Source organism: Stegodyphus dumicola, chromosome 1 (genome assembly GCF_044657685.1).
Source record: "Stegodyphus dumicola isolate Sdum_Otavi_A_Nest chromosome 1, ASM4465768v1".
NCBI classification, from domain to species: Eukaryota; Metazoa; Arthropoda; class Arachnida; order Araneae; family Eresidae; genus Stegodyphus; species Stegodyphus dumicola.
In genome coordinates, this window is record NC_140768.1 from 95,176,439 (window position 1) to 95,320,617 (window position 144,179).

Here is a 144,179-nt window from a genome sequence, read left to right on the forward strand (position 1 = left end):
TTCAGCGCCTGGACCAGGTTTCCAATTGTCTCTTCGGCAATTATTTACCCATATTTTTCTTCTTTCTTCATTTTTAGGAAATTTTACCAATGTATGACCTTTTCGTGAATGATTTGAACAATTAATAGCTGTACATCCGCCCATTTTACACAAAAAATTGTTGCACCTTAGCCACTCAGCCGCCATTAAATCTCCCACTTGGGAGCGCGAATGCCTGGTATATAGGAGCAATAGCTATTCTAACCTCCTTGTATCTGAGGGGCTAGACGGTTGTGGCGCCGCCTTCAGGGAAATGACGACAGGCGCAGATGTTTAGGGAGAAAACTAGCGTCTGAGGGACTAGACGCTTGTCTATTTTATCTGTCTTTCGTCTAGATTCTTTGGTCTGACATCGGTGCAGAGCAGAAAGATTTAGCAAGATTCTTCGGATTTAGCGGCTGTAAAACAAGATACCTCTCTACTGTCTAGCAGTTTGTGTGATTTATGTGTATCTTTTGATTGACGATGGATTTGTGTCTATCTATCTTTCATGTTATTTGAGCATAACTGCTTACAGTACATTATTATAAAGTTTTTGTTGGAATTTAAAGAAAATGGCTTCTGAAGTGCGAAAATTTAAACCACGGAATATAATGAATGTTGAATTTCGTACAAGCGACAATGTGGAAAGTATTCAGACATTTGATGCCATGGGCTTGAAACCAGATCTTCTTCGTGGAATATACGCATTTGGTAACTGTGAAATTATCATTATCAATGCAACTCCAGAATTATATTAAAGAATCATTCTTGTTATTTGTTTATAAAATTGAATCAGTCTCTTAAAAGTTTGTGATATGGTACTATTTTATGCTGAAAATTATATATTACTTCCAAATTATAATGCGATAGTAAAAGAGGTATGAGATTATATTCTTGAGCAAGGGAATTACGTGTTATGTTTCTTAGGTAAAAGTATATTTGGGTTTTCATCCGCAGAGAACCCGTTGGCGCCGTTGCATTTTTATTCGCCAAGCTCGCGGTTCAGCGACGATGAGCCGAGCCGTAAACGTGATTTTTAGTGCATGTAAATTGAAGTTAGCAGACAAAACAATATATTAAGCATATAGTAGTAAAAATTCACACATAATAAGCATGTAGATGTAAAACTAACCGGTTAAACGTGATTACAAAAATTAATTTTTATTAAATTCAAGTTAGCACAGAAAAAAATATATTATTAAGACAATACATAAACATTTAGAACGGAAATAAAAATTCATTTGAAAAATATAAATTAGTATTAATATACTGAAATTAACCGGTTAAAGGTGATATACGAAAAAAATTTGTCATAAATTCCAGTTAACACAGAAAACAATATATTCCTTACACCAGCAGTTGTTTGCTAATTTTGATGACCATGGTGATGCATCAAACTATTCTGTCATCTTAGATAATCAATAATATTTTTTTATTTCAATTTAATCATCTATTTATGTCACACCTGCCATCATCTGAAAGGTTATTGTTAGAGAAGCATTAACAATATATTATCTTGTTAAAATTTTATGCCATAAAAATTGATTTATTCTCATAATTTTAGATGACAATAACCAATAATAAAAATAAAAGCATTACTTAATTATTTAAAATGTACATGCGCATTTTTGCGGTCTACGAAAACAAATTATTTTAGACGTTGGAAACCTCGTTGTTCTTAGAGCTGTTAATAATTAAGAACACAACGTGAACAGCCATGTTACAAATTAGCATTCACCCCTTCTTTCATCCCGAAAGGAGAACCAGCATCTATCTACGAAAATATTTCTATCTATTCGTTGTTAAAAAATTCAGAAACAATAATAATAAATAAGAGAAGAATAATATAAGTCTGCAAATGCAAACGGCGACATTGATAATTCAACAAAATAAACGCTAGAGGAATGGTTGCAAACTTCGAACAAGCGAATAGAATAAATCCGATGGGTTACCAGGTTTGAAATATTATCGCCAAAACCGGGTTCTCTGCGGAAGTGCTTCCATATATTTTAGGGTATCCCTTGGCGACTTTTGGGGCGCGGCTCTAGTGTAGAATTGGGTGCCCCTTCTATTAGCGACAATTTTTTATAAAATTTTGGCGATGAAATCTCATTTCTGGTTACCATGATAGTTTAACTTTGACCTTCTGATTTTTTTTTTTTTTTTTAAATAAAATTAGATTGATGTGTATATGGACAAATTTAAAGCAGTGCGCAGTGCCTAGTTTGTGCAATTCTAGGATTTTTTTTTAAGTGAAAACAGATCGATGTCTACTTGGACATAAAGTTTATGCAATTCTTTGACTTCTTATTTTGGTTCTGCGTAACAGCCATCTTGAAATTGTGTCTTCTTGGCGTCAAAAAAGAATTGCTAAAAAACGAGGGGCACCCAATTGTAAACTTTTATTTGGCAGTACATGGATACAGAGTTTGTGCAATTCTTTGACTTATTATTTTGGCTTGCTATACAAAGCCAAAATAACAAGACAAAGAATTTCACAAACTCGTTATCCATGTACACATCAACCTATTTTCACTTTAAAAAAAATCCCCAAGTTGCCCAACAATGGCATTGCGCACTCCCTTGGCTTTATCCATGTACATGTTGACCTATTTTCACTTTAAAAAAAAAAATCCAAGAATTGCACAAACTTGCATTGCGCACTCCCTTCACTTTGTCCATATACACAATGATATATTTTCACTTAAAAAGTCAAAGGAACACCGAATTAATTCTACAGTACAGGCAAACAAAAAAAAACGTAATCTCAATAAACTATATTTTAAACCAAACAATAAAATAACATAAAAAAAGAAAAACATGTTGTACATTTAAGCACTACAAAAAGCAAATATCCACTTACTGAACCACATCTGAACCTTTCTTCCTACAAACCCATTCGAATCCATCTAAACGGTTTTTTACGTTCGACTAGACGCATATCCTTCCTACGTACAGGACACTTATAATGGCTACTAAGTAAACCTTCATTTAGACACCAGTCAATTAATGCTCTTTTCCCCTTTTGTTCCAAATTGTGCAGAAACTTAAAATTAATCTTACTACTTTCAGCCATTCTACCGTTTAAACAATAAAACCAACACACACCACAAAAGTGCTTACAAAACATCCCAGAATCATACCCGATTATGTCACAATAAGGTTTCTATAACATTCAACTACTCAGGCTACCATAAATGAAACAGCAACTTGGTGATAAATCAAACAACTTCGGCATAATACAAGGTGTACCTTAAAGTCTATTCTATCACTGGATTTTTTTATTAATAAAGAAATTAAAAACTTACAATTTAAAAGATTCATCTGATATGTCTTAGTATACACAGAGCTGGCGGCACTAGGCATTCCCACCTGATGCAATCTCTGTGGATCCTAAATTCTGCTGCCTAGTGCCTTGGCGATAAATGAAACAACAACTTCACCATAATATAAGGGATAAAGTCTGTTCTGTTTCTTATTTTCTCTAATGTTGGGTTTTCATTATTTTTATTATAAACTTCATAGTAATTAGTTTTTTGGGGGTCTGTTTCTATAATGTCATTAAAATGTAATATTGAATTTATCTTAATGTTTATGCATAGTCATTTAATAAGTCTTGATTTTCAAATATATATATATATATATATATATATATATATATAATTGTAGTGTTTTTCTGTAGTTTTGTACATGTATTTTTCTTCACAGTGCCATATTTACTTGGGCATTCTCTGCCTACCACCCATCTTTTAGCTCCAGTTTCTAAAATATTCACGTAATTTTTTCTTTCTTCAGTGCATTCAGAATGCCAGCTTTCCTAAATTTTAAAATGAACTTGGCCAGGTTGTTGTTGTTTTTATCATACTAATTGATTTTTTTTTTTTTTTTTTTTTTTTTGAATCATGGGTTTTTATAAATGGAGCAGTTATAGAGAAAAACTTCAAGAGAACGGTTATATCTGATACTCTTTGTGGTTCTGAAAGTCATTTAATGAGGGCAGACAGATTAAATGGTGACAAAAATTATGACAGTGGCTTGAAACTGTTACAGATGATATAGACAACAGTTGCAGCCAGCAGTGAATGATTTGAGGGGGTAGAGTAGACTTTAAGGTACCCCTTGTATTATGGCGAAGTTGTTGTTTGATTTATTGCCAAGTTGTTGTTTGATTTATTGCCAAGTTGTTGTTTCATTTATGGTAACCTGAGTAGTTGAATGTTATGGAAACCCTATTGTGACGTAATCGGGTCACTATGTGAAGCGTTCAATCAGGAAGAGTACCTGGTTTGAAAAAAGTCATTTGAGTATGATTGATATTTTGATTTTTACGTGGCTCTGGATGTACGAAGCGAACTCGAAAATCATGGTAAGTGAATATTTGCTTTTCATTGTGCTTAAATGTATAACATGTTTTTTTCCTTTTTTATGTTATTTTATTGTTTGCTTTAAAATGTATTTCATTGAGATTATGTATTTTTTGTTTGCCTATATTGTAGAATTTGGTGCTCCTTTGACTTTTTAAGTGAAAATATATCGATGTGTACATGGACAAAGTAAATGGAGTGCACAATGCAAGTTTGTGCAATTCTGGGATTTTTTCGAAGTGTAAATAGGTCGACGTGTGCGTGGATGAAGTTAAAAAAGTGTGCAATTTGGGATTTTTTTTTAAGTGAAAATAGGTTGATGTGTACATGAATAAGGTCAAAGGAGTGCGCAATGCCGATTTTGTGCAATTCGGGGATTTTTTTTAAGTGAAAATAAATCGATGTGTACATGGATACCGAGTTTGTGCAATTGTTTGTCTTGTTATTTTGGCTTTGTGTAGTGGCGATTTTTGGGCTTCGCAAGCCAAAATAACGAGTCAAATAAGTGCACAAAATCGGTATCCATATACCGCCAAAAATTGCCAAGTTTCGCCATACAGGGCAGTGAAAACGGACATATTTATTAGATATTACACTGGTGGGCAATTGCTAAGGATGGATGACTGTAGCAATAGCAGTCACGAAATGGAAGACGGGAAAACGTGAAATTAGCATAAGTGCAGCATACAGTAAGACGTGTTGTGCATATGCAAGTTTTGGAATATGTTCATCCCGTGATAGCACTAAGAGAAATAAAGGATTTCATGCATATTGACCTTTGTTGTTCAAAAGCAAAATTTAATGGGAAAGAATCAATTGATAAACTTGCAATTTTCAGTATGTCTTCCTGACATCACTTAGATGATTTTACTCATGCCTGTATTATTGGCAAGATTGAACTAGGGAGAAAAATAACAGAATTTGCTAGAGAGTTCAGCATCAGCCATAGTGTTGTTTCACAGCTTTGGAAATCATTTCAAACAAATGAAATGTGTAGCAAACGTCACAGGGAAGGTCCTGTTCACAGTGTGCCAGCAGAAGATAGTCGCATTAGTGCTATCGACAAAAATAAACCATTACCGAACAGCTACTGAGGTAGTAAATCAGTTACTTGCTGCTACTGGCAAGCAAATCACCCAAAAAACTGTGCCCAGACATTTGCATGAAGGAAGAATATATGCCCACTGTCCTACTGTATTCGTTCCATTCTCCATATGTCACCTTTCTGCACGTTTGCACTGATGTCTTAAGCATCGCAGTTGAAGAAAAGACAACTGATGAGCCTTGTGTACTCTTCTCAGATGAAGGTAGGTTCACTGTGGACGACAACTGATGTGGCATGGAAGTGGTACTGCATGTAGTCCGGAAAACATACAGGAAAGGGTCCGATATCATACACGTAATGTCGTGGCTTAAGCTGAGATCATAATCGATTGTGGTACCTTGCTCTATGTGTTTCCAGCTGGGACTACGATTGGCCGACAATACATTAAAGATGTTCTAGTAATACCGATTTTTTTATATAGAGGATTTTGTGGATTAAAAATTGGATATATCAGTAAAAATCTAAAACATGAGCAAAAGTTTCTTCATTTTTTCACAAAAAACTAATAAAAGTTAATTAAATTTTATCTTCAGATCTTTGAATAAGATTTATATTTATAGATTTTTCTGACGTGTTACTCATGTTCATGTTTAATAGTAATGAATGTAATACATTATAAAGTCCAAAATCTGAGCGCCCATTATCCGGAATGATCTAAAATCCGTACCTCAAAGCCACAAACTTTTTTTTTTTTTTTTTTTTTTTTGTATGCTTTACGCATCGCGATTGATTTTTCCTGCCATAATAAAACATGGAGATTTTCACTTAAAAATTCCAATTCTTAATTTCACTTAGGCACTAAATAAAATACCTTGTTATGAAAAAACGATCATATAAGCATAAATTTGTGAGATTAATAATTTGGCTCCATAGCTGAGTGTCTACTTGGCCTACATCTCAAACTGAAACATTCACCTATTTTATATTCCTGATGCCGACCTGGTAAGTCATTATTTATTATATTTTGCTTTCATCAATGCAAGTTTATCAATACATGACAGCTTCAGTAATAACTCATGCAGTGATGTCTGAACTTTTTTTTTATATTAGTAATAGAAAAACAAGAGTATGGGAACCTTTTATGCTAACATTAATTACATTTGGCGATTATTATAGATTTTTAAATGCTCTAAAAAATGTTGATGAGGAAAAATTCAACAAAAATTTCTTTTCATATGCTGGAAATAGATTTTGTTAATGAAACTCATAGGCCAAAAGATTACATTTAGTGCTACTTTAATTAAGAATAACCGATATGTTATTCACCATAAACACAGAAGCGGCGGCAGAATTTAGCTAAGACAAAATTTGAGGAAGCACTGAGCGGCAAAATTAAGGGATGAGAAGTTTTTTATAATGCAAACTTTTCATAATCGTAAAACATGCACGACCTTGAGTATTTAAAGAAGTAACTATTTTCCCTGTTATATATCGTACAAATAAAAGAGCATGGATGACACAAGCGTGAATGAATGGTTTGAAAATCATCTTATATGCGAGGATCGCCAACATTTGAATTCGGTTGGTTTACCTGATGACTCAAAAATAGTCCTGATTGTAGACAACTGTTCGGCTCATACTTCATTTAAAGTTTTAATGAAAGATAATGTATCTGCATTATTCTTCCCTCCAAATTGTACGTCTGGATATCAGAAATGCAAGTATAAAGTAGCATTTTTAAAATCCATGTTAAATTTCTTGAACAACGGCTAAACTATTCAAGAATTTTTGAAATATTTTAGCATAAAATCTGCTTTGTCGAGCATCGCAAGATCGTGGAAGGATGTGTCTCCAGATACGTTAAAAAAATGCTTGGAATAATTTATGCCCAGAAAAATATATTAAATAATTTATATGAAATTCATGGTAAGGACGGTGAAGATGATAGCCGCGAATTTGAAGGTTTTTGAATAAGGGGAAATTTTCCAGTTAATGTATTTTGTAAAGAAATGTGGAGAAGCAGTAATAAATGAAGATGATGTAACAGAAGTTTTTCATTGTGATGACAATGCCTCTATCATCAATCAACAAAAGTACGATGAAATCTGTAGTAGGGTTCTAGGTCCAGAAAATACTGCTACCGATAGTGAAGAAAGTGTCAGAGAGGTTACTGAAATTGAAAAAATTTAGATTGACACGCTAGTCGGTATTCTCGACACAGAACACTTGAACATTGTAACTGAACAAGAAATTATGTCTGTTTATAGAATTAAAGAGAAAGTATTAGCACAAAAAACGAAGCAACTTACGTTGAAAGAAATGTTTAATAAAGTAAACAAATAAATATTAAGCTTTTTTTTTTTTTTTTTTTTTTTTTTTTTGTAAATTTTGATACCCTTTAGATCAGTGTTTCTTAACCTTTCTAGCGAGTCACACCCCATCGAATCTGGAAATATATCTCCCGCAGCCCATTGAAGAATGTTTTTTAAATTTTTTAGTCTAGAAAAATACATTTTTTGCGAAACTTATTGTTTATTCAAAAACATTATACATTTTATATAAATACAAAAGAATATTATTTTTATTAATAACTAGTCTGTTGTTGTTTGTTCATTATTATACTGTCGAAGCGAAGTTCCTTTTTGAAAGACATATGCGTAAATCATCACTTGCATTTAAGTGGTTTTTCACTTTAGTTTTTATATGCAAAAGCGATGAAAATCCCATTTTGCACAAGTAGGTGGTAGCAAAGGGTAAGAGTAACTGCAGTGCTCTGTTCGCCAACTCCAGATAACATTGTAACTGTGAGCACCAGAATTGTTGCAATTCTAATTGTTCGAATTCCATTTGAACATGTCCATTTGCTCGCATTACAATAAGTTGATCTTTTTTCAGATCACTATCTATCATCCATCAAATTTAAGTTAAATAGAAATGGATCCAGTATCCATTTCTGAATTTTGGTAATATTTCTGGTAGAAAAATATCCATCGAATGAATCGCTCAATCTTCTCAAATGTATTAAAATGTCAAGTATAATTGTATTCTTTTCATTTTTCGCAATAACAGAATCAAGCAAGGGAAAGTTTGCAAAATTCCCCTTTTCTACTCGACATATCCAAATTTCTAATTTTGCGATAAAAGAAGATAATTTTTTGCTAGATATTATTATATTTATACCAAATCCTTGCATTGATAGATTCAATTCATTTAAATGGCTAAATATGTCTGCTAAGTAGGCCAGCCTCAGCATTGCATCAGTACTCTCAAAATCTTTTACTAAATAACAGTTTTGACTAGTCAGTAATTGAATAATTTCCTCACGCAATTTATAAACTCTGTTAAGCATGCGACCCTTAGATAACCATCGTATTTCGGTGTGATATAGAAGCACGGTATGATCAGCACCGATTTCTTCGCAAAATGCAGGAAAAATGCGATGATTAAGCGCTCGCCCTTGGATGTAATTTACATTTACTGCTGTAGTTAGATGTTGTTTTAAACTTTCTGGCAATGCTCTCGACGCAAGTGCATGACGATGCAACATGCAATGTGTTATTAAAACTTCCGGTAATTCTCTTTTCATGTGTGAAAACAAATCCTGAATTTTTGCCTAACATTGCTGGGGAACCATCAGTGCATATTGAGCCAATAGCATTCATTGGTAATTGATATTTAGTAAAAAAATCTTTGATGCGAGTAAAAACATCAATTCTTCTCGTATTCACCTCCAGTGGCTCACAAAATAGAAATTCTTCTATCACTTCTTTTTCCTTCACGTACCTGGCAAATACCAAAAGTTGGCTACAATTATCAACATCAGTTGACTCATCCAGTTGCATGCTTGTTTTTAGTGGACTGATTTTTATGTCTTCAATAACTTGCATTAAAGCATCTTCACTGAGATCTGGTATTCGCGATCATATAATATCATTCGATAATGGAATATGTTGGATTTTTTTATGTGCTTTTGAATCTAAAACTGTTTTAGCAATAATTATAGCAGAAGGTTTAATAAACCCTTCAGCGATCGTGTGAGGTTTCTTTTCTTTTCTTTTCTTTTTTTTTTTTCACATAAATGTGCCACTTGATATGATGCTTTTAATAAAAGTTTTTGAATTGCTGGTCCGCACAATTTTAGGATAGTTCCACTGGTATCAAACCGAGCCTTCTTTGACTTCAAGCTGTTCATGCTATGCGCTTTTTTGCCACCATGCAGACTGTTGAAATGCTCTTATAACTTTGATAGTTTGAGATTGCTGTTTGAAAATATCTTGGAACACAAGATGCATTGCGGTCGTTGTGTGCCATCTTTTTCGGTTGTGCAGGTAAATCCATAACCGGCATACTTATTGTTCCATTGTCATTTCTTTGACATAGTGGGGTTCACTACAATCAATTTAATTATTTAGAAATAATGTAATATGATATATAAAATGTTCTTACGTTTGTAATGTCACTGAATCCTATTCGGCTTGAACGGGCAATTAAGAATGTATTAGTCTCAAGAGGTTTCTGAACAAGTCAGAATACACAGTACACATGTCGCAGACACAATAGTTGACTCAACCTAACACAGGAGCAGTAGATGCAGATACAAATTTGTGAATCCGTAGATTCCATTGGAGCAGCACATGCACAAGCTGGGATAACGTTCTCCGCTTGTATTCCCAGAAAGTTTTTCTTTTGTCCATCACCTAGCTGCCTGTTCGCATTCGTTTGTAGCGTTTCATGCTCTTTGGTAGCGTAGTGTATACGCTCATCGGCACCGGCTCTTTCCTATGTCTTTTGCCGATAAGTGAGCTAAGTACTACCAATTTTTATGAGCTTCAATATTGCGGACAATTTTGCAGATTTCAAATATTTTATTATAAGAAATTTAATAAATGATATTTAATGATTTTTATGGTTTGTTAGGGGCTTCTCCCGGACCCCCAAAAATACATTCCCGCACCCCCGGTTAAGAACCACTGCTTTATATCATAATTGTTCTTTATTTAATATTTTTAGTTGTATAATTTCTACATGCCATCTTACCAGATTTAAATTTAGGATCTAATATCCGGAATCGCTGAAGTTCTGACAAGTCTGGATTTTGGACTTTGTACTGTATAAAATCAAACTTCAAATAAGTAAAACAGAAAACTTTGCACCACTGTATTTGCAACAAATGCACAACTGAAATGCATTTGCCGACTGCATAAAATTGCTCCGGGGGCTGCCAGTTTGAAACCACAATATTGAAACCTGTTATAGAGAACATTCAAATTACACAAAAATAATATTTTATGATTTAACTTTTCATGGAATAAATACAAATTCAATTAACCTTATCCTGTTCTATTTGATTGGTCTCTTTCGAAAATTTAAACAATTGCATAACATCGTGAAAAGCCAAAGCTTGTACACAAATCTTGTTGTGTAGCTTGTTACAAATCTTGTATCCTACAGTTATGCAATTCAGGATTACATTTCTTTGTTTACGTACATGAAAACTATTTTTGCACTTAGAAAAAAAGAATAAAAAAAACCCTGTTAAGCGAAATTATATTCATAAAAAAGTCTGTAATGTCCAACATAAGCTGGACAAGATGACGATTAAATAGCATGGAATGCATTTCGAGGATGTAATATTGATGTGAAAATACATGCATATTTTATTTTTTAAACTTTCACCTTTAACTATGTGATATGTATTGCATTTTCGTGATCATTACAGCATTTATATAAAGAACACGTTTCATGTTATTTTTTTCATGTATAACCATTATTATGGATAATTGTTAAAATTAATAGTAAAAATTTTAAAAAAATCGAAATATAAAAGTTAATAATGCTGGAGTTATATATATCATAATCTAAAATACTAAGATAAAAAAGTATGTAGATTTTCTTAACAATAACTAATCATTTATAATTTGTTCTGTGTGTATGGTTTACCTTTTCAACGCAAACACTACACTTTGCCTTGCACGATTTTTGCCCGGCAGAGCTTTATCCCTGATAATGGGCTAAAGAGAGAATTTTTGGAAAGCACCTTGATGCATTTCACTCTTGGCATCAAAAAATTCCTCCCTGGGATTCGGTGATTTTTTGCAATTCATGATAGCGGAAACAATTGCGCCAAGTACCGCTTATCGGAGATTTCCCCTGAAAAAAATTGACAATTTTCTCCAAGGTGTACCCTGAAATATATTTTCCTGGACAATTAAATGTGACATATTAATTCTTGTATCTGAGATAACATTTGTAAGTTTATATAATTTATAATTGTTTTGTAACATTTGTAAGTTTATATAATTTATAATCCTATTTTATTTTTTTATTTTAGGATTTGAGAAACCATCTGCTATTCAACAAAAAGCTATAAAACCTGTTATAAAAGGGCATGATGTTATTGCTCAGTAAGTTAATTTTTATTATCTTGTGATGGGTAAATATTTAAAAAAATTAAAAACAATCATTTAGCATTTTGAGTATGTATTTTGTTTATAAGTAAATAAAATTGCATTTCTTGTATACCCTATAATTTAGTGTGTAGTAATTTTAATGCTGTGTACTTAAAAGTTTTATTGTTTCTTTCCATTGTGTTTACCTTTTAAAAAATTCCGCTTTTCAATTTTAAATGCATCATGTAGGAAATGGTATTGTGTGCAGTGTTATAAGATCATGTGATTTTTCTCCACTTTGCTATATTTGACAAACCTGTGCTGTTAAAATTTATCTCTGTGATTTTGCAAATTTTCTGTTACTCCATCAGGAAGCACTTCTGCAAAGAACCCGCTAAATGTAAACACTGCCAACAATGACGATAAGAGTTCAAAATTGGTAACCCAATGGGGGATTCGCATGTTCAGAGGTAACAACTATTCCTCTTATGCTACATGGAGGTAGGAAATAAGAGGAGTGGCCCTACCTGGTTTTCCCCATGCGCTGCTTCGAAGCAGTGGAGACCAAAACATTCAATGACTTGCCATTAAAATCAATAGGTTTTTGACATGATCGGAGGTAAACATTTTTTAATTACTTCATAAATATACATACAGTCAAAAGTCGTTAATCCGGACACCCATAATTCGGAATGATCTATAATCCGGACCTCAAAACTAAAAACTTTCTGCGCATGCGCCGCGTTGACACATGCGCATAGGCGTTTACGCGTGCACGTAAGACCTTTTATGACTGCGCATATGAGTGTGCGCAAGTGCAGAATACGTTTTCGCGTGCGCGTTTTATGTATAATGGACGTATAAGCTAAAATTATCTAATTATCTATTTCAGTTAATGTTAATGATTGCGTTGTTCCTTAATTTAAAAATTGGATCCGGCTTATTATTTTTTGCAGACTGTAAGAGCAATTTTATAAAAGTAAGCTTAAACTTTCGATTATATCAAATAGAATTTCCGATATATATTTGTTAATATGTAAATGATCTACAAAGCGAAAGTATGTTTCGAAGTTCATTATACAAAAAATGGATAAAGGCATATCCTTTGTTTATCTAAACTTTAACGTTTGTTTATCTTTAACGCCGCGGGGCCACGCAATGAATTGGAAGTTGATGTGTCAGCACTATCCTTATCTTCAGGGCAGATGTTTTTATTTTATTTGGCTTATAATTCCTTATTAAATGTAGTATTTCATCTCGATGTACTCCATCTTTGATATGATTTAAATCAAATTCCTCGTCATTATAATTCGCTTCCGATAGCGAAGAAAGTAACAGAGGTTATTAAAAACGAAAAAATTTCAATTGACAAATTAGTCGGTATTCTCGACACAGCAATTATAGGACTTGAACAGCGGAACTTTGTAACTGAAAAAGAAATTATGTCTGTTTAAAGAATTAAAGAGAATGTATTATCACATAAAAAATGAAGCAAATTAAACAACTTACATTGAAAGAAATGTTTAATAAAGTAAACAAATAAATGTTAAGCTTTTTTTTTTTTTTTTTTTTTTGTAAATTTTGATACCCTTTAGATCATAATTGTTCTTTATTTCATAAATTACGGTTTCATATTTTTAATTTTATAATTTCTGCATGCCATCTTACCAGATTTAAACTGATGATCGATAATCCGGAATCGCCGAAGTCCCGATGAGTCCGGATTAACGACTTTTGACTGTATTAAAATTATTTTATAATTAACAGTAATAATTTAGTTGAATTTGAATGAAACTTGCAGTCTTAAGTCGTGAGTGCACGTGCACTGAATTTCCAACAATATAGTAAGATTCCTGAAGTCAGATTACAGCTGCAGTGTTAACTAAAAAGTGACTTCTGAGTAACTTGAAAAAATTCAGCTCGTTCTTTCAAAATGCTGGACTTAAAATGCCTGTGTTTGAGAATTAGCCGGAAAGAATGAAAACAGACAAAAATAAATAATGGTACTTTTTTGACCATATTAGTCAGCTTCCCAAATCAGAAGATTAGTCGCTAGAATTGGCAAACTTAATTGGTGGCTTTTTAACATGCATTGCATTTAGTTTTCAGACTGTCTTGATTGCGAAATTGTCAATTACTTTGACTGCATGATATTGTTCCTGTGTTACTTTTTCTCTCTAAAATATTGGTCATTTTTAACTTCCCGTCAAGTGAAAATGGATGACGTTTTTCCTTCCCCCATTTAAGAACATAAAATTTTGCACACTGAACAAAAGTGGCCAATAGTTTTTTGGAAGGTGAAATATTTGGGGATACAAATTGTGGGCAGGGAAAGACTTCATGCCAATAATTTATTTCATGGTTTCAGGATTCCTTTTTTGACTGCTTTGTGTTCATTGAAGAACTAATTTCGATCAAATGGCACAATAGTCAGTTAAATATGGGTGAAGCATGAGAAAATGTCAGTATTTGATTCTATAATAGTAGCATTTGCCAGATTTTGTCCTTTATAAAGATAAATAAATATTATTTTACTGTATATAATTGCAGTTTTTCATTTTTGAAATTTTCCATGTTTTTCTAATTTCCACCAAATTAATTTTAAATGCCAAATTAAAAATTAGAAATACATTAAAAAATAAACTAAGATTGTTAACTTTAAATTTTGAAACATATTGAGAAGCATTCTTTTGAAATAGTGCATTTAAAGCAGTTAAAAGGGCACTAAATTCTTCAGAACCTACACTGTGCTTTTCTTGAATCAGTTAATCATTGAATACTTTCAGTAGTGTAGAAAGTAATAGAACTTGGAAGTTAGAAAAGTTAATTTTCATGTCGGCAATTCAGCCCCAGTATAACATTTGACTGTAAGTTTTTTAACACACACGTAAAGCTGCCTTCTGGTGCTCATTTTTAACTCGCATATTTAAATTCATTTTCCCTACATATTTGCAATGGTTTTCCTATGCTGCTATCACTTTTATTCCTGAAAAAACAACCAGTCAAAATTTTCTACTAAAAACTATGTTGCACACCCATGTTCAATAAAGTATCTGAAGGGTTAATGCAATTTGAATCACTGGGAGTGGCAAAATTTTAATTAGTACCATGTTTAATTGGATGTGAGAGACTTTTTCTTTCTTCTGGGGTGACTGATCTTTCTGACCCCAGCATCCTTACCTTGATTAAAGGCTTCTTATGAGCCCCCTTTTTCCTTATTTAAGACCTGTATTGGCAATTGCCGGAAAAAAATATATTTCAAGGTACACCGTACCCCTTGGTTAAAATACCCAAAAAATATATAACTTCAATAAACTGCATTTTAAATCAAACAAGGAAATATTATAATAATGGAAACACATGTTATCTAATCTACGCAGTACACAAAGGAAATATTGACTTATTTAAAAATTTCTGTTTCTTCGATATGTGTGGCACGCATAATTCTTTAGCAGCATCTAAAAACTATTTAAAATTATCTAAACTAAAATCTGTATACTGCGGTCGCCACATAAATCCACAAAAGGAAAAATGAAAAATATCCTCCGGAGTGTCGGTAGCATTTCTTTTCGCAAATTCGTCTTTATTACACCCCACATATTTTCCATAGTGTTGATATATTTAAATCTCACTGCGTAATTTACCAAGAGGTGAATGAAGCCATTTAAATCTTCATTTACACACCAATCGATCAATGTTTTCTTTCCCAGTCATTCTAAAGTGTGCAGAAACTTCAGATTAAACCAGCAGGCATTTTACAGAGTAAAGCACAAAATAATCAACTTACTTACTAACCAGCATCCATACCTAAGTAAGCCCTTACAAATATATTCCCATCAGTCAAAATCACCACAATCACATACTACAACCAATCACGTCATAACAGGGTTTCCTTAACATTCAACTACTCAGGTTACCATAAATGAAACAACAATTTGGCCGATAATCCGAGGGGTACCCTAAAATATAGACTAGCCCAATTGCTGTCTTTTAGCTGACAAAAAAAAGTTTACCAAGTACTAAACCATCTGCTGCCATCAAATCTAAGACCCCTCTCAACTACAGGCTTCTGAAGATTTTTGTTGACTCTTTCCTCGTATTTTCTTTTGCATATATTTACTGACACTCAGCAACTTTTAAATTTTACCACTAATTCAAAAAGTTGTTCTAGCTTACCAGTTTTTGAGCTCCAAAAAATCTTGAATATGCAAGAACAGCGTGGGCAGGGGGGGCCCAAGAGCGATGCGCAGTGCAGGGAGAAAGTTATGCCACATACGCATGACGTCATGTGGGTGATAGCGTTAGTTCTTGGCGTTTGTTTACTTTCGTTGCATCAACAGTTTGATTTGATTTGTGTTGTTAATTTGCTATTATACCTAGGCGGAAGTGGCAAATTGTGCTATAGCGTAGTGTCAGAATTATACACGTTAATACGTTTTTTGGCGGAAAACACTCTTTACAACCAGATAAAATAACTATTTTTTAATGAATTTATGTAGTTTTCATACATAACCGTGATGTAATTTTACATTTATTTTTCATTTTACTGCTATTTTACATTTAAATTGAAAAAATTTCTCATTTTAAATCATTTTTTATCATAATCTTCATTTTGTGTATGAGACTTACATCGTAGTGAGATATTTAAATTCAGTGTCATTAACAAAACTGAGTACCTGAATGATTAGTTAATAAATTCGCGTATCCAACTTCATTCACATGTTTTGGTTACTTTCTTTACATCCCAAACGTAATTCTATGTATTGAAGCAGCGTCTGGGTTAAGCTTTGCGAACTAAGTAAACTGAGACATGCCTCACCGTGAGGAAAGAGCAATTTCTCAACCAGACTATGATGCAAACATCGAATGAGTGAGTGACATATTTCCTTCAGTGTTATTTAACTGATGCATACAGGTATGTGTGGTGTAATTTAATTGATATAACTTACACATGCTTGAACCTGAAGGAAAACAAATTTGTGTATAATGCTAGAATACAAATAGCGAAAGAGTAAGTAAAATATTCTGTTCAGTGTTATTTAACAGCTGCATATGTTTTAATTTTGATTCCATGTAACTTGTTTTTAATTATAAGAGAAAGAAAAATAATTCAATATTGAACACATATTTCGAGTATAACAAAAGTATTTTAAGAAACAACCTGATAAAAATACATTAGTAATTAAAAATATTTAATTTGTGTACAGACTGAATTGAAATTAAGATGTGGTGGTGTATTTAATTATGGCAAAGCACACTAGGGCTATCTGCGTAATAGGTGTGATGCCTTCGTGGAGGACTTTCTCAGGGAAACTGGCTCGTATACACGTTACACATGAGGAAAACCACGAAAACGCCCATGCAGCCAGCCCATTCGCGGGATTCGGACCGAACTACCAGTGTTCAGCGACTTTACCGCTCGGCCGCTGGTGGGCCGAAACTAAGATGTAGGGCAAGTTTATTATTATTATTGTGCGTATATGTGTAAGAAAATGTATTTTAATTGTTCCATTTTTAATGTATGGAAGGAAGAATAGGAGGCCAATATCGAAGATTATTTACTATAGCAAATAATCACGTCAGGATAAATGTTATATAGAAATCTTGGGAGTGTAAGGGATTATAAGAGTACTTTTAGATTATACTGAAAATATATGCACTTCTGCTAAAATCTGAAGTGAATCAGTATGAAGTGACTTTAAAAAGAATGCGATAAGTATACTATTTAAAAGTATAATGACGGATATTAAGAAATTTGTAGAATTTTATGGTACTTAAATATGAATTTATTAAGTCAAATCTTTTTATATAGATTTTTGGTTGAGATATGTAATTTAAACTGAAAAACACGATCATATATTTCTCATGGAATTATTAAAGTTCATTTGTATTAAAAAAAGTGCATGAGCAATGAAAATAAATAGAATAATACTTTTTGATTATGTTTTTACCATGGTCTTAGCAGTTATGCCATCATGTGTTCTTTTCAACAAGATTTATTTAGTGCAAACAATACTACGAAAAAATATTGAAAAATACCTTGTTTTACAATATTTATTTCCCTTAATTAACTTAAATATCGTTTTTCATTTTCTAATGCTTTCCTTTACGAAAAGAATTTAATGTTTACAATTATTTTCAGCATTCGTACGAATTCTGTGCATAAAATAAATATTTTCTTTAACAAAATACTTAATCGGAAAGTATATACCCGGTATTTCCGGTGTATCTACCACATATAAAATGATCATTTTGCTTTAGTTTACATTTTTTCCATTACCAAAATCATGTAGCAGACGCGTCGGCCGATGCATCTTGTCTCCCGGGTGACGTCACTACCAGCAACCAATGGCACGCTTTTTCCGTTCCTGGCCTAACCTTAGTATATTAAAGAACCTTGCAGCGTGGGTAGTGATAACTGAATAACTTCATCTTTCCCCCCCCCATACAACAAATTTACGACCTGCACCTTCCTTAATAAAATCTGTTAACTCATCTGCTTTTCTGTGGTATTTTCTGGTATTTATAATAAAGTTCCCAATCTAACTTCACTATATTTTTCACCACAGAAAATTCCTTTCAAATGTGCAGTTTTAAGTACTTAAAACTTATAATTGTCACTTCATGGTTCACCTAGTAAATATTTTCTGATAACCTTTAAATTGATTTAGGGCTCTACCTTGTAGCGCAGCGTTGCTATGGTCACCTTTTGCAATTCTGCATTGGCTGTAATAAAAAATGCATTTCTAAATTTTCCAAAAAGGTCAATACCAAACTTCTGCTTTTCGATTTTCTGCATAGTTTCATCGAGGTGTATGTACTATCTAAGCTGAAGCTTTTCATTGGATTTGCTGGTACCATAGGAACTTGGAGTTGAGTGTATCATACACTAAAATCGTGCATTAACTACTACACTAATGGTAAATTATCATTATAGTTTAAACAACTCACAAAATGCTGTTAACCTCAAGTTAAAATAGCCTTTTATTTAGTCATATTCTTTGGTTTTTGGTGATGTAAAGAGTATTTTCATAGTGTAAAACATAATTGCCTGTCAAAAGTGATCATACGTGATCTAAATGAAACCTAAATTTAATGGTTGCTTTCCTTGAGCTAAGCAAAAAAACAAATGAACAGGATATACAATCAAAAGTCGTTAATCCGGACTCGTCGGGACTTCGGCGATTCCGGTTTATAGATCATCAGTTTAAATATGGTAAGATTGCATGCATAAATTATAAAATTAAAAATATGAAACTGTAATTTATGAAATAAAGAGCAATTATGATCTAAAGGGTATCAAAATTTACAAAAAGAAAAAGCTAAATATTTATTTGTTTACTTTATTAAACATTTCTTTCAATGTAAGTTGTTTAAGTTGCTTCGTTTCATGTGATAATACTTTCTCTTTAATTCTATTAAACAGACATAATTTCTTGTTTAGTTACAATGTTCCGCTGTTCAAGTCCTATAATTGCTGTGTCGAGAATACCGACTAATTTGTCAATCGAAATTTTTTCATTTTCAGTATCTCTGTGTCACTTTCTTTACTATCGGATGCGAATTATGATGACGAGGAACTTGATTTAAATCATATCAAAGACCGAGTACATCGAGATGAAATACTACATTTAGTAAAGAATTATAAGCCAAATAAAATAAAAACATCTGCTCTGAAGCTAAGGATAGTGCTGACAGATCAACTTCCAATTCATTGCGTCGTTTCCTCCCCCCGCAGAGCAGCGTGAAATTGATAAACATATTTCAGAATGATTAGGTAATCAAAGGCTATGCCTTTATCCATTTTTTGCAGCAATTCCATTTTCTGTTTAATGGACTTCGAAACATACTTTCGCTTTGTAGATCCTTTACATATTAGTAAATATGTATCAGAAATTCTATTTGACATAATCGATAGTTCAAGCTTACTTTTATAAAATTGCTCTAACAGTCTGCAAAAAATAAAAAGCCGAATCCAATTCGAAGATTAAGGAACAACGCAATCTGCAACATTAACTGAATTAGATAATTTTAGCTTAGCTTATACCGTCCGTTATACATTAAACACGCATGCATAAACATATTATGCGCATGTGCAGAAAGTTTTTAGCAACTTAACTGGTATAAGCTGCTGCATTATATCAGTAGAGTCTAATTGCTGATTCATGTAGGTCAGCAGGTACTTGACTGCCATTCCATGCAATACTTCCTATAAATGCAGTCCAGGACACTCTGCTAGATTCCTATTCCTAATCTAGTCTTTGACGCCTATATTCCATGTCAGGATTACGTTTATCACATTGCTGCGCCATGCTGGAGAGAATCATGGCTACTGGTCGATAACCAGAAAGAAACATGCTCGGATAGGCACATTGGGATGATTTACAGTCTTCACATACTATTGGCAGAATTGTACAATGTTGAACTTTTCACCTCTTCAGCACTGTGCAGATGCAATAGAAAATGCACATTTTCCAACAAGTCTTAAATTGAGCAGAATTGGCACAACTTGTGCTATAAATGACATTTCCACCACTTGTGGGTATTTAAATTAATATAACAGACAATTCAGATATAGATGATGTAGTCTAAGACTACACATAACATAGACTAAATTAAGCTGGCTTAATTAGTTATACTAAATTACCGACACCATATTTTAAAACATTGGCTAATAAGGCACTTAAGCTGGAATACAACTTTAAACAGAGGTGGCAAAAGTAAGAGCAAGATATAGTAGCCACAAGCTCTGAGCTAAACATTCAAAACCCTTGAGTTAAATATACACAATTCTAATTTGTATTCTAGTGAGAAATATCCCCACCCCTCAAAAAAAGTTATAGTAAGCACATGTATCATCACAAGAATCAACATAAAATACATTGCTGGTACTCAGTGCAAATAAATATTACACAGTAGCAAATCATAAAATGTGTTTGTATGTGCTGCCCTTATAATTTGCCTTCAAAATTACTTTGAAGGATATGAATGTAATAGAACTACTTTTATAAAAACAAATAAATTCTGTATTACAATATGTTAAAACATAAAATTAAAAATTTAGTTAAATTTATTGGTATCAATTAATTTTAGTTAAAACTGAAAAAGAAATGTGGTGGTTTTTACAGTGAAAAAGCTGATAGAGAGATGGCTGAGAAGGAAAGTATTTTGATTGGCAATTAAGTGGAAATTCTCAAAGCAGTAGTTAGAGAACGTGAAGAACAGAGCTTTGTAACTGAATAAAAAATTATATCTTAATATATACTGAATAAAAGGGAAAGTATTGCCATAAAAAAAGCAACTTTAAACAACTTGCATTGAAAGAAATGTTTTAATAAAGAAAACAAATTAATTTTGACTTTTTTCCCAAGGTTATAAATGCTTCATTATTTTTTCATAAACCACTAGTTCGGGTTTTTAATTTTGTAATTTCTACATGACACGTTACTAGATTTAAACTAACAATCTAATATATGGAAGCATCCCAAATCCGAAATTGCCAAAGTCTCAGTTAGTCTGGATCTTGGACTATGTACTGTATATTATTCATTTTTATATGTGATTTATATTCATTTTTATATGTGAAATATTGCAAAATTTTAAGTTGTTAATGAAAAAAAGCAGGCACTACTAAAATTTCATTTCTTAAATCTAGAGCGCAGTCTGGGACCGGTAAAACTGCAACCTTTTCCATTGGAGCTTTACAGATCCTTAATACAAAAGTGAGAGAGATACAAGTTCTTATATTAGCTCCAACAAGAGAACTTGCTGTCCAAATTCAAAAAGTATGTGCATTTAGTTTCTTTTTTTAATATTTTATACAATACTTTTGTTATCTATAATTTGTGTTATTTGTATGTTGGGGAGAGTGGCCAGATTCATGTTAGTATTCTGAATTTTACCTTATGAATTTCATTAATGAGTATAAATTGTAAATCCAAGAGAAATATAATAAATATATAAGTATGGGAGCAAAAAATTGTATTCTTTATACTCATTGTTAATGCTGTGTCTTATTACTTTGGTAATATTACAGATACTTAAAATTATATTCTTAGATTTATTTTGTTCTAAAAATTCTGATTATCATAGGCTATTTGAACATTTAATTTGCATACATTTTACATTAATTATAGTCTTCGTTCTATATTCGTAAGTTCATTAGTCGTGTTTAATTAATGAGTTGCCAACTCTTTCGGTTTGGGTGGGAGATTAAAAATTATTACGAATTTCATTTGTTTAAGAACTACCATTTTTGTTTTAGTTAAGTCTGAGAAAAAAGTAAAATACTCATGAACTTTTCAAAAACTGTACATAGATGACTTTTCTATTATTTTTTCAAAAAAATGTGTTGTGAATTTGCGATGTGTCTCATTCATCATTGCGATTTTTAAAATTCCTACAGTAGAAAGACGGAGGTTCTTAAACATGCATTTACAAAAAAACGCAAGGACAAAGTGAGTAGTATTGGGTAAGGGAAATAAAATTTTCTGTGGGAACAAACATTGTTAATGCAGAATACCTGTTTTTGTTGCATGCCAATTAATGCATTGGATCATGTTGCAGGTTTATTTAGAAATCTGTTTTTGAACAACAAAATCATTAAAAAAATGCAAAAGTACAGGGACAAATACAGCTGCAGTTGTTGAAAAATAAATTTTCAGTTATTGATTGCATTAAAACAGCTTTATTCTGCCTGTCTACAAATAGAAGCAGTAATACCGAGGCAACACTTTGTCCAATTGTTGTTTTTTTCTTTAATCCAGTCTTCAGAAATTTAGTGTTGCGTACATTCTGTCTCCACTTTAGAAGGAGATTTTACAGGCTTTAATAGCGAAGCTAAAGAAATGCAATTCATGTGGATAATTGCTTAGTACTTGGTGCCCACAACACACCAGTAATGGTAGGCTTAAAGACTAGTGTTGCAGGCTCTTAACCTTTTCAGGACGAGCGTCCCATATATGCATTCCCTAAGAACGTCTTATCCACGCATCACTAGAGATTGCATTCAGAGGAAGGAAGATGCGTATACACATTTTAAGCTGGAACGTTTTTCTGAAGACCATTAAATGGCATCCTAAGACCATTAGTTTTGAAATGAACGCAGTTTTAGGTTCCTGACCTTGAGTTTGATATATTCTGCTTGACTCTGGTATTTACACATCAGCTCTTACGAGGATGGGGGCAAGGGAAAGCGTAAACAGAGGTGAGCTCTTTAAATGGCTGCGTGCTAATGAAAACATTCGCATGTCTGATTTATATCCAATTTCTTTTTTTATTCTATTTTTTTCTTCTACTATGTACGGTCTTTTAGGGTTAGTATGTGGAGCCTTGTTACGTTTTGCATTGCTTTCAGATATATTTCTGTTTCTTCTCTTTTTATTTTGGAAAGCCTCACCTCCAGTCTATTATGGCGGGAAAGCACTATTTATCAAAGGAAGAATATGCTCGTATGGTCAATGAACTATTCACTAACGCAGATGAGAGTGATGATTCGTTTTCTAAAGAGTTAGAAAGTGATATTTCTCCGTGCTTCGAGATTTACCACACTCAGTCTTCATTTAAAATTTTGTTCCTTCTTACTGTAAATAGTCTTTATTGTGTTGTTTTATTAATTTTAAACTTTATTGGTGGATTTTATCAATTACAACTTTGAAATAATTTGAATAAGCTTCCGAAAATTATTTTCCAAGATAAGCAATTTTTTAAGTATATTTTTGTGTAAAATAAAGAAAAAAAAACATTATTAATGCTAATTTTAACATGTATAAGAGCTCAAGTAATAATCTAAAATGATACCAAAAATTACGATGCTAGAAGCGAAACTTTTTTTTCTGATTTTTTTTATAAAATTAGGCTTAGCAATGCAAAACCTCTGTCCTGTACGTTGACTGCCTTCGATTCCCTTCCATCCCACACGAGTGTCTTAAACAAAGGTGCACAGTCGCGAAAGGGTTTTAATGTTAGAAAATTTGCATTTGCAAATTATGAGCTGAACCTATATTCTACATAGTAATGCAGAGTCCGAGAGGATTTTCAGTATTGTTACTAAGACAAGGACTAAATTTAGATCTAGTATTAGTAATGCCACAATAGCAAAACTTTTATTAGTAAAAGCAGGCCAACACCAGAGAGTTTCTTTCACGGTGAAAGCAAAATTTGCCCGTTCTTAGCATTTGTATAAGAACTGGTTTAAGTATTATTATTCTATCAAAATATACAAATGATAAAAATGTCTTTTGCACGTAAGTATTTTTGTACTATTTGCATTTAAGAATTAGTAACTGAACTTTAAGCATTTAATTAGTTATTATTTAAATTCTTTATTAAAAAGTGTATTTTCTTTGTATATATTTTTATCATTTAACAACTATTTGTCGTTGAGAAAGTTCTGATTTCGTAGAAAAGTCTCCTGATTTTTTAGTTTTGTAAGTGGCAAGTCTGTTATTGTACTGGTGTGATCTGAGAACTTGTCATTAGCAGGTTCACCCTCTGACTTGTGATCGACATACTCACAAGTGTTGATCACAAGTGCAGAGGTCACTAGTCCTTTGTAGCACAATTAACTGAAGCCTGTAATCATTACCAAGCATAGTGTTAAAATAAAAAGCTACCATGCTATTTGATATTCAGTTACTAATGTTTTAAATAAAAATTTCATTGGGACATCACTGTGTGAGTTATCTCTCAAGCTGCCATGAGTTTATACGGTCAAAAGTCTTTAATCCGGACTCTTCGGGACTTCAGCGATTCCGGATTATAGATCATCATTTTAAATCTGGTAAGATGGCATGCAGAAATTATAAAATTAAAAATATGAAACCGTAATTTATGAAATAAAGAGCAATTATGATCTAAAGGGTATCAAAATTTACAAAAAAAAGCTTAATATTTATTTGTTTACTTTATTAAACATTTCTTTCAATGCGCGCATGCGTAAAGCATACGTTACGCATAGACAAAATTAGAAAATTGCAACCAGAAAACTATTTGATGTGTATTCGTGATCTTTATAATGACGAGGAATTTAATTTAAATCATATCAAAGATGGAATACATTGAGATGAAATACTACATTTAGTAAGGAATTATAAGCTGAATGAAATAAAAACATCTGCCCTGAAGATAAGGATAGTGCTGACAGATCAACTTCCAGTTCTTTGCGCTCCGCGACGCATGCGCACACGCATATGCGCATGCGTGAAAGCATTATGCTTTGATGCACGCGCAGAAAGTTTGTAGCTTTGAGGTCCGGATTAACGACTTTTGGCTGTAGTCATTGTGATGAAAGGAAAAAAAACCCTGAAAGAGTTCAGATTTTAAATTACGTCCAAAGGGGCGTTTTGTGTGTTACCTTTATTTATTAAATATCATGTTCTTTGCACTTAAACCATAACATTTATTTATTATTAGTTTTATTTAGTGCTGAACTGAAATTATGAATCAGGATTTTACATCTTTTCTTGTCAATGGTATGTGGTGAAGAGCAGTGGTATAGCTTTCAATCAGATACCTTTTCAAAGCTGAACTAAATCTCTGTCCACAAGAGTGAATTATGATATGGTGCTTTAAAAAATAAAATTCTGTTGGCTTTTATATATCTGTGCAAGAAAGGGTCTAATGAAAACAAATGATAGATCGAGTTGATTTACGTGCCAGTCTAGGTTACTAGCATACATCCAAACATAGAACAGCTGTGTAAGAACTGGCAGGTTCATTCATCTTGTTAATGGAAACACCAGTGTTTATTCAATTTTTAGTTAATAAGATAAAGATTATCCAATTTCTAATTTAATTTTAGTACAGTTTTCAATTTTTCAATATAACTGTTCTGCTATGAACTTAACTGATTAATACTAATATAAAATTAAATGAATTTTAATTTTATTGTATTTAAAAAATATAAGTGTGCTGATTGTAACATATGCTAAGAATGAAAGACTTGTAGCCAGAGTTTTGTTGCAGATACACAGCTTTGAAATACTAAGTTCTTTCATTTCATGTAGCTTTTATTAAGTTTTGTTTTATATTAAAATAAACTTAAGGAAATATTATTAGTTTTCTTTATGTTTTTTAAAAATATGTAACACAATTATGATTTTTAAAGGGCATTTCATGGGAGAAAATGGTTAGAACTTATTTGTCATGTATCTGTTGTTTCTGAAAATGTATTAATAAATACTATACTGTAATGGTTGAACAATTTCAGGTAATTTTAGCCTTAGGGGATTACATGAATGTGCAGTGTCATGCTTGCATTGGAGGAAGAAATCTTGAAGAAGATATGCGCAAGTTAAATAAAGGACAACATGTTGTTTGTGGTACACCTGGACGAGTATTTGGTATAATACCTTTCATAAATGTCTCTCCTTCTTTTTCATCCCCTTTCTTCTAGAACAGGGATTCTTGTCAGAGTCAATGATGACTAATGAGTAGAATAGGGGTTGATAGCTGACTGTGTATCTAGTAATGATCAGTGTAATGAATTGTTTATTGATATAAAGTTATATCAGGTATTAAAAAAGAAATCACATAAAATGAACACAAGTGAAAAAATGCAATAAAATTATTTGATATATTTTAAATATATAAACTTTTTATGCAGCAAATGCAGTATAAAAAGTAAAAGGCAAAAACATATAAAAACCCAACCAAAAAAATGCAAAGAAAGCAATTCTCTACAGCTTAAACTTGATGTGATTGTCCGTTATTTAAAAATATTGTTATTTCCTCAGAAGATATTACGTATATACCACTTGCAAAACTTGACACATTGACTGGCATTTTTACTCAGTTTATCTCATGTCATCGTCTATTATTTTGTAATTGGATGTGGAAGTGAAACAGTATAAATCAACTTTTTTATAGCGGTTCCATATAAATAAACATTATTTTATATTTAACTTTTAACATTTAGGGGGGGGCCCACCAGCGGCCGAGCGGTAAAGTCGCTGAACACTGGTAGTTCGGTCCGAGGTTTGAATCCCGCGAACGGGCTGGCTGCATGGGCGTTTTCGTGGTTTTCCCCATGTGTAACGTGTATACGAGCCAGTTTCCTTTAGAAAGTCCTCCACGAAGGCATCCCTCCCCTTAGGCAGATAGCCATCGAGGCTTTGCCATAATCATACACACACACATTTAACATTTAGGGGGGGGAGATTATGATAAATGAGGTACTCATAACAAGAGTTAACTCATGTCCAGTGAACAGTGTGTATTGTGACAAGAATATTTTTATATATGCTTCCAAGGCAATGAAAATTTGAAGGTGCTAATATGCCTCACAGAACTGCTGAACTGTCATATAACTGATCTTGATATTATGATGCAAGATGAATGGTTTGAAGGAGGACTCCAGAATAGACAAATACACTAAGTTTTGGAATTTAAAAGTCATCTGTAATAAATATCCCAAAATAAAAGTTGTTACTGAACTAATATCATTTACTTACACTCTTCTGATCTAAAGGAAGCAAATCAAGTCTGTAATTTAGTATCAAAAACAAGAAACATGTTGGATATTTTTGAATGAAAATTATCATTTTCATTTTACTCCTGAAAAATTATCATTTTCATTTTACTCCAACTGATAAAAAATATATCAAATGTAGCCATCACATTAATTAAAGTAGAAGTTTTAGGCAATTAGAATCTGTGATTTTTGTTTCTGAAAGCTTGTTTAGATTTATAAAATTAAAAATAATTATAGTAATATAAAAAATAATAAAACATAAATCTAATAAACTATTTTTTTGTCTAAACTTTTGCTCATATTCTTAGTCCAGTTATTATTTCTCAGTTATTTAGGTGGAGTTATTTTTGTTATGATTAAGTTGTGTGCTGCATATGCAGAGAAATATGTAGAGGGTCAATGAAAAAAGTATTCTTTTAAAAAAAAGTCTATGCAAGAAGAAGGTTGTGAGTAATTAAGCTCTACAGAGCATTTATCTTTAAATTTTTTTTTTCAACATTTGAAATTTCTAAACCCGGATTTTCTGTTTTTATTTTAGATATGATTCGAAAAAGGAGTTTGAAGATGCGTTCAATCAAAATGCTTGTATTAGATGAAGCTGATGAAATGCTGAACATAGGTAAATATATATATGTAATAATAATTCTGCAGATATCCAGATGATGCTTTAGAGTGCATACACAGAATTATAGAGATGAGTAGATACATGTTTTGCATAATGAAGAAAAACTAGCAGTCATTGCTGGATGATAGCAAGAATTTATATTTCTTCTTTTCAGTCACACATCATCTTTATGGGTGTGCTATGCATCCCATAATTCTGTAAAGCTTACAACTTTTTAGACAAAGGGCAAAGTGGAGCAGTAAACTGTATGTTGCTAGACATCTGGTGAGGCTGGGAAAAAGGTCTGCACATAAGAAGAAGTAATATTTATAGATTCGATTACTTCGTTTAAATTATGGATCTGCAATTGGGTATGATCTGTTGCTATGCAAAAAGATTGCATAAGCAAGCATAAAATAAAAAGAGGCAGTTCAGAAAATTATTAAAGCAATTGCTATTTTTTGGAACAGAAAGGAAATAAGCAAATTAAAATGATGAGTAAATAGGACTACAGTTAAAAGTTAAAAGTCTTTAATCCGAACGTCTATAATCCAGAATGATCTATAATCCGGACCTCAGAACTACAAACTTTCTGTGCATGCGTAAACGCATAATACCTTTACGCAAGTGCATATGCATTTACGCATGCGTATTTAATGTATAACGGACAGTATAAGCTAAGCTGAAATATATAATTTCAGCTTAGCAGCTTAATGACTATTTCAGTTAATGTTGCAGATTGCGTTGTTCTTTAATCTTCTAATTGGATGCGGCTTATTATTTTTTGCAGACTGTTAGAGCAATTTTATAAAAGTAAGCTTGAACTTTCAATTATGTGAAAAAGAATTTCCGATTCTGAAGCTGACGAAGGATCTACAAAGCGAAAGCATATTTCAATATCCATCAAACAAAAAGTGGAATTGCTGCAAAAAATGGATAAAAGCATATCCTTTGTTTCTCTAACCATTCCGAAATCTGTTTATCAATTTCACGCTGCTCTGTGGAGGGGGAGGGGGGCTCAATGAACTGGAAGTTGATCTGTCAGCACTATCCTTATCTTCAGGGCAGATGTTTTTATTTTATTTATCTTATAATTCCTTACTTAATGTAGTATTTCATCTTGATGTACTCTGTCTTTGATATGATTTAAATCAAATTCCTCGTCGTTATAAATATCACGAATACACATCAAATAGTTTCTGGTTGCAATTTTCTAATTTCGACTATGCGTAATGAATGCTTTACGCATGCACGCATTGAAAGAAATGTTTAATAAAGTAAACAAATAAATATTAAGCTTTTTTTTTTTTTTTTTTGTAAATTTTGATACCCTTTAGATCATACCTGCTCTTTATTTCATAAATTATGGTTTCATATTTTTAATTTTATAATTTCTGCATGCCATCTTACCAAATTTAAACTGATGATCTATAATCCAGAAAAATTGATAATCCGGAATCGCCGAAGTCCCGACGAGTCTGGATTAGACTTTTGACTGTATTTGGAAAATTACAATTAACATTTTGAGATACATATTTGATATCTTGCATATCCCCACCCCCCTTGAAAGAGGCTTGGCAATAGAGAATGCTTTTTAAAGGGAAGCATTAGCAAAAGCAGGAAAACATAGTTTTGAAAAAAAAAAATCATAAAATTGTGATCTAAATTTTGAATATAACATTTTTGACTAATCACTGCAAATTTTAGAGTTCTGTTGAAATTTTCGGTTTAGTTTAAAAGTTTGCAAGTTCATTTTTCTATTAAAACATTATAAAGACTGTCCTAAATTTTTCACGAAATAATTAGAAAACGTTTACTGTTCTTGAGAATCTTTGCTTGAGTATTGTAATGTAATTTTAAGTCCTTGTCTTGAAAATCTTTTGTAAAAACTATTGTAATCACTATAAGAGCTAAAATTTTCTTATACATATTCATGAAATGCTATTAAAATTAATTATTTACTCATTATAAAAGAAACCACATTTTCTTGCTGTAAAGCAATGTAAAATGTACTTTAGAAATTAATAAGCTTAACGAAATGATAAAATGTAATACAATAACAAAATATCTTTTAATAAAAATTGGAAGATTCTAAAAGCAAATCAGTGTAACTACTTGCTGATGGATGCTTAAATACAATAGCAAATACAAACCTCTTTTCCTTATACAAGGTAACTGGCTTTTAGCATTGTATAAATGTATCAAAGTTATTAATAATGAGTTATGACCATACAATTCTTCAAATTGCATAACTGAAATAAAAATGCAGATATACAAAAGATTCATATTAAGACAGGTATCTTACACATTCAAGTAAGGTTTTACAAATTTTGTGAATAAAATTTTAGATAACCTCACAACAGTAATTTTTTTAAAAAGTCTTCATAAACAACAGTAAAATGACTTATAAAGTTTAGAGTCTTCATAAACGTATTTGTTCAGAAAAGTTTTTTTTTTGGGGGGGGGAGGGCTCTCAAAAAATAATTCAGAATTTTTTAACAATAATTCAAATTTCTAATTTTTACTACAGTAATTTTTAATGACCTTCACTAAACAAAATAATCTTAAAATTCTTTGCTTACTTTATGATATCAAATCATTAAAATTCAAATTTCTAATACCCTAAAATTTTAGTCTTATATCTTCATAAAACTGTGCAACATTTTTTTTAATTCAGTATCATAAAAAAATTACATATTCAGTTAAAAATTACAAGAATTAATTAATAAATTACTTGAAAAAATGTAAATATACGTTATTTGCAAAATAATGAAATTAAGACTACTCAAAAAATTTATGCATACAAAACCTTTTAAAGAATTTATTGAATTATTAAACTTTCATTCTATCAATAATAAATATTTATTTATTTTTTCAAAACAGCAAGATCAAAATAAGTTTAAACAATAATATTTGGTTTGAACTTTAATGTCCTTATTATATTTCTCAATTCTATAGCACTGTTAAATAATTTCACATAATTATATTGAAAGAAAATAGTTATTTAGCTGTGTTATAAATAACATTTTCTGTTTACCATAAATCAAAGCATGAAAGTATGAAGTTGGTGAACATCACTTTTAACTGACGATTGAAAGCACTTTCGTGTATACACTGAGATTTGATGAGCTTGAAATTGATGCTAATATTTGATCTTAAAACATTAAATCAGTGATTATTTTGACAACACTTCCCCCCCCCCTAAATTTCTTAATATTGAGGAGGTGGTTGAAAAATTCGAAACTGAATTAGCTATAAACTACCGTAGTAATTCGAAATTTTATTTTACTGAACGTTAGATCTTTTGGCCTTGCAGCTAAACAGGCACATTTATTTGAATTTTGTTGATAAACTGTAGTGAGGCACAGAGGCTCATTGGGATCAGAACAGGATCGTAGGATTCGGTCGACTCAATAATTGTAATGAATTTCGTAAATAACTTGAGGATTAGATGGTGGCTGTTATGGATAAGATGTTTGCCTGTCATTACTTGGAAAGGTTTTAATGCACATGATGAGATAATGGAAAAGAAAAGCTTTCAGGCATAGCAGTTCATTTCATCACAGAATTTTATTTTTGTAATATAGCAAGCCTTTATGTGTATAAATAGATTCACACATCATTTATGGCCTTGCTATGCACCGCACAATTCTGTAAAGCTTATGCGTTGAAGCATGTACATAATACCTTTATTCATGTGCAAAATACATTTGTGCACGCGAGTTTAATGTATAACAGATGGTATAAGCTAAGCTAAAATGATCTAATTATCTATTTCAGTTAATGTTGCAGATTACATTGTTCCTTAATCTTCTAATTGGATCCGGCTTATTATTTTTTGCAGACTGTTAGAGCAATTTTATAAAAGTAAGCTTGAACTTTCGATTATGTCAAAAAGAATTTCTGATTCTGGAGCTGCCAAAGGATTTACAAAGTGAAAGCATGTTTTGATGTCCATCAAACAAAAAGTGAAATTGCTACAAAAAGTGGATAAAGACATAACCTTTGTTTCTCTAACCATTCCGAAATCTGTTTATCAATTTCACGCTGCTCTACGAGGGAAACAGACGTGGCACTCAATGAACTGGAAGTTGATCTGTCAGCACTATACATATCTTCAGGGCAGATGTTTTTATTTTATTCAGCTTATAATTCCTTACTAAATGTAGTATTTCGTCTTGATGTACTCCGTCTTTGATATGATTTAAATCAAATTCCTCGTCATTTAAAACATCACGAATACACATCAGATAGTTTCTGGTTGCAATTTTCTAATTTCGACTATGCGTAATGTATGCTTTACGCATGCGCGCGTTTAAAGACATGTTTAATAAAGTAAACAAATAAATATTAAGCTTTTTTTTTGTAAATTTTGATACCCTTTAGATCATAATTGCTCTTTATTTCATAAATTACGGTTTCATATTTTTAATTTTATAATTTCTGCATGCCATCTTACCAGATTTAAATTGATGATCTATAATCCATACTCGTAAGGACTTCAGCGATTCTGGATTATCGGTTTTTCCCGGAGGATACGTGTAATAGGAGAGAATGCCAGGCTGCCGTCAATGAAGGCACTTCCAGCAGATAGACGATTTTACGAGGGGTATGGTGATCTGACTGAGAAGGGCGGGTTGTTCCTTATGTCAAATTGCAGCTGATACCCACATGGATGCGAGCACGGTGCATTGGCTATGACGAACATGGTTGGAACAAGGAAATGTGGGAAGAAAGAGGGGGCAGGTGCAGCCAGAGTGACGTCAGCACATATGAATCGACGCATCCGCCGACAAGCTGTGGCGGTCCCGCAAGTCACTTGTGCTGCGATTATGCAGCATGTGCAAGATACCCTGGATATTCCCGTGTCAACCAAAACCATTTCCTGTCGATTGGTTGAACGTGGCCTGCACTCACGGCGTCCATTAAGAAGACTGCCATTGATCTGAACGCATAGACGCCAACGTTTAGAATGGTGCCGGACTGGAGCAGTATGGATGACAGAATAGCAAAACGTCGTGTTCTCAGCTGAGTCACGCTTCTGTTTATCCAGTGACAGTCGCCACATACGTGTGTGGCGTCGACGTGGAGACAGATCTAATCTGGCAATAACTGTGGAATGCCCCACCACGCTACAACATGGCATAATGGTTTGGGGTGCTATTGTCTATGATTCCAGGTCACCTCTAGTTCGTATTCAGGGCACTATGATGGCCCAACTGTACTTGGATAATGCACTGCGACCGGTGGCAATCCTCTACCTTCAGGCGCTGCCTAATGCAATTTTTCAGCAGGATAACGCCTGACCACACAGTGCTCGCATCTGCCAACATGCTCTGCGAGATATACGGATGCTTTCCTGGCCACCGTACTGTCCTGACCTGTCACCAATCGAACATGTGTGGCATGTGATTGGACGCCGTTTGCAGACTCTGCCCCTGCCTCGTTCATGAAACAAACTGTGGCAAATGGTTGAAAGGGAATGGAGAACCATCCCTCAGGACACCATCAGCACTTATTGACTCTATACCTACACGTGTTTCTTCATGCATCGCTGTCCGCGGTGGTCGTACATCCTACTGAGCTGACGCCGTTCTCGCTCTGTATTCTGACTATTATTTTGAAATAAAGATCACTTATTGCTGCTTGTTGTCTCTGTCTTTTTTCCAAATTTCATCACTTTCTGACCACTCCTTCTTGGTGTTGCATTTTCAATGTCGAGCAGTGTATATATAATTTTCTTTTCGCTACTTGCCCGTGAAATCCTGCAGATTGCATTACTCTTCTTACAATTTCTAAATTTTCACATATTCCATATAATTCACAAAGTTCTGCAAAAGGTTTAGGAACATCAGTCTTAGATTCTTTTTAATACTCCTTAGAATAAAGCATTTAATTCCAACAGATAACTTAGATGGTCTTCCAGGTCTTCTTTTATTTTGAATACAATTCTGTTTCTTACAATGCTTAATAATATCAAAAGCTGTAGACTTATTTGAATTAAGTAGATAGGCAATTTTTATAATAAATTCCTCTTTCTTTTGATGCAAATCAGTAACTAATCTATAGGTTTCTAACGATGTTTCCTTTCGTGACCGAGCCGATGAATATTTTCTAAAAAGAAAATTGGAATTATAAAAGGAAATGATTTTTACTTAGCTTCTTTATACAGATAATTCGATAAAATTTCGTTTTTTTATTTATCACAGACGATTTTAATTAGAAATTATCAAAATGTCTGATTAATTTCGTGGTACCTTTTTTTCCCTCCATTTCATCCTAAAACTTTTTTTTTTTTTTTTATTTTTATTTACTGTGTAATATTTTCAGATTTATTTAGTACCAAAAGAGAGCTAAGAAAAATATATATTCAAAGAAAAATATTCCTTATTTTATTTCAAAGCTTTTCTGCATTTTTGTGAGACATTGTATATTTTCTTATTTATTATATGATTTTGATTTTGTATCAGTTTTTTAAACTAAGTAAGCATTAAAGATTTTTTTTTCCTTTTAACAGGTTTAAAAGATCAAATATATAATGTGTACAGATATTTGCCAGCAATCACTCAAGTTGTTTTAATATCTGCTACGTTACCTGATGAGATATGGGAAATGACAAGTAAATTCATGGTTGACCCAATTAAGATTTTAGTGAAGAAGTGAGTATTTCTTTTAATATTATGCTTTTTATCATTAGAAGGATGTTATTTTTTTTTAAACGAATATTTTATCCTCCTCTTTTATTTCTGATGGAGATTTTGCACTGATAAATGCAATATGAAGTCTGAGATTTGAGATCTTGGGGAATTCAGTGATTCTGGATTTCAGAATTTTTGAAGTTTTAGATAATAAGTTTAAATCTAGATAACATTTAGAAATTATAAAATTTAAATTGAAATAATTGTTTAAGAAATAGTGACCTGAAAAAAATTAATGTACAAAAAAGCTCAAAATTCGTTTGTTTATTTAAACATTTTTGGGTACTTTTCCGTTTTGCCGGCGCAAGCGATAAAGTCGCCAATAATGGTACAACCGATGCCAAACTGAATATTCTCGCTGGTAACCTTTTACGCCTCATTTTCAAAACAAGTTGCAGCTTTTTCTTATCAAATTGATTGTTTCTTTCAATGCTGGCATATTATTACATATGGAATTTTTATCTGATAGTTCAGTTTTATGTCTAAGGCCATTTTTGGTAATTAAGTCAATTGGGATGCAATCACAACGCTTACCCGAAGCCGAAAATATAGAAAAGGAAAGTCAAGGGTTCATCAATTCTAATGAGAATGCATTAGTGAAGTTAAGCACTGCAGTTTAACATAATTTCTGAGTAAGCTATTCGTACGCATTGAAATATTTCTTGCATTTAAACTTGTGTTCCAAATTAAGATTTAACTTGAAATTAATGTAGATAATTACTGAGAGCATTATATTTTTCTAGAGTAGTTTATGTGTGATGAGATCGCTTGGTGTCACGTGATATGAACCTGCGAATTAGTGTGTTGAACCATGAAAGCATAGTAAATTCTTAAATTAATGTCTTTTTACAAATTTATTGGCTTTTTATAAAGTTTTAAACGATATTAAAATGTTTATGCCTTCAAAAAGAGAATTCCTAGAACTAAAATTTTTTAAATATTTTTTATGTGTATACTGTTTGTTGTCACCAATAAAGTCTGCTTGGCGAGATTTGCGCCGGTGAAACGGAAAAGTACCCATTTTTGCAATGAATTGCCATTTCTATCATTTTAAACTGTTTCATTTTTTGTGCTAATACTTTCTGTTTAATTTTATTGAGAGATGTAATTTCTTGTTCATTAGCAAAAATCCATTGCTCAAATTCTATAGTTGTCATGTTGGGAATTTCTGCTAAACTGGCAACCAAGATATTTTCATTCTCAAAAACCTCTGTGTCACTTTCTTCCCTGCCAATTTCTGGATTTAAAACCATATGTCGCATTTTACTGTTCATTAGTCGATTCCTGATTGCAGCATTGTCATGGCAACGGAAATTAAAAGATGCAATCTGAAAATTCACTGAATTTTCTGCTGTTAACCTTTGGGCCACAGCTCCATAGAGGCTTTAGTAAAGAAACATTATGCATCGAAAATTCTTAGATAGACAAGTTTTGGTTTACAGCCTATACTTCTACCATGCAAATCAAGAGAATACCACATTCTAATACATAACTTTTTAAAGAATAGTCAAGTTATGTTATTAATATATTTTTTTGTATTCATGTAAAGCTAACATGCTTGTATTAAAGTAAATAAATACAACATCCTCCCACCTTTAGATAATATTGGATTGGCAAGAAAGTAATTTTGGTTTGCACTGATTGATAGTGGTATGTTCATTTTGTTATTCTTCTGTCAATCTTGTAATTTTTTTTCTTTAGAGATGTGGCAGCTAACACTTTTAAGTTGCTGCGGAAACTAATTCCATGTATTTTTGTGTACAGTTGTTAGTTCATGGTCGATTTTAACATGGGCTGCAAAAATAAACATTTTTATCATATTTCACTTTTTTATTTTCATAACGGCAAGAGATATGGGAAGTTTGTGGTGTTGATTAATTAACAGAATGCATGTGTCAGAATTGGTTTAAAAAATTTCATTCAGAAGTTTTTTCCACTTGAAGATGACCAACGTTCTGGCTGACCTTCTGAAGTTGATGATGACAAAATTAAAGCCATAATTGAATTGAATCATAATGTAATTGTATGACAGATTGCCATAAAGTTTAAATGTATCACACACAACAATTGAAACCACATAAAATATCTTGGATTCATTAAAAAGCTCAGTATTTAAGTTCTGCATGAAATGAAAGAAATTCACATAACGTAATGTAGTTTACCCCTTTTTGAATTAAAATATCACTGGTGACAAAAAATAGATCATGTGCAATAAATTAATCAAATTAATCATAATCCAAGCATGATGAATCAACACAAATCATATCAAAAGCTGAATTGTATCAGAAAAAGATTCTGACAGTTTGGCGGGCTTACAAAGGTGTGTATTTTGAGTTGCTTCCTAGCAATCAAATGATCAAATCAGATGTTTATTTCCTACTTACAAAATTGGAGGAAGTAATCAAAAAGAAAAGGCCAGAATTAGCAAATCACAAAGTGATCATGTTCCACCACGACAATGCGAGGCCCCAAATATCTTTAGCATGGAGTGGTTTGTATGAAATTGTGGCAGAAGCTTAAATTATCAGAAGTTGTACCCATGCTGGGTACAAAAATGCTGACTGAGGGGCACAAAACCAGTGGTTGACACATCAGGTAGCAGATTTCTGTGCGGATGGAATTCAGAACCTAATTGTATGATTTGACAAATGCCTCAGTGTTGGTAGTAATTAAGGTTAAAAACAGATTAAGGTACAAGCTTCTGCATAAAAATTAAACTACAAAAGAAAAAATTCACTTTTTTTTTAAATATCTAAGTGGTACTTACTTAAAAAGCACACCTCATATTTGATAACTTAATGTCTTCTCCAGGAGAAATTTCGTGTCCATCCTTCCTGACTGGACTTGTTGCAGGTCTGCAGTTGATCACACAATCAAAGGAACATGCTTTTTTACAACAAATGAGACATTTTAAAAACATGCAACACTTTCTAACTGAATGACCAGGAACACGGCAGGCAAAACAGCATTTCTTATCCTTTACTATCTTGTTCCTTTCTTCTAGTATTGGTTTTTGAGCATTAAAACAGTCAGCATCAGCTTCACAAAGTATGCATCTTGGTTTCATTCTTTCAGGTTCTTCTGTGGCTGTCTCTTTGAGGTTCCAAATTATTAGTCCAAAGGGGCTTTGTCCCTGAAAGATTATTGTTTTTGTTTTACGATTTTGCCTTGGTTCACTATAAATGTCCATTTCACTTTTCAAACTGTTACCATCAAATGCTAGACTCCTATAGTTATATTTGAAGAAATTAAATAATGAAAAATCTGCATAAATGTATGTATATTTCTCACATTGTGATAATACAACGGTACATAGAACCATCGAATTTTGAATGGCATAATCCTGCTGCAAATATGATCATGTAAAAGCTCAAATTTGAAATTTGTTTTATTATCGTTTTCATATTTTGTAAAACTTAAACGAATTTTTGATTAACAAACTCAAGGATTTCAAAGTGAGCAGTGGCAATGTTGTACAGAAAAAAACATTTTTATCTGCAGTGCAGGAGACTCTGTATTGGAAATTCTAAAGATATGCTCAATTTAAAACTATTTTGCGATATTGCTCTTGAACTGAATTTTATGGTTCAAGTGCGAACAACGTGATATTTAGTAAATAAAGGTAACAGACAAAATATTTTAAAAAATGCCCCTTTGGACGTAATTTAAAATCTATAACCTGTCAGAATTTATTTTTTATTTTTTTATTTATGTCGTTTCTAGGCATCTTCGTATCTTCATATTTAGTTAAACCAAAATCTGACATTGTCGAAGATATTCTCTCTTTACTTCGCCCTTGAGGAATGGCATTAAGTTGTTCACACATTCCTTCGCATCCTTTATAAAATTGGAAAAAGGGCTTTTATTTCAAGCTTGCTTTAAAAAATCCTCATCAAAGCATGGTTCCACTATTGGGTAAAGAATAGATGCACATTTCTCTGTTGAAATTCCCACTGTTTTAGGAGCTCACAAAGAACTCTTAATTTGAGGGATATCAATGGTAATTTTTGGTTGGATTGTACAGAGGTTATTCATTTCAATATTTTCAACATACTTCCATCAGCATGTCTTCTGTATTGAAATGAACCTTTAAATTATCTATGTCCTTTACATAATTCAATCTGTTTGGTAGAAAACTTTTCACTATTTCTCTTAATCTGCAACCAATGACAGTTGCTTGAACTAAATATTAGAATTTGTTTTCGGGAGCAATATCATCATCTTTATGAATATTTTCAAATGGCTTTTTTAAGTTGTCACCAAACTGTAATTTTGGGAAAATAAAACTTTTTTTGGAGGGGGGGGACTACTAGATTCTAAAATATACTGAGAATTTGTACCTGATTTTGAGCTTGAGTTTTTATTTTCACAAATTCCACTTCATTGTTAAATTTTCTGTAACTCAAATACTTGTTCTTGCTTCTTTTACTCTGATTCTAATTCTTGAGCTTAGATTTTTGTTGATAGTGGCACTACTTCACCAATTTTTTTTATTTTATTTTTTTTTTTTTTTTCTTCTTCCCAGAAGTTTTAGATCTTCTTTCTCAGCATATTTCACTGATATAAACATCATTTAAACCTTAATTTATAGATGTTGGTTAACTTTACAAAGGCCTACAAAAGGACACCATGTGAAAGATACAATCCAAAAATTCACTGTTTCTGCCATTACCATGTGAAAGATGCAATCCAAAAATTCAGTGAAGTTTCTGCCATTACCATGTGAAGGATGCAATCCAAAAATTCAGTGAAGTTTCTGCCATTAAACTATTTACCTTTGATTCCCAGGCTTCACAAAGGCTTTAATAAAGAAACATTATGCATCAAAGATTCTTAAATAAGGACATTTTTATTTACAGCACATAATTTTACCCGGCAAGTCAAGAGAATCTCATATTCTAATATGTAACTTTTAAAGAATATTCTTTTTAGAACAACAATAAACTGGAATTAAATATTGTTGCCACTCATCAGTTGTGTTAATAAACTATTGTTTGAATTTATGTAAAGCTAACAAGCTTATATTAAAATACTATATAAATAAATACTTCACGAGCAGATGATAACAGAAATACTGTTATATCATCTTCATTTGTCATATATCATTAATTTGAAAATTTCTCATTCTATGCATTCAAAATCTATGCCAAAATGATATTGTTCTTTTGTCTAATTTTGAAATCGCACTTCCTTGTGCCTGAATTGCGCCATCCCCGTTTTCTCTCACCAAGGCCATTATGAAATGTTACCAGATATGCTTTTCTTTTTGCAGATCCAGAATTAGAAATTCTTTTTGACATAATCAGAATTTAAAACTTTAATTTTGATAAGATCACTGTAATAATAATAGCCTTTAAAAAATAAGAAGCTGACTAGTATGAAAAATTAAGGAACGCCAATGTTTGCTATGTTCTTTGGAAATCTTAATTCTTCTTTCTTCCTGGCTTTTATGTCAACAAAAGAAAACTAGTATTAGCATCATCCCTCTCCTAACAAACATGCCTTGAAGCTTCACTTATTGTTTATATCCAGACAGAAAAATGTTAACTCTCCTTCCTCTACAACTACTCAAGGTCCAAAAGCATGGCTATTCCTAATGCCAATCAGTATATTATCATTATCCCATTTTGATTCTTTAGTCTGCGGGTGTCTGAAAGAGATATGCAGAAGTCTCAATTAATCAGAGGAAAATTTGCTTTTATGGAACATCTGTCCCCCCCTTTCTCTCTCTAGTACTGTAATCTTCATTCTCACCACACAGAAGGTATAGCTGTTACAGAAGCTTACTGCAGTATTGAGGGTCCTAGGTTTGAATCCCAAAGAAGGCATGGTTGTAACTGTCCGTCCCTTCATAGGAGGTACCATAATACTTGTCTAAAGATAATATCCCATTTTTCTTGCATTGTTTTTATAATGAAAGGATGAAAATTTATGTCAAGCTGAATAACCCATTATATTCACTCTTTTTAGGTATAGTTGATGGTTTTAAGGCAGTTGCTTCATTGATGAATAAAGTTGAAATGTGTTGTTTTAAAATTCAGTTAACTTAATCTGCTATTAAAATTTTTCTTGTTCTCTTCCAGTTTCATTTGAGTGTACTTTATTTTATGAAATTTATTTTTAAAAATACTTTCATATTTTGGCTAGTCCCCCTTTTGCTGTATGTATATTTTGGTTTCCTTGTGTGTTGGTGTTAAATATTATAATGTTGAACATTAATAGTTTGTCCCAGATTTGACTTCCATCAAGTAGGCTGGCAGCACGGAGTTATTCCCTAATGTGTAATTTGAATATAAAGCAATTTCCCCTTAGAATGTCTTCTTTAACCCTCTCGCTGCACATCCCTCGATTTCCACAGGCAATGTAGAAGTAGCAAAATTTGCGCAATGTGGGCTAACAGATGGTGTTACTTGTCCACATTTCTGCCAAATATACAATAATACATAATGTAGCATTTTGTGTGCACTTTTCAAAGCTCAAAGATGTCTGGCAGAAAGCGTTTAGCGAAACTGATGAGAATAACTCGGATTCCTCTGCAGGTAGTGATTAATCTGAAAATTTAGTTTCTCTTGAAAATGTTCAACAGTGGTGTAAAATTGATATGCAAAATATTGCATTACGCAAATATTTTCATTAGTATATATGTTTTACCTTTGTATTTTATAAAATAAATCATAATTTAACCAATATGAATTTTCAAAATTTTCCTTTTGTATCATTATTCTTCAATTTCAGTATTCTGACAACCTTTTTCTATGATCTAATTCTATATTGAAAAAGAACTCTTTTACAAAAATTTTTTGTATATTCTAACTCTAATGTATATGTAGATTTGAAATATGTAATAAAAAATTACGCAATTTTTGAACCTATTTTGATAAAAAAAAAAAAAAAAAAAAAAGTACGCAGTGAGAGGGTTAAAGGTATGCTCAGAAAGCAAATAACCTATTCTGAGTTTCTGTATACCTATAACTACAATCAGCAGTCATTTTGACCGCTTGTTTCAAATAGAAGAAAAGGCTCACTTTTCCCTTATACAGTTAAAAGTTGTTAATCCGGACTCGTCGGGACTTCGATTCCGGATTATAGATCGTCAGTTTAAATATGGTAAGATTGCATGCATAAATTATAAAATTAATAATATGAAACTGTAATTTATGAAATAAAGAGCAATTATGATTTAAAGGGTATCAAAATTTACAAAAAGAAAAAGCTAAATATTTATTTGTTTACTTTATTAAACATTTCTTTCAATGTAAGTTGTTTAAGTTGCTTCGTTTCATGTGATAATACTTTCTCTTTAATTCTATTAAACAGACATAATTTCTTGTTTAGTTACAATGTTCCGCTGTTCAAGTCCTATAATTGCTGTGTCGAGAATACCGACTAATTTGTCAATCGAAATTTTTTCGTTTTTAATAACCTCTGGGTCACTTTCTTCACTATCTGAAGCGAATTATAATGACGAGGAACTTGATTTAAATCATATCAAAGACGGAGTACATCGAGATGAAATACTACATTTAGTAAGAAATTATAAGCCAAATAAAATAAAAGCATCTGCCCTGAAGATACGGATAGTGTTGACAGATCAACTTCCAATTCATTGCGCGCCGCACCGTGAAATTGATAAACAGATTTTAGAACAGACTTTCACTTTGTAGATCCTTTATATATTAGTAAATATATATCGAAAATTCTATTTGACATAATCGAAAGTTCAAGCTTACTTTTATAAAATTGCTCTAACAGTCTGCAAAAAATAATAAGCCGGATCCAATTCAAAGATTAAGGAACAACGCAATCTGCAACATTAACTGAATTAGATAATTTTAGCTTAGCTTATACCGTCCATTACACATTAAACGCGCATGCACACACACATATTCGCAGCCGTAAAGGTCTTTGGCGCACTCATAAACGCCTATGCGCATGTGTGAACGCGACGCATGCGCAGAACGTTTGTAGCTTTGAGGTCCGGATTATGGGTGTCCGAATTAACGACTTTTGACTGTATTATGTAAAAGTAATGCTTATAATGATAGATTTTGCTTGTTTAATAAGTAAATTGAGTAAATAATGAAACCAAAAGATAATTTAATGTAATGACTAACAAAATAAAATGAATAAATATATTAATCAAAGGATAATTTAATATGGCAAAGAGCTAAAAGAGGAAACATATGGATTAATTTTCAATCTTTGGGATCTAGTTAATTTCTAGTCGAAGATCAAATATGTTATAATTTTTAGAAATTTGTCCCTAGCCTTTGTCTCAGTGAAAAATGCCAGGCCCCAAGATTTTAATGATAAACTTAAAATAGAAAGACCTTTTGCAGCAAAAGCTTTATACACATAAAACAGTGAAATGAAAGTGTCTAATTCATCGAATGCCAAACTCGTATTCTGAGATTTATTATGTATCTCTTCTTCAGCACACTGCTGAATGTGACGCAATATTTTTCATTGATAAACAGTCTCCATAGACTACTCGAATTACCATCAACTATTTTTCTCTTTGCATATAAAGCTGGCCCAACTACTTCTCGTAAGACATTCTGCACAGGACATCTCCCTGTACCACTTGTCGAAATATTTCCTATTTTCCAAACTGAACCATGCTTTTAAACTTTGGATACATCTTCCTCACTCTCGAGTTCTGTTTTGTTGCCTGTTTTCTCGAGTTTGACTACTGCTGTTGATTTCACTTCTGGAAACTATGCTAGTGGAAGGCAATATAATATTTGCTTAATCTAAATTTTTACTTTCTGTTTCGTGAATAGGTTCTCTGTCAGACGAATAGGATTTACTTGTTTCAGTAGGAACAAACCAGTCCTCGTTTTAGTATGTAATTCTTCACCAGGTTCAGTTTCCAAAGCAGAATTATCATCAGAAAGACTTTCAAAACTTTCAGCATCTCTTCATTAGATATTTTCTACCAATGCTTCTATGCGACATCATAAATTGATCAGAACAACAAAACTATCCAAATGAATTAAAGTACATTTATGTCTACTGAAAAATAACCTTTCTAACACAAGGGAAATGAGCAGACACGTAGCACGCAAATTTCCCAATCAGGTGTTTTCATTCTCCCTTCTCCCCTCCATACTCACTTCTGTGAAATATGAAAGCTTCCTTACCAAAAATACACTTGTTTTTCTATCAGCAAAACAGAAATAGCTAAAAAAGTCATAAAAATAATGAGAAATATATAATTTTCTGGATATGGTCAAAATGACCGACACCCATAATTCTAGGTATAAAGAATAATATTGGCAAAAATAATTTAAAATGAGCCAAAAAATATGTAATATTTGCAAGTTGTTAAGAACTTGTTGCAAGTTTTTGCAAATGTTATATCATGTAATATTCGCAAAAAATATCATGTAATATTCATAAATCAAAAAATATCAAAGTTATAAATAAAGAATTAAAACAGTTATGTTCAATTAAAATGGAGATACAGTCAAATTGACTGTTGCTGTAATTCTAGTGTTAATCAATCAATCAGTAACTTTTCACACAAGCTAAATGCTATGCATATATATTTGTGAAAAGATGCCATATAATATTTTAAAGCCATTGTAAGTTAAGCATTTACTGTAAAAGCTTAGATTTCTTTCTTTTGTCAGCTTATCGCATGTTTATCACCATACTTTATTTTAATTTTATTTTGTATTTAACCTGAAAATCCAGCTGTGAAATATTTTTTCATATTAAAAATGTATTAAAATTCCTCTTTAGAGATGAAATGACACTAGAAGGTATCAAGCAGTTTTTCGTTTTAGTTGAAAAAGAAGAATGGAAATTGGATACTCTGTTGGATTTGTATGAAAGAATGACTATTAGACAAGCTGTAATATTTTGTAATACAAAAAGGAAGGTATGTATAGATTTTATTATTATTATTATTTTGATTAATTGAGAACTCTTAGAATAAGTAAGTTATTAAAAATTCCTTTTTACATATCTGAAATTATATTCGCATTCATTCCATGCTCTCATTTATAAATCTTAGTTTTTTAAAATATTGAAATATTTGTTATTTTCATGGCATAAATTTTTATCATCTGTTTCCAAAAATATAGCTTCATGGGCCTTGTTATTATTGAACTATTATTAATATAAATAGAACTATTAATGTAATAAACTTAATAAAAGTGTTTTTTCCCTCTTTGTTATGTTGTTGTTGCCAATTAGAAAATAAAGATGTGTTGTGTTATTTCTGTTTAAAATACAACAGCTGATTTAGTATTTTGACTCTCCAAGCACTTTGAATTTAGATCTGAAATTTTAGAGTTCCCCAGAATGTCATCAATAAATTGTGTGTGTGTTTCTTGATTTTAATTCCGAAATGATCTTCTCACTTTGTACCTTGATTCCTTTGCTTCCAGTATACATTCAACCAGAAATCAGACACATCAGGAGCTAGCAGAAATGTTTTGTGTGTAGCAAATTTGAAAGCTATACTTCTATATAGAATTTTATGTTCATAATCTTTGGAGGGTTAAAGTGAAAGAATATCCATGTGACATTAACTGATGCATTCTTCTTAATGGAAATAATAATTAATTGTAAGCCTCTAGATTATTTTCTTTATTAGAAATAAATGGGCTCCTTCTTGTGTATAATAAGCAGTGATGATGATGATAAGTAATATATGTCATATCAGTTTTATCTCTAGTGTACGTTTTAATATCAGAAATGTGATTTCTATGATTTATGTGAATTTATTCCTGGTATATTAGGTTGATTGGCTGACAAAAAAAATGAAGGAAGCTGATTTTACTGTTTCATCAATGCATGGTGATATGCCTCACAAAATGAGGGAGGCTATCATGAATCAATTTCGTTCAGCACAAACGTAAGTAGATCTTAATTAAAAATTAATGTTAATATTTTAATTATCAGTATCTTTCAAAGTCAGTTTAAGAAATGCTTTCCTTATGTAGATTTTCTTCTTTTGTATAATATTTTACCATTTTAATCCAAAGGTCATAAAAATTATTTCTGCATTGAATAATATATATATATCAGTTATATTGCAAGAAGCGTGTAGGAGCTCAGTTTTCAGTTGTAATTGTCTTCTACAGAGTTTTATATGCATGTTTCTTATGACAGGATGTCTTTGAGTGGCTACACTGACACTGAAAGCATACTAAAGGGTTTGGTTTGTAAGGTCTTATGGGGCAGAGTAAGTATCCAGCCTTTACAGCAGATCAGACAAATGAAAAGTCAGGTTCACGTACTTCATATTGATCAGCTGAGTTTGTTTGCACATCTTGATGTGCTTAATAGCACGAACATTTCAGTCAAACGACTTAGGTACTTCTCTCTGAAACTTCAACTTCTCTTCTGAAACAAAGACATGGTCAGTCTCTGAAGGTAACACCTGGACAATAATTTAGTGTTTTATATTCTAGTATATTTATATCAAATTGCCCAAGCTTTTTTAATTCTGGGAAGATACATTTTATAGAAGAAAATGTAATGGTGAACTGATATATAGATAAGGACAGTGCTGCTTAGAAAGGTTTATAATTGAAGATTCCAGTGTAAAATAAAAGAAGATAGCTAGAACCAAGATAACAAGTATTAAAATTTTTTAGAACAAAATGTACAAATTTGAATACAAAAACTATAGAGTAACCAGTTTATGTTTACAAATAATCAAATATTAATGCTGCAATTTAATTACAGTGGCAGCTCATGAGCATAAAATAAATTATAGTGTTTTCTTTAGAATAAATTAGTTAATGGTATTACCTTTGGAATAAAAACTAAATTGTTTTATTGCTGGCTAAATGAATAATGTATTCCTAAAATCATGATTTCTGTTAGGATAATGTAATTTAACATGCTGACTTACACTGCAGATTTCAGGATTCTAGTCTCAGATGCCAGTTTAAGTTATTCATATTTTAGTATGATTATGGTAGTATAGAATAATCACCAAATAACACACAGATTATGTGTTCTAGGGAAACAAATTTTGCGAATTATCAGATATTTGGCATTTGTAACAGAATATTCTTCACAGAAGCCAGTTGCAGATTATTTCCTACATGAAAATTAAAAGCACTTTCTTGCATTTGGTGCCCTGCATAGAAAGCCAACCATGAGTTTATCTCATAATTTGCAGTCACTGTGTTAATACACATATCAAGTGCTGTAAACATCATCCTTGGCAAAAAAACAACTGAAAATGTGTTGCCTTCCAAACATTAAACTTACCAAATTAATTCCAGATTTCTCCATTAAATATGAATAAAATTTTCATAAATACGGTAATAAAAAAATAATATTTAGTTCTGAATTAGATACTTTCCCAGAGTGTGCATCACAGTGCAAATACAGGTAGGGGTTAACTCCTGTCCTCCAGTTTGGACAATTAAAATGTGCAATGTTTATGATTTCCAAACTGATTTCATGCACATGAAAAATCAGTGTATGTAATAATTTTTATAATAGATTGAGGATTTGTCCTTCATTTCTTCTTTAGAAGGATGAGTATAGTCATTTAAAAAATGACACGTAAGGAGTGCACAGTTTCAATTTGTGTCTGTCACAGATTTTATGCTTTTTTTTTATGCAAATATTATATAAAAAGTTTCTTTTCAATGTGTGATTCAAATGACACTGAAACTAACATTTGCATTCTTCAGACTCAGATTCGGAAACTCGCACGTTTCAAGATTATTTTGTTTTTTGTATTAAGTTCAGCATTTGTTTATTATTTAGCTTTAAAATTAATATTCTGTTCTGTTGATTGTACATGTATTCTTACTGTAATTAAAAGATTTTGAAATCTAAAATGTGACTGATTCATTAATTATTCAGACATGTATATTAAAAAGTATATTTTATTTCATTTAGTTTTGGAGGAAGGGTCAGAGTAATCATATTTTAATCCTTTTATTGATATAATACACAAAAATTAAGGAAGCAAAATGTTTCCCATTTTTAGTGCATTTTCTGAATGTATCCTGTTTAAGGGTTAAATTATCTGAAATTTATTTGCTGCAATAGATTTGAAGCTTTGATGATTGAAAATGAAACTTACAGACTTTAAAAATTTGACTTTAAGCATTTCTTTATTTAAACTTAACTTTAATCTAGTCTTAGATTTATTTGATTTTGTTAAAAATGCTATTTGAGAGATACTCCCCTCAAAATGCATGAAGTTTTCATTCAAAGTTAAGAATTTTATGAAGTTTTAAATAGGAGTATATTTCTTTAGTTTCATGTCATTTAAATTATGCTTATTTTGTAAAATTCTGAATGTTTTATGTAATTTTGTTTTCCAGGAGAGTTTTGATAGCTACTGATATTTGGGCAAGAGGATTAGATGTGCAACAAGTTTCTCTGGTCATAAATTATGATGTACCCACTAACAAAGAATCATATATACATAGGTAAATGCTATTTGATATTTTAATTCAGTGTCTAAATTGATAAAATCGCAAAGTGTTAAATTATAACAGTCTTCTCCTTTTTTGCTTGTACATGGGACATGTACCAAATTGAATTTCATTATAGAGCTCCTTTTATTATTGTATATGTAACATGGAGTTTATTTAACATTTTGCATTAATGTGTAACATTCCTATGAAAGCAGATTACCATTAATAGTATTAACAGAAATCAAATTAGCATGCTTTTTGATTGCTTCATTTTGGGATATTCTGTACTTATAAAATTTAATATTGTTACAAAATGCCTAGTCATGGTAAGACAGCTTCTCTGCAAGGCAGGTTTAGGGCTGCCGGAAAATGACAAAAGAAGGTAGGATTGCCATATTTGGTGTGAAATCACCCATTTGGCAACAAAATTTGTATTGTGCCATAGATAGATGGAGAACATTTTAAAACGAATTCTTACCATTTTGGCTCAGAATGTTTACAAAGGCAGGCCAAAAGTTATATAAACCCTGCTTGTACATGGAATAGCAGTGTATTGCGAGATTTATCGTGAAGAGTATCTTGAGTATGTTGAGCTCTGAGAGTGGTTGACCGAGTCGGGAGCTGTATTTAGTGTTTTGCTGTGAAGCTGTCTTCATCGTTATAGCCTGATAGCCAGAAGGCTGTGTTGCTGACTGTTTCAGCGTGTTTATGGTAGTTTTTGATGATTGTAAATGTTAACTTTTTTTTGAAATGCTGGCAAATAAATTGGGTTTTTGATTCTTTATCAAGTGATGTCATCAATCACTCCAAATCCACGAACCCGTAAAACGCAACAACTAGTGTCAGAAGTGGGGGTTTTGAGTGAATGCTAGTGACCCGCCTACAGGAAAAAGTCCATGGCAGAGGAAATGAAGTTGATGGGCATCTTAGTTGATGGACAGTAGTGAAGTGTCTGAGAACGATGAAGAAATGAGGGATGAAACATCTAACGGGATTAAAGAAGAAGAAAACATGAAGAAATAAAAGACAGAAAAGAAGCTTTTGAAGTGCCTGAAGTTGAAGTAGAAGAAAGTAAAAATGTGACTGTTAAGTTGGTAGAAACTGATAGTGGAGTTACGAAGGTGTTTTAGTATGGCAAGAAAATACACTTGACTTTACAAACTAAGGGTGTGTCTCATAATAAAAGTTGTAAAGGCACTAACTTGATTTTAAACAAAGATACTTCTATTTGTAAAGAATCAGATTCCATTCATAACTCTAATTCAAAATTTAGAACTGGTTCCCAAGTAATAAAGGGAAATATACCGAGGTGAACTGTACACATGATGTGAATAAACTATGGAGTGGTGAGCAAACTGTTTCAGATCTTCCTGTGGATGAAAAATCTGAAAGGGCTGAAGTTTTAGATTGTGATATGTAAAATGGAAATGCATCTGAGAATTGCAGTGAAAAAGTAATTAGCTTATGTATAACTTAATGAAAAGCCTGAGTCTGAAATTCAATCTCAACTTTAATTTATGAAATTTAAAATTGTTATATGGTTAATTTGTGCATATATAACTTGTAAATAGTGTAATTTTTTTTTTTTTTATTTACATTTGTTTATTTTATTACCTTTTGTTTGTATTGAATTTGGCTTCTGACCAAGGATTGTACTGCCCACAACATGCAGTCCTTGGGAGGGGTCAGTGTTGCAAAATGCCCAGCAATGGTAAAATAGCTTCCCCGCTAGGCAACTTTAGAGTTGCCAGAAAATGGCAAGGGAAGGCAGGGTTTGCCATAGTTGGCTCGAAATTACCCATTTTTCAACAAAATTGGCAATATGCCATAGACAGATGGAGAGCATTCTAGAACAAATTCTTACTGGTTTGGCCCAGAATGTTCTCAAAGTCAGGCCAAAAGCTATATAAACCCTGCCTGTGTGTGGAGTAGCTAGCAGTTTATTGTGGTGCATCATCAAGTATATTGCGAGTTTTGTCGTGTATCTCGAGTGTGTTGAGTTCAGAGAGCGATTGACCAAGTCAGTGTGTTTAATTAGTGTATTTATTGTTTTGCCATGAAACTGTCTTAACCGTTATATCCTGATAGCTGGAAGGCTGTGTTGCTGACTGTTTCAGTGCATTTATTGTAGTTTTTTTATGATTGTAAACGTGTCTTTGGAACTCTCCTGTGAAATACTGGTGAATAAATTGTGCTTTTGATTCTTCATCAAGTGTTGTCATTAATCACTCCAAATCCACAAACTCGTAGAACACAACAATATTTTGTTTCTTGTAAATGCATTTAACAGAACACTGCATTTATAGGAATGCATATTATATTTTTTCATCTTTTAAAAATATTCTTCTAAAAATAGACCTGCAAATAATTACTGCATGTATAGCATTGCTAGAATTATTATTCTAATTTAAAGCCTGATACTAATAATAAATAATCGGCAAAAAGCCAAACAAATCCACAAGCCTATTAATATTTTTTTCTCATTTCTAGATATATAGAGAATTTCACTTACATTTCTTTAGGATCATAAACTGTGTATATTCTCAGATGAGTTGCACTGTTTCTCACTTTCACTATATATATGGGTACAATAGAGAATATTCATGATTGCAATGTAATCTTTCATTGAAATCGCTAAATAACTTTTAACAATGGCGTTAATTAAATTTATTAGAGCAACAGAACTGATTTGTTACAAGAGAAATAATTTTTGAATGAATAAAGAATAGCAAAATTATGATTCCTCTCTTTTTTTTTTTTTTTTTCTTTTAAGAAGGGGAAAAAAAAAATTTATGTATAACTGGCGAAAAATTATTTTTTAGAGAAAAGATTGCAAAAAGAAAAAATGCCATTTTTATGCACATAATTTTATTGCATAAAAAAACTAAATATGTTAGATTCGTCAATCTAAAAAGAAGTTAGATACCTGAAAATAGAATAAAAATTCTTTTTACTTTGTATCTAGCAATCCTGATTATGTAGGAGATATTCATACACAGATATACAATTTTAGAGATTCAAAAACTTTTTACTGTTGCATATATGTATACATTTACTTGCTTTTAAGTGCTTCCAACACCTTCAAAATATCATTTTTCAAAAATCATTTTTGGAAACTTCTCAGTATTATGCTAATAATGTTAGAAAAATATTTCATTTTAACTGGTTCTTGTCATAATATTAAAATATGTACCTTGTAAATATTTGTTTACCCTTGGCTGCAATTTTATCTTGCAGGATTGGACGATCCGGTCGATTTGGGCGTAAAGGTGTAGCAATAACTTTTGTTAAAAATAATGATATCGATAATATGCTTGAAATTGAGAAGCACTATTCAACACAAATTAAAGAAATTCCTATGAATCGTAAGTAATGATTTTTAATGCCTATATATACTTGAGCAGTTTTTCGAGGAAATGCTGCAGCTTTTGTATGTGAGTTTTATCGAATAAGAATTATTGTAGCTAGAACCATTCCTTTAATAAAATTTCAGCTTTAAAAAAAATTTCCCCCTCTCCCAGAGTAACATTAAAAGACAGAATCATTCAGAAAAGAACTAAATGACTTTATTTTGATTACCTGTATGCTTTAGACTTTTTTTAATTCTTTAAGCTAAGAAAAAAAAAAAATTTGTAGTCTTTGACAGTGAAATTTAAAATCCTGAAAACGCACTATCAGCCTGTGATCATGTGAGCAAATTATTGTATACAGTACAAAGTCCGAGATCTGGATGCCCAATATCCAGAATGATTTAAAATCTGGACCTCAAAGCCACCACCAACCTTTCTTTTAAAGATTTTTTTGTATGCTTTGCACATGTGCATATGATTTTTTTCCCAATAAATTTATGCTATCATTAATTTGACCCCATACCTGCGTATATGGTTGTCATGCATCTTAAACCAAAACATAACATTCTACATAGAAACATCGATTTTAAACACCAACTAATATTTTATATCCCTGATGCGAACCTGGCAAATCATTATTTATTATATATATTAATCTTTTATCAGCACATGACAACTTGTGTAATGACTTATGCAGCGATGCCTGAAATATATATTTATATATATATATATATTAGTGAATGAATAACAAAGAACAAAGTAAACTTCTGTGTCGACATTATGCTTGGCAGTATTTACAGATTTAAGTTAATTGCCTAAGAAATGTTGATGAGAAAACATTTAACAAAAATTTCTTTCCATATGCCTAAAATAGATTTTGTTAATGAAACTCATAGGCCAAAAGATTACATTTAATGCTATTTGAATTAATAACAACTGCTTTATTATTCACATAAACCCAGACCCTGCGCCAGAGCTCATATGGCCGAATCAGGTGGCGGAATTTAGTGAAGGCAAAATTTTTAGAATTTAGGGAAAGTGCTGGGACCCAAAATTTAGGGGCGACAAAAAGTTAGAACTTAAGCAGACGTTTGCTAAAAAAATTTAGAACCTGCAGAGACTGCATCAAGCTGTAAGATATTTAGCGCAGGCCCTTGATAAGCCTTAAGTATATGTAGGAATTTATCTATTCAGGACTCAGATAAGCCTTAAGCATGTGCAAGAAATATACGTAAGTGTGATAAATAACTAAAATAATAGAATTCAGGCTTAATTGCCTTAGTGTGCGATAGAAGCAAGACAAAATTTAGCGAAACAACTTGTCTTTCATCTCCAGTCTCATGACAGCTGATACTGAAGCTGCTGAACTCTTTGCAGATAACTTTATTGAACTCACTAACAGTGAAAAGGATTCTCAACAAATTTACAACGTTGATGAAACAGGTCTTTTCTGGCAAAATGTACTACGAAATACTTTGGTAAATTCTACAGAAATTATTAAAACTAATGTCAAAAATTTCAAAGTGAGACTAACAATTTTAGCATGTGCAAATGTTGGAGGAATGCATAAGTGTAAACTTAAAAAATACACAACATCGAGCATTTAAAGGCGTGAAGATTTTCCCCGTTGAATATTGTGCAAATAAAAGAGCATAGATAACACAAGCGTTAATGAATGATTGGTTTGAAAATCATTTCATACCTGAGACTTGGGAACATTTGAATTTGGTTGGTTTATCTGATCACGCAAAAATTATTCTGATTGTAGACATATGGCTCATATGTCACTTAAAGTTTTATATCAGGAAATTTTATATCAGGATTATCAGGAAAATATGTATCAGTAAATAATGCGGATCATCCTAGATCAGGATGTATCCGCATTATTCTTTCCTCCAAATTTTACGTTCCTATAGATATTGGAATAGTGCACGAACTGAAATGCAAATACAGTCAAAAGTCGTTAATTCGGACACCCATAATCCAGAATGATCTATAATCCGGACCTTAAAGCTACAAACTTTCTGCTCATGCATCGCTTTGACACATGTGCGCAAGACCTTTCCGGCTGCGCATATGTGTGTGCGCATGCGCGTTTAATGTATAACGGATGGTATAAGCTAAAATTATCTAATTATCTATTTCAGTTAATGTTGCAGATTGCGTTGTTTCTTAATCTTTGAATTGGATTTTTTGCAGACTGTTAGAGCAATTTTATAAAAGTAAGCTTGAACTTTCAATTATGTCAAAAAGAATTTCCGATTCTGGAACTGCCAAAGGATCTACAAAGCGAAAGCATGTTTCGATATCCATCGAACAAAAAGTGGAATTGCTGCAAAAAATGGGTAAAAGTATATCCTTCGTTTCTCTAACCATTCCGAAATCTGTTTATCAATTTCACTCTGCTCTGCAGGTTTATCAATTTCACGTTGCTCTGCGGCGCGTAATGAATTGGAAGTTGATCTGTCAGCACTATCCTTATCTTCAGGGCAGATGTTTTTATTTTATTTGGCTTGTAATTCCTTACTAAATGTAGTATTTGATCTCAATGTACTCCATCTTTGATATGATTTAAATCAAATTTATCATCATTATAATTTGCTTCCGATAGTGAAGAAAGTGACACAGAGGTTATCGAAAACGAAAAAATTTCGATTGACAAATTAGTCGGTATTCTCAACACAGCAATTATAGGACTTAAGCAGCGGAACTTTGTAAATGAACAAGAAATTATGTCTATTTATAGAATTAAAGAGAAAGTATTATCACATAAAACGAAGCAACTTAAACAACTTACATTGAAAGAAATGTTTAATAACAGTAAGTTTAGTAAACAAATAAAAATTAAGCAGCTTTTTTTTTCTTTTTTGTAAATTTTGATATCCTTTAGATCATAATTGTTCTTCATTTCATAAATTATGGTTTCATATTTTTAATTTTATAATTTCTGCATGCCATCTTACCAGATCTAAACTGATGATATATAATCCAGAAAAATCGATAATCCGGAATCGCCGAAGTCCCGACGAGTCCGGATTAATGACTTTTGACTGTATAAAGTAGCATTTTTAAAATCCATGTGAAATTTCTTGAATAATGGCAAGACTATTTAAGAATTTTTGAAATACTTTTGCATAAAATCTGCTGTATGGTGCATTGCAAGATCGTGGGAGGATGTGTCTTCAGATACTTTAAAAAATGCTTGTCATAAACTTTGGCCAGGGACAGTATTTTATGGTGAGGCTGATGAAGATGATAACTGCAAATTTGAAGGTTTTCAGATATTGCAAACCAAAGGTGAAATTTTGTAATTAATGGATTTTGTAAAGAAATATGGAGAAGCGATAATAAATTAAGATGATACAACAGAAGTTTTTCATTGCGATAACAATGCCCCAATCATCAGTCATTTAATGGATGGCGAAATCTGTTGTATGGTTCTAGATCAGGAAAATACCACTACCAATTGTGAAGAAAGTGACAGAGAGGTTATTGAAAACGAAACAATTACAATTAATAATTTAGTTGGAATTCTTGAGAGCAATTACATGACTTTAACAAAATGAAACTTTATAACTGAACAAGAATTTAAGTCGGTCTATAGAATTAAAGAGAAAATATTAGCACAAAATTTAAAGCAACTTAGCTTGAAATGTTTAATAAAATTAGGTTAGGTTATTTAATTACGGTAAAGCCTATCTGCCTAAGGGGAGAGGGATGCCTTCGTGGAGGACTTTCTAAGGGAAACTGGCTCGTATACATGTTACGCATGAGGAAAACCGCAGAAATCTCATGCAGCCAGCCCGTTCACGGGATTCGAACCTCTGACCAAACTACCAGTGTTCAGCGACTTTACCACTCGGCCGCTGGTGAGCTGTTTAATAAAGTAAATAAATAAATAAATATTGAGATCATAAATGAATCATAGATTATAAATGCTTCCTTATTTCATAAATCAAGATTTCATTTTTTTCATTTCTACATACTATCTTACTAGATTTAAACTGATTGTCTAATATCTAGAAAAATCCCAAATCCAGAATCGCCAAAGGCCCAACGAGTCCGGATTTCGGACTTTACTGTATAAACTTACATATTGTTACTGAGTGCAGATTTACAGAACACAATTTTTTTCAAATCTTAATTCTTTTCATTTAATTTTTCCAATGCTAGAAATTTATTTGTATGTGAAAGTTTTTTGCTGAATGGTGGAGGCCATGTTGCCCTTGTGACGTATTTTTTATTGGAGACCATCCCTGCACATATCTAGCAACACTGCTTGGTACTGCCTGTTAGCTAAGTAATGCAGATGAAGTTGATTATGATTTATGTTGGCAGACTAGATTTGTAATCATACCATAATCATGTTTACAGACCATGTAAACTGATCATCAAAATCAAAGAATAATGATAAACAATATGCTAAGTTAATGTTGCAACCAATGTCCTATATTGTAATTATTTATGTTAATTAAATACAACTGAACACAAAATTGCACTTCCATGCATACATTAATGCTGGAAATATGCAAATTAGGTGATTGACGATGTGGTGCGCAGTGGACGCATGTTGGAAGTCCGCTTTGTAATGCTGCTTAACTCCTTAACTGCCGCGGGCATATATATATATGCCTTGCTCAGCTGTTGCGTTAACTGCCCCGGGTGTATATATATGCCCTTCCGAAATACTATAATTTGCTTTGCGCTGTTACCAGTAAAATTATTCCCATAACTTTTGAATGCAACACCACAATGTCCTTGACAGAGTATGCGAAAGAGGATACTATTTGAGAGAAGAGGGGGGAGGAATGGTAGAGGAAGATGTTTCTGAAATGGCAAAAGTAATGACTGTGCCGTTGTTCGTGTTTCTGTTTGAGTAAAATGTATTTTTTTATTCTGTATCTTCCGTTTTCGTTTACTGTTTTTTAGTAGGTGTTTATAAATATGTCTGACAGTGAAGACTAATGACTGCACGGTTATTGCTCTCATGTTTCTGTTTGAGTAAATCATATTTTTTTGTTCCATGTGTATGCCGCCCTCCACGCTTGCCATTTTCGGGACAGCCAGGAATAAAGAAAGATATAATGGATTTTTCAAACCCAGTTATATTTTTTAAATTATATTTTGATGAACTGCTTGTGCTTAATACTGTTACTAAAACTCATCATTTTTTAGTGCAGTATATGAACCAACATTCTGCAAAAGAAAATTCAGAAACAAAATCATGGCATCCAACCAATTCAGAAGAAATACATGTTTTTTTAGGTATACTGATTTTACAAGGTATAACAGTGAAACCTGATATTGCACTTAAGCGGTCTAAAAATAAATTAATGAAAACTCTATTTTTTGGGATCGTTTTTATTGTATAAACATCCTTTTTAATAGACTTGCATCTTTTTTATTATATTTTTACTCTGAACATTAAATTTTCCATTTTAATTTTTTTGTATTTTGTAAAAGTAAACAGTTTTTAGACAGCAAAACTTGCACTTATTTTCCCCCTAATACATTGCATAACTATGTGCGCCTGTGCAAAACACGGTGACATTGGGGAGTGAATCTTGTACGTTTTCCGCGGCAGTTAAGGGGTTAAAGTGAATGTGGTATCTGAAAGTGATCAGTATTCAGTAGTTATGGCTCAAAGGCAGTATTTATTTAAGATCAGAAGTGGTGAATAATTGGTAGAACCGAGTGAGGTCAAACAGAAATGGAGGTTGCCCAAGGTATGAATATCCCTCAAAGCGTCATATCAAGAGTTTGGAGCCGCTTTTTAAGCATTGTATCAATTGATAGACAGCCTGGTCAAGGGCAACCAAGAGCAGCAACTGCATCAGAAAATTGTTATCTGTCATTGTCGGCTCAAAGGAACTGCTAAGCGACTACAAGAGATTTTGTTCGAGACCTTCAGGCTGACACAGGAATCCAGATTACCATTCTGCTGCTGCACAAAGGCTTAACAAGGTTGGACTGCATGCCAGAAAACCAATGGTATGTGTCCCACTCGCTCCAGTTCCACAGGGGCCCTTTTAAACTGGTGCTGTTTGTGATGTTCAGTGGAGCCAAGATGACTGGGCCCAAGTATTATTTATTCAGAGTTCCAGATATAGTCTGAACAGTGATTTGAGATGTATTTTAATCTAGAGAGAGGAAGGATGATACATCTTGCCTTCCCTTATCCGTGAAATATCTCATTTCCACCACTGCGGCTTAATCTTTTGGGAAGGAATCATGAAAAATGGCTGCACCAAGCTGCATATTTAGGAGGTTCTGTAACTGCTCGTAGATATGTGGATGAGGTTATTGGAATCCTAAGTTAGACTGTTTAGAGGTGTTGTTGGCTGAAAGTTTTTGCTAATGGATGTCAATGCTCAGCCTTATTGAACATATATGGTCTCAGAATACTCGCAAACAGAAGATATTACTTGAATGGATTGGCCACCTTAGTCTTCCGTCTTGAACCCAATTGGGCATATGGGGGATGCCTTAGGGCACCAAATTTTAGTTGCTAAATTCCTCCCCGGACCCTCCAGGAGCTGAAAAGTGCACTTTTAGAAGACTGGCATGCAATTTCACAAGACCTGATCAACACTTTGGTAAAGTCTTGGAAATCAAAATGTGAGGTATGCATATTTGTCCGAGGTGACCGTACCCCATATTAAAAGAAGAAAAAAAAATCCACAAAGAGCACTTAATTTTTACATCATTTTCCGTTTTCTATAAATTTGGTTTTAATTTCAATATTTTGTGAATAATCAACTGTCAAACATTGTAATTTATCCAAACTAATGCTTTTGGACAAATTTCTATTAGTAATTTTTCATTAAGTATTAGTTGCCTTTTTTTTTTTTTTTTTTTTTAAATCCCTATCCTTTAATTTTGATGGCTGGTGTGTAATCGCGTATCATGTGTTTATCAGCGTTTTACTGCTCTCCTTTTGCATTTGTATTTTTTCCCTTTACTTCAAGAATTCGGCATGACATTTAAGAGGAAAGATGAAAAATTAAAGTTAAAAATAAGTTAATAAATGGTCCATTTGTTTCATCACTTGCTGGAAAACTCGCCTTTAATTTAGGAATGGGCAAAGGGGGCCCTTTTAAAAAGCCAAAAGTTGCTCTTTTAATTGCTTAATCTAGCAACTGAAAGATCTTACCTTAATCTGGTGGTCCTTTTAATTTATAATCTGTAAAATGAAATTCATGATGTGTTTATGAAATTCTGTGCACTGACATTTTCCTCTCTCTTCTACATGATTTTGTACACAGTGTACCAAAATCAGCAGCATGAATGCTTATTTCTTATTGTAGTATATATGTGCTTATACATGACTAAACTGGAAGTTGACTTAAATTGAGCACACTAGATATATTAATTAGAAAACATATGCATCCACTGAAGAATTTATCTCTAAGTACAGATGTGCCAGTTTCATCATCTGACAAATTTTGCAATTTTTGTCTTTCAATGATAGCCGTGCACTTTTGGTGAGATTGTGTTTTGTATGGCGACTTATTAAAATTGTGTTGAATAATGTTATATAGTTATTGACTATTTTTCTTATTTCTGGTGTGCTTATATCAAAAATGAATTTTTTACATTTTTATTATCTTTTTCGACATTTTGTTGCCAAAAACTTGTGGTGGGAACTTTTCATCTGCATAGTCTGTCTGGCACATCTTCCTAGTTCTTTCATTTCTGGCAACTTAAAAATTAAGCAATTAAATAAAAGTATTGTAAAAATAAAGACTGGTAAGAAAAAGGAGATGATAGAAATATTTAATTAATCAATAATGCCTTTTTTATATTTCATAAGCCTTGAAATGTATATGTACATTTTATACTTCATTGATTCACCTGCATGCAGTACATCGTAAGATCATGATGATGATTTGTGATTTATTTAAAATACAAAAATATGAAATTAAGGGCATAAAATACTATTTTAAATCACTAAAAAAAATTACGAGGGGGTGTTCCTCTCATCATGCTTTAGCAAACCATAAGGGCACTGCAAAAGATTGTTGCACAAATGCCATTGCATTCCTGTGACCATCCTGCTCTCGTGATGCACTAAATGTTTTTGGCATATGCTTAATTGAATCTCAATAAGTGAATCAAACATAAAAACACTACAGGAAACTGAAGAATAGGTTTAGTCTGCTGTTAAAAGATCAGACAAAATGTCAGCAGAGGTTGCTTAAGTTTCAAGAATTGCATGATTGTTAAAAAAAAAAAAAAAAAAGGTGGAAATATTAATAGCTTTTACTGACAATCAAGTAAGTGGGGATGCTGCTACTATATGAAGCAAAGCTTAATTTTTTTAATAGAAAATTGAAACTCCCAGTTTTTGAAATTCGTTGACCACTTTTTTTATTATTATTTTGTAACATTCTGCAATAAATTTTCAGTGCAGATGAGATAGGCCTATTTTATAAGCAAATGGAACAATGGACGTATATCACAAAGAAATAGAAGGTTAAGACACAATAACACGCTGAATAAGTACTAATTCAGAAGTCAAACAACAAAAATCAGCGTTAATTTTCAAAATTATCACAGGACTAGTTTCGATGGTTTTACCGAACCACCATCCTCAGCTGCAAAACCGCAAGTGAAATGCAATAATTTCATTTGCAATTTTGCAGCCAAAATTCCTTATATTCAGTGAACCATTATTTTTCTTTTAATGGTTCCTCATCACCATTACGTGTTAATATGCATACTTGAAATTCTAATCTGATATTTAAAAGATTGAGTGAAAAGCCAGAGTGTGAAAATACATCACTGAACTTTCAGTTGTTGGCAAAGAAAAATATTGACACAGCAGTTTCCAGTAATCAAAACTCCCCTATTAAAAAAAAGAGAGCAATTTAAACTTAACAATTATTTTTTAAATTGTTGAGAAAATGAAAAGGTAGGCAGTTGTGAAAAATGACGTAGTGAAACAAATAATTTTTAATAAATTAAGAAAAGTGATATATTTTGCTTCTCAAATGAAATTGTTTAAAAATGTGTGTATGTATGTATGTTTCATTTTAGCATTCTGAATTATTTGAAATTATGTTGGATTTTTAGTCCACTGTAGTTTCTAAGATTGTTTGAAATGGAGTCTAAATCACTCATGTTAATTGCATAAGTTATTTACTAATATTTATAGCTGAACAGTTAAAATTAGTATTTGAAAGGAAGCAGCAGAACTTTCATTTGTTCATTCAATATCATTTAAAATAAAAAATTATATTAAAAAAAAAAATAGTTAACAAGTATGTTTAATTCTATCTGAGCTGAGAAGTTGGAGAAGATTACTCAAATAAATTACTGTAACACTCAAAGTAGGATTTTTTGTAGGTTGTGTATTATGAATTTGTTTGTATTTGTTGTTTAGTTGTATATATTATGGATCTAAAATTGAGTTGGGCTGGATCAAAACTTAGCTCTTCGGTATCATTCAGGTTTTTTACAATTGCTGCAAAACTGTGTCTGAGTTATTCCTTAAAACACAGGTCTGAAATGTCAGTTTTTATTAATATATATAAAAATATGGCTTTATGTGGTTTAGATATTGGGTTAAAAACATAATTACATGTGACTGATTATTTTTAACAAACTGCTGTAGGTAATATGTAAATTTGTAATTTTTCATAAATTCAGTATATTTAGTTTCATACCTTGATAAAAATCTAGTTGCTATCTAGCAACAATAAGTAGTCCTTAAAATTAATAAACTTTTAAAGATTATACAGTAGACTCTGATTAAGTGGAGTAATACCAGAGACCTAAGTCACAATTAATATGGCATTAATTAAAAAATAACAACAGAAGAAATAACCCATGCTATAACTAACGAAAAGATACTATTGACAATTTGCGTATATTTTTAAGGACTTTGATTTAGAACACAAGCTCATTTGGTTTTAAAGCCATTAAATCATCAAGTAAAAAAAACTTTAAAATACAAAGAACAATTGTTTTGTTTATGTCACTCTTGCATTTTGATAACAGTCAACAGTAAACAAAAAGATGTACAGCTGTCACTTTTTTTTTAAATGATTTAAGTAGAGGATTTAAAAGCACAGTGCTAAGTCTAGACATCCAATATCTGAAATGATCTAATCTCCTGATCTCCAAACTATGAGCAAAAACAGTAATATAGTGGCAGTAACAGTAAAAAAAGATTGAATTTGAAGAAGAATATCTTACACTTTTCTGAATGACAAGACACTTGTATGTGAAAGATAAAAATATTTATTTAGAGTGGTGGCAGCACATTTCTGTTAAATCAGTGATTTCTGATTAAATTTGAAACATAAATCTGTTATGCTGCAGTGAGCAGAAGCATATTTCTTTTCTGGTTAAATTTCCAATATAAATTGTTCTTTCCCAAGTGGCAGCAGATTGCTTTTAAGCTGTCAAGTTTGTTAAATGAAATACATTAAATTCACACAAAATGTGAATGATTAATTGAATAATATTAATTTTCTGTAGAAGTTTGTTTTACAGATGATGGCCTTAAACCTCTTTTACATGCAAGTGAAAAAATGCATATAGTTTGATTTTATGTGAAATAATATAGGCATGTTATATGTGCAATTGTTTTAAAACATGACTTTATCAAAGTTTTCATAATGATTTTTGTTTTGTGTGGCAAGCAGCTGTGTTTTGGCAATTAGGTGCTTTGTTTTGGAAGATGCTTTTCTTTGTGCAATATAAAATGATAAATTTCTGATTTTGTCTTTCATTTCAGTTGATGATCTCATCTAAGAAATTTGGATTTCATATTTTGTGGATTCATGAACGGTATCATACTCACTTGTTTTAAAGTGAAACTGTGTATCACTAAATGTTTTAGATTTCATGTCATGTAATGTATTTTTGATAGCTTATAATTAAAGTTTTTAATCCATGCAGACTTTTAGCAAACATTTTTTAAATTTTACTTGTATCAATATAAAATTTACAATTTTTTGTTATCAAAATTTGAACAAACATTACACATTTGATCTAAGTGAATTTCCAACATCCCCCCCCATATTGAAGAAATTATAAGGCATAGTTGTACTCAAAACTTTAAGTGCAATTTTGATGTTCAAAATTTAATTTAAATATTCTCGTGCTATTTTATTATAGTCAGTAGTTCTTAAAAATTACGAACTGAAATGCTTTTCGCTTGTATAGTGGAATAAATGCTTTCCACTCAAATATATAAAATAAGTGAATTTTTTCTTTATACAGTCAAAAGTCGTTAATTCGGACACCCATAATTCGAAATGATCTATAATCCGGACCTCAAAGCTAAAAGCTTCTGCGCATGCTCCGCGTTGACACATGCGCATAGGCGTTTACGCGTGCACATAAGACCTCTTACGACTGTGCATTTGCGTGTACGCAAGCGCAGAATACATTTTCACATGCGCGTTTTATGTATAACGGACGGTGTAAGCTCTAATTATTTATTTCAGTTAATGTTGATGATTGCATTGTTCCTTAATTTTCAAATTGGATCCGGCTTATTATTTTTTGCAGACTGTAAGAGCAATACTAAAAAAGTAAACTTGAACTTTCGATTATGTCAAATAGAATTTTTGATTCTGGAGCTCCCAAAGGATCGTACAAAACGAAAGTATGTTTCGATGTCCATCAAACAAAAAGTGGAATTGCTGCAAAAAATGGATAAAGACATGAAGAATGTGACAGAGAGGTTAGTAAAAACGAAAAAGTTTCGATTGACAAGTTAGTTGGTATTCTCGGCACAGCAATTAACAGGACTTGAACAGTGGAACTTTGTAAGTGAACAAAAAATTATGTCTGTTTATAGAATTAAAGAGAAAGTATTATCACATAAAACGAAACAACTTACATTGAAAGAAATGTTTAATAAAGTAAACAAATAAATATTGAGCTTTTTTTTTTTTGTAAATTTTGATACCCTTTAGATCATAATTGTTCTTTATTTCATAAATTACGGTTTCATATTTTTAATTTTAGAATTTCTGCATGCCATCTTACGCGATTTAAACTGATGATCTATAATCCGGAATCGCCGAAGTCCCGACGAGTCCGGATCAACGACTTTTGACTGTAGTATCGAATCCAAGGATCAGCATTGCAGTACTGTTCAAATATCTGTATTCTAAATTCCAGTCACTTTTTTTATCAAACAAATGATTAAAGCAAAGTGAGCACAGACATAGAGCTATCTGTTAACAAAAATAGTAATGGGTGGTGTTTTTTTTTTTTTTTTTTTTTTTTTTTTTTTTTTTTTTTTTAAGAATTGGAAAGTGCTGGGTTAAAACTAATTAATGTCATTAACTAAAAATACTAAATATGTTTATGAATGTGAAAACTTCAAAGAAATCCAGTTCACCATTTAATGGACCCAAAGTCAGAAATGTGCTTAAGTTACCAACTATGGCACAGAAATATAAAATGGACAGACTAAGTTGATTCAAGTGTAATTTTCTGTATAATTTAGGACTTCAATATTTTGATCGCTGCGCAAACAGAAAAACTTCCGTGGATATATGCACTTAATAAAAATTTTGATACTTTCTTTCCATATTGAAAAAATTTCTTAAAAAGGATTTCTACATATTACTTCGGAACTAAAATTTTTTTGAATTTGACTCTACAATGCACATTATTTTGAATTTTAATATACTTTACCTAAAAATTGGGCATTATACTGTACAAGTTCGAAATCGTGATCTATTTACAGGAAGGGTTCTTTTTATATATTGTTGTGTTTTTTCTTTTCTGACACCAGTTGTTACGTTATTTTCTTCCTTCATGTTTGTGCAAGGTTTGTGTGGATTTGGAGTGAATAACGATGACACTTGATGAAGTATCAAAACACATTTTATTTACCAATATTAATCAGGACAGCTTTAAAACTTTTACAGTCATCGAAGGTCTACTATAAACAAGCTGGAACAATAGCGACACAGCCTTCACACTGTCAGGCAATAACGGTGAAGACAGCTTCACTGCAAAGCACCAGAGTACAGCTCCCGACTCTGCTCGGTCGTTCTCAGAACTCCACGTACTCTCAAAACTCTCCACGCTACAGCTCATGATGCTCTCGACAATACACAAGAGTATAGCTCTTGACTCAGCACAGTCTAAGACAAAACTCGACGGCACGTAGAGCACAGCTCCTGACTCTTCGGTTCAGTCGTTCCCGGAGCTTAACACACGCTCTCGACGATGCACTAACCGCGATACACTAAGAGGCTCTTTGATGTACTCGACTACCAACTTGGCGCTAGACTTCGAAACACTCACTCAATGACTGACTATCAGCTCACTAGACGAGGCACATACTACTGACTGCGGGCCAGCAGGGTTTATATAACTTTCAGCTTGTGTTCGAGAACATTCGAGGCTAAACCGGTAAAAATTCGTTCCATAAGGTTCTCCAACTGTCCATGGTACATTGCCAATTCTGTCGCCAAATGTGGCAACCCTGTCTTCCCTTGCTATTTTATGGTAACCCTAAAACTGCTTTGCGGAGAAGCTATCTCACTGCACCTGTACATTTCGTAACACTGCCCCCTCCCAAGGACTGAATGTCCTGGGCAGTACAAACCTTGGTCAGAAGTCTAATTCGATACAAACAAACATATGGTATAAATAAATAACATAACTAAAGAAACAGATATTTACACTATGTACAAGTTACATACACAAATTAAACACATTATAATTTTAAATTATACAAATTAAAGTTCATAAGGAATTTCAATCTCAGTCTTTTCATTAAGTGATACCCGGGTCAAACACTTTTACACTGCAATTCTCAGATGTATTCCTGTTTTTTAGATCACAGTGAAGATTCAGTCTTTTCAGAACTTTCATCCACAGGAAGATCTGAGACATTTTGTTCACCGCTCTGTAGTTTTTTTTCATCATATGTACAGTTCTCCTCAGTATTTTCAGCAGCTGGTACATGTTCATTTACCTCTATTTCCTGAAAGCCAGTTCCAATGTTTGCACCAAGGTCATGAATAAAATCCAATCCTTTACAAGCAGAAGTATCCAGGTTTAGAATAAAGTCCTTGTCTGCTAACCCTGCACCATGAGGCACAAACCCAGTTTGTGAAGTGGATGAATTTTCCTGCAGTACTGGAGTACACTGCTTAAGCTGCACATCAGCTTCTCCCATCTCAGCATCACATGCACTTTCAGATGGTTCAACACGTACTGCTTGCGACTTCGTAACTTCACTATGAGTTTTGACGAACTTAACAGTCGCATTTTCACTTTCTTCCACTTCAAGCACTTGAGAATCAAAAGCTTCTTTCTCATCTTTTATTTCTCCATGTTTTCGTTCTTTTCCTTTAATCCCGTTAAATGTTTCATCCTTCATTTCTTGATCTTCCTCAGACAGTTCATTAGCTACTTTCTTCATTTCTTCATCCTTTGATAATTCAGACGCGACTTCAGTCATTTTCACATCATCTTTTATGGCTCTAGTTTCTTCTGTAAGCTCCACTTTCATCTGTGGGTGTTGCTTTCACACCTTTTCTTGGCCGACATTTATTTCTTCTTGTTCGGCGTTCTTCTCTTCCAGACCGGCTTTTAACTCAGCCTTCATCTCTTGATATCTGGGTTTCATTTCAGCTCTCATCTCCTGATATCCGGCTTTCATTTCAGCTTTCATCTCAGCGCTCATCTCGGCTAAGAAGTCCATCAAAGTCTTCGTTTCCTCTGCCATGGCTTTTTTTTTTTTCAGGTGGATCAATGGCATTCACTTGTGAATCCTGCTTCTGACACCAGTTGTTGTGTTTTTTTCTTCCTGACACTAATTCGTACATTATTTTCTTTTTTCATGTTCGTATGGGGTTTGCGGGGATTTGGAGTGAATAATGGCAACACTACTTGATGGAATATCAAAACACACTTTATTTACCAGTATTAATCAGGGCAGCTCCAAAACACTTTTACAGTCGGCAAAGGTCTACTATAAACACGCTGGAACAATCAGTGACACAACCTTCACACTGTCAGGCAATAACGGTTCTTAGTAAGATGGCTAACAATTTTTTTTTTAGCCTTTTTATTTTTGCCTTTTTGTTATTAACTTTTTATGTACTAATTTTATTTATTAGATATTACGTTCTTCGCATTTACGCCACATTAAATTTAGTTCAACAGCAAGATCACAAAATATTTTAAAATAGTGAGTGTTAGAGTTTGCATGCATATTTTTATATTCGTTATATTAGTTCTTTAAAAACTAACCGCTCGCCTGGGCAGCCGGCTAAAATAGTTACCTTAAAAAAAGAAAAAGTATATAATGAATTTTAATGAATCTAGCGTAATTTCATAAAAGTATTGAATTCTTCTAGTTAGAAATCCTTATAATACAACTTAAATTTAAACAGTCATATTAAAAAGTAGAAAAAAACTAAGTAATTAAGAAGCAATAAACATAGTTCCTAAGCAGTGTTAAGGTGCTTTTAAATCGCTTAGTTTATTACTCAGTAACCTTCCAGATTAAATTTTAAAGTATCTTTACTGAATGGCAACACGCTGCCGCGCGGAAAATAAAAATATTTTATTCCCGACCACTGCAACATATTGTTTTCATACAGCCGAGTTTGTTAATTAAAATTCAAAGATGAATATCCTACATTTTTTTAATGGCAACAGTCTTCGCGCTGGATATAAACGTGTTTTATTTCGAAAGTGTTGCCACTGCTCGTTTTAAAATCATTGAGTTTGTAGATCACAAATTCATTAAAGTTTTACAAAATATGAAATAAATAATGGAACAAATTTGAAATTCAAAACTCGGGCTTCCAGATAGGTATTTTCTGATAGAGGACTACGTTATTGGTTATTGGTCTGATAGAGGACTACGTTATTCGAAATTGGATAACTCTTGGTATTATCTTTTTTTTTTCTTCTCTTTTCACAGTGCTAGGAACATACATACATATTAATTGTGTGTATGTATTTACTTTATTATTTAATTTTTTTAAGGTGTCCGAATATGTTGAAAAGGTCAGTTTTGGCCTTTTTTCTTTACTCATTCATTGGAGAGATTTTTTTATTTAGCTTTCTGAAATAGGTTCGCTTTCGTTTTTATGCTAACTAAAAACCAAGATATTAAGGATTTCATAACGAAGAGAAAAAACACTGGAAGTGGGCATTTAAATGACCGTAAGTCTGCATTTAAGGAGTAGAAAATCATCGAAAATGAACATAAACAGTTTACCTCTTGAAATGTAATTTAACCGTTTGACTGCTAAGCAAAGAACTCAATTATTCTTGAAATTCGAATTATTATTAATTAATATTCTTCAAATTATTAATTAATTTCAAGAAATTACTCTTGAAACTCGCAGCGCAAGTCGTGGTTTTCGAGACAAATGAACGCAGCGCTTTTGCGCCACGTAGCAGTGAAACAGTTAAAAGGCTTTTTAAAGAGAAGAAATTAAAACAATTTTTATTTGCAATTTGTATATTAACATGAAATATCATAATAAAATGCAGTGTTGTTATTTTTTACTTGTTGAAAACGTATGTTTCTCGCTAGCATATGAGTTTGAATTAGCTACAATTATATATTGCAATTAGATTTATCTCATTCTTTGATTATTTTTAATAACATTTGAGTTAAAAGTCTAGTGATGGGCATTAAAAGAAATCGAAGTGGTACTCGTAAACGTAGATGTGTAAGGAATTTGAAACGAGTTGCGAAGGAAATCGAAAATAATGCTAATAAAGCAGTTCCTACACCAAGCAAACCGAAGTTAAAGAATTGCTCATCCGCAGAAATGTTTTGAAAAGGATTTATGTTTTCAAAGATATTTATGTTGTAAATAGTGTTACCAAGTATGACTGCATAGGTCATATACAGAAGCGTATTTGGTCTATTTTTTCACACCTGATAAAGGCGCAAAACAACCTAAGCATGACCAGTGCCCAGTTGGACCATGGTCCATTCCTGCAGGCAAAAAAAAGCTGGTGTAAAATATCAGCCAGGTGCCTCATTTGGAAGAATAAAGCAGGCGATTCCAAACGACTGCCAAAAAATTTTATTAATATTCGTAAGCCTGTGTACATGAAATTAAACGAGCAGAGGGTTTTGTAAATGTTCTTACATGGAAAGCCGCAAGATTTAAATGAAAGTTTTAGTTGCATTTTGTGAAAGTTGATATCGATGGATGTGTTTGCGAAATTACAAACTCTTAAATTGGAAGCATGCATGACTATTATACAGTTTAACAGAGGATTTAAAGATACTACTTACCATATACGTTTAAATTGTGTGAGATATTTGCTAGATATTTAGATACTTTTTCGTTATGCATTTGTCACTCTTTTTGGCAGAAGTCTTGGAGGTGATGATCTATTAGATATTATCTACCAGGCGGTGTGCGTGTGTGTCTCTCTTTCTGTTTGTTTCTGCCAGCTGTAAATTATTCTTATAACTAGAAAATAATTACAATTAAAAAGGTAGCCAAAATGCCTGATAGGGAATAATGGAAAAATACCGATATTTATTGTATAAGGTATTTACTATATATAGTATGTATTGTATAGGGTATTTACTATATACAGTATGTATTGTATAAGGTATTTACTATATACAGTATGTATTGTATAGGGTATTTACTATATACAGTATGTATTGTATAAGGTATTTACTATATACAGTATGTATTGTATATGGTACTTACCATGGTACTGTCCTGTTATTGGAACTGTTCAAATATCACTAAAGGCTGATTGATTAATTGGTGAAAAATTATCTTTAAAATATTTTTGAAGTGGTTAAGTTATATACTATATATGTTATAAAAAATATCATTACAGATCATCGTAAAATTAGAAATTTTTAGTGTAAATTAAACAATGAATGCAAACCAAGTACTATGAAGACCTAAATGTCTTCCCTAGAGGCATGTGAGAAATTATAAAAAGAAATATTTGAAAACAACCCAATGAATTGTAACAAGGTCATGGTTAATCCCTTTTGGGCCCGTCACTAACTCGGTAAAACTCATAATTAAATAAATCACTTTACACAAGAATTTAAAAATGGACTGTTTATTAAAATTTATTAATTACACAAAAAGCCGCATTGTTAAAGCACATTTCTCGGCGGTGTCTCAGAACACACTCAAACTCAATACAAGTGGGCGCTATAAACAAACATCAGCGTCATCGTTTTAAAACACAAATATTACATATTTTTCACAGATGGCGCTTCTGGCGTCAACATCCAGCCCGGCTTTAAATGTTACATTCAAGTATAAATTTAGAACACAAGTTATAAAATACAAACACAACACTCCAAGATAATAATAATGATGGTTATCCAATTATGCAAACTCAAACTTGATAATTAACTACAAATAAAATTTAAGTAACTGAAACTTTTTCATTAACAAAAGGCAAAGGTACAATTTTTTTCATTAGCCTTTTATAGGTTACATTTTTATCTGTCACAACTCGAATAATATTATCTTGACCTGGATCGGTTTTAATAATTCGTGCTAAATTCCACTTTAAAGGAGAGTAGTCATCCAAATCTTTTACTAAAACTAAATCTCCTTCCTTCATTTCTACTTTTCCTTTATATAATTTAGGTCTATTTAAAAGTTTGTTTAAATATTCAGACGACTAATCTTTTTAAAAATTTTGATTTAATTTTTGAACTATTTGCCATCTAGTCATCCGATTTGTAGGAATCTCTGTAAAATTAGGTTCAGACAATGCAATTAAAAATGAACCAATAAGAAAGTGAGCAGGTGTCAATGCCTCTACATCATTTGGATCAATGTGGGACAAGAGGGTGAGAATTAAGTACACATTCAATTTGAGCAATTAGAGTAAAAAATTCTTCATAAGTTAAAACTGCTTTTTCCACCACATGTTTCAAGTGATATTTAAGGGATTTCACACTAGCTTCCCATAAACCTCCAAAGGGATGATTAAAATGCCAATTTATGCCTTCAGTAGCCAAATAACCTTTGATTTCTTCCTCACTTTTATCTTTAAATAAAGATTTTAGAATCCCTCTTAATTCTCTATGAGCACCCACAAAATTTCTACTGTTATCACTGAAAATATCTGAGGGTTTACCTCGCCTGGCAATAAAGCGTTTAAGTGCTGCTATAAATGCTGCACTTGTTAAAACATTTACAATCTCAAAGTACAAGGCTTTCGTAGTGAAACATACAAAAATACATACAAATACTTTTCTTACCTGTTTACTTCTACCTACAAATTTTTTTGCCACAAATGGACCACGGGAATCGAGTCCTGTTCTAGCAAAAAATCTTGATATGGTTACTTTCTCAGCTAGTAATTCAGCAATCTGTTGCTGCTCAGACCTAGAATTTACCTTTTTACAAATCATACAATTAAATATAATTCTTCTAATTACATTTCTTGCAGAAACAATCCAAAATTTACTCCTTATAAGTGATAGTGTTGTTTTAGCACCTGCATGAAAATAAAGAACATGAAAATGATTAATCACAATTACAGTAAAATTATGTTTAGTAGGCAGAATCATAGGACGTTTTCTCATTTCACTTAAGTCACTGTTTTTCAGTCTGCCACCCACTCTGAGTACTCCATCATGATCTAAAAATGGACACAAATTCAATAGTTTACTACTATTAGGAATAGGAGCACTCTTTTCTAAGTACTGGATTTCTGTCACAAATGAAGTTCCTTGAATGTTTTTCACAATACACAGTAACGCACTAGAAAATTCACTTTTTGTCAACGTCCCGCGTGTAGCATGCAATGGATGCCTGGTGTTATGCAAGAATCTTTTGCACCAAGCCACTACTCTTGGCAATTTGTTGTAAGATGAACATATAATGAGATTGATGACATATAATGGCTCAGAAGTGTTAAAAAGTGCTAATATTTTACTTACTACTGGTGGTTTTAATTCGCGAAAATACAGTTCTTCGGATTCTTTAGGGATATCATCTTGGCACTTAGTCATCACAGGCTGAAGAAGAAATGGGGGACAACACCACACAGTTCACACATTTGAAGTTTGACTGGATCAGCACCTCTTGATATGAGATTCGCAGGGTTCTGTTTAGATGGGACGTGATACCACTGTCGCACCTCCGTCATTTCTTGAATCACCGCAAGTCTAAGCATAGACGCGAACTGCACATAAGTTTCATTCGTCATTCGTTGTGTCTTCCTAAAATTTTCTAAACAAATTTTTTTTTTTTTGGGGGGGGGGGGGGTTCGAATTCTCTTAGCACTATTTCTTTAACCTTCGAATAATCTCATAATTCGTCGTCTTTAATGTAAGTAATAACATTTGTGGCTTTGTCTCCCAACAAATTAAGAAGAATTTCCAATTTAAATTTCTCTGGAACACTTTTTGAAATGAATATCCTTTCTAAAGATGAAAAGAAATAACCCCAACCTTCCGTTCTAACTGGAATTTTAGTTGTTAATGTGCGTATACTTTTAATAAAAGAGTCATGAGATTCTACATTTTCTCTTTTCTCATATTCTATGAGGTTTTCACTCTTTGATTCTGCTCGCAACTTCGCGAGTTCTAGTTCCGATTTTGCTCGTTTCGTTTTCAATTTCTCAAGTTCGAGCAATCGGCTGTTGTCACTTTTAGCTATACCTTCAACTAATACAGAATCTTTTTTATAGCTTTCACTGTTTTTAATTATATTAGTTAAATCTGATACAGTTTTCGCTTCTGCAATATCTAAATTCATCTCTACAGCAATACGCTGATAATCTTCTTTTTTGCACTTTTAAACATTTTGAATCTACTTTTTCAATTACACAGTTATTACAATTAAGGCCACGTATCTTCTGTTTAAGAGTTATCCGCAAGTTTTACTTCCACAACATTTGTCTTCCAACTATGACACACATTCGAATTCCGGCTGGGGAAGCACTTCCGCAAAAGATCCGGTAAATGTAAACATCGCCAAAAATGCCGATAAAAGTTCAAAGTTGGTAACCCGGCGAATTGGTTTGTCAGAGGTAGCAAACCGGTTGCATGTTCCTAAAACGTACTCGCTGTACCTCCTGCTGTGATAGCTGCTTCACTGCTATTGGTTAGAAAAATAAAGACGTAACATAGAGTTTTGTCACGTGGTAAAGGTTACGATACTTGTTAAAATTCTCGTTCAAAGTAGCATGTCTAACGCTTCTAATAAAAAACGCTTTATGGCCTACAGCGGTAATGTTTTAATCCTTTAAAAAATCAGTTAAGATGTCATGAGGTGATTTTATGTACACCTGAATTAATTCATATGTTAATATATATTTATACTTTATGCAATACACACATGAGAAATACCGGATCATTACAAAGGAAGGAAAATGGGTTATAGGTTATACCGTATTTTATAGCTATTTTGCTAATGGAATATTCGAGAAACAATATTTAACATAGTTTATTAAATGTTTTATCATGATAAAACAACATTTTTAAGAACAAGATTACAAAGCTTACAATTATACACCTAAATTTATCTTAGTTTTCACCCTGGGAATCCGAAGATATTATTAATGATTGACTAGGATCAAAGTAGTGATATAGAGAAAACACACGTGGGGTCTTTTCCTTTACTGGATAACATTTGCCAAACAATTTACAGCAAAATATATATGCCTACATTGCTGTACCTATGAAAATGTATCCATTAATAACCTATATTTAATGGATACATTCATAGGTACAGCAATGTTGGCATATAATATCCATTAAATATAACCTATGAATCTCTCATAATATTATTGTTTCAAAAGTAACTGTTGTCAGTTAAATCTATCAGTAACCTTTAGTATGCATAAGGTAGTAAGGAATATACTCTTTATAAACATTGCTTGGACTATCTTAAATTTTCATTTATACTTTAAAATACAGGTCATTTCCATAACCTATTTCTACTTCATTATCATTAATTTATTTTATTTTTTTTTTTTTAAAGATGGGGATTATCTGGAACTGTTACAAATTGCACTTTGAATGTATCTTAAATTTACCATTAATATTTTAGAATACATTTTGCACCAATATTTTTGCTTGGTGATGATTGCTCTTTCATTAATGGAAACATAGCGATAGGTTTTGTGTTTAAATATGTTAAGTTATTAAATTAAAATTCCTATGTTTAAATTAAAATTACTGTGTTTAACTCCATCTTTAACAAGAGCTGTAAGATATATGGAATTTAGATTCTTACCACAGACCCACTGAAAAGTCGTGAACTCATTGGAAACGTTGAAGAGCATTTGCAAACTCGTTTGGTGAGTTGGGAGAGGAATATTTGTTCGCATAATCTTTAAATTTATTTCAACGATGCATCCACCCCCACCTATTGTTTTACATTCTTCTTTTTCCATACAAGATACGCATAATTCTAGGTTTTGTTTCACCGTTTTTCTCCCTATAAACTTTTCTTAAAACAAAAATCAGGAAATTGCAAAATTTTAGCACCAGAATCCTAAAATGAGAAAGGAAAGAGAGGCATGTGATGCCTTTTATGCTGTGTGCATGGAGAAAGCTATATTGCCGAAGATTTCACCTGAGACAACAGAAACTGCAGTATGTGGTCCACCCCAATGGTGAAATTCCCATAGCAAGTATCATAATTTGCAACCACACTGATGAAAATATCTGGAGAAGTGATATCTGGGAGAATGTTACGTGTATACTTGGGTTGCCACATAAATGCTTTTTAGTGACATGTGTAGCCACACAAATTCTTTTTCGCGACAGGGTGTAGACCATCAGTACTTTTTCACAGCATTTTGGTGTGGTTCAGATAATTAGAAAGTACCAAAATTCATCATTTTAGAATTATTTTGAGCAAGTCATACACTTTGTGAATTGTGATGAACAAAAAATAATATGCTGTGCTTCCCTCAAACAACTTTCCTTTTTCCACATAATGACTTAGCTTATATATCAGAATTTTACTATTACAATATGCTTTTGGAATGATTATAATTTCATTCTATGAGATTTTTACTATACGATGACATAGGTATCTGAAACTAGAAAAAACGAACAGTTTTCTATTTTCATTATTTTAATAAATAAAAGAGACCCATATTTATAAAAGGAGAACATGGCTAACAAAAATGAAATATAAAACTAAGTATACAATTATCAGAAGTCAGTTATGATTATACATGACTGTTACAGTTAAATATTTATTGGCACTTTACCACCAAAGAAAACATGCAGGCATCATTGCTGAGAAATAGCTACCTCTAAAAATCTGAGATATAGTAAATAATCAATGCATACTTTAGTCACAGTTTGAAGTATCATTTTTAAAGCACATTGATTCTTTATTAAAAAAAAAAAAGAACTACCCTACTTGATCTTGTTCTCCTAAAGCTGGTGAATGCTTAAGCAATGAACTTACTAGTTCTCATTGATTAAGATAACATACATCTATATGTATGGCTGTTACAGTTATATTATTCTGCATCTCAGAACTAAGGGGGTGCTACAGAGCAACTAGTCTTCATATGTACGGGCCATTGTTATCTGCATCATCAAGGAGTTTTTTTAAAGTGACCATTGTTTCAGCACCTTTGTTACAAAAAATAAGCAGCCCTCGTGTGTTTTGCCATATTCAAATAACCTAACCAAACCCATGTTAGAACATTATAAGTGACTACAGCTATAGTTATGCATAGAACTTTGCAAATAGAAGGATAAATAATATAAATTCGTTTTTTCCAGATAAATCTTAATACATCAACACCATCAAGGATCACATCCATGGGTCTGCATCAACAAAATGGCACATTAAGTCACGCATTATGCATCCCCATACAGGTATGAAACCAAGTGTAATCGTATGGTGCCATTACATTCCAGTTGCCGTCATGTTTAATGCTCATCCGTGGCCAAGGCAACCTGTATGACTGCAATGGGTGGCAGGACATAGGAGCGTCAAAATTTTTAGAATTTAGGCAGGCATTGGACGGCATAATTTGCAAGCAGTGGTTATTGCATTAGGTGATAAAAGGTCTAGCTCTGGCTTCGTTAGCAGCCAAGCAGTAAAGTACTTGAATACTGATAATTTGACCTGGGTTCACATCCTTGCGAATGGGTTGGCTGCATGTGTGTTTTCGTAGTTTTCCTCGTGTATGAAATAGATATAAGCTAATTTCTCTTTAAATGTATCTCTACCCTTAGCTAAGTTACTACACTGTAATCAAATAAATTACCCCCCCACACACAAAAAAAGAGCCTCCGTGTTTAATGTGCAGTTGAACAGTCACAATTGTTTAGGACTACTGTAAATGATTTATCAGATTTAAAAATTCTAATATTGAAAATATTACACATATTATAATGATTGAATCCAAGTAAAGAATGAAAAGTTATCCAGATTTTCTTTACGTACAACAAATGTTTTGCTATGTACGACGAAATCATATGCTTTGCTATAGTGTCACAGCGCGAAGCGCTCTTTTACTATGTTTCATATTAAAATTATCAGGAGTTAGAGTTTGTTGATGAGCTGTCCGAGACTGGTGGTTGAGTATAGAATTGAGGTGAGCCGTTCTTCAATCGGCGAGGCGGTGGTGGCGGGACCACACTAGTTTAGCAGTGACGTGAAAGGTAATGTAGTGTTTTTGTAGAGTGGTAGCTGTAGTGACGTTGTCTGTATTAATGCCTGCGTTATGGGGCAAGTATGTGTGCTGGGTACCTGTGTTTTTCAACAGGGATTGGAGTATATCGAAGGTTTGATATTTCTGGATTATGATGAAATTGGACTGATTGAAAGAAGTTGGTGGAGAGTATGCGAATATATTCTGCAATGGTATTGATTTTGAGATCAGTGTGAATGGTGTTATTTGGGATAACCCAAGGTGCATTTACAATTTCACGAAGCATTTTGTTTTGAAGAATTTGTAGTTTTTTATGTGCATTTTTGCCGCTTGTCCCCATATAGGGCAGGCATAGAGAAGAGCAGGTCTGAGTATCATTTTGTAAAGTATGACTTTGTTGGATATGGAAAGTACACTGTGTCTGCCTAAGAGTGGCCGCTGCCATTTTAAATTTTTCTGTGACAGCACTGAAGTGTTGCCTAAAGGTGAGTTTGCTGTTCAGAGTGATCCCTAGGTATTTCACCTCGGAGACCCATTCTATATCATCATCAAAAATTTGGGTTGGTGCTGGGGTGTAATTAGAGGTACCTTTACGAAAGATGATTGCTTTTGATTTATTAGTGTTGATTGATGTTCTCCAAAGTGTGAACCAGTGCTCGAGTGCTATGAGGTAATGCTGTAATTGAAGTCGAATGTGATTTGCACGTATTGCCCTCGTGAGAATGGCCGTATCATCAGCGAAGAGTGCTAGTGTAATAGTGGCATCTTTGGGTATGTCATATGTATAAATATTATAGAGTAGGGGGGAAAGAACTGCTCCCTGGGGGACGCCAGCTGTGATGGGTCGTATGGAGGAGTGCGTATTGCAAATTTTGATGGTGAATGTGCGATTACTAAGATATGAAGCTATTAGTCGAATAAGATGATCTGGGAAGTCCAATTTGATAAGTTTGTAAATGAGGCCTTTGTGCCATACTCTGTCAAATGCTTTTGATACGTCTAAGAAAATTGCTCCTGTGGGAATTTTGGCATTGTAACCATCTGTAATGTAATTGAAGACTCTTAGAAGCTGATGCGTAGTGCTGTGTGAATGACGAAAACCAAACTGTTCTTAGGGTGTGTAATGGCTGACTGGAATGTTTTTGTGAATAAAATACAAAATAATTTTTTCCGTGATTTTAGATAGACTGCTAAGCAGGCTTATTGGCCTGTAGTTCTGTGGAAATGTATTATTCTGTTTGGGTTTTGGGAATACTATGATAGATGCATTTTTCCAAGCTGATGGGAAATAATATGAATATTTGATAATAGCATTGATGAGTTTAGTAATGTAAGTAATCCCATTTATGGGGAGATTTTTTAATGCTTTATTTGGTATCCTGTCTTGGCCAGAAGCTTTCTTATTTTTAAGTGCACTGATAAATTGAGCAACAAGTGTTGGTGTGGCAAGAAAGGTGAAATTTAGTGGAGCCGGAATGCCAAGATAGCTATCAACCACTGAGTTGACGTGATCAATATTGATCATTGTCATAAGGGGCTGGATTTGGAGTAAAAGAGTCTTGAATGACATCTGCTATTGTGTTGGCTTTGTCAAGATCAGAGTAAACCATTCCCGACGGTCCATGTAAGGGGGGGATTTGCTTATAGGAATTTTTGAGTTTACGAGAGATGTCGTACAGTGAGTTATCTTCAGTGGATAGTGTATTTAGAAAATTTGTCCATTTGCTGCTTTTGTACTCCTTGATTGCTCTTTTGATACTGTTTTGGAGTGAATTTAGTCTACGTTTGGCCTGAGGGTCTCGGGTGTTTTGCCAGAATTTTCGTACTTATGATAATCTGCTCCCTTATGTTGCGTCGAAGGGGTTGGAAACGTCTGTTGACGTAGAATGTATTTGTAGCGTCATTAATAGCTGTTTTGATCTGATTGGTGAAGTGTTCAACTTCCTTATCAATATCCTCTTTATTATTAATGTGGGGGTTGCCTGAGACTGTACTGGAAATAATATTGGTAAATTTGGACCAGTTTGTAACACCAACTGGGCGTAGTAGTGAGGGGGGGGCTAGCATTCGTAAAAATTTTCATTAATACTGGATTGTGATCTGAAGAGAGTGCTGGGATTGAGGTAATTTCATGCTGGTACGGAAAATCCCTTGCGATGAAGAAATCAATGATATTTGATCTGTTTAGGGAGAAATGCGTGGTTTCTTCTGGTGCTAGCAGTGAGTAATGATTTTGATTAATGAGATCGAAAAGTAAGTTGCCATTTCTGTTTGCTCGTCCAGGATTCCAGCTAGGGTGCTTTGCATTATAGTCACCTCCTACTATTGATTTGGGGTGTATAGTGATCAGGCTATTGAGTTCTGTGATGTTTAGGTGATTTGTGGGTGGTATGTAAATATTGGTAATTGCAAATGAGGTATTGTCAATTGTGATAATGACATTGACGTTTTCAAAGCTGTTTGTGAGCACTGGCTTGTGAAAGTGTGAGATACTGCTTTTAACATACGTGATGACCCCGCCGCCTCATCCTGAGAGTCTATCACATTCTGTAGGCAAAGTAATTTGGAAAGAGGACCGTCCTGGTTGGCTTGAGATGAGTTTCCTGCACTAAAATTACATCCGGCTCGAGTTCTAATATGAGGTCGCTTTATTCATCTTTTCTGGAGAAAAGTCCATTGGCATTCCAAGTGAGAATGCTATAGTATCTGCTATGATTTGCTGCAGGAGTGTTAAATTTGGCTAGTGATTTTTTCAATAATGTCCACTATTATTTCTATTTTATCAAATATTGAAGTTTTTTGTTTGATTGTTTTTATTCCGTTTTTGATGTCATTCCATATGACTTTTAGCGACTTGAGACTGAGGAGATCGTCAGAGTTTTGCATTGTCTCTGAGGTTTCTGTCTGGGCTGCAGCAGCTGGTTCTGTGAGTGGCGGGAAATTTTCTGTATTGCTTGTCCAGGGGTTATTGGCAGGCGGCTGGCTTGGGATGAAATTGTCAGTTTTCCATTTTGTCTTTGGTATGGCCGAGCAACCGGAAAAGGACGCAGGATGCGGCCCCCCGCAGTGACAGCACCTTGCAGGTTCTTCTGGTTTTAATTGACATTCGCCAGACGACGAACGATGTGGGCCCCCACATCTCACACACACCCATTCTCTTGTGCATAATAATGAAATGTGGAAGACCCCTGGCACCTATAGCACTGTGGAGGTCCTGGTTTTCTTTTAAGTGCCTCTACGGTAACTCTGAGATAACCGATGTAAGTGAAGTTGTAAATGGTTTTGTTTTGTTCGTTTTTTGGCAAATGCACTAGAAAGAGCGGCATTGGTTTGTTTTCGCGTCTATTTCTAAGATTAGTTATGTAGGTAGCTCCATACCCTTGATTTCTTAATTCTTGTACTATGTATTGATGGTCCATAGTGACAGGCAGTCCTCGTATGACAATTTTTAAAACCTTTTCAACTTGAAGTTGGTAAATATGAGATTTTAACTTTTTCTCCTTAATAACTCCTCACACATATCTGTGAGCATCTGCATCAGGGAGAGTCACATGCAATTTGGTGCCTTTTAATTGGCGTGTAATTGTTTTCCCCGTCTGAACACTAAGCTCAGCCAGGAATTTATCAGCTTGAGGGACATCATCTATAATAATTGGCGGAACTCTGATTTTTTTACTGTTCGAGGGCTCAGGGGCCGCCGGATTATGTGTACCCTCACTTTCATTATCTATTTTTTCGTCATTATTGTCTATATTAATTTCACTCATTTCTGTTTCAAGTCCACTGTATCTGTTAGCGGTTTTAATGGCAGGTTCAAGTTGTTCTGTGTCGGAGTTTGTAGAAGCCAAAGAACTGCGCCTATGTCTTTTACGTTGCTCCTTAAATGGTTCTCCATGTAAGGCGTTCATAAAGTGATCGACTTTTTGTTCCAATTCTTTGATTTTTTGGTCACGATATTCAATTTCAGTAATTGCTTGGTTTTCTTCTAATACGCGTGTTTTGTTTAAGATGCATATTAGAAGGTGTTGAAGTCTATGTGAAGCATGATAAGTAATTGTTTCGCTAGTTAATATGTCTTGGGCTAGTGCAGAGAGTCTAGCGCATTCCTCAACAGTGGAGAGGATGTGTAATTGTTTTTCCAGATACGTGATAAACTGGTCAGTTTCCGCTTCATTTTGGAAAAGTTTTTTTCTTTCCTCCGGATAAGTAATGATCTTTGAAATTGGTGAACTAGGTGGTGAGTGAGACATTTTATCTCTACTCTTTTCTGGGCTGATATCTGGTGGAATTGCAGCAGAATCCTTAAAATGATCTGTCATTGTGTATCATGTAATACTCAAAAAGAGTATCGACCGCAGGAACAGGAGAAAAAAACAAAAAATCGAAGAGCCACTTTGCCCGCACCGCGCCGGGTGTGCAATACGTGGAATCTCCAATGAATACAACCAGTGCCTCTGTCAAGCGCCGACACGCAAGCTTGGAGGGTACTCTGGTTGCAGAACGACCAAAATTCAAAGTTTTTTCTTGTTAATCACAAGAAATTATTTGCACAGAGTAATTCCGTGCGATAAGCATATATGGCACAATTGCTTCGTCGATACCAAAGCTGCCACGTGTTAGTCCTAGTAACTCCACGAGACGAGCGAGGGGACAGAGCACCTTCACGCTCGGAAGTCAGGTGACGAATGATCCAAAAAAAGTTTTGCTATGTATGTTATGCGAGCATCAGGGTATGCCCAATGGAAGACTTCAAATGTATTAGATGATGCAGTATGAAAACTCAGGGTACAAAAAATGTGAAATCAATAACCATTTAAAAGTATGCTATGTGATCAACGTCCATAAAATGTTTGTAGAATGCAAGGTAATTTTTTAGTTTCTAGTTCATTTCATAAATTGATTATTATATGTATACTGATAAAAAAGCAGTGTTTTAAAATCTGAATCATTCATTATTGCTCTGAGGTTTTCGAAGCTTACTGCTGTCTAGAATTAGTGATCAACAAGGAATGTCTGGCACATAACAGAGAACAACTCCTAAATTCCCACCATTTTTTTAATTTATCTATTTTTCCCTTGATCTATGATTTCATTAGATCTGTTATCTACTGAATATATCAGGCCTATGATTATAGAAAACTAGCACACCACAGGCTACCCATGGCTACATCAGCTGAACACTAATAATTGAAATCTCATTTTCTCACATATTCTAGGTGCACATCCAGTATTTGTTTACCTTCATGCAGCAGTTTTATGCAATGGCTATACAAGGTGGTATATTCAGTCTGTTTTCTAAACCATATACTTCAAGTCTAACTGATTTGCTTACACGTGTACAGTTAAGTCATGTATTAAAAGTTATTTGTATAATAAATATGATTTTACCTACTGTCTTCTGTAATGTTATGCTTCTAATGGCTGCCAGTGTTTTATGATTACAACAGTTATTTATATTAATGTTAACCAAAAAATTTAATCACTGTGGAAATCTACAAATTAGACAAACTGCAATTATCATTTTCTTCTAATATTGAAAAATTGAAAATTGAAAACCTTTAATATCACCACCACTCCTGAAAAAGCTCAAATCACATAAATTTACGAGTGTTAGAAAAAAAAACTCAATCAGGATGTTGGGTTTTAATTTTTGAATTTAATAGTTAAAAATACTTTGCTTCTTTGCATACCAACGGTTGAGAACCCCTGATGTAAAGAAATGTTCCTATGTTGTTTAGATTCATCCACACTCATTCTGCAAATAAATTGGGGAAATTTTTATATTTTTGTCTATTAACAGTCAAACGGTAAGTGCGTTAAGTGATAATATCATTAGAACATATTCGCTGTACTGATGATTTCCATACTCTTTCTCAAATGTACACATAACTACTAATAATTTATTCATAGTAAATCATTAATAGAAGATTTTACTCTTTGATGAAACGCATTTTACCTAACTTGTTATCTTTTATGCACTTTTGTAACATACATGTTAAACGTCAGTTCACGTATTTTCTAATTAATATTTCTTTCACTTAAATCATCATTTCCTAGAAACTGGTATTGCTGTTTGTTATTAATTAAAATGCATTCATAAGTTTTTTCTTCTCAGAATTTTACTTCATGTTATGAATAAGCATTTTTTCCCTTAAGTTGGAAAATTTGGATCTAGAAAAATTTTGTCCAGTTTTGTCTGACATCATTCTAAATCTCAAAACAAAGCTATAGCACATTACTTCAGAGACAATTTTGATTAAAAAATCTGTGCAAAATAACATCAACAAGAGAAGTTATCCTAACTGTATCTAAGCAAATGTTCTGCGATACATATTTATGTAGGTATATTTATGATATATTTTATTATAAAGATTAAGAGTTTTACTAAACATACATCACCTTAACGTAGCTTCATATTGAAAGACACAAAACATTTGTACGCTGATCTCAGGCAGGTCATGGCTGGCTTGGTCTTTCATGTATTTTCTAATCGCAGGGGTGTTTGTGCTCCGGGGAAACCTCGGAAATCCGGGGATTTTGAACTTCGATACCCGGAAATTCCGGGGATCGTCGTTCAAAAAGAAGTAGGAATAATAATGAATTATTTATTTTGATCTGGGTAATTTTGTTTGCTTTGAAAGCAGAAAACGCAAGGTCAGTGTGTGTGGTGAAAACTTTTCCTTTCTTTCTCCAAAGGCAGTGATAATGTGCGAAAAGGGGGAAAAAACTTCTTTTTTGTTCTTTCCTTATTGCGAGTTATGACTCATTCTCCTGGTTCTGGGACATTCTCTTCTGGATTTTTTTCGGCAAGTAGGCGCGGCAGAAAAAAAAGGGGGAGGCTTCGTTCGGCCAGATGTGCGATCACGTGACTCTGGGTTCAAAGGTCTTATCTCTCCTGGCGTGGCGCCAATAGAGAAGGGGGATTTTTCGCCGTATTAGCTATTTGTCATTGATGGCTTCTCAACTTTTTTTTCTCCGCTATGTAAAATTTTCGTTTCATTTATTGATGCACGTGTAAATTTTTCGTTTCGTTTATTGAAATATTTTTTTATTTATGTACGCAAGAGAATTTCACTATGAAATTTCTCGATATAAATAGTGATATTATACAATTAGAAGAAGGTGTCCGGAATGCATTTAGGTGGAATTGGATTGAACGGAGAGATGGTAATGGGGATACCATCGTCACATGGTGCAAGAAAATAAATGTTGCTGGACAAGCATATTGTGTTTTTTGTAACTCACTCCTGAAGTATGGTGGGGAAGGATTCAAGGCTTTCACAAATCATTTTAAAACTGTGACGCACATAAAATATTCAAAGTGCATTAGACATTCAATGACTTTAAGTAATTATGCTAATTCAAAAAATACTGATGACTTACTGGAGACTGATGCTCGGCCATTGGATATAGTGACAAGAAAAGCACGCCAAGAGGTATTAATAACTTCGTTTATCGCCGAGAATTCTCTTTCTTTCAATGTAGCTCCCAATTTATGAAAGCTTATACTAATAATGTATTAGTATAAGCAATGAAAGCTTATACTAATACAGTACAGCATATGAAACAGAAATTACCCCTTAAAAATTCATATCTAATTAGTTTTACAGCATTAGATCCAGAGCTAAGAGGTAAAACCAATACAATATTAGCTTTTGAAAAATTATCATCTTTTATGTCCCATATTTTTAGTGATAATGAAAAGTCAAAAGTAGAAGCTGAAATAAGGTTATACCAGAGTGATATTGATATCACCAATGAAAGGCTCTACACATCTGATGAAAGTGGAAATCAAGTCAAGTGTACAATTGATAAATATTGGTCTAAAGTTTTTAATTTAAAAGATGATTTCACAAATGATTATAAGTATCCTACATTGGCTAAATTGGTCAAAGCCTGCCTTAGCTGCTTCCATGGCCCATTAGTGGAAAGTGCATTCAACTTAATGGATACACTTGTCACTGACTATAGAACCTCTCTTATGATTGATTCCCTAGATGCAGTGCTGACTATTAAATATGATTTAATGGCTTCTAAAGAAACCTCATGTGAAAAATATGGCTAAAAAAATCCAGTGACTGATCCAATTCACAAAGATCTCTTACTGAATATGAACAGAAGTTGGAAAACATATCAAGAGGACTTAAAAACATGTATTTCAGATGAGTCACCTATAAAAGTCTCTGAAAAACCTTCTACATTAGCAGAAAAGCAAACTGTTTCTACCTCTGCATGTGCAGTTCTCGAGGAAATTTCTTCAACTGTAAATGAGGAAAATAAAAGTCAACCTTCCTGCAATTATGAAGTTCACCACAAAAGAAAGACAAGCCCACAAACATTAGAAAATAAAAAAAAGCAGCAGAAATTAGATAATTTTTTTTTAAGAATTAATTCAGGTAATTTAAAATATTTACATAAAATGTAGTAGTTTATATGTTTGAAAATTTATGGTTATTAATTTTTCAAAAATAGTAATTCATTGAAGTTTTATAATTAGGTCATTCAATACTTCATAAATGTAATTTTTCATTTCTCCCCCCTCCCCTTCTCGAAACTCCAAAATGTCGGTAAAGTAAGTCCGTAAAAGTTTCAGGGGATTTTTCGGGGTCCCACAAACACCCCTGTAATCGGAAAAGCAGGTACGAGACAAATATCATTTAGTAGCTTCCATGAGAGCATCTCTCAAGCAAAATACTTGTCAAAATTAATTAATTAGCTTTTAAAGGTACATTAAAAGCATGATGTTATGAAGATGAGAAAAGTTCTACAAAGCAGAAAAAAATCTAAAGTACAAATTAGCAGGAAATCCAGCCTTAGTCCTACGAAGCTTTATTATAGCACTATTATATTTATCGTTTTAAACTTTAATTCATTTATTCAGAAAAACCATTGTATTAAGAAATTTTATATAACCATCATTAAGAAAAATATATTGTTTTTAATATGTTTTATATGACTACTTCATTTTAGACGACATATTACTTTATGAAGCCAAATAATAGATATGCAAGACTTAGTTGAATATCAATTATGTAGATCTTTTGAAATTTTAATATATAATTAGGTGCATTATTAGTGTTGGAAACATGATTTTGTAAGTAATTATTTTCTTCTCAGAAGACATGCCGTATTTTTATCTTAAATCTGGCTGGTATTTTCTAGGGAAGATAATCTTTTAGAAGACTTTTGCTTACATTTTTGTTTGATTTATCCCTTAGAAAATTTCATGAATATCATGATGTTGACTGAGTAATGCTACTAAGGCATTAGTTTTATATCATTATGCACAATGGCAAATGGTATGACAGCAACTAAATGGCTAGTCAATAAGACAGTGACTATTTCTGGTGCTTTTTATTAAACAAGATCTGTAGCTTTCATAAGTATAATAAAATCTGAGATAGAGTTAGTAATTCATAACGAATCAACTTGACTGCTTTATGTAATCTTAAACAATGCCTGACACCTATGGAAAAGCCACTTTAATAAGGGAGTGTACCAAGTGTCTTTCTAAATTTACAGCTGATATCACTCAAAACAGTTTTATGTATCTTATGCGTATAAATTATGTCATGATGCAAAATATTTTCCCAACATGATGATAATGTAAGTTGAGCCTCCAGCAATGGACACTTCACATTATCAGATATACCCCATTAATAGAGAGTTCCTGATTTCGAAGCAGAGAACCACTGTACACATATATAGCGATCCTGTAACTGTCTAGTAGCGGGTGGTTTTACTATACTTCACTTTGTTGTAATGATGCCAATAATTATATCTTCAAAGATATCCCTGCCACTATGATAATGAAAAACTGCAGTTGCTTATGATAGTGTCAAACTTAATTTTTCAACTGTTAAAATATTAATTTGATCCAAGACACTCTGATATTTATTAGTAACAAAGTGTCATGCACATATTATGCAAGTATAATTATTTTGGCTTTGTATATATTGTTAATGTTTACTTCAGGTCAGTCTGGCTATGTTGTAATTGTAAGTCACTTTGTTTTTTATTTGCAATCTACTGGTGGTTGGGAAAAGTATAAAAGAAAATCATCTAATATGAATGTGTTGTCAACTCCATTGATGGCTGCATGAAGTCTTTAGGCGCTATCTATCCCGCATCAATAATTTTTTATACAGAAATATGCAATAGTTTTATAAACTATGTAAAGTACTTAATCTTGAAGTCTCTTAGATAACTGTTAGTCAATAATACACTAATAGCCATTAAAATTGCTACAGCATGATGGAAAGCAAATAAAAAAAAATTTGTTGTACGTAAATAGTATGGCCCGAAGACAAAATGATTAAATTTGTAAGCAGTTTGGGGGTTTACAAGGGTGCGAAATCAGTCGAAACAACTTCTCCACCTGGCAGCTAAAACGGCCCTTATCCGGTTAGGTACTGAGTACAATTTCGCTTGAATGACAGAAATCGGCATCTCATTCCATTCATCAATTGTATTAAATGGAGAGGGTTACTAGGCCAGTCCTCAGCAAACTATGAGCAGGTGTTTTCAATGGGTCACAGATCTGGAGAACGTACAGGCCAAGACAGCAATCAAATACACTGCATACCGAGGAAGGTCAGAACACAATGTGCAACATGTGGTCTTGAATTATCTTGTTGGCAGATTGCGTTTGGCAGGTCTCAAAGATAGGGCACAACCACTGGATGTAAGATGTCACAAATGTACCGATCTAGCATTCAAATTACCATCCATCCGAACTAAAGATGTGTATGCCATGTGCTCAGTGGCTGCCTATACCATCACATTAGGGTTCCTATGCCGATATTGAATGCAACCAGGCGATGTGCGGTCCCCTTGGAAACTTTAAGATAAAAATACGGCATGTCTTCTGAGAAGAAAATAATTACTTACAAAATCATGTTTCCAACACTAATAATGCACCTAATTATATATTAAAATTTCAAAAGATCTACACAATTGATATTCAACTAAGTCTTGCATATCTATTATTTGGCTTCATAAAGTAATATGTCGTCTAAAATGAAGGAGTCATATAAAACATATTAAAAACAATATATTTTTCTTAATGATGGTTATATAAAATTTCTTAATACAATGGTTTTTCTGAGTAAATGAATTAAAGTTTAAAACGATAAATATAATAGTGCTATAATAAAGCTTCGTAGGACTAAGGCTGGATTTCCTGCTAATTTGTACTTTAGATTTTTTTTCTGCTTTGTGAAACTTTTCTCTTCTTCATAACATCATGCTTTTAATGTAACTTTAAAAGCTAATTAATTAATTTTGACAAGTATTTTGCTTGAGAGATGCTCTCATGGAAGCTACTAAATGATATTTGTCTCATACAGTCAAAAGTCTTTAATCCGGACGTCCATAATCCGGAATGATCTATAATCCGGACCTCAAAGATACAAACTTTCGGCGCATGCGTAAACGCAATTGCGCAAAGGTATTGTGCGCATATAAGTTTATGCATGCGCATTTAATGTATAACGGACAGTATAAGCTACGCTAAATTTAACTAATTATCTATTTCAGTTAATGTTGCAGATTGCGTTGTTCCTTAATCTTCTAATTGGATCCGGCTTATTATTTTTTGCAGACTGTTAGTGGAATTTTATAAAGTAAGCTTGAACTTTCGATTATGTCAAAAAGAATTTCCGATTCTGAAGCTGCCAAAGAATCTACAAAGCGAAAGCATGTTTCGATGTCCATCAAACAAAAAGTGGAATTGCTGCAAAAAATGGATAAAGGCATATCCTTTGTTTCTCTAACCATTCCGAATCTGTTTATGAATTTCACGCTGCTCTCGGGGGGAGGAACGTCGCGGCGGCGCAATGAACTGGAAGTTGATCTGTCAGCACTATCCTTATCAAGGCAGATGTTTTTATTTTATTCTACTTATAATTCCTTACTAAATGTAGTATTTCATCTCGTTGTACTCCGTCTTTGATATGATTTAAATCAAATTCCTCGTCATTATAGATATCACGAATACACATGAAATAGTTTTCTTGTTGCAATTTTCTAATTTCAACTATGGGTAATGTACGCTTTAGGCATGTGCGCGTTGAAAGAAATGTTTAATAAAGTAAACAAATAAAAATTAAACTTTTTTTTTTTTTTTTTTTTTGTAAATTTTGATACCCTTTAGATCATAATTGCTCTTTATTTCATAAGTTACGGTTTCATATTTTTAATTTTAAAATTTCTGCATGCCATCTTACCAGATTTAAATTGATGATCTATAATCCGGAAAAACCGATAATCCGGAATAGCCGAAGTCCCGAAGAGTCCGAATTAAAGACTTTTGACTGTACCTGCTTTTCCGATTAGAAAATACATGAAAGACCAAGCCAGCCATGACCTGCCTAAAATCAGCGTACAAATATTTTGTGTCTTTAAATATAAAGCTAGGTTAAGTGATGCATGTTTAGTAAAACTCTTAATCTTCATAATAAAATATATCATAAATATATTATACCTACTTAAATATGTATCACAGAACATTTGCTTAGATACAGCTAGGATAACTTCTCTTGTTGATGTTATTTTGCACAGATTTTTTAATCAAAATTGTCTCTGAAGTAATGTGCTATAGTTTTGTTTTGAGATTTAAAATGATGTCAGACAAAACTGGACAAAATTTATATTTTCCTAGATCCAAATTTTCAAGTTAATGGAAAAAATGCTTATTCATAACATGAAGTAAAATTCTGAGAAGAAAAAACTTATGAATGCATTTTAATTAATAACAAACAGCAATACCAGTTTCTAGGAAATGATGATTTAAGTGAAAGAAATATTAATTAGAAAATACGTGAACTGACATTTAACATGTATGTTACAAAAGTGCATAAAAGATAACAAGTTAGGTAAAATGCGTTTCATCAAAGAGTAAAATCTTCTATTAATGATTTACTATGAATAAATTATTAGTAGTTATGTGTACATTTGAGAAAGAGTATGAAAATCATCAGTACAGCGAATATGTTCTACTGATATTATCACTTAACGCACTTACCATTTGACTGTTAATAGATAAAATATTTTCACAATTTATTTGCAGAATGAGTGTGAATGAATCTAAACAACATAGGAACATTTCTTTAGATCAGGGGTTCTCAACCGTTGATATGCAAAGAAGCAAAGTACTTTTAACTATTAAATTCAAAAATTAAAACCCAACATCCTGATTGAGGGTTTTTTTTTTTTTTTTTTTTTTTTCTAACACTCGTAAATTTATGTGATTTGAGCTTTTTTCAGGAGTGTTGATGGTATTAAAGGTTTTCAATTTTTTTTATATGGTACGCGTTAGTCAAAAGGTTGAGAACCGTTGCTTTAGATTAAATATTAGAAGAAAATGATAATTGCAGTTTGTCTAATTTCTAGATTTCCACAGTGATTAAATGTTTTTTTGGTTAACAGTAATATAAATAACTGTTGTAATCATAAAACACTGACAGCCATTAGAAGCATAACATTACAGAAGACAGTAGGTAAAATCATATTTATTATACAAATAACTTTTAATGCATGACTTAACTGTACACGTGTAAGCAAATCAGTTAGACTTGAAGTATATGGTTTAGGAAACAGACTGAATATACCACCTTGTATAGCCATTGCATAAAACTGCTGCATGAAGATAAACAGATACTGGATGTGCACCTAGAATATGTGAGAAAATGAGATTTAAATTATTAGTGTTTAGCTGATGTAGCCATGGGTAGCCTGTGGTGTGCTAGTTTTCTATAATCATAGGCCTGATATATTCAGTAGATAACAGATCTGATGAAAGATCAAGGGAAAAGTAAATAAATTAAAAAAATGGTGGGAATTTAGGAGTTGTTCTCTGTTATGTGCCAGACATTCCTTGTTGATCACTAATTCTAGACAGCAGTAAGCTTCGAAAACCTTAGAGCAATAATAAATAATTCAGATTATAAAACACTGCTTTTTTATTAGTATACATATAATAATCAATTTATGAAATGAACTAGAAACTAAAAAATTACCTTGCATGCTATAAACATTTTATGAACGTTGATCACATAGCACACTTTTAAATGGTTATTGATTTCACATTTTTTGTACCCTGAGTTTTCATACTGCATCATCTAATACATTTGAAGTCTTCCATTGGGCAAACGTTAAGGAGTACATTTTTGTACATACCTGATGCTCGCATAACATACATAGCAAAACATTTGTTGTTCGTAAAGAAAATCTGTATAACTTCTCATTCTTTACTTGGATTCAATCATTATAATATGTGAATTTTTTCAATATTAGAATTTTTAAATCTGATAAATCATTTACAGTAGTCCTAAACAATGGTGACTGTTCAACTGCACATTAAACATGGAGGCTCTTTTTTTTGGGGCGGCGGGTAATTTATTTGATTACTGTGTAGTAAATTGGCTAAGGGTAGATAGTAGTAACTTGGCTAAGAGTAGAGATACTTTCAAAGAGAAATTAACTTATATATATTTCATCTATGAGGAAAACTACGAAAACACACATGCAGCCAACCCATTCGCAAGGATGTGAACCCCAGGACGAATCATCAGTATTCAGCTACTTTACTGCTTGGCTGCTAACGAAGCCAGAGCTAGACATTTTATCACCTAATGCAATAACTGCTGCTTTCAAGTTATGCCGTCCAATGCCTGCCTAAATTCTAAAAATTTTGACGCTCCTATGTCCTGCCACCCATTGCAGTCATACAGGTTGCCCTGGCCACCGATGAGCATTAAACATGAAGACAACTGGAATGTAATGGCACCATACGATTACACTTGGTTTCATACCTGTATGGGAATGCATAATGCGTGACATATGTGCCATTTTGTTCCTTGATGGTGTTCCTTGATGAACACACCATGGATGTGTTCCTTGATGGTGTTGATGTATTAAGATTTATCTGGAAAAAATGAATTTATATTATTTATCCTTCTATTTGCTTCTATTAATCTAATTAAGTTCTATGCATAACTATAGCTGTAGTCACTTATAATGTTCTAACAAGTGTTTGGTTAGGTTATTTGAATATGGCAAAGCACACGAGGGCTGCTTATTTTTTCTAACAAAGGTAGCTGAAACAATGGTCACTTTAAAAAACTCCTTGATGATGCAGATAACAATGACCAGTACATATGAAGACTAGTTGCTCTGTAGCACCCCCTTAGTTCTGAGCTGCAGAATAATATAACTGTAACAGCCATACATATAGATGTATGTTATCTTAATCAATGAGTCAAACTAGTATGTTCATTGCTTAAGCATTCACCAGCTTTAGGAAAACAAGATCAAGTAGGCTAGTGCTATTTTTTTTAATAAAAAATCAATGTGCTTTAAAAATAATACTTCAAATTGTGACAAAGGTATCTATTGATTATTTACTATATCTCAGATTTTTAGAGGTAGCTATTTCCCAGCAATGATGCCTGCGTGTTTTCTTTGGTGGTAAAGTGCCAATAAATATTTAACAGTCATATATAATCATAACTGACTTCTGATAATTGTATACTTAGTTTCATATTTCATTTTTGTTAGCCATGTTCTCCTTTTATAAATATGGGTCTCTTTGATTTATTAAATACTGAAAATGCAAAACTGTTTGTTTTTTCTAGTTTCAGATTGCTATGTCATCGGATAGTAAAAATCTCATAGAATGAAATTATAATCATTCCAAAAGCATATTGCAATAGTAAAGTTCTGATATATGCAGCTAAATAATTATGTAGAAAAATGAAAGTGGTTTGAGGGAAGCACAGCATATTAATTTTTGTTCATCACAATTCACAAAGTTTATGACTTACTCAAAATAATTCTAAAATGATGAATTTTGGTACTTTCTAATTATCTGAACCTCACCAAAATGCTGTGAAAAAGTACTGATGGTCTACAACCTGTTGCGAAAAAGAATTTATGTGGCTACACAATGTCACTAAAAAGCATTTATGTGGCAACCCAAGTATACACGTAACATTCTCCCAGATATCACTTCTCCAGATATTTTCACCAGTGTGGTTGCAAATTATGATACTTCCTATGAGAATTTCAGCATTGGGGGTGGACCACATACTGCAGTTTCTGTTGTCTCAGGTGAAATCTTCGGCAATATAGCTTTCTCCATGCACACAGCATAAAAGGCATCACATGCCTCTCTTTCCTTTCTCATTTTAGGATTCTGGTGCTAAAATTTTGCAATTTCCTGATTTTTGTTTTAAGAAAAGTTTATAGGGAGAAAAACGGTGAAACAAAACCTAGAATTATGCGTATCTTGTATGGAAAAAGAAGAATGTAAAACAATAGGTGGGGGTGGATGCATCGTTGAAATAAATTTAAAGATTATGCGAACAAATATTCCTCTCCCAACTCACCAAACGAGTTTGCAAATGCTCTTCAACGTTTCCAATGAGTTCACGACTTTTCAGTGGGTCTGTGGTAAGAATCTAAATTCCATATATCTTACAGCTCTTGTTAAAGATGGAGTTAAACACAGTAATTTTAATTTAAACATAGGAATTTTAATTTAATAACTTAACATATTTAAACACAAAACCTATCGCTATGTTTCCATTAATGAAAGAGCAATCATCACCAAGCAAAAATATTGGTGCAAAATGTATTCTAAAATATTAATGGTAAATTTAAGATACATTCAAAGTGCAATTTGTAACAGTTCCAGATAATCCCCATCTTTAAAAAAAAAAAAAATAAATAAATTAATGATAATGAAGTAGAAATAGGTTATGGAAATGACCTGTATTTTAAAGTATAAATGAAAATTTAAGATAGTCCAAGCAATGTTTATAAAGAGTATATTCCTTACTACCTTATGCATACTAAAGGTTACTGATAGATTTAACTGACAACAGTTACTTTTGAAACAATAATATTATGAGAGATTCATAGGTTATATTTAATGGATATTATATGCCAACATTGCTGTACCTATGAATGTATCCATTAAATATAGGTTATTAATGGATACATTTTCATAGGTACAGCAATGTAGGCATATATATTTTGCTGTAAATTGTTTGGCAAATGTTATCCAGTAAAGGAAAAGACCCCACGTGTGTTTTCTCTATATCACTACTTTGATCCTAGTCAATCATTAATAATATCTTCGGATTCCCAGGGTGAAAACTAAGATAAATTTAGGTGTATAATTGTAAGCTTTGTAATCTTGTTCTTAAAAATGTTGTTTTATCATGATAAAACATTTAATAAACTATGTTAAATATTGTTTCTCGAATATTCCATTAGCAAAATAGCTATAAAATACGGTATAACCTATAACCCATTTTCCTTCCTTTGTAATGATCCGGTATTTCTCATGTGTGTATTGCATAAAGTATAAATATATATTAACATATGAATTAATTCAGGTGTACATAAAATCACCTCATGACTTCTTAACTGATTTTTTAAAGGATTAAAACATTACCGCTGTAGGCCATAAACGTTTTTTATTAGAAGGGTTAGACATGCTACTTTGAACGAGAATCTTAACAAGTATCGTAACCTTTACCACGTGACAAAACAAATGACGCACAAAGCTCTATGTTACGTCTTTATTGTTCTAACCAATAGCAGCGAAGCAGCTATCACAGCAGGGGGTACAGCAAGTACATTTTAGGAACATGCACCCGGTTCGCTCTTTAGAGAATATTTCTCGTCTGCTCGGGGGGGGCGTAATGGCAGACCGCACCAAGGTTCTTTAATATTAAAGGTTCGGCCAGGAACGGAAAAAGCGTGCCATTGGGGATTCCGAGTATGGACGCGGACGAGGACGGTCGCTCGCTTTGCGAGCTCCCGCCGACGCATCCTTCAACAATGGAATTTTGTGATTCTTCACAGCAAAATGTGCAAAATACCAAATTGGATACTTCGCCTGTGCAATTGTGTACTACAGTGAGCAATTCGCAACCAGAGCAAATCACCCCTGCACCGGATGATGAACTGGGAAGAATTGTCAACCAGTTTTACGAACTCAAACATCAGTTCGAATCAATTCAGAAGCAGAAAAACTTCATGAGACGAACACCGACTCCTGTGGATACTGCCAGCTACAATCAGCTTGACAATGCTGGTAAAGTACTTTTTCATAAGATCAACGAGATAGCGAACGTGTTAGAAGTTCCTATCTTTCACTTGCCTCCGACCAGAGATGAATTTCTAAAAGTCATCGAGACTGAGCGGTCAGCCAAAATGGCCGCTACAGCCATTGAAAATCCTCTCCCTCCCTAAACGGAGGCGAAAACGACCCACGAGATCCGAGGAAAACCTGTTTCTGCCCGTAAGCGCAAGACGCAAACAGTGGACTCTGAGGGGTTATTACTCCCGCCACTAGAAAAATGGGAAAACCTCCCATAATTGATTTAACTGTGGATAATAAGAGTAACCAAACTACTATTCAAAATTCAAATACTTCTATTTCAAATTCTCACTTAGCTAATACTAATATTGCTAGAAAAAACAATAAAAACAAGTATGAAGCTATTAAAGAATGGCTCATCAACGGCGGTGACCCCATCAAGGAGCAAACCCCCGAGGGAGAAACCAATTCCGAGCAGGCACGGAGCGTCCCCCCCTCCACCACAGCCTCAAAATCAAATCCCGGCTATTCATATGAGGAGTAGCAAGAACTGGAAGACCCAGGTGTCTTTCTTAAGAGAAATTGCCCCAAACCTTAAGAGTACTCTCACTGGACCATACTTAAAAATTTTTGTACAGACTGAACTGGAGTTCAGGGAGGTCACACGTTGGATGAAGCAAGCCGGCATCCAATTCAAAACTTTTAATCTTAAACAGGACCGGCCAGTCAAAATTGTAGTCAGGGCCCTCCCTGTGGAAACTGATGTCGAGGACGTTAAAGAGGAAATCGAGTCACTGGGATTTAAAGTGCATCGCTGCGTTCGACTTTACCAGCCAGGCTCCAGACATCCTATGCCACTTGTTTATGTACAAGTCATCCCACACCCTTTCCTCGACCAACTGTTTGCCGTCACTGACATGTGGGGCACAGAGGTCAGCATTGAGCGTTATCGCGGCCGAAAGGGCCCTACTCAATGCTTTAGGTGCCATGGATTTTTCCATTCTTCGGAACTCTGCACTTTGCCAATCCGTTGTGTGAGATGCTCTGGACCCCACTAGGCGCGTGAGTGCACCAAGGGGCTTGATGTACCTAAAACTTGCTGCAACTGTGGTGGAAGTCATCCAGCCTCATATAAATCTTGTCCTCGACACCCAGCTAATAAGCGGTCTCGTGGAAAGAAAACCACGCTTAAAAATAGGGCAGCTGCTCAGACAGCCCCCCTCAAGGTTCTTCTAAGCCCCAAGCACAAGCTACTAAAGCACATCCCATGCCTGCTCCCCCTAACGACGTCAACTCACCGTCGTATGCAACGGCGGTGAAGAGCGCCACCGGGCACGGATTCAGAGCTCAGAATCCAAGACTGCCGGCCGCAGAAAAACCTGTAGCCCCAGCAGTATTAACCTCAGCAGAGTGTGCAAATGATTCCGAAGATGTCTTCGCATCCACACTAAAATGCTTGATTGAAATCCCCCGTGACCCTACGGTAGACAAGCATATTCTGCTCCAAGCCTTCAAAAGAGCTATGCCAAAGCTTAGGCAGGCAGACGCTCTGATGAGGGCCTTTTACTTATATTAAAGCTATATCGAGCTTTCAAATTAATTTCGACCTTCATTAGACCCATGTCTTCTGTTTTTCAGCCAGGAATCTTTTTAAACGGCCTAACATTCAATTGTGTCAGAAAAAGTTCATTTACCAACTCTGAACTAACCATTGGCTCCTGGAATGCCAATGGACTTCAAAACAAGATCCATGAAGTAAGAGACTTTGTGGTAGAACACGATCTTGACGTGTTTTTAGTCCAAGAGACTCATCTAAACTCAGGGAATACTCCCAAAATTGTGAATTATGACATTTACTCGACAGACAGGGTATCACAAGGCAGAAATCCGAGTGGTGGCACTTGTATTTATGTGAAACATTCGATCAAACATCATATAATACCGTCCCCTGATTTAAATATTTTGGAAGCGACTATTATCCAAATTTTCCTTCAAAATTCTCCCCCACTCACAATTGTTTCAGCTTACTTACCTCCACAATCAACTGCACGTGGAAGGCCTTCTTTCCCTGTCAGTGATTTTGACAAACTTTTGAATATTTCAAATCACCTGATCATTGCTGGCGATCTAAATTCACGTCATACCGCATGGTTTTGTCCTAACAGGAACAGGTATGGCATTAGTCTAAATTCATGGTGCCAGAGTAACCATGTACAGATCATAGCTCCTACCCTCCCGACTTACTGCCCTGTAAGAGGGTCCCCTGCAGTACTCAATCTAGCTGCTTTCTATAATATTTTCTTTAGGCATAAAATTGAAGTGGTACAAGATTTAGACTCTGATCACTATCCTATTTTGATAACCTTAGATGTTCAAAATCGTTACTCAAAATTACAGGAGCGAGTCTCAACAAATTGGGACGATTTTCGATTTATTTTGGAAAACACAGCACTTCCTCCCATACAAATTTCCAGCAATGCGGACTTTGAAAGGCAGATTAAAAATCTGGAGTCTTTACTTAAAGAAGCGAGAGCTGCGGCTTCAAAACCTATTCAGCACCCTAGTGCTAGACTCCCACCTGAGACTAAATTCAAAATTAAGCAGCGGAACTACTTGCGAAGAATCTAGCAAAGGTCGCGCGATCCCAGTATCCGCGTCCAATTTCGCAAGATACAAAACGAGATAAGGACTGAAACCCGCTTATTAAAACAAGCGGAGTGGAAAAATTATATTGAGTCCCTAACGGCTGAAAACAAATCGATTTGGCGTGCAGCCGCCCGATTACACAAACATTACAAGCTCATTCCGCCCCTTGAAACGGCCGATGGCGCACAGATGGCCTACACAGAAAAGCCCGAAGCTATTGCTGACAGCCTTGCTACTCAATTCACACCAAACAACGGCTCCTACTGTAACCGCCCGGTTACACAGGGGTGCATCCATTCACGGGTTGAAGACTTTCTATCACAACCTTTCACGCCTGACCTAGGGCAACTAATCCAACTGAAGTCATGGTTTACATTGATAAAATTAAATCTGACAAGATTCAATGGCTGGATTAAATTCAATTTCCCCTGGCATAGATTCAATTTCGAATCGCATGATCAAAAACTTCCCCGTAATGTTTATTGTCTGGATTACGGTCCTTATTAATTTAATGCTCAGGAGAAGCTATTTTCCCGACTGTAGGAAAACTGCAGCAGTCGTACCCATTCCAAAACCGGGACAAAATTTAAACTTACCCGTCAATTACATACCAATTAGTCTGCTCTCGTCTCTCTCAAAAATCTACGAGTATGTCTTGCTTAATCGCCTGAATGAATTCTGTCGAGATCAAAATTTGATCATCCCGGAACAATTCAGCTTCCGACCTAAATACTCCACTGTACACCAGTTATTACGTGTAGTGGAATTCATTCATGAAGGCTTTCGCAAGCGAGAGAAAACTGGTATCGTCTATCTTGACGTAGCCAAAGCCTTTGATAGGGTTTGGCATGATGGACTTATCTACAAGCTCATGCGGCTTGGTTTCTCGGCTCATTTCATTAAAATTATTAACTCGTACTTGACCGGACGAGGTTTCCGTGTGCGAGTTAACTACGAATTCTTCACTCCCCGCCCAATCTACGCCGGCTGTCCACAGGGCAGTCTCGTCGGGCCTTCAGTTTTCAACCTCTACGTAAATGACATTCCTAAGGCCCCTAGTATCGATCTTGCTTTATATGCGGACGATACAGCCATCATCGCACAACATTCCAACACCTTCACGGTAATCTCTACATTACAGAGTTACCTTTCAGCCTTAGAACTCTGGCTCGGTTTGTATAAAATCAAAATTAATGTCGCAAAATGTGCTGCTACTCTGTTCATACGAAGAAATATCCCCCGTTTAGATAACTTAATTCTCTTCGGTGAACCTATTCCCTGGGTTTCTTCATATAAATATCTTGGTGTATTACTTGATTCAAAATTAACTTGGCAACCTCACATTCAAAAAATCATTGCGAATGCGACGGCTGTCAAATCCAATCTGCGCCCCTTCTTCGCTTTAAATAGCGACCTGTCAATTGACAACAAGATTTTGCTCTACAAGTCTATCATAAGGCCTGTTCTGACTTATGCATGTCCCATTTGGGGTCCATCAGCACTGACTAACAGAAAACATGTCCAAACTTTTGAATCTAAATTGCTTCGGCAAATACTCAAAGCTCCGTGGTATATAAGGAACGAAGAGATTCAGAATGATCTCAAAATTATGCCCATTAATCGCTTTATACAGCGACTTTCGGAAAACTTTTTCAAAAATATTTTTGCAAATCCTGTGCTGCATATGCTACCTGTATATGATCCTGCAGTCGCCTCATCTAGGAAGAGACCGAGATCGGTTCTCAACCCGGATTATGCTGCAAACCCATTTAAACGGGCAAAGTATGCTCACACTGACATGGATGTGAATAATTCTCGTTCCTTCCCCTTCCCTCCTCTCGAGTCTTGAATGCTTAAGTCATTGACCGGAGGAACCCCTCCTGCTTCTTTAAGAAGAAGCTTTACAGTCGCAGGCGACTTTTTAAATCTAAAGTCAATTGACTATTTCTCTACTTCAAAATAGCTCTTTCAGCCCTTCTAAAAGGACCTTTTACTTGCTTTTAGCACCCCCTTAAGAGGTGTCAATCATTTGGCCTTAAAGACCGCACTGAATAGCGGGCGGAAATGAAACTGCTCCCTCCGTCAGCTGACCAACTGACACAGCAACTTTTTCAACCCGTAAGAGCGTCCCCCCGTCCTTTCCCCTTCGCGAAGTTGACGTTCGCAAAGAAAGATCAAGTAGCAAGGAACCTGCTTTTATTTTCTAGTCTTTAGCAAAAATTTTGTCTAAGATGACTGCCCCTATCTAATTTATTCTGGCTCTTATTTTGGCGCAAAATTAGACCTTCTGAGTTTTTATATTTGTTTTCAGTGTGAAGGCACTTTTTCTTAAAAGCTTTTTTCGGCTTAACAAAATTTTTACCGTATTAGAAAATTCCCTCTTTTGATGATGACATTTTATTCTTCAGATGATGTGGAGGTAAAGGCGTTTATGCCTAAGAACTCCGTAACACGAACTTCCTTGATCCTTGATCCTTGCGTGCCATTGGTTGCTGGTAGTGACGTCATCCGGGTGCGTAATGGCAGACCGCACATTGAGTTGAACTGTGTTAAGCGAATTTCGCTTACTGCGCATGCTTGATGGTGTACATTTGGCGCGGCGAGAAATACTGGCGACTAAAAGCAACCCTACGCTAGCTTATTCGTGATCTCCATGGCTGTCGAGTGTGGTCGATTGATGTTTACAACTGCAATGTTGTGGAACTTTGTTTATTACAGTCAAAAGTCGTTAATTCGGACACCCATAATTCGGAATGATCTATAATCCGGACCTCAAAACTAAAAACTTTCTGCGCATGCGCCGCGTTGACACATGCGCATAGGCGTTTACGCGTGCGCGTAAGACCTTTTACGACTGCGCATATGAGTGTGCGCAAGTGCAGAATACGTTTTCGCGTGAGCGTTTTATGTATGATGGATGTATAAGCTAAAATTATCTAATTATCTATTTCAGTTAATGTTGATGATTGCGTTGTTCCTTAATTTTCGAATTGGATCCGGCTTATTATTTTTTGCAGACTGTAAGAGCAATTTTATAAAAGTAAGCTTAAACTTTCGATTATATCAAATAGAATTTCCGATATATATTTGTTAATATGTAAAGGATCTAAAGCGAAAGTATGTTTTGAAATCCGAAATCTGTTTATCAATTTCACGCTGCTCGGCGGGGGGAATGCCGCGGCGCGCGCGTAATGAATTGGAAGTTGATCTGTCAGCACTGTCCTTATCTTCAGCGCAGATGTTTTTATTTTATTTGGCTTATAATTCCTTACCAAATGTAGTATTTCATCTCGATATGCTCCGTCTTTGATATGATTTAAAACAAGTTCCTCGTCATTATAATTCGCTTCCGATAGCGAAGAAAGTAACAGAGAAGTTATTGAAAACGAAAATATTTCGATTGACAAATTAGTCGGTGTTCTCGACACAGCAATTATAGGACTTGAACAGCGGAACTTTGTAACTGAACAAGAAATTATGTCTGTTTAATAGAATTAAAGAGAAAGTATTATCACATGAAACGAAGCAAAACTTGAACAACTTACATTGAAAGAAATGTTTAATAAAGTAAACAAATAAATATTGAGCTTTTTCTTTTTGCAAATTTTGATACCCTTTAGATCATAATTGTTCTTTATTTCATAAATTACGGTTTCATATTTTTAATTTTAGAATTTCTGCATGCCATCTTACGAGATTTAAACTGATGATCTATAATCCGGGATCGCCGAAGTCCCGACGAGTCCGGATTAACGACTTTTGACTGTAGTTATTTTAACATTCATACCGATTGCACTTGCTTATTTTTCTTTTTCTAATATATGTTTCATTTTAATTTGTATAACAGTGCATTTAATAATTGTTAACATATTGTGCTTAATAATTCGTTATTTAGATGTAATTTGTTTACATGTTATAATTCTCAGTAATGTAAACTGCTTAGTAATGTTCCCGCTTAGTTTGTTAACGTATATTCGCGCTTTTATTTTCTTATTTCAAAGAATTAAATAAACAGCATTAAGGAATTGTAAAATTTCTTCAGTGTTATTTACAAACACTTGCTATATTCTATATGTATGTATGTATGTCCGTATTTCTTTACGTATGTACGAATGGAACGCATGGTAAATTCTGAATTGTTTTTATTCCTTAAAAGTATAATGAATAAATTTGCAACCAATATATCCTAAATTTCAGTCTTTTTCTGAGCGAAAATTCGTACAGTTCCAAAGTAAAGTGCAGAATTTCATAAGTATAACATCTTACATTTTGAATGCAAACACTGCTTCACATTATTTCGTAATAATTATTTACATCTCCTGCATCTATGCCTGTATGAATTTTTTATCGCGTTATTTATCAATAATTCCTGGTAGAATTAGAAATATATTATTAGAAAAGGTTTTTCCTGTATCATCTGCAAGGAAGAGAAATTTAAAGCGATGAATTATTGGAATGAATTTTAGTCAGTATTTGAAGTTATTTAGAATTCCACTGCAGTGGAAAATATGTTATTTAGATTTCTGTTGCGTTAAAATTATTTAAAAGCTGTGTAGAAATATTATTTTGAAATGTAAAAATTTTAAGTAGCAAAATTAAAAGTATTTAAAAGGTAGCTATTGTCATTGATGATAGATTAATTGATTTGTCAAGGGAAACAAACCAAGACTTCAAAACATAAACAATATATATTTTATTCTGGGGGGTGAACATTGTTATTAATGGTGATATAATCAAATAAATAACAAAGAATCTGCAAGTGAAACGTATTTTACCATTTCTTTGAATTTAGATATTTTTCCGAATATTCCAAACATTTAAAAGAAATATATTTCACAATATTTTACATATTTTGTAACACTGAATGTATTCGTAGTTCCAGAAGTTCTGAATACACATATTTCAGAATATATTTACAGAAACACATATTTCGGTCTATGATTTAGCTGGCTTAATAAGTTAAGAAATAAATTTTTCTTTAATATTAACAAATGATTTTATATCAATAAGAAATTGGTACATTTGTAATTCTTCCCCCCCAAAATATTCTCTTAGACTGACAGATATGTACATAAATTTGATTCCCCCCCCCCACGAGTACGTTCCATTAGACTTTGTGATTATTTTGTAACAGCTCAAATTATTGCCAAAATTGGGTCTTTATGCATACATATATAATGCATGCAAAGTTATGATAACTGTTAATATATCATAATTGACTAAACATTACGAATACTGTTTCTCTTTCAAGACATGGACTTTCAAATGTTTTCATAACAACTTCTGTATTTATTTAGAAAAAATTCTACTGATAAAATACTACACACAGAAATATTTTTAAAATGGTGTTTAAGAATGCTGTTGATTTTTCAGAGACACGGTAACAATTTAACTGGTTATAACCTTAACAGAGCAGAGATGTCAAACAGAAAAAGAAATGCTCAAATGCCAAATTAAAATATTTGATCATAAAACAAATGTAATTACAGTTAACTGATTTTCGAACTTGAAGATTGATTATCAAGTATAAGTTAATGTTTAATAAAAGAATTTCATGATAACAACCTAAATTTGATGTACAATGAAAATAGTAGATTTTATTTTACAAAAACAGCTTAGTACAATGATTTTGTCAATGTATTCTTTAATGTTTATTTATGGGAAATTAACAGAATGTAACCTATATTATGAATATAAAGGTAAATTTTTATTTTTAACTCTCACTAATAAATATAAAATTAAATATAAAACATTTACAAAAGTTTGAATATTTTGTGTAAAATTCTATTTTTCATTATTAAGATTAAGTGCCCTTTCCACCGATTACTTTTCTTGATTTAATAAATCTCCTTTTGGTCTTTCTTACACCTTACACGAGTTTCACCCACTTTGGTAATATATACTGTGCGAGAACTCTGGAAAACTTCAGTGACTTCTCGTTATGTTCTGGAAATTACAAAAGAGGTTTGGAATAGGTGTAAAAAAACCCTTTTATAGACTCGGACAAATTAACAGAGTGCACAGCTTGTTCATACAGAATCAGCCAGCATTTATGGCGTAAATCAAAAGTAACGAAATGAATTCAACTAAGTAAATTTTAGTTAGTCCGAAGGCTACACAGAAAGAAACTGCACAAATTGTCTCAGACCTAATATTGTAGTATGATATTCAAATAGATTCTACCATCTAAAACCTCTTCCTTTCAATACTACTGCTGTTTACCTCATTCGAATACACTCAAAATTAGAATTCTGGCAGGAAGAAGGAAAAGCTAATTATCATAAAATAGCTGGTTAATAAAAATAAATGAAAATTATACAACCTCAATTCACTATTTTAATTCAGCCATTTTCATTTTTATGCAGCCTTTATATCGAAGTATGCATTTGTTTTGGTGCCAATAAACTTCTTTCATTTTTACCCGATTACATAACAGCACATGCAACAGCTGTAAATATTGCAGCTAAAACTGCAACCACAATGTACAATCTTCAGATTCCACTAGCAGACATCAAAGGGTTTGTCAAAAGCAAAATTATCAGCAAATGGCAGAAGCAATGGGATGACAAAGTATATAACAAGCTGAGAAATGTAAAACCCACCACTGGATACTGGCCATGTATGGCTAATAGAAGGGAGGATGTCCTCTTGACTTGACTGAGAATTGGCCATTGTCGCCTGACCCATGAGTATCTTCTGAAGGGAGAAGAGAATCTCAGCTGCCCAAACTGCAATGCAGATCTGACAGTCCATTACATCTTGGTGGAATGCCAGAGTTTTAATTATTTTCGCCATAAACATTTTAATTGTTCAGAACTGGACTTTGGAAATTTAATTGGAAAAACACATCATCGTAATTTGTTTCTGTTTTTAAAAGATATTGGATTTTATTACAGACTTTAACCTGTTTTTTTTAAAAAGATATCAGCTTTTATCATAGATTGTAATCTGTCTCTTTTTACCTAAGCTGGAAGTTTTTACAAATGACTAATTGCATTCTTACCATTTGTCTGGCGCAGATAAACTTGACAGGTTTTGTGCCAAATTATAATAATCCAATCCAACAGCTTTAAATATGAAAGACACATGCATATATCCAGCAGCATGTTAATTTCTTTTGAATATATGGTGTTTATCATCTACAAAAGAAAACTGTAAATTCAAAATATAAGATGTGAACATAGGTTTCCTGTTGGATTGTAGCGTTGCGCGCCTCCAACTTGCACGCAACCAAGAGGTGACTGTTGAAACTGGATAAATGACAGAGTCTTGCTAAGGGTTTAAGTCCCTTTTTATTCAACGTAATAAATTACAAGTGCGTGCTCTTGACGCTCACAAACTACGCCAACTCAGCGGTAAAATAAAAATAAGAACCTGAAAAGAAACTAATGACAAAACTCTAACTACGAGGCTCTCTAAAAGTAACTAACCTCACCGCGTTTTACAATACCGCTGCTAATTCAGCAAACTTGAAGATCACGTTGAACGAAACGATTAACAATTCTACCAGGCAAGCACACAGGCCGAAACGCGGGGTTCTTCAATTTCTGGCTAACTACCTCCGCGCTCGTGAAGTAAGAACAGCACACCTCGAACTCGTTTCCTTTCTATTTAACTCAGAATACATCCGCTGATAATTTGAATGCTTGCGCGTTCTACTAAAATTTCCATACTCTGGCATTGGCAGTTCCAGGGGAAAGTAAGGCTTGACAGGAAAGATAGTTTAAACTTAAAATAAATGTTAGTTAAAATAAATATAAACCCTACATTTGCCGCTGCCAGAATTTGGAAAACTTGGAAGCAGGTCCTACAAACGACCTGTTGTAAGTTTCTATAATTCTGAACTAACTCTCGAGAACCTCGTTTACACAAAAAAAATCTTATGTAACAAATTGTATACTAAATTTCTGTGGATACTTATAACTCTCTCTTCTTACAGCAACTTTTCCTGGACTTCATCAATCAATCTTGTTCTTTTCCTTCCAGCATCTGGAAGGAATAAGTATCAGTATCTTTCTAAATACATTATAATTTACACTTTCTTGACACTGAATAAATTTTTGTTTTTAAACGATTCGTTTTCCTTAGTTCTTGATTAATTCACATTCATTCAATTTTTCAAGCATTAATTTAACTTTACCCTGGCTCTCCACCATGTGTGGTGTCAAACGGGAATATTCGTGTTTTAGTCTTACAACACTTCCCCTAACCACCATGATTTGTTAGAATTCAACGACCAAGTAGACACACCTTACTCGACATTCTACAACTCGATGAGCTACTTTAACATTCTTAAAAATTCAAGTGTAGGTGGAGAACCCTACAAAACACATTCATTCTAACTTCCCCCTCATTCATCTTTAAACATGCAGGCTTTCGCTCTAAAGCATGACTTTATCTACAGTTTAATACTTAAATTTTGAATTCATTGCTTTTGAGCATTTTACTTTTAGCATCTAAAATTTTATGCTTCTAGACTAAATTCTACTTTTACATAACATTCAAGTATTTACGTACATTTACAAAATTTTAATACATATGATTTTTGCAATTTACCATAAAATGAATAAGAGAAAATAAATTTTTACTTTACTCATTCTTCGCCAAGCTGGCGGCATTGAAACTAAAATTCTTATTAATACAAGAATACGAAGTTATTTTTATCTTCGGCCAAATTTTGGCTTTAATAACAGAATTAGTCTTAATTAGAAATAACAGAATTAGTCTTTCGACCAACAGAAAATGCTTGTTCTTAGCTTTTATACTTAAAGAAAATAATACTTTTGCCTTAGCTAAATAAAGTAAAACAAAGCTAAGTCTCAACCGAGACATATTGACTTTCGTCAAAACATAGAACTTCGTACTTATACATAACATTTCGGAACAAAAGAGAAAAAAAAATTTTTATAGAAGATTTTAACTTATCTTTGAGTTTTCGATGCTTGAAACTCCGTCATTCTTTTGTGGCAATATTGTTCCCAAGTTATCGGTTTCATGGACGTCAATCTTCTCCTTACTGACCTCCGAGTGTCGTCCACATGAGTTTTTCTTTTGCGTCCTCTGCATGCTGGCCTCTTGGCGGAGTAATCGTCGGGTTGTTGTCGTTTCCGTTTTTCCATGGGACGGCTGGTCTTGACGTCCTCCGGTCTGGAGTCCTTCTTGAATTTCTTCTGTTATTCCTGGTATTTTTGTTCCTCCTGTTGCCGTTTCGGTTTCCGGAACGGCGGCCTTGCTGGCACCTGACTCTCTGGCCCTGGGAGCGTTCTCCTTGATGTATAATTTCTCCTGCGATACGTTGTATGTGGTGTTTTGCTCTTTACCACGGTTTCTTTACGCGGTGCATCTGCCTTCTTGTTTTTCTTAAATGCTGGAGTTTGAAAGTTTTTGTTTTTTCTTTTTGGTACCGTCGTCCGGGTTGTAGAAGGGCTAGGTCTCTCTTCAGTTCTCTGCTTCTTGGGTGGTGGAACAGTTGTTGTTATTTCTGGACCTTCTACTTCGTTTAGACTTGAGTCCTGCAAGAAACTTTTAAAGATTTCAAAATCATTTGGATTATAGTATTTTTTCACCTGGTCGGGACTTGCTTTACAGATCTCCCCTCTCTCGTTTTTAAGGTATAATACGACTCCTTTGATTTCCTGAATTACATAGGGGTCTTCAAATTTTGGAACTAGCTTTGCCGTAAAATTGTCTGGGGCACTTGATAAAGAAAATTTCCACTTCAATACTTTATCCCCAACTTTAAAATCTGCTTCACGGCGTTTTCTATCATAATATGCTTTCTGCTTATTTCTTGCCGTATCCGAGCTTTTAAGCGCCTGATCAATAAGTTTTTGCACCTCTTTCTGTTTAAACGTTTGCTCTCTTTGCTGCACAAAGAATAATTTATCTAAAGGCGTAATTAACTTTCCGCCTAAAAATAATTCTGCTGGGGTTTTTCCCGTAGTATCGTGATTTTCCGTTCTTAAAGCATAAGCTAATTCATTTATGTAGCCATCCTAGCTCTTGTGATGTGTGCTCACTTAACTGCGAATTATTTTTACTATGTTTTTATTCACTCTTTCTGCTATGTTTGCCTGTGGTCTATACGGAACCATTTTGATATGGCGTATGCCAAGTCCAGTGCATATGTTTTCAAATATTTGACTAATGAATTGTTTTCCGTTATCGCTAATGACTTTTATCGGTGCACCGTATTTTGAAATGTATCTGTGTAAGAATGCATCTGCGACTGTTTTGGCTGACGCGCGTTTAAGTGGAACAATTTCTGTCCATTTTGAAAAATAATCTACTATTACTAAAAGAAAACGATTTTTATTTAACTCGCTCTGGGAGAAGGGACCAAGAAGATCTATGCCTAAAATTTCTTTCGGAAATGTAGCGCGAATGCTATTTAAGTACCCGGCCGGGCTGTAATTAATATCATTTATTAACTGACATTGATTGCAGGACCTGACATACGCCTTTCTATTTTGTATAATTGCGGGAAATATACCACCTCGCGTACCCTTTTTAAAGTCTTTCTGACCCCTAAATGACCCGCTGTTTTCGCGTCGTGTAATTCCTTCAAAATGCTTAATCGAAGCGAGGCTGGGATGACTGGTTTGTACTCAAGATTTTCGTTTGTTGTTTTCGTATAAAATAATAAATTATCTATTATTTCATAGTTTTCTGCTCTATTTCTTATCGCATCGATATCTGTGTGCTCAAAGCTTTCGGGGACTTTCAAATATGCATAGATATTTCCAAATTCAGGATCAGCTTTCAGTTCAGTGATAATCGTATCTCTAGAATCTAAAATTTTGTCAACACAGCGCATTTAAGTTCATTTCCTTCATCGTCCAGTTTTACACGAGAAAGTGCGTCAGCTACATTGTTTTCCTTACCCGGTTTATATTTTATTCTGATATTATATTCTTGGAGTTTTAAAGCCCATCTTATTAACCTGGGAGTTAGGTTTTTTTCCGAGTAAAGTCTACCAACAGCCGCATGATCCGAAAAGACTGTTAAGGCTCGTTCCCACTGGGGTTTATCTGAGCTAACGGAGTCAGTTCCATATGTCGACTAGCTCCGCTGTGCCTGAAGTTCAGATTTTTCAACTTGCCGCCCTATGGAATAAAACTGGTTTTGGAGATGGGTCGGCTACGTCAGTTGCGTTCGTTAGCTCAGATAAACCCCAGTGGGAACGCAGCTTTACTGGCGCTTTGCCGAAATAAACTCGAAATTTGTGTACAGCCATTAATACGGCTAATGTTTCTCTTTCTGTAGCTGTATAATTCCTTTGTGTCTGATTCAACGTTTTACTAAAAAATGCCAGAGGATGGCTATTTTGCATAAGAACCGCACCCACCGCATAGTCTGACGCATCTGCTGCAATTTCCAGGTTTTCGTCCCCCTCCGGGAATTTTAAAACAGGGGCATTAATAAGCGCTTCTTTTAATTTTTCAAAAGCTGTGTTTGCTTCCGCTCTCCACGTAAATTTACCCCTTTTTCTTTTGATTACTAAGAGTGGTTCAACAATATTAGCGAAATCTTTTATGAAAGATCGATAGTAAGAACATAACCCAAGGAAAGAAGAAAGTTTCTTGGCGGTGTTGGGCGGGGGGGAAATTCTTGATAGCTTTTATTTTTGAATCTTGCGTTTCTATAACCTTTTGCGAAATTTTATAACCGAGATATTTAAGTTCTTTAGTTGCGAACTTGCATTTTGAGGCGTTAATTGTAAGACCGGCCTCTTTTAATAATTTAAAAACTTGTTCTAGATCATTAATGTGTTGTTCCAACGTACTACTCGTTATAATTATATCATCTAGATAAATTAAAGTTGATTTTCCTAGGACAGGCTTTAGAACAATGTCCATAGCTCTCTGGAATGTTGATGGGGCCCCACACAACCCAAAGGGCATGCGTAAAAATGCATAAGTGCCTGATTTTGTTATAAAAGCGGTTTTATGTATGTCTTCGGGTCTCATAGCTATTTGATAGTAGCCAGACGTTAAGTCCAAAGTAGACATGTATCGTGTCGATTTGATCTGTCTAATAATTTCCTCTATAACCGGCAAAGGGTAAACTGGGAATTTAGTAATACTATTTAGTTTTCTGTAATCAATAGCAAACCTCCAAGCCCTTTTATCCGAAGGAGGAAACTCGTTCTTTTTCCTACATAGTACGACTGGACTCGCGTACTCACTATTTAAGGGCGTTATTATTTTATTCTTTAACATCTCCTGAATATGTTCTTCGATGATTATGTCTTTTTGTTTGTCATAACGGTAAGGTTTAGTCCTACAAGGTTTTTCGGCAGTTATTTGTATCTTATGCGTAACTATTTGACAATTTCCAGGCTTTTCTGAAAACAAGTTAGAAAAATTAAACACCACTTGCTGGATAGCTTGCCTTTCATGGTCATTCAGATGGCTAAGGTCCACTTGCGGTTTCTCCACAGGTTCCACCACCCTCTGGTCCATCTCCAGCACTACGGAACTGTCTTGAAAATTCAGCATGGCCCTCGCGGCCCTTAAAAAGTCCATACCTAAAATAAGAGGATTTTGCAGATTCTTCACTACAAAAATTAATACTTTGAGGCTTTCCTCTTTTACCTGTATGTTTAATGATAATTTCCCGATGCAGTGACATGTTTTCCCTTGCGCTGCTATAATTTCCGTATTTTTGGTTTTAAATACTCGTACCCTATAAAAATTCTTTTTGAAGAAATTTTCGCTCATAAAATTTCCTTCTGCTCCTGTATCGATGAGGGCTTCTACTGGTACATCGCCAACCAGGACTTGTATAATTGGTAGATGTGAGTTTTTTACGATGACCGTATTTAAATATCTTTTTGAGAGTTTTTTTAAAACTTCCGGGGTCTGGACCCTCCCTTTCACAGGCCCCTCTACTCGTTTAAAGCTTTCCTTTCAATTTGTGCCTTCTGGGTACGCGGATGTTTATTTTCGAATTTTCTTTTTGGGCCTTGACCTTCGAGGTTCGATGAGTTAGCTTGATAGCTCTTTCCCCCATATCAGCGATTTCCATTTCTGGTTTCCTCATTTGAAGATTTCCTTCGGGTACTTTGAGAATACGTTGCCCCTCTAGCTTTTTCCGCTATTCTGCGATTTTGAAACTTCACCGCCAATTCGAAGAGCTCCTGCAATGTGCTTGGGTTTCTAATTTCGAAGTAGTCTTGAACAGCGGTTAACAATCTTGGTAAGATTATTTCAATAATCTCCGCGTCGGGTTTCTTCCCATACAGCATATCCGTCAGCTTAATTTTTCGTAGAATAAAGTCCGTCAACTCTTCTATATCCCGTTGATAGAAACTATATAGTTCGGCTTCCAGCCTTGCTCGATCTTTCACTATGGGGAAGGCCTTTACTAACCATTTTTTGAAATTTTCAAATGTATATGTCTGGCTTCCAAATTCCCCTAATAAAAATTTGCCTTTATTTTTCCACCATAGCGCGGCCTGTCCTCTTAGTGCGGATGTGGCGATGGCAACTTTTTGTCTTTCAGGCACAGGGTAGAGCTGAAAGTGATTTTCTAGGCCTTCTAGAAATATCGCCACCGAATTTTTTCCGTCGAAATTGACGTTTGGCTTGATTGACGCTCTCAAAGTCTGGACCAGGTATCCAAATCCTTCCAATTGGCTTGTCATTTCTTGGTGTTGTCCAGCGGCTTCCATCCGATTTTCGGCCATTTCAGTTCGATACGTGCTCGGGCGCCAATGTAGCGTTGCGCGCCTCCAACTTGCACGCAACCAAGAGGTGACTGTTGAAACTGGATAAATGACAGAGTCTTGCTAAGGGTTTAAGTCCCTTTTTATTCAACGTAATAAATTACAAGTGCGTGCTCTTGACGCTCACAAACTACGCCAACTCAGCGGTAAAATAAAAATAAGAACCTGAAAAGAAACTAATGACAAAACTCTAACTACGAGGCTCTCTAAAAGTAACTAACCTCACCGCGTTTTACAATACCGCTGCTAATTCAGCAAACTTGAAGATCACGTTGAACGATTAACAGTTCTTCCAGGCAAGCACACAGGCCGAAACGCGGGGTTCTTCAATTTCTGGCTAACTACCTCCGCGCTCGTGAAGTAAGAACAGCACACCTCGAACTCGTTTCCTTTCTATTTAACTCAGAATACTTCCGCTGATAATTTGAATCCTTGCGCGTTCTACTAAAATTTCCATACTCTGGCATTGGCAGTTCCAGGGGAAAGTAAGGCTTGACAGGAAAGATAGTTTAAACTTAAAATAAATGTTAGTTAAAATAAATATAAACCCTACAGGATAATATAAGAAAGTCACACTTTCTGGTATTACTATTATTTTTTATTACTTGTAGGACCTAAGGACACCAAACACTGTGTAGAAAGTAAAAAGCATAACGTAGAAACTTGTTGAAAAATTAACATTTATATCAATTTGCCCGAGTGTTATGGTCATAATCCCATTCTGTATAACAATATATGCATTTGACATTATTAGGTATTGCTAATTAAATTAACATTTAAATACTTCAATGAAATATTAAGAAAATGAGAAAAATTATGAATACTACTTACTGTATGATATGAATTTTTTAAAAGTGAGCTAATTAATAAACAAAGAGCAAAATATATAGTTCCACATTCCTTACGCTGAAGTCTACTTCATGCTTATTATATCATCATTAGTTATGAGGGCAGAACATTTGTAGTCTTCACCTTGCAAAATCATGAGGAACATTTTAATAATATAGGAAAATTTCATATAATGGCCAATAGCTGAACTGAATGAAATGAGTATTTTAAATTCACTAGAAATTTAGGGTCGTGTAATGTTTAAATATTTCAAGTTTTGGAGGAAACTATTTAAAATGTCTTCTTTTTTGGGGGTGGGTTGCTTTAATTGCTTTTGGGCTACAGATTTCAGCCATATAATCTCATAAATAGCATTTAAAGATTAATTTTTTAACCCAGGCAGATCATATTTCCTCATATGAAATTACTGTTCAAAATTTATTCACTGCCTTACTTATTCATTACACACAATATATTCAAATACTAATTAATCATATATTAATGCAATATTCAAATACTAATAATTAAATCCTTAAAAATGTTCCTCTATTAAAAGGAAAAACATTTTAAAATGTCCAATTGAGCAGTATTTGTTTTACATCAAAATATGTCACTATTGTATTATTTTTCAAATTCGTTATTACTACATGAATTACGTAAACTCAAGTATTATTTAGAATCGAGGATTAGTGATATGGGATGTTTAGAATGTTCAGGGTTTTATGGAAAAGTACTACTGAATGGTAAAAAGGTTTATTAAAATTCAAATACAGTGATTCAATGATGTAATATATACACATATAATTAATATGCACAACAAACGATTATTGTATGAAATGCATGACAGAGCAAGAATAAAAACATATACATGAATTTACAATAACATAAGCTGCAAAATAAACAGAATACAGGAATACTCACATAAATTTACAATAATATGAAACAATTAAGTGTTATGAGTAATAATATTACTCAGATTTTTTTATGGTTAAATCTTCATTTTCATTGCTCTTTTAATATCTTGTGTTGGTGGTTGGCCTGCACGTATTCTTTAAGCGATAATCTCTGTGGCACTTCATCAAACCCTAAATTGTTGAAACAAACATTACCAAATGCTAACTTGTAATGACATTAATACATGCATCATAACAAATACACAATGAATATTAAGAAAATGTTAATGTACCAATATTTCTTGTTTCAGTAGTATCAATTCTTGAAATATCATAAAAGAGGAATTAGACATTTTTGATTAAACATTCAATTATACATCTATCAATTTCAGTGTTATAGTGTGGCACCAGGGTAACTATGCGAGACACAGTAATCCCCTCGAAGATTTCTGATTTACAAAATAATTTTGGCAGTAACTTATAAAGGCTAGAAATACTTCGGAACTGTTTGAGCTGGTATTCGTGAGAATCCTTGAGTAATTTTTTGAATGCAGAATAGTTTAACTGACAAACAACAGAATGCAGCCAAATTATATCCCTAAGTATTCTTTCATTTCACTTTCTAATGCATGCATAATAGCATTAATTAAGAATTTTATAAAAACATTAAAAATAATTACATGAAGCAAGATCTCTAAAATTTCAAAATTGCATATAATTAAAATCTAGTTTAATATCTTCAATACATTTTTAACTCATCATATTTTCAAAAATTTAACTTTACAATCTAAGACTAATTACAATAAAGCATACTTTATGACAAAAGAATATGAACTTCCAGATAATGTGTATCATTTAGTCTGAGATTATAAACTATGCTAGGAAACATTCTGGAAAACCACATTTAATACGTTTTAAACAATTTTACTTTCCTAGATAATCTCATCAAAATTATTAAATATTCATCAATCTTTTGATCGTCAGTTTCTGTTACCTGCCAGTGAGGTAGAATGTATTCACCAAGACACAAAGAATATGTATCACATACATGTAAAACATAGAAAATACAGTGGCTTTGCTCTGTGCGAACATGCAACCTATAATTAACTTACTGCAGTTTCAGGATCTTACCCTAGACCAGTACTTTAGGAACATTCTGGCATGTAATATAACGGCCGAGCGGTAAAGTCGCTGAACACTAGTAGTTCGAATCCCGCGAACGGGCTTGTTTCATGGGTGTTTTCGTAGTTTTCCCATGTGTAACGTGTATACGAGCTAGTTTCCCTTAGAAAGTCCTCCACGAAGGCATCCCTCCCCTTAGGCAGATAGCCCTAGTGTGCTTTGCCATAATTAAATACACCACCACACCATGTTATGTAACCGCTTGTACACATACTGAATACGTGCCATTTTTCATCAGACTGCTTTCTTCTACCGCTGCTACAAGACCTTGCAGCTGCTCCTCCCATCTTGTTCTTTCTTTTGTTAAAGCAGGTATAACGTAAAGTCTAAATTTAATCTTACTTAGTTTAAATCAATATTGAATATATAATTTTGAGAATTTCATCTAAAGGCAAAATTATCTACTGCGAGAATTGAATAAAGATGTGGGATCTAAAAAGCTAAATCCTTCTTTGTCGTCATTTTGCAACCTTCTACCCAGCCATAACAATGTCCGGCCTATGATGTAGTTATATTGTCAAGCTTTGGTCATTCCTGTGCGTGCCAAAATATTACATATATACGTATGAAAATTATTAATATAAGCTACATAATGTAATATACTACGATTGTTTTGTCACAGTAATTAGAATAAAAGTCTGAAATATTGCCGTGTCTTGCAAAATATCAACTAAATCTGTACACAAGATACGAAATATCAACTAAATCTATACACAAGAATTCTCCATTAAAAATTTCTGTGCAGACCTGATAATCTTTATATATACTGCTCTTTGTATAATGTACTCAACTGTAAAGCTCCATGTATACAAAACATTTCAAGACACTCGATATTTATTCTGTTGCAGAAGCAGACTGTTTATTTTCAATATATATAATAATAAGCAAAGATGATACGTGACAAATCTTTCAGTTCTATAATTTTTATATCTAATATACAGTGCACTATTATGCTAATAAGCAATCTTTATTCTCAAATCCTTGCATTATATGTTGGTGATTATGGGTGGTCTATTATTCATCTGTTTTCTTATCCGTCATGGCGACTACACTAAGTCTGTTAATCAAAGCTCAAATGTATGCTTCTCTCCTGTAATTTTAAAGAAATATTTGAAGGAAAGATAGGTTAAATTACATAATAATTATACGTACTTTGCCTGTGTGTTTACAGTCAGACATAATATTCAACAACTAATATGCTTGAAAATGCCCAAGTGGGTTTTGAATGGCTTCAATAACGTGTACTGGAAAATTAAATAAAAGTATTATAAAAATACTGCGCCCATTTTGATGGCTTAAATAATAGTTGTGTAATAAAAGAACAGTTTAGGTATGATATTAACTAATTAATTTTTTTTTTATTTTATCTCTTTGACCTTTAAAATGAAGAGGTAATGTTTCTAGTTGATATTATGTGAAACCCTGAAAAGCAAACAAAAACTACACTAAATCTAAAAATGTTTCCAAATTTCACACATCTGCAAGAAACTAATAAGATCAACAATGCCTGATTAACTGAATTTGTTGGCAGATGATGATTCAAATCTGAATACAGAAGACATGTAAACAGTATGAAAGCATACTAAATTTATATCAGTGTACGAGTCATCATATGTGTGAATGAGTGCCTACTATAAATTAAGTACAAGTCTTACTCTGAACTACTTAGTATGCTTATACACTAATTTTTGCATTTTCTTAATTCATATTTTTAATTAGCATTATTACAAAATTAAATAATGTCTGTAATAATTGTAACTGAAACAATTGTATTTGAAATTTCACCTCTTTCATAATAACCACAATTGCCTAGTACATATTCATTAGCAAAGCATACAATTAAGTGTTTCACAGTATTATTAACAGTAAGAATGCTATCACACGTCGGTTTGTTTCAGAAGAACAACTGTTTGGAACAATTTTTCTGCTTTGTCACAACAGCCAATTATCATAGATCACTTATTAGGGGTTAACATGGGAAACTGGTTTCCCATTACAAACAAGCTGATAGCTGATTGATTGAAAACGAACAACTTGCAATTTTTTTAGAAAGGAAGGAAAAAGTCGCATGTCTTTCTTTCAATAGTAAACCAGGCAGAAAAATTGTCTCAGACATCATTACTTACATCTACATCTAACATTTCACTTCCAAAAACAAGGGTCAAAATTTTTCAGCTGCCGTTCACTGTGCCAATGCCTGAAATTAAAATCATTTTATAAAAATCTTTAAAAGAATGATTCAAGTATTGAAAAATCTTAGATCATAACTTGGTCATACACACAAAATATATTATTTTTTATACCAATAAAATATGTTGTTCAGTGCTGAATGAATTATTTAACAATAGGAGAGTGTCGATGGTTGTGAAATCACATCATAATAATAAGAGAATTTATAAAAAATGAAATAAGGGGTTTTATTTTTATTTTATTTAAATTTTACTATTTAGTTAACAATAATAATCCTACTAACTTTAATTCATATATTCAACTCTGAAACACACTTTCTACAACTTATCTTTGGCTACTATAGTCTGTGTAGTCAGCTTGACAGATACAGTCAGCAAATGATGATTGACAGACATAATTGTTATCTTGTCTTCCTGCTACATGTGCAGTACATGTACATGTTTTCCTACAACTTGCATGATGGCATACATACTTTTTCACTGCAGAAATATACAATTTTATGAAGAACTAATTTGCAATAATATATAGCACACATGAAAACAATCCAAGCATACTTTATATTAAAGTGCAATGTTATGTAATCATTGATGAAAATTACATACATCAAAATATACTTTATTGTTGACTTTACTATTGTTGACTACTTTAGGATTATTAAAAATCATCATCAATTCCTACATGCTGTACGATCATCTGCCTTTTAAAAATAGAACTTGTTGCATTTAATATTTCAACAGGTTTTTCTATTCAATAGATATTTGATAATATAAGGAGTTAAGTAAATATGAAATAATTATATTTTATTTTTACCAATTCCTTACAGTTATACCACAATTCATTATATTACGAGTTCATTACATTATTTTATATCATATTAACTTCAACCAAAACATTTCAGCACATTTTGAGATAAAAAATTCAAGTATCTTGCATCAGTTTTAGCTGTAATAAAATTACGCTGTACATACTAATAACTTTCTTCTTGAAGTTTCTCGAAAATGATGTTTCTTTTTGAAAAAATTAAAACAGTAAGGAAACAAATTATTTCTTAAAACATCTTTCTTAATGTTACATTATATAGAAATTTAGGAAATGTTAAAAAATGTTAATGAACTGTATATGTGTTAAAATATAACATATCACATATTGCACATATAATATATCAAATTTACTGAAATGGGAAAATATGTACTCGTACATACCTGAAAGCAATCTTGGAATAACATTTGGTTTGAAGCTCTTGTGCTATCCACTGAGGCATCTGCATTTACGCTGACTTCCTTTACCCATTTTTTGCACTCTTCAATCGAATTTAAACTTGATCGTATCGTTCAACTTTCCAGTTGTTGGAGTAGTACAGAAAAAAAATCTAATTTTACACAGTAATTACTTTACATTGCACATATACACTATGAAGACTTAAACGCCGGATTTGTTTAGAAACAGATGGCGGCACATCTACCACATACCGTATTTATCTTCTTTTCAAATCGCGCCAACATAATAATTACGCCAAATTTGTTTCTGGGCATGCGCAGTATGCGACATTCGTTTAACACTGTTCAACTCAATGTGCGGTCTGCCATTACAAGACATATGGGTCGGCGCGTCTGCTACGTGATTTTGATAATGCGAAAAATGTAAACTAAAGCAAAATGATGCTTTTATATCTAAGAAATATGATAACATACCGGAAATACTGGGTATATACTTTCTGATTAAGCATTTTGTTAAAGCGAATGTTTATTTTATGCGCAGAATTCGTACGAATGCTCAAAATAATTGTAAACATTACATCCTTTCCTTAAAGGATAGCATTAGAAAATGAAAAACGATATTTAGGTTAATTAAGGGACATAAATGTTGTAAAACGAGGTATTATCCAATATATTTGTGCTGTATTGTCTGCATTAAGTAAATCTTTTTGAATAGAATACATGAAGGCATAACTGCTAAAACCATGGTAATAACATAATAAAAAAAAGTATTTTCCAATTTATTTTCATTGCTCATGCATTTTTTAATAAAAATAAATTTTGACATTCCATCAGAAATATATGATTGTGATTTTCAGTTAAAATTACATAACTCAAGCAAAAAAATATATAAAAAGATTTAAATCAACATTCATATTTAATTACCCTAAAATTCTACAAATTTCTTAATATCACATCCTTATACTTTTAAATAGACTTATCACATTCTTTTAAAGTCACTTACTTATACTGATTCACTTCAGATTTCAGCAGAAGTGTATATATTTTCAGTATTATCTAAAACACTCTTATAATCCCTTACACTCCTAAGATTTCTATATAACCAGGGCTTAATTTCTAAAATTAGAAATGCCGGAGCCCTATGGAAGACCGTCAGCAAAGAGGAACAGGAGTAAATAAATAAATAATATGACTATTAAACTCATTAATAATTTTAAAATTAAATAGTTAATTAGTATCAAATTAATTAATAGCTATTTAATTAATGTTTATAGATTGCTGTGTAATCAATAATTAATTATAATTTAATTGATAATTATTAGATAATTAATTAAATATTATTTATTGAAATAATTAAAGATTAAAGCAATTAAATAATTAAAATTAAATAAAATGAAAAGAGAAAAATTAAAATTTAATAAGCGATTTTTAATAAAATTTTATTATTGAAATAAAATGCTAGGAATTCTAAATTTTTTCCCTTGAAATTGTGGTTCAGTTTTATAAAAAGAAGTATCGCAGCTTATAAGGTATTTCTCCCACTTCGCTGGTGTGCCTTCGTGGTGTAGTGGTTCTGCACACTGAGCCGGTATTTCAGAGGTTCGTGGTTCGATTCCCGGCGAAGGCGGTTGCATGTTTTTCATCTTTTCTGCTTTTAATTAAACTAATGACTCTACAAGCTCATCTTATCTAGGGCTCCGGTGCGCTCTGGCTACAATCGTAATTTATCTTAAAAATTAAGAAGTACCGGCGAAATTTAAGCACTGAATATAACATTTATCCTGGCGTGTTTATTTGCTATACCAAATAATCTTCGATATTCACGCCCTGTTCTTCCCTCCATACATTAAAAATGGAATAATTAAAATACATTTCTTACACATAAATGAACAATAATAAAACTAATAAACTTGCCCTATATTTAAATTTCAATTCAGCCTGTATTCAAATTAAATATTTTTAATTACTAATGTATTTATATCAGGTTGTTTCTTAAAATTCTTTTGTTATACTCAAAATAGTGCTCAGTATTTAATTATTTGTCTTTCTCTTATAATTAAAAACAAATTATATGGAATCAAAATTAAAACATATGCAGCAGTTAAATAACACTGAAGACATTATCTTACTTAATCTTTTGCTATTTGTATTCCAGCACAATACACAGTTTTGTTTTCCTTCAGGGTCAAGCATGTGTAAGTTTCTTATTTATATCAATTAAATTACATCACATACCTGTATGCATTAGTTAAATAACACTGAAGGAAATATGTCACTCACTCATTCGATGTTTGGGATAAGGTTCGGAGAACAGCCTTAACGCCAAAACGGGGAGAAACAGCTTATTATGGTAGACCACTTTATGGTTGTCATCCGATGACGTACTTCTTCTAGTAGGACAGCGTGATACTTTTTCCCTGCTAAGGGATTATCTGTAGCATGCTCTCCGAACCTTATCCTATGATATATATTATATAAAATATATATATATAAAATATATATTTATTATTGAAGTGGCAATTCCATATTTGTATGATGTAACCATTGCTCAGCAACGTAAGAAATTGTTTAAAATGAGAATTCTGAAGTTTTACCAGCTAGTAGTTGTATGAAAATTTTGCCACTAAAGAATTTTATTCAAATTATCTATATCCCTAAACTAAAAATAAAATTTATGTTTTATTAAGAAGATCATCTGTTATTTTGTCAATTACTGCAAAATACTTTACAGTATATTTAGTGATTATCAGTCTGAATCAGAAAAAGAGTGTGACTCTACAGAAGACATTCCTTGTGATTAAACTGACTATTTTGTAGGAAAAGATAAAACAACAAAATGGAAGAAAGAACACTTTCAAATTCAAAGATTCCCATAATATCATAAAAAAATTGCCTGGCAATACACATATATCTAAAGATGTGGCTTCACCCATCGATGCATGGAAGCTAATATTGATGACACAATGATTGAAATGATTGTGAGATGCTCTAATATTTATGTAAAAAAATATTTCGGGAAATTTTAAAAGAGACGCAAAACCTATGGAGAAAGAAGAGTTTCTTGCTTTTTTAGGAATCATACCTAGGTGGATTGCACAAATCCTCCCTTGTAAATGCTAGAGAATTATGGGCAGTGGCGGCTCGTAATAAGCACTGTGGAACTACAGCACCCCCTATTTCAACTTATTATTATTTTTAATATTTAATATAGTGTGCCCTTTAGTCTTTAATTCTTTCTTTATACTTTTACAATACATAATCCTTGAGCTTAATGTCAGTTGCCATCCCCTACTTTCTGAAAAAGGTACGAAATTCTTTGTTTGGAACTGCGCGCTTCACAGTTCCAGCGACGTGGTGCTTGTCTGTTCTGCGCATGCGCGCACTTGTAGCGAGAAGAGCACTGCCGCTCTTGCAGTGCCGATATTCTGGCATGTTATTGGAAACGTGATTTCTTTTTACTCTGCGCGTGTGGTATTCCTCCACAAGGTGGAACTTCATCATACGTACCATAAACAGAGTTCATGAAAATTTGCAACCTTTAAAAAATTGCCTTACTGAAATTCAATCAACATCAAATGCAGATCAAACTATTGCAAAAGCAACAGGAATTAAAAAATATATATATATATAGTTTTGGTTAGAGCTTTTTATCAGATGCGTCATGTTGAAATAATATACAACTAAATGCAATCCAGAGAAATTAGTGTGTTGTTTAAAGTTAACGAATATGTAACAAATTTCAAAACTGCTATTTTAGAATTAAGAAACTCAAAGTACTGTAAGAATTTTTCAAAGCCACTGATGGCAGAAGCTAAGGAAATATGTGACTTTATACTATGTATTTATGGCTGTTGTTAATGGATGTCATTTTTTGATTGCACGTTGAATGTTAACAAAATCTGACTCGGTAATATTAACATTTATATTTAATTCTAGGATGATATATATTTTAACATATATTCACTTATACGCAATCACATTGCATGTAGTTACAAGATGAGCATTTTTCAGTTCGCAAGTCCGCATGAGCAAAAATTAAGAAAGTCATATTACAGCTACGATAACATCACGGAGGGAAAGAGAGGTGAGTGCGCGCTTCACCGACGGCAGCCAGGAACCGAGTAACCAGTTCGAATTTGTCTCCAGAGAGGAAGAGGGAGAATGGTAGCGCCCTCTCTCGGGGCAGCATACAAATAATAATAATAAAGATATTTATTATTATTATTATCAGTATTCCACCCCCGAGTACCAAAGGTACGATGAAAAAAATCAGTTCACAAATATCTGGTGTTGAAGCGCACACGTCTTCCCGATCGTGTGACGACTGCTGGAGCACTGGGAGGAAGCGTAAGGTCGGTCGAAGGAGGAGTATCCGCAGTAGCAGTTGGATCCGGGGAGACAGGAGGATCGCTGGTCACAGGAACCTGAGTGTTTGAAGCTTCGAAGAAAGCAAACTTCAGACGATCTATGCTCAGGACGGTTTCCTTGTCGCGCACGAGAACGGTGAAATGTTTATTGTTACGTGCACAGACCTTGAAGGGTCCATCGTATGGAGAAGGGAGTGGTGGTTTGACCGAGTCGTTTCGCACAAACACGTGAGTACAAGTGCTCAGTGCGTGGTGCACGAAAGGGGCAGATTTGTTGTGGCACGAAGTAGGAATCGGAGACAGCTTCTTCATCGCCTGTCGGAAAGTCTGGACAAAGGATGCTGGATCGACTGGAGCAGAGGATGGCTGAAAGAACTCAGATGGTAATCGAAGGGGTGTGCCGTAGACAAGTCCAGCGGATGTACCTGCGAGGTCTTGCTTGCAAGAAGAACGCAAACCAAGAAGCACAAGAGGAAGTGAAGTAGCCAACGGGTGTCATTACGGCACTTCAGGGCTGCTTTCAGGTCGCGATGTGAGCGTTCCACTAAGCCGTTGGCGGAAGGATGGTATGGTGAAGTGCGAATTCGGCGTATTCCAAGCATAGATGTCAGAGAAGCGAAAAGGTGTGACTGGAATTGTCGACCTTGATCAGTAGTCACAACTGATGGTATACCAAATCGTGCAATCCAACCGGTGATGAATTGTCGAGCCACAGAGTCAGCAGAGATGTCCTGAATGGGAAAAGCTTCAGGTCAACGAGTAAATCTGTCAATGCAGGTGAGTAGATATCGATAACCGTCAGATGGTGGCAGAGGACCGACGATGTCTATATGGACAGGGTCGAATCGTTCGGATGGCATCGCAATTTTTTCCAAAGGGCTATGTGTGTGCCGGGTAACTTTTGAACGTTGGCACATGATGCAGGAACGAGTCCAGTTGGCAATGTCCTTTAGCATGGATGGCCAAACGAATCTTTCTTGTATGAGCTTTTTGGAAGCCCGGATACCTGGGTGCGATAGGTTGTGAAAACAGTCAAAAACTTTTTTCCTGAACTCAAGTGGTACATACGATCGCAATCTGTTGTTGGAGGTATCGCACAATAGTTGGAGGTCCCGAGTAAGTTGTAATGACTGGAATTTCAGAGAGCAGTTTGGGTCTTCACTCAGACGTTTTAACTCCTCGTCAGTGGCTTGCAAGTGAGCAATAAGCGTGAAATTCAGTGGTACATTGGCATCGATGCCCTGAATACGTGAGAGAGTATCCGCGACGGCATTGCTGGAACCTGATATATGCTGAATATCAGTGCTGAATTGAGCTATATAATTTAAATGCTGAATTTGTCTCGGGGAAGCAGAATTTTATTTTGATGTGAATGCATAAGTTAGAGGTCGGTGATCAGTAAATATAGTGAAATGTTGACCTTCAAGATTATGCCTGAAATACTTAATAGCTGCGTAAATAGCTAATAATTCTCTGTCATACGTGCTGTATTTTTGTTCTGTAGGGGGACAGCTTACGTGAGAAAAATCCTAGCGGCTGGTAGTCATTAGAATGTCGAACGTTTAAGACAGCTGCGATGGAAATGTCAGAAGCGTCGACTATAACACTCAGCTTTTGGTTAGGAGAGTGATAGGAGAGAGTTGCAGCATTACTAAGGTCGTGTTTACATTTTTCAAATGCCTGATTAAGTTCGTCGTTCCAAGGAACAGGGCGTTTATCATTTTTACGTGAGTCTTTTAAGAGTTCATTGAGTGAAGCTTGGGCTGCCTTTGGTAAGAAGCGGCGATAAAAGTTTATCATGGCTAAAAAACGTCTGAGCTCGACAATAGTGGTAGGTTTCGGGAAGTTGGCGATTGCTTTTGTTTTTTCAAGCAGGGGTTTTACACCTGAGGCAGTAATGAGGCAACCTAAAAATGAAACAGATGGTTTTCCGAGTACACATTTGTTAGGGTTTAATGTCAAACCATGTTTATTCAAACGATCAAATACTTGACGAAGATGACGGATGTGCTCTTCTTCGCTAGTCAATGCAATAAGGATGTCGTCAAAATAAGGGATGCAAAAATCCAATCCAAATAAAACTTCATGTATAAAACGTTGGTAAGTTTGGCCTGAATTTCGTAAACCAAACGGCATAGCCAAAAATTCAAAAAGACCAAAAGGGGTTGTGACGGCAGTTTTCGGAATGTCTGCAGGTTTAACAGGAATTTGATGATAGGCACGTGCTAAATGAAGTGTTGAGAATATGTTCTTTTCTGAAAACATTTGAGTGCAATCCTGAATATGGGGTACGGGATAGCGATCCGGAATTGTAACGGCATTTAAGCGACGATAATCCCCGCACGGTGGCCAATCGCTATTAGCCTTACGAACCATGTGCAGGGGGCTTGCCCAAGGACATTTTGAAGGCTGAATGATGCCTTTTGATAGGAGAAAATCAAACTCTTGACGTGCAGCTTGAAGTAATTCTGGAGATAATCTTCTAGGTTTGGAGAAAATAGGAGGTCCTTTAGTTTCAATGTGATGTAAAATCGTTGACATTGGTGGCCTCTCAAAAGTTTGCGAAGGTTTCGTCAAGCTAGGGTAATCGGCAAGAATTTTGTCAAATTTTGAGTTACCCATCAAAATATGAATGCTAGTACTGAGCGGGTTCACATTAGGAAGTCTACCGCAAGAATATAGTTTTGTTTGTCCATCAATTAAACGGTTGTTTTTAACGTCTATGAGTAAGTTGAACTTTGTGAAAACGTCAACACCTATGATGGGTTGATTGACGTCTGCCAGGATAAAAGGCCAAGTAAATGAGCGACGTAAGTTTAAATTGATGGTCAAAAGTTTGGTGCCATACGTTGCAATTTTAGTGCCGTTAGCAGCAAAGAGTTCCAATGCAGCTGGTATTTTGGCATGCTGACTGTAACTCTTGGGAATGACAGATAAATCGGCTCCGATGTCAATTAAAAAAGTCAGCTTTGAGGATGAATCGGCCAAAAGAATTCGATTGATGTGGCGGTCGCAACGTTGGCCGGCAAGCGATCGCCGATCTAGTTTTCCGACTGCCGGAAATTGCACGGAGAAACTCATTTTCGTGCCTTGTAACCAAAATTAGTATGGTAGAAACAGATGTTGTTGCACGGTTCTATATACTGTCGATAGCGTCCACTAGATCTATTACGCCTACTGTTGCGTTTGGAATAGTCTCTTCGTTCACAGGAACGCTCACGGCTGTTTTTGAGGGCTAGCGAAAATTCATTTACCTGCTTTGTCAGCTCTGCAACTTGCTGTTCAATGGGAGAGGTAGATGCCGTAGCAGTACTATTTATGTGCGGGAGAGTTGTGAGATCTGTAATTTTATCAGCTACAACTGCTACTTTTGGAAGATCATCACTTAAGGCAGCAAGAATATTTTGTGTATTTTGCGGAAGACGAGATATCCATAGGGATTTCAACAAAGGTTCTCCAACGGTGTCTCCAGCGAGGTTTCGCACACGGCAAAGTAATTGTGATGGGCGTTTATCGCCAAGTTCTAGCCCTTGAAGAAGTGTACGTATCTTTGACTCCTCACTTTCAGAATGCAATTCAATTAAGCGTGTTTTTAGTGTATCATATTTGCCAGTCACAGGTGGGTGTGAAACGATATCACAAACGCTATTGAGAATATCAGATTCGATTGCAGATATCACATGATTGAATTTCGTGGAGTCAACAGTGATTCCGGAGATATCAAACTAGGCCTCTAGTTGTGCAAACCACAAAGTAGGGTTGACCTTCCAAAATGGGGGAGGTTTGGCGGAAACACGTGAAATATTAAGATCGTCTGCGATGGGTTGTGGTGGAGCCATGATTCACAAAAACAAATATTGCCAATATGACACAGATAAATACACAATAATCAGTCACTAATAAGTTCACATACGATAATAAAGTTAAAAATAAATAAAGTTTATGTAAACATTAACGTGAGAGAAGCACTTTTGCAGGTAAGCTATCCGAATATAAGCATAAGTAATACTAAGAATTTGCGTGGCTTACCTCCGAATTATACGAGAAATATTTGCTCAGTCAGCAGCAGATTTAGCACAACACAATTCACTTATAGAAAAAATATTCCGAAAAATTTTATTTTATGATATGTAACCACGTTGTACGATTTATATGGGGATCACTTCAAAGCACATTGACGATTTGCATGAGACACATGATAATTCACAAGCACGTTGTTAAGCAGGCACAACTGTTTTTCACACTATATTGCTGATGACACGAAAATAATGATGGATTACGCTAGTAGTTTGCATGAACAGAAATAATTTTCACTTCATAGCACATTATAATCACAGAACTTGAGGATGCAAGCAGGTTACAGGAGGCACGAGTTAACGAACTTGACGAGTCATCATTTATGGCTGTTGTTAATGGATGCCATTTTTTGATTGCACGTTGAATGTTAACAAAATCTGACTCGGTAATATTAACATTTATACTTAATTAGGGTGATATATATTTTAACATATATTCACTTATACGCAATCACATTGCATGTAGTTACAAGATGAGCATTTTTCAGTTCGCAAGTTCGCATCAGTAAAAATCAAGAAAGTCATATTACAGCTACGATAACATCACGGAGGGAAAGAGAGGTGAGTGCGTGCTTCACCGACGGCAGCCAGGAACCGAGTAACCAGTTCGAATATTCCTCCAGAGAGGAAGAGGGAGAAAGCTGGTAGCACCCTCTCTCGGGACAGCGGACAAAAAATAATAATAAAGAGTGCTCCACATATTGATATAATGCACAGGTATTCTTCCACTAAACACTTAGAAGCTACTAAATTGTTTAACAAGAAATGAACAAGTTTAACAAGAATTTTAGGAATGAACATTCTACAGAAGAAATAGTACTGACCACGAAGCATATTTAATGATTGACAAAGAAAAGCTTGAAACTGAACAAAAAGTATTCTATTGTAGGTCTGATATCCATGAATACTGCAAATTAATTGAGCTACAGAAATTTATCTTCGAAAATAATCTAGATGATGTTCTAGTGAAATTACGAAACAGATAAAAATTCTCTTGAGTGTTCCCCTGACTACATCAGAGGCAGAACGCTGCTTTTTAACATTTAAAAGAATGAAAACTTTTCCAAGAAGCACTAGGAATTCGGAAAGACTAAATGCGCTTGCATTAATTTCAATAAAGAAAAATTTCCTCAATTGTCATCCAGAGATCAAGGAGAAAATTATTGATCTTTTCGTATAAATTAAAACAAGAAGAATGGATTTCATTTTTAAATGATTAGGCAAAGATTGAACTGAAACAATTTTGGTTAAATTAATTAAGAAATGTTTAATTTTTTTCTTGTAAGATTTCATGAAGTTTCAAAATAAAATTTCTTTTTATACATGTTTATTTCCTTTTAGACAATTTTTAAATAAAGGTTAAATTTTTTTTTTGGAACAGCACCCCCACTAATTTTAGCCACGAGCCGCCACTGATTATGGGCGACTAATGGAACAAGATTGGATATTTTTCATAAAACAAATGAACTATATATTTTCTTTTCATTCTTCGTGCCTTACGATTCGATAATGTCGGAACACGGGATGACAGAAGAAAGAGTGATAAATTAGCTCCAATAAGAGATTTGTTTGAAAATTTTGTCGAGAATTATCAGAAATTATATCATGTAGGGGAATGCATGACTGTTTTGAGGTCGCTGGTTAGACTGTAAAGACAACTTTACAACAACAACAACAACAACTTTATTTCGTAGACTGTATCATAACTAAAAATCTAAATCGAAAATGATAAATTCCCGACCATACGGGACCAAAACATGTATGTTACGCTAGGAGTTCGAATCTTAACTAACTGAAATTGCGCAGAAACAATGCGCTGTACATAACTTTTAAATTGCGCAGAAACAATGCGCTGCACATAACTTTTATTGCCTCGTAGGAGGCAACAAAGAAAACAGGCCCCATTAGTAGCACTGAATATCAAGATGCGGAAATGCACTTGATAAAAATGGTTCAGGTAATAGAATTTGCAGAGGAGATTAAATCACTTCAAGATCAGAGAGTAATCAAAATTCAGGTAAAAACTTTAAGTCCATTTTTAGATGGAAAAGATATATTACGTGTGGGCGGTTGCTTAACTCATGCCACAATTAATTATGTTTCTAAACATCAAATGATAATGAATAAATATTAGCTTGGTAAGCTTATGATTTTTTGGCAATAAAAATGACTTTGGACGAAAAGCTAGAACCTTTTCGAGGACGATGCTCCTTTTGGCAGTATATGCCTAAGAAACCTGCAAGATATGGTATAAAGATATTTACTGTGGTTGATTGTAGATCCTTCTATACTTTGAACATGGGAACAATATGCAAGGATATGATTATCCTACTTGAATTTGTGTCGAATAAGAATAGAGAACAGCTGTAGCGAAGCGGTATCTTAACTTTAAATTAATAAACCTAAGAATACCTCACTGCGAGTGAACTGCAAATTAACCTTTATTTGGCAGTTTGAACTTTCGAACACAACACAGCACAAAGTAAGACGACAGAGTTACAATGAGCGGTTTTAAGAATGCAAGAACAAAATGCGAGCTGCGCATACAATCTGCGCATTGCGAAATAATATCTCACAGACAGGCAGAGAGCTCTGGTGGCCGAAACATTCCGCCCGGCGTTGAAACATCGCTTCAAACTAAATAGCTTTTACAAAATGAAATTATCATAACAATATTAAATTATGCAAAAATGTATCATTAAAATATTCAGAAGAAAACATAATATGAAATTATGCAATGAAACTAAATTGTTCTCAAAACAGATGCACAGAAGCCTTGATACAATTCAGGAACTTATAGTTAAAGTAAAGTACAAAGTTATAATGCTTTAGGGAAAAAAACTTAATCATTGATAGGCAAAACACTAAGTTTGTGAATTGGTCTTTTGAAAACTCCGTTAGCAGTTTTGATCTTCACGATACGCTCAATATTATCTGAGCTAGGAAAAACTTCCAGCACTCTTCCTAATTTCCATCGTAGCGGGGGTAAATTGTCTTCCTTTATGATAACTAAATCATTAACCTTTAAATTAGGTTGCACTTTTAACCATTTTGAACGTCGTTGCAAATTAGAAATGTATTCATTGGTCCATCTTTTCCAAAAGCTTTGAAACATTTTCTCAACAAGCTTCCAACGTTGCAATATAGGAATGTTTCGATCGTGTAAACTTTCTTCTGGTAAAGCAGTTAGCGAGGTACCAATTAAAAAATGGCCTGGCGTAAGTGCAGAAAATTCTGATGGATCTTCAGACAGTGGACACAACGGTCGCGAATTTAAACAAGCTTCAATTTGAGCTAGCAATGTCATAAATTCTTCTTGCGTTAGAAGTTGTTCACCTATGGTTCGCTTGAGAAGTAACTTTGTAGATTTGACTGCAGCTTCCCATAATCCTCCAAAATGTGGCGTTGCGGGAGGATTAAATATCCACTTAATACCTTCAGTAGAGCAATATTTATTAATCAATTCATTTTCATTCAAGGAGTTTATTACTCTTTTCAATTCCTTATCTGCAGCAATAAAATTTGTGCCACAATCGCTATGCACTTCTATTGGTTTTCCTCTTCGAGATACAGAGCGCTTCAAAGCGGCAATAAATGATTCTGATGTAAGATTACCTACTAATTCAATATGTATAGCTCTTGTAGTAAAACATAAGAATACACAAATGTAGCATTTCATTGGTTTTACTCCTCGACCTTGCCTGGGCTTCACTTGAAATGGCCCGGCGTAGTCAATTCCAACTTTGGAGAAAACCTTTGATGGAACGACTCTAGACGATGGTAAATCAGACATTATCTGGATAGATGCTTTAGCTCGTACACGATGACATTTCACACATTTCGAAATCTGTTGTCTTACAACTGACCTAGCGTGGATTATCTAATATTCTCTTCTAATTACTGATAGCAATAGCAGGGGGCCAGCATGAAGATGGGATTCATGAAAAGATTCACTATAATCTGTGTTATGTGATGTTTCTTGGGCAACAAAATAGGATATTTTCTGTCCTGCGCGATGTTTTAATCTTCCTCCAACGCGTATAAGTCCATTCTTATCGATAAATGGGTTCAAAGAAAGGATCATACTATTTGAGTTTAACGGTTGATTCTTTTCAGAAGATTATATTCATTAAAATCTCATCCATTTGAACTACTCTAACAATTGCATTTCTAGCGTATTGCAATTCTTAGGTTTTAAGGTAACCCTTAATCCTTGTTGCGGTAGATTTAGCTGAATTTTTCGCAAACCAAAACCACCATGCGATGATTCTTTTAAGTTTCAAGAATGTGAAACTTCAATAACGACTGAAATTTGCGAAGCGACTGTTCCAATTGAACAAGAAATATTTTTCCGTTGTTCCCTTAAAGACTCCTCTGAAAATGGTAAGTTGATAGAGAACGGAATATTATTTGAATTAAGGCACTGAGAACCTGTCCACCACAAGTCATGAGTAGAAAGTTCTGAAGGCAAAAGACCTCTTGATGCGCAATCAGCTGGATTTTCCTTTCCTTTTATGTGATTCCAATGCGATGAAGGTAAGACTGATTGAATTTCTGAAACGCGGTTGGCTACGAAGGTTTGCCAGCGTGTTGGTTCTAATTGTATCCAGGACAAAACTATCATTGAATCACTCCATGCGTAAATACTGTCAACATGAATTTGTAACGAATTCTGCACAGCTTGAACCAAATGCACTAATAGAACTGCAGAGCAGAGTTCTAAACGAGGAATAGAGAGGAAACGAGGAATTTCAGGGGAGCTACGCGAGTTTTTGATGTTAGTAGCTGCACCGAAACTGAAGAATGATTTGAAGATTTTAAATAAATCACTGCGGCGTAAGCATTCTCAGATGCGTCACAGAAACAATGAAGTTCTACATTTGTAGATTTGGGCAATAATACCCTCCTAGGAATATGAATGCATTCAAGATTTGCGATATCTTCTTCACAATAGATTTTCCATCTTTGATTGATTTTCATCTGGCAAGGGATCATCCCACGAGATTTGTAATTTCCATATATCTTGAAGCAAGATTTTTGCTGCAACTATAAAAGGTGCTAACCAACCAAGTGGATCAAAGATTTTCGAAATAGAAGATAAAATTATTCTTTTAGTAGAACACTCTCTGTTTTCGAGATTTCCAAAGTGACAAGTAAACTCGTCTTGCGTTCGATACCACTCCAAACCCAATAATTTTATTGATTTAGTATCAACTACTGTACATGAAGAATTTGAGTTCCGAGCACTCAAAGCAGTTTCCAAAATCGAGCGATCATTTGTACACCATTTATGCAATTGAAAGCCACCTTTTTGTAAAAGTTCACTCAGTTGTGAAATTAACTCTACTGCGTCTGAATCAAATAGGACATCATCAATATAACAATTGCGTAATATTATTTCAGCTGCCTTTGGGAATTTAGCTTCTTCGTCAATTGTTAGTTGTTTGAGTACGCGAGTAGCCAGGTATGAAGCGGAAGTAGTGCCGTACGTAACTGTGCGCAACCTGTAAGTTTTAATCGGCTTCGATGGATCATCTCTTCAAAATATTTTTTGGAAATCGCGATCTTCATCATGAATTTGAACTTGTCGATACATTTTCAATAAGTCGCTAGTAATGGCTATGGGATAGCATCGAAACTCAAAAGAATAGTAAATAAGTCGTCTTGTACCTTGGGACCATTCATTAGCGTGTCATTAAGCGATATCTCTGATGTAGTTTTGGCACTAGCATTGAAAACGACGCGTAGTTTTGTGGTAAGACTGGATTCTTTTAGCACGTGATGATGAGGTATATAATAATGAAAATTTACTTTATCTGGATTATCATCGGATAATTCTTCCATGTGTCCAAGTGATAAATATTCGGACATGAAGTCTTTATACTGTTGATATAATTCACGAGTTTTTATTAATTTTTGTTCTAGACTAAGAAAGTTGCGAAAGGCTGATGGTCTGAAATTACCTAACTCATTTCTTTTAGGCTTGAATGGCAGTTTTACTGAGTAACGACCATTTTCACTACGCACGTGATAGAATAGACTTTTAGGCTTGAATTACGCACTTTTAGGCTTGAATGGCAGTTTTACTGAGTAACGACCATTTCACTACGCACACGAAATGATTTTCATACAATCTTTCCTCTTTAGTTAAAGGTTTCCATGTGGGAATTTGTTCCAAGTCCCAAAATGATTTAACTAATTCCTCCGTGTTTACGTTTAGCGTATTGACTGAAACCTGCTTACGGTTTGGGAATTCAAAATGTGTAGTTCCAGCAATTACCCATCCTAACTTAGAACAACATGCAAATGGAAGATTTTTGCCCCTTTTAATTACCTCGCCATTGATTAAAGTAAGGAATACATTAACTCCAAGTAAAATATCAATTTCTCCCGATTCATGAAATGTAGGATCTGCTAAAGTTAAATCTTCGAAACTTTCAAATAAATTCAAAGGTAATGTTACACTTGGAATGTTTCCTGTAATTTTGTCTATTATGTAAGCGGACGTTGAAATTCTGTAATTAGTATTAAAATGAGGTGTAAACAACAACTCAACTTCTCCAGTAGTAGTTGTATTGAAAGTACCTAAGCGGGACACTAATATCTTTGAATCCTTTATGCTCAATCCTAAATTGATAGCTGTTTTCCGACGAATGAATGATTTTTCACTACCTGAATCTAGTAAACATCTACAATTTATGAATTCATTTTTTTGAGTTTTGAACCTTAATTAAAGCAGTACACAAAAGTACATGACTACGTTTACCATTAGCATGAGCTCCAAAATGTTTATTTTCATAGTTGTTTGCACAAACGGTTGGAGAAACCTCACTCAAGTTGTTTTCTGGTTTAATTTGCGATTTCGGAACAAACACTTGTGCTTCCGGTGAAGGGAATCTAGATGCATTTTTTGGTTTGAAATTATTTTCTAAATGCAAAATGCTATGATGATGCTTAAAACAATGCTTGCAGGTATTTGCACTCTTACACATTTTAACTTTATGGACATTAGACAAGCAATTAAAACAAAGTTTATTAGTCTTAACAAACTCTATTCGTTTTTGCACTGGTAAATTAAAAAAATTAGAACACCCGTATAAAAAATGATCTTCTTTACAAAATAAGCAAGTAGAATTAGTAATGAGAGAAGTAACCCTATTATACACTGGTTTATCTGATTTATGCGTTTTACTAATTAAAGGTTTACTGTTCTGTAATGATCTAGCGTAATTCTTCAAAAATTCTATCAAGTCACTCAACTTTGATATTTCGTCTTTTTTTAATTGACGCTCCCGCCACAACTTTGTCGAAACGTCAAGTTTTTGCAAAATAATATACAACAACAGAGTATCACTAAAATTATCTATCCTTTGATCTAATATTTCCAATGAGCGAGTTATTTCGTTTACGTTATCTACTGAACTTAATATCGATGATGCAGATTCCGTTTTTAGTTGTGAAATGTTAAGAATTCTTTTAATGAAAGCAAATATCTGTTCTCTCTTATTAGAAAAATCTCTCTTCTAGTAAATTCCAAGCAATACTGAAATTTTGATCAGCTATGGGAATTGACTGAATAATGCGATAAGCATCATTTTTCAAAGAACTCTTTAAATATTGTAATTTTTGAGCTCCAGAAAGATTTGGATTGTTGCGAACACTAGCGTTAAATAAATCTTTAAATGTTATCCATTCAGTTAAATTTCCGCTAAATGTGGGTAAAGATAATTTCGGTAACTTTAAACTTTCAGAGATTAATTCAGGTACGACAGGTTTATTGCCATTTGCATTTACGACCTTGTAAATCTTTAACTTACGAATAATTTTTAAGTGAACCTCTTCAATTTTCTCTAAAATCGAATGTGCTTCCTCAAACGAAAGTGTCTATTTTATCATCATCACAATTTGTATAAATTTCTCTAAATAGAGATTTAAAATCTTCCTTAAAGATTTTACATTTTTCTAAGATTAATTCAGCTTCAGCATTATCTAAGTTATCATAATCTATTCTCTCGATGAATTTAGTTAACTGTGTTTTCAAAATTTTCTTTCGCTTTTTTTCTATATCTGACATTTTGAAAATGTTCTAAATTCTCGATTTTACTAATACTTTAAACACAAAAATAGTAGAAATAACGAAATGTCAAATGCAATTAAAATGCGTTAACTATTTCACTCACCTCGTACACTGTATCAATTGCGTAACTCTTGAGAATTCTAAACCGAAATTGCATTATCAACACCAATACGAACACGTAGAATTCTTATTCACAAGCGCGGTTTTTCTTCGAAGCTCCGGCGTAGGACGACCAAATAATGTAGCGAAGCGGTATCTTAACTTTAAATTAATAAACCTAAGAATACATCACTGCGAGTGGACTGTAAATTAACCTTTATTTGGCAGTTTGAACTTTCGAACACAACACAGCACAAAGTAAAACGACAGAGTTACAATGAGCGGTTTTAAGAATGCAAGAACAAAATGCGAGCTGCGCATACAATCTGCGCATTGCGAAATAATATCTCACAGATAGGCAGAGAGCTCTGGTGGCCGAAACAACAGCATTCAACTGTTTCAAAAGGATAGCATTGGGGTTTCAAAAGGATATAATGGTACTTTCTTATATGGCTGAAAAGAACGAATGTATTAACCTTTTGTCAACTATGCACAATGATGACCATATTGATGAAAGCACGGGAGATTTGAAGAAGTAATTACGTTTTATAACATGACAAAAGGAACAGTTGATATCAGGACTTAGAAGAGAAGGGCTAGCTCATAGAGCTTTTCCCCCTGAAGCAGAAAGTGAGAAGTGATGACGTAGCCATGATGACACTGAGCACGCCAATATAATTCACAGCTTGGAAATTAGCATTTTTGAACTAGGGTTTAAAATGAGCTGTGTGTGAAAGATAGCTATAATTTGGAAGAGGCAATGTTACTGCTTTATGCATTTTAGACTGAACCATTAAAAAATTTAATAATGCTTACTCAATTTTAAAATAATAGATAAAATGTGCTACTCTTTTAACATAAAGTTCCATGGTTTTTTTTTTTTTTTTTAATTTTTTTTATTTATTTATTTAATGCACGTTTATTTCTAATCATTTCTTTATTTGCATGCTAACTGAGAGAATTTTTATGCTGCTTCTAAGATAACTATAATAGCAGCTATTTAAATTTACTCAAAAAACAACTTTACATTGACATAGGTTTAAATATATATGACATATATGGCAACATTTCTGCTAACTTACGTTTGATTTTTTGCCTAATTGTAAATTTTACATTGTTATAATTCTCTTCCGATTCAATATAATAGATATTTTTAAAATAATTTTGTAATTTATACTTATATCTATATTACAATTAAATAAATGTATGTAAGATTGTTACCTTAATATTGACAAAATAGCTTTATTCAGAACCTAAAACAGTTATTTAATTTTTCAAAAGTGTGAGTAAAGGAAGCAGGTCTTTTTATGCCAATTTTGATGTTTTATACTATTATATTTTATCTAGAATGCTAATCTAGCACAAAATCTAATCAATAATTAGTTACAAAGGATACAATAAGAATAACTTTAACAAGTACTTAACAAAATTAGTTTGTTAAATACTTGTTATTCTTGTTGGTACTATTTTGGTACTATTCATAATACCGAAGATATTATCGATTAACTCATAGAAGTCAGATGTTTTCTGATTTCCTGTGGGGTAGAGTATACCTTTTGCGGTACTTTTTGAAAATAATGTTTTCTCTGGAGCAACTTTTTGTCTCTCGTTTCCCTTGACCATTAAATAATTTGGTTTTAGTTTGGGACACAATTTGATTTCTTCTCAATCTCTATTTAAAACATCTTTAATAATATTAAAATTTAAAACAGTTACATCATCTAAAACAAATCCTCTATCTAAAACGCGGTTTCTCAGTAATTTGAGGCAGAGCGCGAAATGAGACCTCTGACTAAAACAAACTGCACATTTTGAAAAGAACCAACTTAGTCCAGTTTAGAGTCATAGCGGAGTTTTCAATCTATACGCATTTCGTCGAAACTCAGAACGCATATTTTTTCTACAGAATACAAATATTCGCCTCTTTCCTTCTTTAGAGTAAGAACATTACTTTGAATTCTTGGACTACACTAAAATTTAGAAAACACTAAAAAATAAAATAAACACCATTTCTTTAATCTGATAATACTAGGTAAAGATATTCCAATTTTTTTCTTAATTTTTTTCTTTCCAAAAATCATAGCTTTAAGATGACAGAGCTCTTATGACAATGCAACGTGAGATATTTTCACTAGTCCACCTGATTTTTTTCTTCTTTTTCAGTAATGCATTAATCAGCGTCTTTGTAAAAATAGGCTTTAGACATTTTTCCAAATTCTCCGATTTGTGCTCCCCCCCCCAAATTTCGCTATCTGAGATTTTAATTTCTGATACCAATTTCTGTCTAGATGTCGTCCACCTTCTTTGTCGCTGAACAAACATTCTAAAATTTTTCTTTTCTCTATTTTTCAATACTTTAATACAATTTTCTAAGGATATTATTTTGTTCTTCAAATTATCAATGCATTCTTGTTTATCCTTAAACATTCAGGATGATCTACATTTTCATTTGTGAGTTTTATTTCAAAATCATTAAAATTTGATTTATTATTGTCATCATCAATTTCGATTTATTATTGTCCTCATAATTTACTTTCGGCACAGCATTCCATTTCAACAGTTTCTTTTTGTGGCTATCCAAACAAGCGATTTTTCATATCATCTTCATAAACACTGCATAGAAAGTGTTCGCTGCAGATTTTTCCGCTCTTCACATTAATATAACTTCTCTTTGACATTTGTGCATCCATTCTTTCGTCAAAAGCAAACTCTCATTTGGATCCTTTGGTCCCATGAAATAAAATATCTCATCCTTTCATCCTTCCTTTAGTGCTACGGCACGTTACTGCAGCGCAAAAAGCCATGTTACGTAAACGATACTTTACAATATAGAATTTAAAATAAAAACTGACTAAAATTACATATATATAAATTATTTTAAATATATACATTATCAGAAAATAGATATATATATTATGAAAATTAATTTGGGATATGTAACCTCTAGAAAATCGTTTCGCAGCTCAATGAAACTACTGTTTTAAACGCGGGAAATCAGGGCAGGTGGCATCACAGTGACGTCAGATTATTGCCTGTTACGTCCCCCCATTAGGCTCGCGTCGGCGAGGAGTCGAACAAAGAAATGAGCTAGCCCTTCTATTTATCCCTGAGTTGATATAGTCGATGAAATGTGGGTGGCACTTATTCTGTGACCAGAATATCAAACTGATAGGCATATTATTTTCGCTATTAAATATTGCCGGCATAAAATCAAGGATCTTGCTTTCATCTACTAAAACTCCACCAGAGAAGTTCAGGAATAGGAAGTACGTCTGATTTGGCCTTTGCACGTTTACATCCTCATTTGAAATCATAACAGAAACAGTAGGAATATAATGGAAGATTCGCAAACAAAGAAAAGAAAATTATGTTACCGGAGATGTTATATGTGCTCAAGAAAAATAGACAGAAAATCAAAAACTGTATGTGTGAAGTGAAAAAAAAAAAAAATATGTCAAGAACACTGTGAAATAAAAGCTTCATGTATAAACTACAAAATATCTAATTTTTCTTCAGCCTAATTGATTTGAAAATTAATTATATAAATCATTATCCATGTAATAATTCTGCATAATTTGGATTATAATTGCATTCAAAAATAAAAGAAACACAAATTTCTCATAGAAATCAATGATTCCTAGTCATCTGAAGAAAATGTAAGTACTTTTATTTGTTATTAATTTTCAAATTAACATTATTTTAAAGTTATTTTATATAATAAATGTTGCAATTAATACAGAATGCATTATTTTACTGAACTGTAATAATATGTTTCATTTGTATGTCATTTAATTGCGACGCGCGTTCTCATGTTAGATAATACATGCTGCGTCCTTCCGGGTTAACTATACACCGCTAAATGTCATTATCAACCTATCCATTTTACTTCTATATGCTAAATATCTTATAACTTGACTTGTACACAGCTAAAATCATGGCTTCCATATGATAAATATCTTGCAACTTAACTATACCAAAGAATGTCTCTAACAATACATATTCTTTGACTATACACCGCTAAAATCATGGCCGATTAGCCGTTGGTGAGCTTGGCGAATAAATACGCATCGGCGCCAACGTATCCGCTGCAGAAGAAAACCCCCGGCTGGGTAAGGACCAACAATGGGCCCGTCAATAGCTCAGTAAAACTCATAATTAAATAAATCACTTTACACAACTCAAAAATGTACTGTATACTAAAATTTATTAATTACACAAAAAGCCGCACAGTTAATGCACATCTCTCGGTAGCGTCTCAGAACACACTCAATACAAGTGGCCGCAAGGTGGCGCTATAAACAAACATTAGCGTCATCGTTTTAGAACACAATTATTACACATTTTTCGTCAACACCCTTCAATATACTGGTAACAAAGGAACTACTTTGGTTGACGGTTGCACGGATTTTTGGCGATTTACGTCAGCGCAATTATTGGCGCGATTTTTACAATCTTCAGCCATCTTGAAAAACGCTGTTTTTAGGTATTTTACGCATAGTAAAGTATTTAAAACTTAAAAAATAAATAAATAAATATCGTTAAAAGTAATGGATTAATTTTTTGTTGAAAATGTTTTATAAGATGGCAGGCAAGTGTAAATAAATACATTTACTATGAGTATAAAATACTAAAGTAAGGTTATTATTACTTTCATATAGCAAAGAAGAGAATAAAAACACCGCTATAATAACACTGTGCCAACGTTTAATTAGATTAAAATATTACTGAAACTGAATATCGAATTAAAAACCATCATACCAACATTTAAAAGAATTAGAATACTATTAAATTCAAATACTTTAAAATACGTTATATAGAATATAATTAACATTGAAACATATGTGACAATAATTATCTCAGCAATTTTTGAAAATAGTGTATTAATTATTTTAACAAAAATTAAAATATACAATTATAAAATAAAAGAAAAATATGTACTTACATTTTTTGAGTCATTTAACCTGTTGTTTATTGATAAAGTACCACAAAAAAATCGGAATCATAATTTAGATATCAATGAAAAAAATTTGAAAAATGTAATATCAAGGGCAGGAATAAAAAAAATTAAAAAAAAATTACAAATAGCTAAAGCAATTTAGAGCCAAATTAATGGATCATGAAGATTAAAAATAACAACAACAACAACAACAAAAAAAAAAAAAAAAAAAAAAAAAAAAAAAAAAAATTGAAAAAAAAATTCCAATAATAGGTATTGTTTTTAAGATTTCGAAGATCTTTTAACCGACCCCTCCCTGAAGTACATGCCAATCATCCCAGTTTATGTCTCGAATAATTTCGAGAAATTTAACATATGGATGCTCATTCAATGCAGAGCAAATTTTCCTAAACAAATACCAGGCTATGTATCCTTCAAAATCTTTTACTCTCTTCTGAAATATGAAATTGGCCCCCTTTACTAGCGTCTACATCCCAAAACGGCAGCCTATGAGAGAGGCGATTCTATTATTTTCATCGGGGAGTAGGGAAGTTAGAATGGTTTTCTGAGGAATGCCAACGGCAGTGCACGATGTTTGCTTACATTAGTAAGTTCAGAAAATTGCAAAGGTGGATTGCCTTAGTTTCTGCAGTTACTTTCAGGGAAATATTAGGCAGATTTTTTGGTTTGCTGATAGAGGGCAAATAGATAATTTACCTTTATAAATCCGCGTTTATCTGTTTAAACTTCAGAAGATTTAAGATGAAGTGAATATATTTAACACAACGGAACGCAATCTTAAGACTTTTAAATCTTTTAAAAAAACAATACATCGATAATTAAAAATATTATTTATAGTTCATTATTAAAAACTTTTTATAAATGCATAGTTATCATATAATTAACAATTCATCCATGCATTATCTCATTATTTATTATAATTAGAAGAGAAGATATTTTTTACAGTAATGTTTAAAAATTTGCTGTTGTCTTTTAAAAGATTTATAAGTCTTAAGATTGTGTTAAATATATTCGCTTCATCTTAAATCTTCTGAAGTTTAAATAGATAAACGCAGATTATAAAGGTAAATTGTCTATTTGCCCTCTGTCAAGAAACCGAAAAAAACTGCCTATTTCCCTGTAAGTAACCGTAGAAACTAAGGCAATCCACCTTAGAAATTTTTTGAACTTCCTAATGTAAGCAAACATATAGTCAACTGCCGTTGCATTGCTGCGTTTGCCCTCTGTCAAGAAACCGAAAAAAACTGCCTATTTCCCTGTAAGTAAGCGTAGAAGCTAAGGCAATCCACCTTAGAAATTTTTTGAACTTCCTAATGTAAGCAAACATATAGTCAACTGCCGTTGCATTCCTCAGGAAACCATTCTAACTCCCCGATGAAAATAATAGAATCGCCTCTCTCATAGGCTGCCGTTTTGGGATGTAGACGCTAGTGGCCCCCTTTCTATATACCTTTCCTTCGCACCTATGCTTGATTTTTCGTCCATCGGTGCAGAAAGACTTAGCGGGTGCAACAAAAGACATCTGTCTGTCTATGTGTTATGATCTAGTAGCCTATAGTGGTGTACCCGATGTAGCGCACTTCTGTTAACTTGGATGAGAATTAGGTCATTTTCGTAACAGGCGAAACTGTTTATTGATGAAATTGAATTATTATTTGATTAAGTGATCTGAATATTAAAAATTAATGGAGGTTTAAATTCATCCTATTACCGCTTTAGAAAAGCGACCGGAATACGATTGAATAACGTCAATGTGTTGAAAAATATGTTTTCTGGCTTAATTCAGTTTATTTAACTTTTTCAAAGTTCTTCATGTAGTTTAAGAAGATCTTTAATTCCAATGAAGAACATAATTGTTTCTACAAAGGATTCAAAGTATCTGGCAAGGTAAAATAGAATAAACATCGCTACCCAAGCTCCAAATCTTTAAGCCCGCAGGATGAAAAATCAGACAATGGCCAAAAGACAAGAGTCGGATAGAATGGTGACTTTTTTATAAGAGGAGGATAATAACCCATCTACTTCAGACGACATTTTAAAGGCAGCAATAAGAAAAGAGATAGATAGCTTTGTGTAATTAATTGTTAAAGCTAATAAAAGTAATCAAGCACACTTATTTGAACTCGTACGTTCTCAAAGAAGCAGAATGTCAGATAATTAACCTTATCATTTCGGAATAACCGTAATGCATTCTTATGTAAACATCCAACGGATTTAGTACTTTTTGAAGTTGATAAGTATTTTCTTAATTTAGAAAAATGGAAAAGATTGCAGAAAATTTTTTCATGTAACAAAATGACATTAACAGAACATAAACTACAAACGGAATTGAGATTCGACGCAAAGTAATAAAATTCAACGATCAGTAGCTGCACGGTAATTACATTGCAGAAATAATGAGAACAAGGGGTCTGTTAGTCAAAGATATAGTACAATTATCACTTCCATATCTATGTGTATAGTCCTATAGTCCTTAGCCTACAGGTTAGGAAAATTAAAGAAACTGTAATTAATGCCTTTTACTTCGTCAGTGCAAGGTAAATGTGATTACTATTCACGCAGACTAACGTATCAATTCATCATGTTAAAGTAACTTACGAATCCCGTTTTTACGTACCTTGGGCAAAATATATTAAGCTAAAATAAAGTAAGGTAATCTCAAAGAAAAGCCATTTGCATTTATAATTATTGAAATATTTTATGTTTACTACAACCCATATCGAAATAAATACACTAAACAGAATAAACAACGAAACTTTTATTTCATTAAATTATAATTGCATTCAAAAATCATAAATTTGGATTATAATTGCATTCAAAAATAAAAGAAACACAAATTTCTCATAGAAATCAATGATTCCTAGTCATCTGAAGAAAATGTAAGTACTTTTATTTGTTATTAATTTTCAAATTAACATTATTTTAAAGTTATTTTATATAATAAATGTTGCAATTAATACAGAATGCATTATTTTACTGAACTGTAATAATATGTTTCATTTGTATGTCATTTAATTGCGACGCGCGTTCTCATGTTAGATAATACATCCTGCGTCCTTCCGGGTTAACTATACACCGCTAAATGTCATTATCAACCTATCCATTTTACTTCTATATGCTAAATATCTTATAACTTGACTTGTACACAGCTAAAATCATGGCCTCCATATGATAAATATCTTGCAACTTAACTATACCAAAGAATGTCTCTAACAATACATATTCTTTGACTATACACCGCTAAAATCATGGCCGATTAGCCGTTGGTGAGCTTGGCGAATAAATACGCATCGGCGCCAACGTATCCGCTGCGGAAGAAAACCCTCGGCTGGGTAAGGACCAACAATGGGCCCGTCAATAGCTCAGTAAAACTCATAATTAAATAAATCACTTTACACAACTCAAAAATGTACTGTATACTAAAATTTATTAATTACACAAAAAGCCGCACAGTTAATGCACATCTCTCGGTAGCGTCTCAGAACACACTCAATACAAGTGGCCGCAAGGTGGCGCTATAAACAAACATTAGCGTCATCGTTTTAGAACACAATTATTACACATTTTTCGTCAACACCCTTCAATATACTGGTAACAAAGGAACTACTTTGGTTGACGGTTGCACGGATTTTTGGCGATTTACGTCAGCGCAATTATTGGCGCGATTTTTACAATCTTCAGCCATCTTGAAAAACGCTGTTTTTAGGTATTTTACGCATAGTAAAGTATTTAAAACTTAAAAAATAAATAAACAAATATCGTTAAAAGTAATGGATTAATTTTTTGTTGAAAATGTTTTATAAGATGGCAGGCAAGTGTAAATAAATACATTTACTATGAGTATAAAATACTAAAGTAAGGTTATTATTACTTTCATATAGCAAAGAAGAGAATAAAAACGCCGCTATAATAACACTGTGCCAACGTTTAATTAGATTAAAATATTACTGAAACTGAATATCGAATTAAAAACCATCATACCAACATTTAAAAGAATTAGAATACTATTAAATTCAAATACTTTAAAATACGTTATATAGAATATAATTAACATTGAAACATATGTGACAATAATTATCTCAGCAATTTTTGAAAATAGTGTATTAATTATTTTAACAAAAATTAAAATATACAATTATAAAATAAAAGAAAAATATGTACTTACATTTTTTGAGTCATTTAACCTGTTGTTTATTGATAAAGTATCACAAAAAAATCGGAATCATAATTTAGATATCAATGAAAAAAATTTGAAAAATGTAATATCAAGGGCAGGAATAAAAAAATTAAAAAAAAATTACAAATAGCTAAAGCAATTTAGAGCCAAATTAATGGATCATGAAGATTAAAAATAACAACAACAACAACAAAAAAAAAAAAAAAAAAAAAATTGAAAAAAAAATTCCAATAATAGGTATTGTTTTTAAGATTTCGAAGATCTTTTAACCGACCCCTCCCTGAAGTACATGCCAATCATCCCAGTTTATGTCTCGAATAATTTCGAGAAATTTAACATATGGATGCTCATTCAATGCAGAGCAAATTTTCCTAAACAAATACCAGGCTATGTATCCTTCAAAATCTTTTACTCTCTTCTGAAATATGAAATTGGCCCCCTTTACTAGCGTCTACATCCCAAAACGGCAGCCTATGAGAGAGGCGATTCTATTATTTTCATCGGGGAGTAGGGAAGTTAGAATGGTTTTCTGAGGAATGCCAACGGCAGTGCACGATGTTTGCTTACATTAGTAAGTTCAGAAAATTGCAAAGGTGGATTGCCTTAGTTTCTGCAGTTACTTTCAGGGAAATATTAGGCAGATTTTTTGGTTTGCTGATAGAGGGCAAATAGATAATTTACCTTTATAAATCCGCGTTTATCTGTTTAAACTTCAGAAGATTTAAGATGAAGTGAATATATTTAACACAACGGAACGCAAGCTTAAGACTTTTAAATCTTTTAAAAAAACAATACATCGATAATTAAAAATATTATTTATAGTTCATTATTAAAAACATTTTATAAATGCATAGTTATCATGTAATTAACAATTCATCCATGCATTATCTCATTATTTATTATAATTAGAAGAGAAGATATTTTTTACAGTAATGTTTAAAAATTTGCTGTTGTCTTTTAAAAGATTTATAAGTCTTAAGATTGTGTTAAATATATTCGCTTCATCTTAAATCTTCTGAAGTTTAAATAGATAAACGCAGATTATAAAGGTAAATTGTCTATTTGCCCTCTGTCAAGAAACCGAAAAAAACTGCCTATTTCCCTGTAAGTAACCGTAGAAACTAAGGCAATCCACCTTAGAAATTTTTTGAACTTCCTAATGTAAGCAAACATATAGTCAACTGCCGTTGCATTGCTGCGTTTGCCCTCTGTCAAGAAACCGAAAAAAAACTGCCTATTTCCCTGTAAGTAAGCGTAGAAGCTAAGGCAATCCACCTTAGAAATTTTTTGAACTTCCTAATGTAAGCAAACATATAGTCAACTGCCGTTGCATTCCTCAGGAAACCATTCTAACTCCCCGATGAAAATAATAGAATCGCCTCTCTCATAGGCTGCCGTTTTGGGATGTAGACGCTAGTGGCCCCCTTTCTATATACCTTTCCTTCGCACCTATGCTTGATTTTTCGTCCATCGGTGCAGAAAGACTTAGCGGGTGCAACAAAAGACATCTGTCTGTCTATGTGTTATGATCTAGTAGCCTATAGTGGTGTACCCGATGTAGCGCACTTCTGTTAACTTGGATGAGAATTAGGTCATTTTCGTAACAGGCGAAACTGTTTATTGATGAAATTGAATTATTATTTGATTAAGTGATCTGAATATTAAAAATTAATGGAGGTTTAA

At 33.4% G+C, this 144,179-nt stretch overlaps 1 protein-coding gene across 1 annotated transcript; it reads left to right on the forward strand.

Annotated features, from left to right (window-relative positions):
* The first annotated feature begins 330 nt into the window (after window positions 1-330).
* On the forward strand, window positions 331-62,258 carry LOC118198444 (eukaryotic initiation factor 4A-III-like). The gene is made up of 11 exons (XM_085817876.1): window positions 331-732; window positions 11,762-11,834; window positions 21,475-21,604; window positions 26,029-26,161; window positions 27,830-27,910; window positions 34,413-34,554; window positions 44,341-44,479; window positions 45,345-45,460; window positions 47,904-48,011; window positions 51,237-51,364; window positions 62,094-62,258. Exons 1-11 carry the CDS (start codon window positions 594-596, stop codon window positions 62,108-62,110), a joined length of 1,206 nt encoding a protein of 401 aa, XP_085674002.1. The 5' UTR covers window positions 331-593; the 3' UTR covers window positions 62,111-62,258.
* The last annotated feature ends 81,921 nt before the right edge of the window (window positions 62,259-144,179 follow it).

What these genes read in the sequence shown, in the direction of transcription:
- LOC118198444 (XM_085817876.1), top strand. Translation starts at nt 594, where the DNA reads ATGGCTTCTGAAGTGCGAAAATTTAAACCACGGAATATAATGAATGTT. An exon ending in TGATGAAATGCTGAACATAG is followed by an intron (nt 27,911 to 34,412) that starts GTAAATATATAT and finishes TCCTTTTAACAG; the next exon opens with GTTTAAAAGATCAAATATAT. An exon ending in AAAGAATCATATATACATAG is followed by an intron (nt 48,012 to 51,236) that starts GTAAATGCTATT and finishes TTTATCTTGCAG; the next exon opens with GATTGGACGATCCGGTCGAT.